We start from the raw sequence: 116,079 nt of genomic DNA, 5'->3' as shown, positions 1-116,079 counted from the left end.
GGTCCTCAAAAACTTAAACATAGAATTACCATATGATCCAGAAATTTCACTTGTAGGTACAAACCCAGAAGAATTGAAAGCAGGGACTCGAACAGATACTTGTATACCCACATTCACAGCAGTGTTATTCACAATAGCCAAAAAGTAGAAACAAGCCAAATGACTATCAACAAATAAATGGATAAACAAAGCGTGTATACAAGCAATGGAATATTATTCAACCTTAAGAAGGAATGAAATTCTGAGACAAGCTACAACATGGGTGAATTTTGAGGGCATTATGTTAAGTGGAAAACAGACACAAAGGAAAAATATTATCAGTTCAGTTCAGTTCAGTCGCTCAGTCGTGTCCGACTCTCTGCAACCCTGTGAATCGCAGCACGCCAGGCCTCCCTGTCCATCACCAACTCCTGGAGTTCAATCAGACTCAAGTCCATCGAGTCGGTGATGCCATCCAGCCATCTCATGCTCTGTCGTCCCCTTCTCCTCCTGCCCCCAATCCTTCCCAGCATCAGTCTTTTCCAATGAGTCAACTCTTCACATGAGGTGGCCAAAGTACTGGAGTTTCAGCTTTAGCATCACTCCTTCCAAAGAACACCCAGGACTGATCTCCTTTAGAATAGACTGGTTGCATCTCCTTGCAGTATGGTTCCATTTATAAGAGATACCTAGAATAGACAAATTCATAGAGACAAAAGATGTTACAAGCTACTGGAGGAGAGGAGAATGGGGAGTTATTGTATAATGGGTATAGAGTTTCTATTTAGGGTGATGAAAAGTTCTGAAAATAGATACTGGTGATGGTTATACAACACTGTGAATGTACTTATTGCGAATGATTTTTTTTTTTTTTTAAGGCCACAGTGTGCAGCATGTGGGATCTTAGTTCCCCAACCAAGGATTAAACCCATGCCCCCTGCACTAAGAATACAGTCTTAACCACTGGACCATCAGGGAAGTCCCTTATCGCCACTGAATTGAACACTTAAAAACAGATGAAATGGTAACCTTTATGTCAAGCATAATTTACCACAATAAAAAACTTACCTAAGTAAAATGAACTCATCATTTTATCTTTAAAGAAATATGAAACATTCCTTTTGTCTGCATTTTAAGTCATCTTTTTTGGACTTTCTTGAATTATTTTCATTACACAAAAATACATTTTAAGGGCATTGCTATTATATACTTTAAGGTTATAATTTCATGGCCTTAGGCATAAATTCTTTGGATTTTTCCTATGGCCAGATGAAATCAAATTGAAGGCTGGAGTTTTCCCACCCATCTTTTAGAGAAATAGCATCTTAAGGCTTTCCTTTTATTTCTTTATTTACCAGGTAGCTCTTGGTTTAGAGGATAAACTTAAAGTTACTGTAAATCAGCTATTCTCAACTAAATTAATAGTTTGGCTTGATTTGTGATTACTATATTCAACTTTGATTATAATTAGAGAAAGTAAAATGATTCTAAAAAGAACTCTAAATAAAAACATATTAAAAATCGGTTCCCAAAATAGCCCCAGAGTCGAAAGTACTATTTTACTGCTATTGAAGTTAGAAGTTTTTCAAACACAAGGAAAGCAGCGTATAGGGCAACCTGTGAAGCTTCAGAGTTCAGATCGGAAGATCTGAGTCCCAAGTTACTCGGAACATGGTGAATGAGCAGTAAGCATGTGCTGAATGAGAGGATGATAAGTGCAGGTCACTTCCTCTCTCTGAACCTCAGTTTTCTCATCTGCATAAGAAAGTGTGTGTGTGTGCTCAGTTGTGTCTGACTCTTTGCAACCCCATGGATTGCAGCCCACAGAATCCTCTGTCCATGGAATTTTCCAGGCAAAAATACTGGAGTGGGTTGCCATGTCCTACTCCAGGGGATCTTCCTGACCCAGGCATACGAACTCTTGTCTCTTGAGTTTCTCGAGTCTCTTGCATTGGCAGGTAGATTCTTTACCACTGCATCACCCGGGAAGCCTCAAAGAAGAAAGGAGTTGGATGAAATTGAGTGGGTCTCAGCCCTGGTCATTAGAATCACCTGGGGAGTTTTTAAAACTACAGATGCTACCAGCTTGCAAAGGAATGCCTTCTGGTACCTGCTACTATGGGGATGAACCTTGAAGACATGATGCTAAATGAACTAAGCCAGATACAAAAGGACAAATCTTGCAGGATTCCACCTGTGTGAGATACCTATCATAGTCCAATTCATAAAGACTGCAAGTAGGATGGTGATTACCAGGAACTGGGAGGAAGAGGGAACCGGGAGTTATTTTTTAACGGGTACAGAATTTCTGTTTGGGAAGCTGAAAAAGTTCTGGGGGGGTGGATGGTGGTGTTAGTTGCATAACAATGTGAGTATCATAATGATGCTGAACTGTACTCTTAAAAATTTTTTTAATGGTGAATTTCATATTTTGTACAATTTAACACACACACAGACACATAGACGCTCTCATATTGATGCTGTGCCCCACGTCAGACCAGTTGAGTTAGATGGGTGGGACTATGGGTATTTTTTTAAAACTCCTTAGGCAATTTTTTTTTTCTTTTGGCTTGTGAGCTCTTAGTTCCCAGACCAGGGACTGAATCAGGGTCTCAGGCAATGGAAACGCACTGTCCTAACCACTGGACCCCCAGGGAATTCCTTCTCAGCTAATTCTGAAGCACAGAGTTGAGAACCCTGGACCCAGATAATGTCTAAGATTCTGTTTTGCTTCAGTCATCCATGATTCTAAATAAGATGGTCCAACAAGAGAAAATGAAAACTGTCAATGTTTTGGCCCAATTTCATAACTGCAAATAACAACTTCCTTGGATGAATTCAGTTCAGTTCAGTTGTTCAATCATGTCCGACTCTTTGCAACCCCAGGAACCACAGCACACCAGGCCTCCCTGTCCATCACCAACTCCAGGAGTTTACCCAAACTCATGTCCATTGAGCTGGTGATGCCATCCAACCATCTCATCCTCTGTCGTCCCCTTCTCCTTCTGCCTTTAATCTTTCCCAACATGAGGGTCTTTTCAAATGAGTCAGCTCTTCGCATCAGGTGGCCAAAGTATTGGAGTTTCAGCTTCAACAGCAGTCCTTCCAATGAACACCCAGGACTGATCTCCTTTAGGATGGACTGGTTGGATCTCCTTGCAGTCCAAGGGACTCTCAAGAGTCTTCTCCAACACCACAGTTCAAAAGCATCAGTTCTTTAGCTCTCAGCTTTCTTCACAGTCCAACTCTCACATCCATAAATGACCACAGGAAAAACCATAGCCTTGACTAGATGGACCTTTGTTGGCAAAGTAATGTCTCTGCTTTTGAATATGCTATCTAGGTTGGTCATAACTTTCCTTCCAAGGAGTAAGCGTCTTTTAATTTCATGGCTGCAGTCACCATCTGCAGTGATTTTGGAGCCCAGAAAAATAAAGTCTGACACTGTTTCCACTGTTTCCCCATCTATTTCCCATGAAGTGATGGGACCAGAGGCCATGATCTTAATTTTCTGAATGTTGAGCTTTAAGCCAACTTTTTCACTCTCCACTTTCACTTTCATCAAGAGTCTCTTTAGTTCTTCTTCACTTTCTGCCATAAGGGTGGTATCATCTGCATATCTGAGGTTATTGATATTTCTCCTGGCAATCTTGATTCCAGGTTGTGCTTCCTCCAGCCCAGCATTTCACATGATGTACTCTGCATACAAGTTAAATAAGCAGGGTGACAATATACAGCCTTGATGTACTCCTTTCCCAGTTTGGAACCAGTCTGTTGTTCCATGTCCAGTTCTAACTGTTGCTTCCTTACCTGTATACAGGTTTCTCAAGAGGCAGGTCAGGGGGTCTGATATTCCTATCTCTTGAAGAATTTTCCACAGTTTGTTGTGATCCATACAGTCAAAGGCTTTGGCATAGTCAATAAAGCAGAAATAGATGTTTTTCTGGAACTCTCTTGCTTTTTCCATGATCCAGAAGATGCTGGCAATTTAATCTCTGGTTCCTCTGCCTTTTCTAACACCAGCTTGAGCCTCTGGAAGTTCACGGTTCACATATTGCTGAAGCCTGGCTTGGAGAATTTTGAGCATTACTTTACTAGTGTGTGAGATGAGTGCAACTGTGTGGTAGTTGAGCATTCTTTGGCATTGCCTTTCTTTGGGATTGGAATAAAAACTAATGTTTTCCAGTCCTGTGGCCACTGCTGAGTTTTCCAAATGTGCTTGCATATTGAGTGCAGCACTTTCACAGCATCATCTTTCAGGATTTGAAATAGCTCAACTGGAATTCCATCACCTCTACTAGCTTTCTTCATAGTGATACTTCCTAAGGCCCACTTGACTTCACATTCTAGGATGTCTGGCTCTAGGTCAGTGATCACACCATCATGATTATCTGGGTCGTGAAGATCTTTTTTGTACAGTTCTTCTGTGTATTCTTGCCACCTCTTCTTAATATCTTCTGCTTCTGTTAGGTCCATACCATTTCTGTCCTTTATCGAGCCCATCTTTGCATGAAATGTTCCCTTGGTATCTCTAATTTTCTTGAAGAGATCTCTAGTCTTTCCTATTCTATTGTTTTCCTCTATTTCTTTGCATTGATCACTGAGGAAGCCTTTATCTCTCCTTGCTATTCTTTGGAACTCTGTATTCAATTGGGTATATCTTTCCTTTTCGCTTCTCTTGAATCCAAATCACTAATGGACTTACAGTTTTTTTTCCCCTAAATATTTTTTTTTCTGTTTAGTAATTTTACTTCTTTTCTTAAAATGAATTAACCTTTTCACAAAACTTCATTGGACAGCTGTGCAAGTCTCCACTCAAGATTTGGTCAGATAACAGTAGATTCCAATATAAATTATTCTTACAAAGAATGCGTATGTCTACATTCAGCACACTATCTCTTCGGCAAAGCCAGTCTTTTCTGAAGCCTGGCATTTTCATGCCACATGCCTTATGTTTCAGTTGTCACAGATATCCAAAGAAGTTTTAAACTCAAGGTCTTTTTAAAAACAGTATTTATTGAATAATTGTGCTTTTTTTTCCTAGAAAAATTTATTTTAAAGTAATAGATTTGTAACCATTAAAAGTAATGGAAAAATTTCCATAATGAATATTTGAAGTGACCCAATGAAAGAAAACAGCATGGGTTCTTTTTCTAGGAATCTAAATGTTTTATAAAAGAAATTTTGTTTTGAAGTATTTCATTGTCTTGATACAGTAACCACAGGATGTTGAGCCAGCCTAAATAATTAGGCCTAAACAAAAATTGAAATGGAAACTATTTTTAAATGTTTCCCATCTAAAATGAGAGAACGGACGCATGTGAAATACAAAATAACACTCTTTTGTTCTGGAGTTTTTATATATGTTACGTAAAAATCATCTAATGAGTTTTGAATGAAAATTGTTCTCAGCAAAACAAGTGTGAGTCAAAATTCTTTTTGGCAATCATTATTTTTTTTTTGCTTTTCTTTCATTTAGCACTTCTGACTTGAAATGTCCTCTTTAAAACATATGTGACGTTATAAGTGATCAATGAGCTGTGTAACTTAAATGTGCCATTTACCAACCCTAGATCTGAAATTACTGCACTGATTTCACACTAACAGAGTTGTTGTTATCTGTTCTTTTAAACCACATCAGACACTGCCTTCTAAGTTGTTGAAACAAAGCATTTATTCTTCAGTTCAGTTCAGAGTAGTCAAAAGTCTTGATAATGATACGGTTTCAAGGATTAAACAGCATTCTCTGGGGCTTCCCTGGTGGTCCAGTGGTTAAAAAAAAAAATCCATCTTCCAATGCAGGGGAGGTGGGTTTGATGCCTGGTCAGGAAACCAAGCGCCCACATTCCATGGGGCAACTAAGCCCGAGCACTACACCGAAGACCCGGTACAGCCAAAGCTTTTTAAAGTTATCAGCACCTTGTGAAGTCTAGTACCCGCCCATGAGCACTGATTTTCAAAGCACCAGAACTTCGGTCATCACCACCCCAAAATGTCCAATATCAACACTTCAATACCAATACCATTCTGGGCATCTACTAAGGTGACGGCCAAATATTCTGGGCCCAGAGGTACTTCAGGTTATCACCTGCTGACTTTGTTTAACATGGAAAGAAGCACAAAATGGCAGGAGGCTGTGTTGTTGCCCAATCCAGAACAACAAAGGAAAACAAATATTAACCCTCGATAGTTGGCTTCTAGCCCAGGTCGCTTGAGCAATAAGCCAGAATAACTCCACGGTGACTGGTTATCCCACCTCCTCACTCAGCACATTTTTTCCCCTGCTAAAGGCCAATCTTGTTTAAAATATAATCTTTACCTACTTTAAACCTCCAAGATCCTTTAAGAGCTTCCTAGTTGACCTTGTAAGGTGAATGCTTGGATCACAATGAATTTGCAGTTTTTCCAAGTTTTGGCATCTGCTCTAGCCCATTATATGCCTTTTGTAAGATTCAGATCGGGTCAATCTAGGGAAAAGTAGGTCTAGAGGAAGTAGCCTCACCAAAACCTACCCATCTTGGGTCTACAATGTAATGGTACTTGAACTATAGAATCTACAGTAAGACAAAAAAAAAAAAAAAAAAAAGCCTCAAAGCTATTACATTTTAATGTTAAGCGTAATAATAAGACTCATCTCAGGGCTTCCCTAGCCATTCAGTGGTTAACAATCCACCTTGCAATGCAGATTGCAATGCAGAGGACACCGGTTCGCTCCCTGGCCCAGGAAGATTCCACATGCCGCAGGGCCACTAAGCCTGTGCCCCACAGCTACTGAAGCCTGTGCTCTAGAGCCCACGAGCCACAACTGCTGAGCCCACCAGTATGTCCGACTCTTTGCGATCCCATGGACTGTAGCCTGACAGGCTCCTCTGTCCATGGAATTCTCCAGGCAAGAATACTGGAGTGGGTTGCCATTCCCTCCAGGGGATCTTCCTGACCCAGGGATTGAACACGTGTCTCCTGCACTGAAGGCAGAGTCTTTACTGTCTGAGCCACCAGGGAAGCCCAAATATAATGTAAGTGCTAGGTAAATAGTTGAAGATGAGTGGAAAATTTAAAATGTAAGGACATGATAAATTTGAAGGTAAAAGGATAAAAGGAGCTATATTAAAAAAAAAAAAAAAAAAGACTGATCTTAGTGTATTATGACCCTTATTCCATCTTGTGCCTGTGTGCTCGGGTGCTTCAATCATGTCCGATTCTTTGTGACCCTATGGACCATAGCCTGCCAGGCGCCTCTGTCCATGGGGTTTCCCAGGCAAGATTATTAGAATGGGTTGCCATGCCCTCCTCCAGGGGATCTTCCCAACCCAAGGATCGAACCCATGCCTCCTGAGTATCCCGTATTGCAGGCAGATTCTTTACTCACTGAGCCACCTGGGAAGCCCTATTCCATCCCGAGACACATGCAAATGCTTTTTGTTGGAAATGCAACCTACCAGCAACATTTCCTGTTTTTGGGTTCCTCAAATAAATGAAACTTCCCATGTCAAATAAGTTATATATCTAAAATAAATTTGCATGTCTGATCCATGTGACCCCTTCAGATTTACAAAGCATTAACAGTACTAACTACGTAGTGGACATGGTTTGGGGTACATTCTCAAACATATTATCATCTGTCTCCTTTTATGAATAAGCAAACAAAAGCTTAGTGAGGTCAAATTCTTTGCCAAATTTTCAACATAATTCAAAATCTAATGCTACACCGTTACTTCCTCTACTGAAATTTAAATGCAAGCTATTTTTGTACAAAGAGGAATAGAGAAATAAAATGCAAGTTTTTCTTGTTTTTCACAAATTTCCATTCAGGAAATACTTATTGAGAAATATTTGTTGAGCACTTACCATATACTGGGCACTATTAGGCAACTAGGAATGTAGTAGTGAACAAAACAAAATGTTGCAGAGGTTACATCTAAATGGGAGGAGATGGAAAATAAACAAAGGTCACTTGATAGTATGTAAGTAGCGGTTAAGTGCTAACAGCTCCGCATTGCTCAATCCAGTCATAAATTTCCTGCCCTCATTTCCAAAACGTGCAAACAGCACATTTTGTACCTTTAACACAACTGGTCACTTTAACTGATCACAACTGATCCTCCTTAAAGCATTTTCTTCCCTATGCACAAAAGCAGCTGCCACAATAGCTATTCCTCCTCAGTCTTCATTACTGGTTCCTTCTCATGTCCCTGAGCTCTGAACACGGGAGTGTCCCACGACTCAGCCCTCATAAATCTTCTCTGTTTATACTCAGATTTCATTCAGTTTCACAGCTTTAATTACTATCCATGCATTGATGACTTGTTTATCTCTCTCCTAGGTCTCTATCCTGAACACCTTTGGTGGCAAACCTTAGATAACTCAAGCACCTCAGACTTAATAAAAATGGACTGCAATCTTATTCCAAACTTTCAGCTGCTCAGGTATAAACATTAGAGTCATCCTCGACTTGTCTCTTTTCCCCTCCCCATGTCTAATTCATGAGCAAACCCTGTCTGCTCTACATTCAAAATACACCCCATGTCTGTCCACGTCTCCATTTCCCCTGGACTACCTTTCCCTCAATCACCAGCACCTAATCTGGATTACTACAGTCTCCTAACAGGATTACCTCCTTCTTCCTTTGCCCTCTCCATTCAACAACCAAATTAATTATTTTTTAATAACAATATCTTAAACTATTTATTTTTATTTATTTATTTGTCTTAGTTGCAGCCTGGCATGTGGGATCTTCAATCTTTGCTGAGCATGGACACTCTTAGCTGTGCGGCACGTGGGATGTAGTTTGCCGACCAGGGATAGGACCCAGGCCCCCGGCCTTGGTAGTGCAGAGTTGTAGCCACTGGCCCACCAGGGAAGTCTCCAGATTAATTCTTTGGACCTATGTCGGCCCACGTCATTCCTTTTCTTAAAACCCTCCAACAGATTCCCATCACACATGATGGAGAACCACAAAGCTGCTTTTCTGACCACCTCCTTGCTCACCACACTCCCAGCACTGGCCTCATTGCTCTGCAAGCAACTGCCTCCTCAGGGCCTTTGAACTTGTTGTTTCCTCTTCCTGAGATGAAGAGGTTTTCTTTCTTTCTTTTTTTTTTTCTGGCTGCACTATGCAACTTGCAGGATCTTAGTTCCCTGACCAGGGCTTGAACCTCAGTCCTAAACAATGAACTGTCAGGGAATTCCCTAGTTGAAGAGCCTCAAACATGACTGAATGCTCAGCTGAGTCTGTTATGTCACATCCAGGACCCTGGGATATGACCCCTGGGACCCTGACTAGTGGGATGAGAGGATCTGGTGCACCCCCCTGACTATTCTGACTGCCTTGACCTCTCTGAACACTCAGAGATGACAGAGGGGCTCCCCTCTCCACTTAGAGCGAGCACTCCTGGGGGTAAAAAGATACCATAGAAGCCTCAGCCTCACAAGAAAACAGGGATCTTGTTCAGCAGCTGCCTCACCTCCTCTCCTGGCTGCAAAGTCCACAACTATGTTGAGTTCAGCATAATTCTGCTGGATCTGAGAAGACAGAAAAAGAACTCTCCCTGCAACAGAGCTGCAAGAAAAAGCCAGCATGTTCCAGTAGGAGCCAGAGTATTCCTGGGACAGGATACACTAAAGAAAAAAATTTCTTGAAATCCTATATGGCTACTCTCCCAGCATATGGGATTTATACCCCTGACAAGGGGGCTTTCCCGGTGGCTCAGACAGTAAAAAATCTGCTTGCAATACGGGAGACCCAGGTTTGATCCCTAGGATGGGAAGACCCCCTGGAGAAGGGAATGAATGGCAACCCACTCCAATATTCTTGCTGGGAGAATTCCATAGACAGAGGAGCCTGGTGAACTACAGTTCATGGGGTTGCAAAGAGTTGGACACGACTGAGCGACTAACACACACACAAGGGCCCTAGGAGTAGGGGAGAACTCTCTGCTGGGGTGGCTCTTCAAGGCATGTCTACTCTCAGTGAAGTCAAAGTGTCTGCGTTGCCCTGCCAGATGGTAGAAGAAGGAATACAGAAGCTGAGGGAGGCAGGCACGTTGGAATAGATATTTTAAGTGAGCCTGAAAGACCCACCAAGGGATTATGTTCTACACATAGGCCCAGAGTACACTGCATTTGCCAAAGCTGTCAGGATTATGCTAGAGAGAGGGACACCAGCATCATTGAGATATTCAGGGGTGTCAAAGGCTGCCAGGAGGCAAGACTGTCACATGCTTGGCTTACTTACAGAAACAAGGTTGGGGGCAGCACTTAACCACCAGGATTGAGGGGGTCAAAAATTACTATAATGACCAGCAAAGTGGAATGGCAGACCAGGGGCCTTAGCCCAAAGAGAGTTGTGGAAATCTTGGTGAATAGGATAGGAAAATGCTCCTCCAGCCCACTCAGGGATGCCCCCTGCTCCCCAAAAAATTATCACATCTCACGGGGCAAAATACATGGATAGCTAAAGTGGATATTACTCAATACATATAATCAAAAGAAAGCAAGACTGGAGAAGCAGGAGGCTAAGATCAGTCACCCTAACAAAACGTCATGAATGGAGAACCAACAAGAGCTTCATATGGGACTTTGCTGGTGGTCCAGTGGTTAAGAACCCACTTGCCAATGCAGAGGAAGGACATGGGTTTGATCCCTGGTCCAGGAAGGTACCACATGCCATGGGGCAACTAAGCCCATGCACCTCCACAAGAGAAGCCACCCCAGTGAGAAGCCCAAGCACCACAACTAGACGAGCCTGCTTGCCCAAACTAAAGAAAGCCCACGAGCAGCAAAGAAGACCCAGCGTAGTCAAAATTAAAAAAAAAAAAGGCTCTGATTAGTAGGAGGAGGAGAAGAGCTGTTTGTTGCTACAAAATAGGGGCAAGGAAGAATATGTATGGAGCTCAGGTGACCCACTTGGGTGCTTTATGGTACTCCTTTGCCCGACTAAGAATGTATATGGACAAGTAGAGCACCCTCAGCCTGAGAAAGGTATGATTACCAGTGAGTCAGACCCCTCAGAAATGAGGGTTATGTTCCACCACCAGAGAAGACACGGAGACAAATGAAGATGATGGCTGGGGGCAAGGAAAATTAGAATGGATGGTGAAGAGGGGAGAGCCTGAGAACCAGCTGTGGCCCCAAGACCAACTGCAGGGCTGAGGACTATAGTTTACCCACTAACATCCCCTTCTAAGTTCCTCTACAAGAAGAAAGGTGTGCCAGAACCCTGGAGGGGCCGTTGCCCAGATGTGAAAGAAGGGGATCTGCATGGCCCATGGGGGTGGGCTCTGGCAGTCAGGAAGATGAACCACTTGGATCGCTCATCAAGAAAGAACTTCCATCTATCCAGCTTCTGGGTGAATGACTGACTTGACCGCCTCCAGCTGCAGCCTCGGTTTTTGAGCTGCGGCCACGCTCTTACTGAACAGCCCCTTGGACAATAATTGAACACGGTTGTTTGACTAGGGCCTGACCTCTTGGTACCCAACCTGAATCCCCTCTAATTGGCAATCTTTGCTCTGGAGCCTCTTGCTGAGTGGGTCAAAACTTTGTCAGACCTGCATTAGGTTCTGAGTCACTCCTTGTTCCATCCTGTTTTCTCCTCACTTTTCTTTGACAAGCTTCAGGTTCAAATCATGGTCCAAAGGGCTTTGCTTATCTTATCCTGCTTCCTCCCCATTTTTTAATTTCACAGGCATTTTTCCCGAATCAACTCTTTGCACTGTTAGCTTCTTAGAAGACTGACACAGATGGTTGTGAGAGATGACTTCCTCCCTGTGTGATTTTGGGCAAATAACTTAAACTCTCTAAGCTTCAGTTTTCTCACTATGAAATGGGGCTATTATTATCTCTCTCATTGGATTGTTGTGGGGGGGGCTTAAATATATAAAATATTTAAGAGTTTTATGAGAATTAAATGAGAGAATGCATACAAAATGTTTAGCAGACAACCTTGCACCTTTGGTAAATGCTTCCTCTTAGGCTAATGAAAAGCTAAGGCAGACTATGAATGGGAACTCTTTAGTTTTCCTCCATCCTGGGGGAATATATTCATTTGCTTCTTGCTTGGAGAATCCCAGGGACGGGGGAGCCTGGTGGGCTGCCATCTATGGGGTCGCACAGAGTCGGACACGACTGAAGCGACTTAGCAGCAGCAGCAGCAGCAGAGAGGACTGTTACTGTTATTTCCCATACCATTAACATCTTCACCTATGCTAAGCCAAAAAGGTTTTAAAAAAAGCAGAGCCCAGGGCTTCCCTAGTGACCCAGTGGTTAGGAGTCCACCTGCCAGTGCAGCGGACACGAGTTCAATCCCTAGTCTGGGAAGACCCCACATGCCGCAAAGCAACTAAACCCGTGTGCCACAGCTACTGAGCCTGTGCTCTAGACCATAAGCTGCAACTTCTGAAGCCTGCACGCCCTAGAGCCGGGCTCGGCAACAACAGAAACCCCTGCAATGAGAGAGTAGCCCGCTCACAGCAGCTAGAAACCCTGTTCACAGAAAAGAAGACCCAGTGCAGCTAAAAAGAAATAAATAAAACAAAAATAAAGCTCAGTTCAGTTCAGTTCAGTTCGGTCACTCAGTCGTGTCCGACTCTTTGCGACCCCATGAATCACAGAGAGTAGTACTCTCTCATTGCGCACCAATGAGAGAGTAGCCTGCTCGCAGCAGCAAAAAGCCTGCTCACAGAAAAGAAGACCCAGTGCAGCTAAAAAGAAATAAATAAAACAAAAATAAAGCTCAGTTCAGTTCAGTTCAGTTGCTCAGTCCTGTCCAACTCTTTAAGACCCCATGAATCACAGCACGCCAGGCCTCCCTGTCCATCACTAACTCCTGGAGTTCACTCAAACACATGACCATCATAGAGTCGGTGATACCATCCAGCCATCTCATCCTCTGTTGTCCCCTTCTCTTGCCCCCAGTCCCTCCCAGCATCAGTCTTTTCCAATGAGTCAACTCTCTGCATGAGGTGGCCAAGGTATTGGAGTTTCAGCTTCAGCATCATTCCTTCCAATGAACACCCAGGACTGATCTCCTTTAAGATGGACTGGTTGGATCTCCTTGCAGTCCAAGGCACTCTCAAGAGTCTTCTCCAACACCACAGTTGAAAAGCATCAATTCTTCGGCACTCAGCCTTCTTCACAGTCCAACTCTCACATCCATACATGACCACTGGAAAAACCATAGCCTTGACTAGACAGACCTTTGTTGGCAAAGTAATATCTTTGCTTTTTAATATGCTGTCTAGGTTGGTCAGAACTTTTCTTCCAAGGAGTAAGCGCCTTTTAATTTCATGGCTGCAATCACGATCTGCAGTGATTTTGGAGCCCAAAAAAATAAAGTCTGACACTGTTTCCACTGTTTCCCCATCTATTTCCCTTGAAGTGATGGGACCAGATGCCATGATCTTAGTTTTCTGAATGTTGAGCTTTAAGCCAACTTTTTCACTCTGTAATGGAGATATATATATATATATATATCCCACGAACAAGTAATGGTAATGGTTTCTAGAAATGAGATTTTGTATTGATACGATCATGACCATCAAAAGTGAGACGGAAACTGAATTGTGATTATGTAACCAAATGCAAATCTACCTGTTAGAACATGAGGAACACGATACATTTTCCATATCTAAAAACTCTATTACAAGGGTGGGTAATTTATCCTCCTGCAATGAGTTCAGATGTAGCATTCACAGGTCCATTACTGTGATATATTTCAGTTTTCAATAATATGTGGTTTCCTTTTTAAATCAAAACTTTACATTTGACCTCATTCTCATGTATAAACATGTGTACATCTATTTGGGCTAAAGTTTTCACAAAAGTAGGAAGAAGAATACCATTAGAAAGGTTCAGTTCAGTTCAGTTCAGTCGCTCAGTCGTGTCCGACTCTTTGCAACCCCATGAATCCCAGCATGCCAGGCCTCCCTGTCCATCACCAACTCCCAGAGTTCACTCAGACTCACATCCATCGAATCAGTGATGCCATCCAGCCATCTCATCCTCTGTCGTCCCCTTCTCCTCCTGCCCCCAATCCCTCCCAGCATCAGAGTCTTTTCCAGTGAGTCAACTCTTCGCATGAGGTGGCCAAAGTACTGGAGTTTCAGCTTTAGCATCATTCCCTCCAAAGAAATCCCAGGGCTGATCTCCTTCAGAATGGACTGGTTGGATCTCCTTGCAGTTCAAGGCACTCTCAAGAGTCTTCTCCAACACCACAGTTCAAAAGCATCAATTCTTCGGCACTCAGCTTTCTTCATAGTCCAACTCTCACATCCATACATGACCACAGGAAAAACCATAGCCTTGACTAGATGGACCTTTGTTGGCAAAGTAATGTCTCTGCTTTTGAATATGCTATCTAGGTTGGTCATAACTTTCCTTCCAAGGAGTAAGCGTCTTTTAATTTCATGGCTGCAGTCACCATCTGCAGTGATTTTGGAGCCCAGAAAAATAAAGTCTGATACTGTTTCCACTGTTTCCTCATCTATTTCCCATGAAGTGATGGGACCAGATGCCATGATCTTCGTTTTCTGAATGTTGAGCTTTAAGCCAACTTTTTCACTCTCCACTTTCACTTTCATCAAGAGGCTTTTGAGTTCCTCTTCACTTTCTGCCATAAGGGTGGTGTCATCTGCATATCTGAGGTTATTGGTATTTCTCCTGGCAATCTTGATTCCAGCTTGTGCTTCTTCCAGTCCAGCGCTTCTCATGATGTATTCTGCATAGAAGTTAAATAAGCAGGGTGACAATATACAGCCTTGATGTACTCCTTTTCCTATTTGGAACCAGTCTGTTGTTCCATGTCCAGTTCTAACTGTTGCTTCCTGACCTGCATATAGGTTTCTCAAGAGGCAGGTCAGGTGGTCTGGTATTCCCATCTCTTTCAGAATTTTCCACAGTTTATTGTGATACACACAGTCAAAGGCTTCAGCATAGTCAATAAAGCAGAAATAGATGTTTTTCTGGAACTCTCTTGCTTTTTCCATGATCCAGTGGATGTTGGAAATTTGATCTCTGGTTCCTCTGCCTTTTCTAACACCAGCTTGAACATCTGGAAGTTCACGGTTCACGTATTGCTAAAGCCTGGCTTGGAGAATTTTGAGCATTACTTTACTAGCGTGTGAGATGAGTACAACTGTGTGGTAGTTTGAGCATTCTTTGGCATTGCCTTTCTTTGGGATTGGAATGAAAACTGATGTTTTCCAGTCCTGTTGCCTCTGCTGAGTTTTCCAAATTTGCTGGCATATTGAGTGCAGCACTTTCACAGCATCATCTTTTAGGATTTGAAATAGCTCAACTGGAATTCCATCACCTCCACTAGCTTTGTTCATAGTGATGCTTTCTAAGGCCCACTTGACTTCACATTCCAGGATGTCTGGCTCTAGGTTAGTGATCGTATTATCGTGATTATCTGGGTCGTGAAGATCTTTTTTGTACAGTTCTTCTGTGTATTCTTGCCACCTCTTCTTAATATCTTCTGCTTCTGTTAGGTCCATACCATTTCTGTCCTTTATCGAGCCCATCTTTGCATGAAATGTTCCCTTGGTATCTCTGATTTTCTTGAAGAGATCCCTAGTCTTTCCCATTCTGTTGTTTTCCTCTATTTCTTTGCATTGATCGCTGAGGAAGGCTTTCTTATCTCTTCTTGCTATTCTTTGGAACTGCATTCAGATGCTTATATCCTTCCTTTTCTCCTTTGCTTTTCACTTCTCTTCTTTTCACAGCTATTTGTAAGGCCTCCCCAGACAGCCATTTTGCTTTTTTGCATTTCTTTTCCATGGGGATGGTCTTGATCCCTGTCTCCTGTACAATGTCATGAACCTCATTCCATAGTTCATCAGGCACTCTATCTATCAGATCTAGGCCCTTAAATCTATTTCTCACTTCTACTGTATAATCATAAGGGATTTGATTTAGGTCATACCTGAATGGTCTAGTGGTTTTCCCTACTTTCTTCAATTTAAGTCTGAATTTGGTAATAAGGTGTTCATGATCTGAGCCACAGTCAGCTCCCGGTCTTGTTTTTGTTGACTGTATAAAGCTTCTCCATCTTTGGCTGCAAAGAGATTAATCCATCTGATTTCGGTGTTGACCATCTAGTGATGTCCATGTGTAGAGTCTTCTCTTGTGTTGGTGGAAGAGGGCGTTTGCTATGACCAGTGCATTTTCTTGGCAAAACTCTATTAGTCTTTGCCCTGCTTCATTCCGTAATCCAAGGCCAAATTTGCCTGTTACTTCAGGTGTTTCTTGACTTCCTACTTTTGCATTCCAGTCCCCTATAATGAAAAGGACATATTTTTTGGGTGTCAGTTCTAAAAGGTCTTGTAGGTCTTCATAGAACCGTTCAACTTCAGCTTCTTCAGCGTTACTGGTTGGGGCATAGACTTGGATTACTGTGATATTGAATGGTTTGCCTTGGAAACAAACAGAGATCATTCTGTCGTTTATGAGATTGCATCCAAGTACTGCATTTCGGACTCTTTTGTTGACCATGATGGCCACTCCATTTCTTCTGAGGGATTCCTGCCCACAGTAGTAGATATAATGGTCATCTGAGTTAAATTCACTCCATTCCAGTCCATTTCAGTTCGCTGATTCCTAGAATGTCGACATTCACTCTTGCCATCTCTTGTTTGACCACTTCCAATTTGCCTTGATTCATGGACCTGACATTCCAGGTTCCTATGCAATACTGCTCTTTACAGCATCGGACCTTGCTTCTATCACCAGTCCCATCTACAGCTGGGTATTCTTTTTGCTGTGGCTCCATCCCTTCATTCTTTCTGGAGTTATTTCTCCACTGATCTCCAGTAGCATATTGGGCACCTACTCACCTGGGGAGTTTCTCTTTCAGTATCCTATCATTTTGCCTTTTCATACTGTTCATGGGGTTCTCAAGGCAAGAAGACTGAAGTGGTTTGCCATTCCCTTCTCCAGTGGACTACATTCTGTCAGATCTCTCCACCATGACCCGCCCGTCTTGGGTTAGAAAATTCTAACTCAGAAAAAAAAATTGACCAGCCCAGTGCCTATAACTGTCTATGATTGAGGTCTCTTCTGACTTTGTCACAGCTGAACTAAATTTATGGCACAGGGTATTTATTAAAGTGCTTATTACTTCCTCTGATGAGTCTTTCAGCTAGTGGAATTTTAAAAGACATGTAACCTGAAGGATTTGCTTAATTATATTCTGTGTTTGATTTTAATGGAGAAACCAGTCATTACACTGCAGTAAGCCATGAGATAGAAATAACCATCCTTTAGAGGAAAGCTGGCACCCTTTTATGTTTAACTTGGTAATTTTCTGACAGCCATGCCACTTTCTGCCTCTGTTGCTTTTTCAATTAATTTTGAAGAAATTTCTTTACTATTGGTGGAGAGCATGAGGATGAAAACTTCTCACCTCAGGGGAACATCTAGATACTTTATTTAGCCTTTCCACCAAGAACTCACCCCCACCCCCCAACTCAGATGAATGAATTCACAAATTGGAATGTACATGCTTTTTTTGAAAAAATTTTTTTAAAAAACCTCTCCAATTTAGTCAATTGGAATGAAAATGATTGCTCTCCCTGTTTCTTAATACCTGCTCAGACGCTCGGCTGTGTCCAACTCTTTGTGACCCCATGGACTATTTCCCACCAGGCTCCTCTGTCCGTGGGATTTCTTAATATATCACCCTAAACTTCTGTTACAACCAGTGTTCTAACAATCTCCTTGATGATCAGTTGAATATAAAATCAGAAAGACACACCTGATCCAAAAGAACAGTTAAACACATTGCCCTCCACATCTTCTACTTTAAAAAGACATTAAAGCTTAACATTATATACAGAGCTGACAGATTCCATACCTAGTTATCAGTTGCTATTTCACAAAAGTAAAGCCACTGGCATGGCATATAACATTTCTTCTTGTTCCACTGCAACTGCCTGCAACTGTTGAGAAGCTTTTCCTATCCCTATATTTGCTTCCAGCACTGCACACGTTTTCTTCTCAGGCTTAAAAATAAATGTCAAGTTCCTGATCTTTTGTTAAAGATTCATTGCCAAAGATAGTTTCACAGCAGGAGCCTTCCTAGGGAAAGAGTTGGCTCACATTCCTGCTAAGAATGTAACCTGGAATGATGGAAAAATAATTATAATCAATGTCACAGAGCATATGGGTTTCTACCCAGACAGCTGCCAAATAGGACCTGCACTAATCTTTTCCATCTACTATCAGTCGGTTGACTCTAGCACATAAATTCCTCATATTTGGGTAAATGAAAGCCCAAAGCTCACACATATTTCTCCTATATCTGAGAGGTTTCGGAAAGAAACCAGTAAATGCCTTGCATTTCTTAAGCTTAGTTTCCATAAAACTACAGTTATTGTGTTTGGTGTCTCTAAACATAGAACTGCTTTATTTCTACTTCATCCTCCATCTTGGGTGATCCATGAGGTCAGTCCACAGTCAGTGAAAGAATTGGGGAGAAATATATACAGTCACATTTTAAAAGCATTGTACTTGGGAGTGGGATGAATTGGGAGATCGGGATTGACACATACACATTATTGATACTATGTATATGGGCTTCACTGGGGGGCTCAGATGGTAAAGAATCTGCCTGCAATGCGGGAGACAGGGATTAGATCCCTGGATTGGGACGATCCCCTGGAGAAGGGAGTGGCTACCCATTCCAGTGGGTCCTGGAAAATTCCATGGACAGAGGAACCTGATAAGGTACATACAGTCCATGGGGTCGCAAAGAGTTGGACACAACTGAGCGACCAACACTTTCACTTTCATCTACAGTAGATAACTAATGAGAACCTACTATTCCCTTGTAGCTCAGTCGGGAAAGAATCTGCCTGCAATGCTGGAGACCAGGATTCGATTCCTGGGTAGGGAAGATCCCCTGGAGAAGGAAATGGCAACCCACTCAGGTATTCGTGCCTGGAGAATCCCATGGACAGAGGAGCCAGGCAGGCTGCAGTCCATGGGGTCACAAGAGTTGGACACAACTGAGCGACTAAACCACCACCACCAGTACGTAACTCAGGGAACCCTCCTCAGTGGTCTGTGGTGACCTAAATGGGGTGGGGAATCCGAAAAAAGAGGAGATATAGGTATTGCTGATTCACTTTGCTGTATAGTAGACACTAACACTGTAAAGCAACTATTGTCCAATAAAAATTAATTTAAAAAATAAAGCATTGTACATGTTGATGTGTGTTTCAGCTGGATACACCCCAACAGTATGTGTCGTTTCTAAAAGGGAGCTAATGCTGAGCTGATTAAATAGAAGCAGAAGCACCTGGTGCGTATCATTATGGAATAGGGTCCTGGGTGATTTAATTAAGATCTTTATTGTTATTTTTCCACTCTACCATCCACCCTGCTTTGCCTCTCTCAGGATATGTGCCAGGTGGTATGCAGTTCTTTTAGGAGAGAATTTTTTTTTCGTCTATGGAAACTCAGAACACAAAGAAATCAGAGGCAGATTTTAATTTTCCTTACAAGATTCTGTGTTTCAAACATTGGAAGTCTTAGAACAATTTGACTCTTTCCTACACAGCGGAGAGAGAAAATCCAGCCTCTTAAACTAGCACTTTTTTATTTTCTAAGCATAAATAAATAAACATAATAAGTATATTGTATGCTTTCTTGTTACACAAAGCAGAGTAGACAAAAGGGGGACATTCCAGTTAAATATTGGTAGCTTTTGTTTCCAATATTTAGGACATTTTAAGCAAAGAGAAAAGTGAATTGAAAATGAGGTTGCTGCTTGCTATTACGGTGCTCCATTCACAGATCGAGCACTTAATTACAATAAATCCGGCAGCCGCTTCTCTGTCCTAAGGCCCCTCCGCTCCTATTGAGACATTCAATACAACTGTCTCACACTCTAAAATGATTTCTAGAGAGGAGTTTATATTAATATTGTGAGTCCCCCCAGTCACACAACTCAGCTCTAGGTCTGACTGCTACAGTTATAAAGAAATGACTTTTTCCCCCCACGCAGCGCTGTCATCTTTCAGGAAGACTTACATCTCACTTCTTATTTTTCCCTTTTCCCCCAGCATACATTTGTAAAACCTTACCAGAACTCCAAGCTGGCCCATATCCTTGAAATCGGCTGGGTCCAAGTATTAGTCAGCCATAAAAAAGAATGAAATCCTGCCATTTGCAGAAACATGGATGGGTCTAGAGAAGTAAAGGTGAAGTGAGTCAGACAGAGACAAATACCATAGGATATCACTTATACACGGAATCTAAAATATGGTACAAATGAACACGTCTATGAAACGGAAACACACTCCCAGACACAGAGAACACACGGTTGCCAAGGGAGGGACAGGGAGGGAAGGACTGCGAGTCTGGGATTAGCAGATGCAAACTATTGTGTATGGGATGGGAAAACAAGGTCCGGCTATACAGCTCAAGGAACTAAACTTAACACCCCGTGATAGACCATAATGAAAAAGAACATATATATATACGTATATACATCTGAGCCACTTTTCTGCAGAGGTTAACATTGTAAATCAATTATGCTTCAATAAAATTTTTTAAAAGTCAGCTGGTTGCAATTCTGTATTTGTAGAGTCAAATGAGTCAGGAATGGACATTCTCACACAACAACTGTTCGGAGCAGGATGGAAACTAGAACTCAGAGACTTAAAGCGTTTTGCCTCAGGAAAAGGTCTAGCTCTATTTTCTCTGTAATTGGTTTGAAAGAACCTAGAAATCAAATTTGCCAACTACTAGTCTCATATATTTTATGAGGATACCATGTATAGCATCGAAATGCTTCATAATTTGATTTATGGTTAGCCAGATAAGATTATAAGAGTTTGATTTTACTGAGTAGGCTGTGCTCTGCTTATTAATAATAAAAACATCTCACCCACTCGTCCACTCTAAAGGCAGGCTTCAGCGCCCTAGTGAATTGTGTTCCCAAGTTCATTACTTAGTTGGTTGTTTAGAAATCCAAATGGTTTTTTTTTCCTCAGGCCTAATAGTGTAAGTGGTAATTAAATTCCAAGCATAAACTTCAAATCTGATTGACCTCTAAGTCATAGGAGCAAGACCAGCCTGGGTTCCAGCTGCTAGGAGACAAAGTCTGTGCTAATTATTCTCCACACATCACCTGCTCTGTGCTCTAGAAGACTGGGCTACAAATGGATTCATTTCCCTGGTTCCCTGGCTTGACTTTGGCCAAGGAGGGGCGTGACTCAGAGATAAAAGAGTAGGAGAGAGAGGATGGGATATTTCTTCATGGGTTCCTATCCTGCTTTGCTGCCATCAATCTGGCAGTGGCTGTGTCCCTCCAAGACGACATGTCTAGCTGGCAGCCCCCCCAAAGATTTAGTTCTCACTGGGCTCTGGGAACATCATTTATTCATTCCCCTCCCCTGTCTGCCCCCCTACCCCGTCCCCTCCCCTTGTCTTGGGGGTATAAACCTCTCCCTGCTCTTCCTAGTCTTTGGTATCTCGCATCCTAGTTCTCTCTCTTTTTAGAAAAATATTTATCTATTTGGCTGCACTGGGGTTTAGTTGCAGCACGAGGAATCTTTAGTTGCAACATGTGGGATCTAGTTCCCCGATCAGGGATGGAACCTGGGCCCCCTGCATTGGGGGCATGGAGTCTCAGCCACTGGAGTACCACGGAAGTCCCCATCCTGGTTGTCTTAACCCCAAGCGTGCCTCAGGTAAAAATCTCTTCCTTAACATTTCTTCATTTGTACCATCTGAGTGGAATTCCATCCATTTAGACCTCAACTGTACAAAGGAAGACGAGGAAGAAGAGTTTCTTCTTCCTTTCTTGGGTTCAGAATTTCAGGCAGGATCATTCATGTATCTAACAGATATTAATTCATGTTCTTCCTGCATGCATGTGTGCTAAGTTACTTCAGTTATGTCTGACTCCTTGTGACCCTATGGACCCCAGCCCTCCAGGCTCCTTAACTCATGTTCTTCCTACATGCTACCAATTATGAATAAAACAGATATAGTCCCTGGCATCAAGGAATGTACATTCCTAGTTGGGAAAACTTGGTAAATACACAAATGAATAAACAAAAGAGCTGTATGTTCTGGGAAATATTAGGTAGGAAGTAAACAGGGTACGTTGATAGAGAACCATGGCAATTTTGGATAGGGTGGTCAGGGGAGGCCTTGCTGAGAAGATGACTTTTTTTTTTAGGAAACTAATTTTTAAAAAAATTTTTCTGAAAACATTAGGAACTATGAAAAACAAGCTGAATATCTGGCCATATCAAAAGCAAAATACAAGTAAAAAAGACGTTGAGAAATCATGTTTAATCATAGAGAAAAATGTTTTAAAATATCATATTTAACACTTTCCTCCATAAACCACAACACTGAAGTGGACTTTAAGTAATTTTTTAAAATAAAAATTAAAAGAGAAAAGGCACTCCATTCCCACCCTGGAATCCCATCATATACAAAGTAATACACTCAAACGTCAGTGGACATAAACAACTGGTAAACCTGAAAATAAATCTTTCAATGAATGAACTCAGATTCCAACAGAACACAGTACTGCCTTATGTTTGCGGAAGAGCTTTTATCACACTTGCTGCTGCTGCTAAGTCGCTTCAGTTGTGTCCGACTCTGTGCGACCCCATAGACGGCAGCCCGTCAGGCTTCGCCATCCCTGGGATTCTCCAGGCTAAAACACTGGAGTGGGTTGCCAACTTAGGCCTTACCAAATGCAGATACAAAGGGGGATTAAAAACAAACTACTAAATCAAAATCTTTCTGTAGAGTAGCAGCTTTCACAAAATAAAATGAACTTAGTTCCATAGAATTGTACGCATATAGAAGGCAATGGCACCCCACTCCAGTACTTTTGCCTGGAAAATCCCATGGATGGAGGAGCCTGGTGGGCTGCCGTCTATGGGGTCGCACAGAGTCGGACACGACTGAAGCGACTTAGCAGCAGCAGCAGCAGCCAATTTTATTCCCAGGGTCCCAGAGTCTTGTACTATGAAAATAAAAGTATCTTTGTCTTGGAAAAAGTCTGATGAAGAAACCAAAATCCTATTATTCATGTTCCCCCAATGATACTTAGAATGCTCTTATCATCCTTTCAAGATGTGTGTGTGTGTGTGTCCGACTCTTTGCAACCCCACAGACTGTAGCCCACCAGGCCCTTCTCCAGGCAAGAACATTGGAGTGGGTTGAAATGTCCTTCTCCAAAAGGAACTATAGAAAGAAAGAAAGTGAAGTCACTCAGTCATGTCCAACTCTTTGCAACCCCATGGACTGCAGCCAGGCTCCTCCATCCATGGAATTTTCCAGGTAAGAGTACTGGAGTGGGTTGCCATTTTCTTCTCCTCCTTTCAAGATAACTTCAACTTATTAAGAGTTAACATTCTAAAGATATATAAGGAAGTGCCAGCCTCATCTGCATTAGCAAAGTCCTTTCTCTATTCACAAAGCATGGGTGTGTCTGCTCATTCACCTCTGACCCTTTGCAACCCCATGGACTGTAGCCCACCTGGCTCCCCAATATTCTCCAGGCAAGAATATTGGAGTGGGTACCCATTTCCTTCTCCAGAGAAGGTGACATTTAACTGAGATCTCATAGTTGAGAAGGAAACAGCATTGTGTAAAGAGCTGGCAAAGGCAGGGGGGGATGTGTTTCAGGCAAAAGGCACTGAGGGGGTAAAGGCTGATAGTTGAGAACTTGGTGGAAAAACCAGGATGATGGCAGCTGTTTGACCTTGGAGGAAATTAAAGACATATTTACAAGGCACACGGGGTGCTGAAGGAAGGAAAGTGTGACTAGGGGTGGGGGGGGAGCAGGTGGAGAGTGGTACAGAATGAAGTCAGACAGTTGCTCAGGGAATTCAAGGCAGGGCCCTGAAGGCCAGGATGAAGAATGTGGATTTTATTCCAAGTGTATGGGAGGCAGTAAGAGTTGTTTTGGACTATAAGGAAAGCTGAGCACCGAAGAATTGATGCTTTTGAACTGTAGTGTTGGAGAAGACTCTTGAGAGTCCCTTGGACTGCAAGGAGATCCAACCAGTCCATCCTAAAGGAAATCAGTTCTGAATATTCATTGGGAGGACTGATGCTGAAGCTGAAACTCCAATACTTTGGCCACCTGATGGGAAGAACTGACTCATTGGAAAAGACCCTGATGCTGGGAAAGATTGAAGGTGGGAGGAGAAGGAGACAACAGAGGATGAGATGGTTGGATGGCATCACGGACTCAATGGACATGAGTTTGAGTAAGCTCCGGGAGTTGGTGATGGACAGGGAAGCCTGGCGTGCTGTAGTCCATGGGGTTGCAGAGTCAGACACGACTGAGCAACTGAACTGAACTGAACTAAGAGTCTTTTTTTTTAATTAATTAATTTTTGGCTGTGCAAGGTCTTCGTTGCTGTGCACAGGCTTTCTCTAGTTGCGGGAAGCGGGGCTTCTCTCTATAGTTTTGGCACGCTGGCTTCTCACTGTGGTGGCTTCTCTTGTTGCTGAGCACCTGCTCAAGGTGTGCAGGCTCAGTAGCTGTGGCTCATGGGATTAGCTGCTCCACAGTACGTGGAATCTTCCTGGACCAGGAGGGACTGAACCCATGTCCCCTGTGTTGGAAGGCCGATTCTTAACCATAGGACCACCAGAGAAGTCCCAGGAAGCATTTTTAAAGAGCAAAGTGATATGGTCTGATTTCTCTTTTCCAATACATACTCTAGTTGCTCTAGGGAGGAGGGCTCCAGGGGAAAACAGGTAGAATCAAGCACAAGAGTCAGGAGTCAGAATGCTATTCAAATGACCTATGCGGAAGATGTAACTGCATTTTGTTCTTAAGAGATGGGAGTAGAGATGCAGAGAAGCAGACCTGTTTGAGTTTTTGTAGAGGCAGAGCTCACAGAATTTGGAAAGGACTAGGTATGGAGAGAGGCTTCCCAGGAGGCACTAGTGGTAAAGAACCCACCTCCCAAAGCAGGAGATGGAAAAGACGTGTGTTTGAGCCCTGGGTCCTGACGATTCCCTGGAGGAGGGCATGGCAACCCACTCCAGTATTCTTGCCTGGAGAATCCCATGGACTGAGGAGCCTGGCGGGCTACAGTCCACAGGGTCACAAAGAGCCGGACACAACTGAAGCGACTTAGCATGCACACGGGCAGGTATGGAGGAAGGCAAGGGAGAATCCAGGATGGCTCCCAGTTTCCTGGCTGGGGCCACTAGCTGGGTGTTGGAGCTGTTTATGGAGAGAGAGAGAGAGAAGTAGGATGGAAAGACTGATAAGATGAAGATGAGTCAGATGGCAGGCAGATGGCTATCAGAGCCTGGGGCCCAGAAGGCAGATTTGAGCTGGAGGATCTTTCCAGTCTCTTAGTGGTCAAGCAGATTTCTCAAGCCAACCTGGCTTAGGCCTAAAGGAATCTCCACCAGCCCTAGATATACTCACTAAAGCTGGGATTTAGATGTGAAGCCCCAGTTAGTCAAAAAGCATTCCTATACCTTGCCTTGTCATGAGTGCACATCGTTCCTTTGAAGATTTCAAATAAAGATTTGAGAATTCTTAGGTCCTTGACCAAATTCCATCAGAATCTTTGCCTCCAGAGTTCCAATTTCAACATCATTTAATGGTAAATTTAAAGGACAGCCCCTGGAATCCAGTTTGGCTAATGTATAATAACGTCCTTGTGGGGAGGCACGTACCCATAGTAAGAGATAAGATTCCGAGGCTTATTCACTTCAGTTGTCATGGCAACAGCAACGAGGGCTCTGGAGGCAGGAAGAAGGAACAGGGAGGAGACAGGAGAAACCAGAGGCTGTGGTGGCTGTTAGTCCTTGGGAGATAATTGAAGGCAGATATTTGTAAGTTGCATGGAGAGCACACCCTGTAAATCCAGGGCAGTTAGAAGTACACAGGTTTGTGAGTAGACAGTTTGTTCATTTTAAGGACCAGAGATACATATGAAAGCTGTATAGACTCGGGGGCTAGAAATACATCATGTACCTGTTTTAACCCTGTGCCCACTGTACTGCTTGGGGTTCCACGTATTTGAATGAGCAAATGAGATCCCCAAAGAAAAAAATCTGTATTCTCCGTGTTTTGTATGGGTTCTAAAGTTGCTAAGTGAACAGATTCTTTGGGGAAAGATTCTATTTTTACATCAAAATCATCTTCATAGTATGGTTAGCGATTCTAAGGTGACACATCTGAAAGGAAGATTCACCTCCAGACCAAAAGACCAAGTCAGTAGATCTCCCTCTCTGGGTTGATTTTGGTGATCATTCACTAAACACACGGATGGGATACCACCTAACTACGTACCTCCCAATGAAGGTCGATAGTAGAACAGGCTTTGATTAGATTTTTGAGGTGATTACATTTTATCTACAAACTGAGAATCCTCATTCTGTTGAAAGCTACAGCAATGAGGAAAGGTGGTGATGTGATAAAGAATACAGACAGATGGACAATCAACCCTAAAAGAGAAGGAAACCTGAGGAATGAAAATTTGTTCAAGGCACGGTAGTCTATCTGGTACAGACATGCTGACACTCAAAAGGAAAAATCTCCAGTGGTGTGGACGCTTTGATAACTATGTAAAATATCCCTCAAGACCTTTCATTTAACTTTGCTCTATTTTTTTTTTTGGCTGCACTATTTCTTTGCTCATTGCAGCACGTGGGCTTTCTCCAGCTGTGGTGGAAGGATTCCTTTTGTTGTGGAACATAAGCTCTAGGACACTCAGGCTCAGTGGTTGGGGTCCATGGGTTTAATTGATCCCATGGTATGTGGGATCTTAATTCCTCGACCAGGGATCGAACCTGAGTCTCCTGCATTACAAGGTGGATTCTTAACCACTGGACCACCAAGGAAGTCCCTGCTAAGTCACTTCAGTCGTGTCCAACTCTGTGGGACCCCATAGACGGCAGCCCACCAGGCTCCCCCGTCCCTGGGACTCTCCAGGCAAGAACACTGGAGTGGGTTGCCATTTCCTTCTCTAAGGAAGTCCCTACTTTTGCTCTAATTCTGTCCTCACCAGCTAATGTTTTATTTACTAATTCTGTTTTCTTTAGATGCTGAAGACAGTACCCTAGATGAGAAACGGGCATATCTGATCACTGGAAAAGTATATCCTCCTCTCTAAATTGCAATGAGAATAGCATTCAAACAAGGTCTCCAGCCTGCATGATTGGGGCCCTGCTGATTTCTCTGACCTCATGCTCCGTCTTCACTCTACGTTCCGGTCATGTGGACTTCTTTCCACTTCTGAAACACCTCAAACTTTCTCCTGCCTTCCAGTTTTACCTGTTAGCAGAGCTCTCCTCTGAGATCTCCCCGTGGCTGGTCATTTCTTACCAATCAGGTCTCAGCTCACGAGTGCCCGCTTCTAAAAGGCCTTTCCTGATCTTCGTGTCTGTGGTTGCAACCTTTCTCCTTTGATGTCCATTCCCTCCCCGGATGACCAGTCACTAGCTACACTTAGCCTGTTTGATTTATTACTATGTGTCTTATTTGTTGACTTGTTTATTATCTGATTCTTAAACCAGAATGAAAGTGCAACACAGCTCCAGCCTCAGCAATAAGCAGTCAACACTCAATAAATATCTGTGAAATGAGCTGAATGTGGGGGAAAAATGAAGTATGAATTGCTCTAGACTTGAGCATGCATGCATGCCCAGTCATGTCCGTCTCTTTGCGACCCCATGGACTGTAACCCGCCAGGCTCCTTTTCCATGGGATTTTCCAGGCAAGAATATTGGAGTGGGTTGCCATTTCCTACCCTAGGGGATCTTTCTAACCCAGGGATTGAACCCACATCTTCTGCACTGGCAGGCAGATTCTTTACCACTGTGCTACCTGGGAAGTCCTAGACTAGAGAGATACAAATAGAGCAATCTGAGGTATATGGACTTCCCCTTGGCCCACACTGTTACTTCTATAAAGCACCAATAAGGTATAGTCATATGTCTTATTTTTGTTTGTTTTTGTATATTTCTTTTTCCCCACTCCCCTCTAGACTGTGAACAACTTGGGACAAGGACCATCTGGTTCATTTTGACACTTCCAGTATCCAAATAAATGCTCACAGGACCCCTTATGGCCCTGCTGATGGAAACAGGCAATTCAGACAAAATTCAGAGACTTTCTGTTGAGTGATCTTGGCTTCACTGGCTGGACAAGTGCCTGCCAGAATAAGCAGTGTTTGCAAGATAAGAAAACAGGTATGCAAACAGGTAGTGGCAGCACCAAAACATAGCCTGGGGTGAGCTCTGCAGCTCTGTCTCCTCTGTAGTCTCCATCACACCCTCCAAGTAACCCCCCAAAAGATTCCAGGCAATTCCCCAACCAGATTGCTGTCCTGAGCTCTTCCTGCTTAGAAAACCTAGAGCCATCTGGGTACATGGAAGTCAGACAGAAGCAGCTCCCACTTGGCCCGAGTCCAAAAAGAGACTTATGAGAACAGGCCAGCTGAGAGTCAGGGTGAACCACGGAGGCACCGTGAGGGCCAGCGTCCAACCAAGAATGACTGGAAAGGACTGTTTAGTGTTCTAAACGTTGCCAAGCTGAGTAACATGACACTGAACTTGTTTTCTTAGCTCAACTCTATATAGTTTGCATCCTGGAATTCACTCATACTATATATAGTAGAGTTTTATTCATGCACTCGAACTGATTATGTGTCCTGGACTGAAATGTTCCAGCAACGCCAAAAATGAAGACAAAATGGAAATCTTCCCTGGACTTACCGGCAGTTCTTTGTGCCCACTGCCGACTTCGCTAATGCACGGGGGCAGCAGAAAGCTAATTGAGATCTGTCATGGAATAACAGGGCAGAGCCTCGCCTGGAAAGAATGCCTCCTTTCAGTCTTTTCCTTGTGGAGTACTTATTGATTTATTTATAAACTGGCTACGGTCACTGTTCAGAATTAATACACATTAAAGAAGGTTTAAAGGCCAAACAATGACCCAACTTTTATAAGAAAAGAATCACACAAAGAAGAGTTCGTTGTCTAACTCAAGACAGACAGTTCTATGAAACTGCCGACTGTAAATTGTTTCAGTCTTTGGGATATAAACAATTTTTATTTAACTTTTGGTCTTCTTTGATTCAGAGAAGGCAATGGCACCCCACTCCAGTACTCTTGCCTGGAAAATCCCATGGACAGAGGAGCCTGGTAGGCTGCAGACCATGGGGTTGCTAACAGTCGGACTCGACTGAGCGACTTCACTTTCACTTTTCACTTTCATGCATTGGGGAAGAAAATGGCAACCCACTCCAGTGTTCTTGCCTGGAGAATCCCAGGGATGGGGGAGCCTGGTGGGCCGCCGTCTATGGGGTCGCACAAAGTCGGACAAAACTGAAGTGACTTAGCAGCTTCCTTGATTAACACAGCAACTTTTCCGACCTGCTTTGAAAAATAAAATGTTCTCTGCCTCACGTATTTCAGGCCGAGAAACTCATTTTAATTCTAGAGTTGCAAATCTCTTTTTTAAAAAGCTACTTTTGGTTATCTCGCCACAACTGGAGGTTTCCCTCCGTAGCTCAGTAGGTAAAGAATCTGCCTGCAATATAGGAGACCCGGGTTCGATTCCTGGGTCCAGAAGATTCCCTTGGAGAAGGAAATGGCAACCCACTCTAGTATTCTTGCCTGAAAAATCCCATGGACGGAGGAGCCTGGTGGGATACAGTCCATGGGGTCGCAAGAGTCGGACACGACTGAACGACTACACACCAGCACCACCACTGGAGCTGTCTGGTGGGAGCGAGCACTGAGGGTCCCTAAGGGATGGCGGGGGTCTTCCTGATGGGGTGCTGTGGGGAACGTTTTGAGCCCAGCATTTGACATCCTTCCTCACAGACTTCCCTGGTGGTCCAGTGACTGGGCACCTGCCTGTCAATGCAGGGGACACGGCTTCAATCTTGAGTCCGGAAAGATTCCACAAGCTGCGGGGCCATCACAATGAGAAAGAAGCCTGCGCACCGCAACTAGAGAGCGGCCCCTGCTCGCCTCAACTAGAGAAAGCCCGAACAGCACTGAAGACCCAGCACAGATCACATCAGTCGCTCAGTCGTGTCCGACTCTTTGCAACCCCATGAATCGCAGCACGCCAGGCCTCCCTGTCCATCACCAACTCCCAGAGTTCACTCAGACTCACGTCCATCGAGTCAGTGATGCCATCCAGCCATCTCATCCTCTGTCGTCCCCTTCTCCTCCTGCCCCCAATCCCTCCCAGCATCAGAGTCCTTTCCAATGAGTCAACTCTTCTCATGAGGTGGCCAAAGTACCAGACTTTCAGCTTTAGCATCATTCCCTCCAAAGAAATCCCAGGGCTGATCTCCTTCAGAATGGACTGGTTGGATCTCCTTGCAGTTCAAGGCACTCTCAAGAGTCTTCTCCAACACCACAGTTCAAAAGCATCAATTCTTTGGTGCTCAGCCTTCTTCACAGTCCAACTCTCACATCCATACATGACCACAGGAAAAACCATAGCCTTGACTAGATGAACCTTTGTTGGCAAAGTAATGTCTCTGCTTTTGAAAATGCTAAGTTGGTCATAACTTTCCTTCCAAGGAGTAAGCGTCTTTTAATTTCATGGCTGCAGTCACCATCTGCAGTGATTTTGGAGCCTAGAAAAATAAAGTCTGACACTGTTTCCACTCTTTCCCCATCTATTTCCCATGAAGTGATGGGACCAGATGCCATGATCTTCGTTTTCTGAATGTTGAGTTTTAAGCCAACTTTTTCACTCTCCACTTTCACTTTCATCAAGAGGCTTTTGAGTTCCTCTTCACTTTCTGCCATAAGGGTGGTGTCATCTGCATATCTGAGGTTATTGATATTTCTCCTGGCAATCTTGATTCCAGCTTGTGTTTCTTCCAGTCCAGCGTTTCTCATGATGTACTCTGCATGTAAGTTAAATAAACAGGGTGACAATATACAGCCTTGACGGACTCCTTTTCCTATTTGGAACCAGTCTGTTGTTCCATGTCCAGTTCTAACTGTTGCTTCCTGACCTGCATATAGGTTTCTCAAGAGGCAGGTCATGGTATTCCCATCTCTTTCAGAATTTTCCACAGTTTATTGTGATCCACACAGTCAAAGGCTTTGACATAGTCAATAAAGCAGAAATAGATGTTTTTCTGGAACTCTCTTGCTTTTTCCATGATCCATCGGATGTTGGCAATTTGATATCTGGTTCCTCTGCCTTTTCTAAAACCAGCTTGAACATCAGGAAGTTCACGGTTCACATATTGGTGAAGCCTGGCTTGGAGAATTTTGAGCATTACTTTACTAGCATGTGAGATGAGTGCAATTGTGCGGTAGTTTGAGCATTCTTTGGCATTGCCTTTCTTTGGGATTGGAATGAAAACTGACTTTTTCCAGTCCTGTGGCCACTGCACAGCCAAAAGTAAATAAAGAAAAATTAAAACAACAACAACAACAACCCTTCCTGGCAATATACCTTGGTTTAAGCTTGGGGAATTCTCTCTTTATGAACTTCCCTTGAAGCTCACTTGTTCCTGCTTCCACAGTGAGTATGTGACCGAGACGCAGCCAAGACGGCACGCTATCTCCTACCTTACCGTGATTGGTTGGGATATAAGCACATGATTCAAAACAGGCCAGTCAAAACCCACAAGACTCAATTCTGGGACTTTCATTGGAGCCATTAGAGGAAAAGTGTAATTGGTGGTTGTGATGTTGATAGCCTGTAGTGGCCAGGGACCATTTCCTTGGCAACTACAGAACAGAACTAATTCTGTTAAGAAGCTGAGGACTGGATCCCAGTGTTTTCTAGTTTAATGCTTGAGTCAAGCTGTGCCTTAAGATCTATGCCTGGACTTTCTAGCTTACCGCAGTCAATAAACTTCTTTTTTGCTGAGATCAATTTGAGTTGGGTTTTCTGTCACCTACATCATATATAGGTGCCAAGAATTTAGTACCTGAGCAGAAGGCTGAGGATTCATAGGGCTAGTAGAAGCAGTTGGCATGAGGATCTACCCAGATAGCTTAAAGATAACTTTATAGATCCCAATCTACTGATCCCAATCTACCTGTCTTCCAAATAATTTTTAATATAATTTTGCATTTCATGTATTTAGTTTCGAAAGTCAAGCTAAATAGGGACTTCCCTGGTGGTCCAATGGCTAAGACTCCGTGCTGCCAACAGCGGGCTCAGGTTCAATCTTTGGTTGAGAAACTAGCTCCCTCGTGCTGCAACTAAGAGTAAACGTGCTGCATTAAAGATCCCACATGCTGCAATTAAAAAATATCCCAGCATGCCACAACCAACACCCGGAGTTGCCAAATAAATAAAAATACCGTTTTTAAAAAGTCACACTAAATAAAAAGGTATATACAAAATAGTCTATGCCTTCCCTTTTCCCCCTTAAGTTCTTTTACTTCGTGGCTAAAAATTTTTATTATTTTTTTATTCTTCCATTGTTTCTTGTGCAAATATCATCAAATATGGATATATTTTTATTTCCCCCTTTTTGTTACACGGAAGATAGCATGTTGGCTCTTTTACATGCATTTCATTTCTTCAACATAGGTTCATTCAGAGTGCTTTTCTTTGATATTCTATAGTGCCTTTGATTATTCCTGGGTGCTTTCCACATAATATTTGAAATAGCTCAGAGCCCTCTTTAGCATATTCTACCACTTCTCTGCTCTGTTACCCTGGAGACATCTTAGTTTAACACTGGAGAATCCTTTATCTCACCAGAATTAGAGAATTCAAATCAAGGAGCCAAAATAAGGGTCTGACTCTAAAGTTAAGAAAAAATCTAGAAAGTCCAGTCTGAATACTAAAAAACAGACCATTGCACATGGTAGAGGGAGGATAGCTATGAAAATTAAAATGCTAGAAGTCTAAAGTTCTATACCAAAAAGAGGGATTAGCACTGACAAGGATATAGGCAAATATCCCAGAAAGAAGAGTGTATATTGCCACCAAATGACTTGTAATTTTGAATAGAAGTCAAATTTAGTCCTCTTGGTTGGGCAAAAAATCTCTGATCAAAGTAATACACTGAGGACTTCCCTGGTAGTCCCCAGTGGCTAAGAATCCACCTGCCAATGCAGGGGACATGGGTTCAATTCCTGGTCCGGGAAGTTCCTACATGCCAGGGAGCAACTAAGCCCAAGCACCACAACTACTGAGCCCATGTGCTGCAACTATTGAAGCCCTCGTGCTCTAGGCCCCACATTCCACAGCTAGAGAAGCTACCACAATAAGAAGCCCACACACTGCAATGAATACCCAGAGCATCCATAAATAAATAAATGTAGTACACTGACCTACAGGGTCTTACATTCACAGATATCTTAATAACTCAGCAGACAGTGGCTTAAACAGGACTGACAATCTCAGAACTCAGCCCTGAAAATCAGGATAATTTACTTGGAACAACGTGAATGAACATTTTCAGATTAAGTCACTATGGTGGAAGATCTAAAATTAACCTTTTCCCGGCATTCTCTGGCAGTCTAGTGATCTGGACTCAGGGCTCTCACTGCCGGGCGCCCAAGTTCCATACCTGGTTGGGGAACCAAGATCCCATAAGCCATGCAGTGCAGCCGAAAAATAAGTAAACAAAATCAACTTTTTAATAAAAATTATACTTAGCCTTCAACATGAGAGAAAAATGTCTAAAAGAATATGAATTTTAATGAAACAATGGGTTGAAAATGAAAGACTGTCTAAAGATACACTTATAGGGACTTCCCTGGTGGTACAGTGGCTAAGACTGGACGCAGTGCAGGGTGCCTGGGTTTAATGCCTGGTCAGGGAACTAAACCCACATGCTGCAACTAAGAGACTGCTGCTGCTGCTGCTGCTAAGTCGCTTCAGTCCTGTCCGACTCTGTGCGACCCCTGAGATGGCAGCCCACAAGGCTCCCCCGTCCCTGGGATTCTCTGGGCAAGAACACTGGAATGGGTAACTAAGAGACTAGGCACAGCCTAATAAATAAATAAATAATTTAAAGATATATTATAATTTAACAGCAGAGAGACTTGATTGGGCCTTGGCTAGGATAAACACAGGGTCTGGCACACAACTGACTGCTAAGTAGCTATGGGTGAAAAAAGAAATCAATTTCTTTGCACGTGTGTTTATTATTGTTTTATCTTAATACCTAGAGGCAAAACAGCATCTGCAGATATTAACTTAGTTGATTTGGGTACTCATGTTTTTAGTAGAGGAAAATTGTTTTAAGAAAAGAGACCAGCCATTGAATCTATTTTTCGTATCATTTTTTCTTTTCTTATATTACAAAATTGTGTGTTGACACACCCAGTGAGGGCTGTTTTCTGTGCACTGGTTAGCTTTTAAGTGGGTTACATAAACACATTTCCATTTTTATGGTTTCATGCAGGCCTTAATTAGAAGTAAATGAGCTAGGCAGTCTGTTCTTTTATCCTTAAAAAAAAATTAGCATTTATTGCTTACTTTCCCTTTGATCTTCTAAAATTTCAATTGGGGAGTTAAAAGAGTCATGAGAAAAAAAAAAAACTTTAGAAAAATTTTTTAGGTAAATGTATTTGCCACTGTGCTTTACCAAACCACAAACCCCAAGGAATAAATGAAAATTCAAAGCAGACATTCCCAAAGAAAATAAAGAAAAAAAAGAACTTACAGCAATATACTATAGTTTCTGTAAAACATAGGCTGGATAATTAAGGGTTAAAGCTTCATCTTTTCAGTCCTCAAAATGAAATATTTGTTTGCTGGTCAGGCGACATTGTGAATGCATTTCCAGATGCTGAGATCTCAGGAAACAATTATTGAACATACTTTATGCTCAAATACGTACTATTATTAATTAAGGTAAATGTTTTATGCTATCGTCAAATGTCACTAATTTTGTTTTGGGTGCAATAAAGCTACCAAAGAAAATATATTTGGGAGCTAATGCTATTATTCTAAGAAAGAACATTTTCTAAGAGCTAATTCAGCATTAAGCTTATTCCAGTCATGAATCCTTAGGCTCAAAATGTGGTTTAGCTCATAGATTTACACTTTAAAATAAACAAGCTTTCAATTAAAAATCAATAGGTTACGCCTAAGTATCAATTAAGTTTTGCCCTGGGGCACCTACCATTTTCTACATAATAGAAAACAGTTTATTTTCCAAGTTTTATTTCTTCACTAACACACCATGTGTGAAAAATACATTCTTGGCACAATATTTGATACAATGGAGTTTGATTACTTACATATGTTTCTGACATTTACAATACCTGCATTGTCCTCAGGAGGTAGTACAGAGCATATGAGGCTATAGCCTACAAGGAACAGAAAAGCAAGTTAGTTCACAATTTGAATAGACAGAAATGTGTAACCAAAGGACAATGGAAACACTCCTTCTTTGTGGCTTTTTTAGAATGTAGTAAACAACTCTCTTTCAAGGACGGATCACCAACCAAAAATTGCTACAAAACAAAATCTTGAGGAAACTTTTGCAGAAGAGAAACTAGTCTATTAGATGAGTAAGTCAAAGAGAAAAATAAGAGAGACAATGAAATCCACAAGAAGATTTGGCCATCAAGTAATCTGAATTTTTATACATTTACCTCGTTCTTTGGGCCTTTGGTTCTATCACGATGCACACCTAAAGATCAATGGAATTAAAAATGAGCAACTACAAAAACTACAACCTTCCTTTGGTTTTCTTCTCTCTTAACAGCTGACAACCCCATTACAGTTTCCACTTCTCTTTCTTTGCTCATCGAGGACTTTTGATTCACTTTTACTCTTTACAAATTTAATCGACAATGACGCTGTTATAAATATCAAATTACTCTTGATGAAATTGTCTGCTTTATAATGACTAAATGTCACCATTAAATTCAAAATCCACTTCGCTTACAAAAATGCATTTAGAAAATGAGTCATTTTTCTTTCAGGGGTTCTCAGAGCTGAGAACATCACAATTTTAAAAATAGTATCAGAGCACAGATCTTTTACATCTCATATCATTTTACTGGGCATTAAAGTCTAATATATCTGTGCTTCTGTTGCATCAGTGTGTCAGGGCTATTGTTTGTGTTACACCTGAGGTTTTACAAAGTAATCAATGAAGGATTAAATTCAATTTAGGTCAGGCTTTTAGCCGCTGGCTATTATGAAACATTTTCTATCACATACAGTTCGAGAACCTCATGATTTTGCTGTTTACTTTGTTAAATTTGCAGCTCCTTCAATTATCTCAGGTTTTTTTTTTTTAATCCTTAAAACAAGAGTAACTTGCTTACATTAAAAAATATATAATATGGGGTAGTGGAAGGAGGCTCAAGAGGGAGGGGATATATGTATACTTACAATGGCACCCCACTCCAGTACTCTTGCCTGGAAAATCCCATGGATGGAGGAGCCTGGTAGGCTCCAGTCCATGGGGTTGCTGAGGGTCGGACACGACTGAGCGACTTCACTTTCACTTCTCACTTTCATGCATTGGAGAAGGAAATGGCAACCCACTCCAGTGTTCTTGCCTGGAGAATCCCAGGGACGGGGGAGCCTGGTGGGCTGCCATCTATGGGGTCGCACAGAGTCGGACAGGACTGAAGCGACTTAGCAGCAGCAGCAGCAACAGCTGATTCACATTGTTGTACAGCAGAAACTAACACAACATTGTAAAGCGTCTATACTCCAATTAAAACATATACATGCTTCCCTCACCTTCTGAGATGGCCCACCCTCTGTCTATATGTGTGTTCTCCCTGAATAAACCTTCTTTCAAAAATATACATATTTAATTACCTATATTTAAAAATAAAATATATACATTAAGCCACCATTGAAGAAAGAAGGAAGAATTCCAAACTAAACTCAAGATGTGGAAATTTCTTTGCCTGGGATTAATTTACTTACAACAGAGAACTCTTTGTCCATGTCTGGTGGAAAAAAAGAGAAGTTCTCATGATCAATATTCCATGAGAGTCTACCCAACAAGTCTGAATTGGATTGCTGTTTTTGAATGTTGTTTGCATAGTTTAGGAAGAAAAGGAAATGTCTAGAGAGAAGGGCAGGGGGAGGAAATAAATTCCTGTGATGTTAAGTCCGTATGTATGCACTCTAATGATTTAAACATTACTCAACACACATGCTAGTCAGATCAAGTTGCTAGCTGAATATAGGTCCCAGGAGATTAATAAATGTACCTATCACCTTTGGAGAACTCTAGTTACCGGTCAGCCATTTCCTCTTCCTGTCCTTGCCTCTCAATAAGTAACTTCTGTTTCACATTATCCAGAGTGACCAAGTCCACCTTAAGTAAAACATCATGGTTCTTAATGAGAAGAATTTCAAATGCAATCTTGCCTCCATAGTTAGCTTTCAGTGGACAGCCAGGGCTGAAGATTTAACTAAATTTAACTCTTAAAAGAGTTAAATTTTCTTTATAGCCAGTTCTTGCCCTGAGACTAAAGCATATTTGGTTAAGGATACTAAATTGAGACAGGCTCCTTCGTTTAAAAAAAAAAAAAGATTAAGAACAAGTTCTGCAATGTTTTTGTAATAATTCAAACTGAGAGCAAATAAATGTTCCACTTTTTAGGCACATACCAAAATATGAGTGTATGTTTCATCCTATTTGTTTTTTTAAGTGATTGCCAAGAAAAGACTTTTTATTTTGGCCATGAAGCCTGTGGGGTCTTAGTTCCCTGAGCAGGATTAAACCCAGGCCCCAGCTGTGAAAGCGCTGAATCCTAACCACTGGATTGCCAGGGAATGCCCAAGAAAATACCATTTTTTCCACACAATCCTGTTTGGATTGGGTCTTTGGGGCCCAAATAGATGGATTAAGTATTTGGCTAAAGAGGGACAATGCTACATTCAAAAAGAAAGGACTTCGAGGGATTGATGAAACTGTTACTCAGACTTGAAGGGACTGTCCCTAATTTGAAATACTTTAGGATATGAGGTGTTGTTGCTGTTGTTGCTTTCCTAACAGCCATTTTGGTGGTATTTACCTTTTATACTTTTCTTCTGCAAAACCTTGTACACAACATTCAATTATTATTTTTATTCTCACTCTTGAACAGGTACGTGTTCCCTTCCCCATCCCCTTTGCCTTCCCTCTACTTCCTCTAATACCTGGCTTCCCAGGTCTTCCTCGTCTGTTCATTTCACGCTCTCTTCGCTCTTTCTTCCCCTTCCTCCTGAACTCTGTTTATTTATTAAGCTATGCTGCCTGCCATGTACCAGGCACATTTCTCACAATATCTGAGGCCTTTTCATTTGCTCACCATGGGCAGCCCATGTACTTACAGCCCAGACCTGTTATCCCTGAATCCCTCTTCTTCTGTTCATCCTTTCTCAAAAGATACAGCAAGGAGCTCTAATGCTGAGAACAGATTCAACCAGAATGAAAATGAAAGCCAAAGAAAATGTCCCCACTTCCCCTTCTCATGGCTATGAGGAAATATATAATGTGGGTCTACATCTGCGTTATCTCAGTTTATATAGTTTGTGAGAGAAAGAGATTTGATTCCTGGCTCTGCCACTTACTGTCTGGGTAATCTTGGACAAGTTACTTAACTAGATGCCTGAAATCCTTTCTGAAACAAGGCAATGGTATAAATAAATGATCTTGCTTAGACTTAATTTCCTAATCATAGCTTAGAGATTAAAAGCACAGGGCTGACTTAAATATACTTGGGTGGCAGTCTGGGACTTTCCACTGACTTGATTGAAAGTCTTTGTTTCCTCATTTGTGAAATGGGGTCACTGAAAATATCAACCTCATAAGGCTGTGGTGAACTTTGGATAAGATAATGCGTATGTTGTTATTCTGTTGCTAAGTCCTGCCTGACTCTTTGGGATCCCATGGACCACAGCATGCCAGGTGCTCCTGTCCTCTACTGTCTCCCGGAGTTTGCTCAAATTCATGTCCATTGAGTAGCTGATACTATCGAATCATCTCATCCTCTGCTGCCCTCTTCTCCTTTTGCCTTCAATCTTTCCCAGCATCAGGGTCTTTTCCAATGAGTCGTTCTTCACATCAGGTGGCCAAAGTATCGGAGCCTCAACTTCAGCAACAGTCCTTCCAATGAATATTCAGGGTTGATTTCCTTTAGGATTGACAGGTTTGATCTCCTTGCAGTCTAGGGAACTCTCAGGAGTCTTCTCCAGCACCACAATTCAAAAGCATAAACTCAGTGCTCAGCCTTCTTTATGGACCGACTCTGACATCCATACATGACCCCTAGAAAAACCATAGCTTTGACTACATGGACCTTTGTAGGCAAAATGATGTCTCTGGTCTTTAACACTGTCTAGGTTTGTCATAGCTTTCCTTCCAAAGAACAAGCATCTTTTAACTTCATGGCTGCAGTCACCATTTGCAGTGATTTTGGAGCTCAAGTAAATACAGTCTGTCACTGCTTCCTCTTTTTCCCCTTCTATTTGCCATAAAATGATGGGACTGGATGCCATGATTTTAATTTTTTGAATGTTGAGTTTTAACCCAGCTTTTTCACTCTCTGACGCTCATCAAGAGGCTCTTTAGTTTGTCTTCACTTTCTGCCGTTAGAGTGGTATTATCTGCATTTTTGAAGTTGCCAATATTTCTCCCCACAATCTTGATTCCAGCTTGTGATTCACCAGCCTGGCATTTCGCATGATGTACTCTGCATATAAGTGAAATAAGTAGAATGACAATATACAGCCTTATCATACTCTTTTCCAGTCTGTTGTTCCATGTAAGGTTCTAACTGTTGCTTCTTGACCCCCATACAGGTTTCTCAGGGGACAGATAAGGTGGTCTGGTATTCCCATCTGTTTAAGAATTTTCCACAGTTTGTTGTGATTCATGCAGTAAAAAGGCTTTAGTCAGTGAAGCAGAATTAGATGTTTTTCTGGAATTCCTTTGCTGTCTCCATTAGCCAATGAATGTTGGCAATTTGATCCCTGGTTCCTCTGCCTTTTCTAAACCCAGCTTGGACTTTGGAAGTTCCAAGTTCAGGTACTGCTAGCTTGAAAGATTTTGAACATAATCTTGCTAGCATGTAAAATGAGTGCAATTCTGGTAGTTTGAACATTCTTTGGCATTGCCCTTCTTTGAGATTTGGAATGAAAACTGACCTTTTTCAGCTCTGTGGCCACTGCTGAGTTTTCCAAATTTGCTGGCATATTGGAGCTATTGGTAATTGCCCTCTGCTCTTCCCCAGTATTATATTGGATACCTTCCAATCTGGGGGGCTCATCTTCTGGTGTCATATCTTTTTGCCTTTTCATACTGTTCATGGGGTTCTCCAAAGAAGAATACTAAAGTGGGTTGCCATTTGCTTCTCCAGCAGACCATGTTTTGTCAGAACTCTTCAGGTACTGCTAAAGCCTAGCTTGAAAGATCATGACCCGTCCGTCTTGAGTGACCCTGAATGGCATCGCTCATGGCTTCATTGAGTTATGCAAGCCCCTTCATCATGACGAGGTTGTTTTCTATGAAGGGGAAGATAATGCATAGAAAGATTTTAACATAGTGCCTGGCACTCCATGAATGTTCATTATTATTATCACTGATGCTACTATTTTTAGTAAGGTAGTATCATGACAATTAAAATCTTGGAAGTTAAATGTGAGATATCACTTTTTAAAATTATTTATTTGGCTGCACTGGTTCTTTGTTTCTGAGTGCAGGCTTTCTCCGTTTGTGGCAAGCGGGGGCTACTCTTCATTGAGGTGCACAAGCTTCGTGTTGCAGTGGGCTCTCCTGATGTGGAGCACAGACTCTAGACACTCAGGCTTCAGTGTTTGCAGCACACAGTCTCAGTAGTCGTGGCCCTCGGGGCTCAGTAGTTAGGGCGGATGAGCTTCATGGCTCCGTAACATGTGAAATCTTCCCTGACCAGGGATCAAACTTATGTCTCCTGCAGTGGCAGGCGGATTCTTGTCCACAATAATACCAGGAATGGCCGAGATACCACTTTACGGAAATAATCAACTGTGAAACAATAAGAAGAAACATAAATATATTGATCTCTGCTCCTGATTCCTGAGATAGAGCTCCTAAGATCTTTTTAATTTCCTTAGTGATAGGAGAATCTGACACCAATCTTCCAAATCCTTTAAAGTTTCCTGGTTGATAGGGATGTTTTTGTTCTAATGAGGTGATTCTTGGTGGGCTCCTGGATGGAGGTTGGCTCCCCAGAAAGAACATGCTGTGAATAGAAGCTTGAAAATTCCAGTTCCCTCCTCCTGCCTTTCTACAGAGAAGGGGAGAGGCTGGAAATGGAACTAATGATCAATCGGCCTATGTAAAGAAGCCTTTATAAACATCCCAATCATACTGGGATCTGAGAGCTTCCGGGTTGGTAAGCACATCTACATGCCAAGAGTTTGCTTTACTCAATTCGCCAGGAACAGAAGCTCCTACGCTTGGGACACCTCCAGACTGCATCCCGTGTATCTCTGCAGCTGGTGTTCTTTATAATAAACCAGTATACATAAGAGTTTTCCTGGGTTCTGTGACCATTCTTGCTTTTTGGCTTTTTGCTTCTTGCATTTGGCTGCACTGAGGGTTCCTTGTGGCGCACGGGTTCTTCGTTGCTGTGAGTGGACTTTCTCTAGCTGCAGCGAGTGGGAGCTAGTCTTCAGTTGCAGTGTCTGGGCTTCTCATTGCGGTGGCCTCTCTCGTTGTGGGGCACAGGTTCTAGAGAGGGCTCGGTAGTTGTGGTGCATAGGTTTAGTTGCTGCAAGGCATGTGGGATTTTACTTCCCCAACTAGGGATCGAACCAGTGCCCCCTGTATTGGCAGGCAGATTCTTCACCACTGGACCAGCAGAGAAGTTCTATTCTTGAAAATTATTGAACCCAAGGAGAGGAGCAGAGGAACACTGATTTATAGCCAGTGGGTCAGAAGTACAGGTGATTATCTGACACTTGAGATTAGCATCTGCAGTGGAAACAGTCTCAATCAAACAGTGCGATTGAGCCCTTAACCTGTGGATCAAACGGGTTAAGGAAACTCCAGGTAGATGGTGTCAGAACTGAATTGGATTGAAGCATACTCAACAGGTGTTGGAAGTTGCTTGATATGTAGAAAACCCACACATTTGGTGTCAGATGTATTGTATGGTAATAGTGGGAGAATCAAGGAGAAACACAACAGTGTTTTTCCAACTCACCTGCAAGCACATTTAAGTAATACTGTCTCTACTTTTACTTAGTAACGCCCTGTTTTAAAATAAGTTTATTGTCTTTTCTGATTATCGAAGTGAAAACATATGTGGTTGTGTGTTCTATGTTTTTTTAAACTTTTAAAAAATATATATATATGCTGTATACCTGAAACACTTAATATTATGTTTCAATTATATCTCAATTTAAAACTTTTTAACGTGCATTTATGTATGTATTTATTTAAAAAAATAAGGTCATACTGTACATACTATTCATGACTTGCTCTTTTTCATATAACAGTACATAATGGACATGTGTGTATGTAAACAAATATGGAACATCATAATTTTTTTCTCTTAGAAAAATTCTACCTTGTGAACTGTCTTGATTAAAGAGTATGTCCTTAAGAATATATGAATATATATATATATATCTATCTATCTATCTATCTATCTATCTATCTATCTTAGGGTACTATCAGCCTCCAGAAAAAGCCAAGGCAACTTACTTGCAACAGTTGCATATGAGAACATCTATACCAACAACGAGTCTTGGTAAATTTTATATCTTTGTAAATCTGATCACCCTGGATCAACCAAAGAGCTGTCAAATGCCTCAAGTTGGGGCCAACCAAAGTCTCTTCAGGACTTTTAATCTTGTCTGGAGTGACCCAGAGATGGAAGAAACCTTAGGGGGAGATAGTTGAGCAGCTCTTTCTACCAAGACATTCTGGAATTGCCAGTCTCCTTCCTGTCTTCTTCAGCCTTCTTGATCTCTTCTGTTACATCCTCACAGCTTTCCATAAAATTTCCTTTTCCCTAGGTAGTTAAAATTAGTTTATGTAGCTTGTAACCAAATTGAAATATCAAGCAGGTTGTTGAATATATAAATCTGGGGCTCAGTCAAGGGGAAGTCTGGGCAGGAGATATAAATTTGGGAGATACCAACAATACTATCAATTCCAGAAGGAGATGAAGTTAAATCTCCAACTCGTAACCTACTCCTAAGTACAGCACTAATTTATTTAGAATGAATCTGACTTTTAACTTACCTTGCAGAAAACAGAGCAAATTAACCATACAGATTCACTTACGTATTATAGATTTGTTTGTAATGAAAAAAAATGTATAGATAGATATATACAAACACATGCATACATCTATATACACACACACATATGCACACGGAATTAACATTATAAAATTAGTGGGTTATTTTGTAATGAAACCACAGTAAGCAAACAAAATTTTTGAACTGGCACCCAGGTGCACCTTGGACATTTCTTTAAAATTCAAATTAATTTCTTATATTTCCATCATTTTGCCTAAGCAAAGAAGATATTAATTTGTCATTTCATTTAGCTCTTCTCATTTCCAGCCTAAGAACAAAGCCCAAACTCTAAATGTTGGTCCAGAAATGTGCCCTGAGATTACTAAACAGTGTTGCATAAAATACTAATGTTATTTATTTCTGTAGCAATTTTGCCATGCAACTACCTGGAATTTAATGCCAACTTCCTCGATATTTATGTACCCACGCCAATTTCCTTGGTATTTTTATACCCAAGTGAACAGAGTTCAGTATTGTATATGGTACCTTCTGAATCAAAAGGCCTTTCTTCAGAAAAGATTAAAAAACCATGAAAAGAGTGTTTCAGTGCCGAGTCTCATAAACCTGCAAAAACATGAAGGAAGTAGGGGGAAAAGGCAACTGGGATGTGAGACAGTGTCTCTACTTATGCCATGCCTAAATTTGTTCTGTGTGTGTGTGTGTTAAAATTTTTTACTGAAGTATAGTTGATTTACAATGTTGTTTTAGTTTCCAGTGTACAGCAAAGTGATGCAGTTATACCTAAATTTGGATCAACAAGTTCCCTTAGGAAGTGGGGTGGGTGGGTAAATTAAGAGTATGGGATTAACAGATATACAATATCATATTAAAAACAGAGGGACTTCCCTAGTGTGGTTAAGACTTCATCTTCCAATGCAGGGTGTGAGAGTTTGATCCCTGGTCAGAAAGCTAAGATCCCACATGCCTCATGGTCAAAAAGCAAAACATAGAACAGAAGTAATATTTTAAAAATTCAACAAAGAATTTAAAAATGCTGCACATCAAAAAAATCTTTCAAAAAATGAGTGCATAAAAAACAAATCTAAAATAGATAAACAACAAGAATTTATTGTACAGCACAAGGAACTATATGGAATGTCTTGTGATATCCTATATTGCAGAAAAATTGGAAAAGAAAGGAATATAGATATATACATATATATGTATAACCAAATCACTTTGCTTTACCCATGAAATTAACATGTCAACTCTACCTCAATTAAAAAAAAGCCATTTTGATATTTGGCAAAACTAATACAATTATGTAAAGTTCAAAAATAAAATAAAATTTAAAAAAAAAAAGCCAATTTCCTTAGATGGTGTAAGAACAGTGTCCAGCACTTAGCAGTAGTGCTTGAGTCAAATATTTGTTGACATTTTTAATAAATGATGCTGTTTAAATGAAAGTTAGTTTGCATATAAGTGAAAAATTGGATGTATAATGTAAAAAATTCCACTTTTTGTTATTGATTAGAAAATATTAGAACTAGAAGGATTATTAGAAGTGACTTAAGTTGCTTCTTATACCTCAATCATAAGCAAAAACTTTCCATAAGTCATTAAAATCAGACACAGTACTTATGTTTTCAAAAAATGAAAGGCAGTTTTATTGTTCTATGTATCCTTAACTTTGGTTCTTCTACCTGATTAGAGTTTCAGTTACAGTTGCTACATAATAAATTACCCCTCAAATTTAGTGACGTAAAACAATTATTTGCTTTTGCTTGTGACTCTGTGAGTCAGAAAGCTGACGAGAGCTCTAGGGGGCACTTTTATCTCAGGCTCTCTCACCTGGATGCAGTTAGCTTTTGGCTGGGGCTGAAGTCATCTGGAGACCCGATTGGATCCAACATGAAAGATGGCTCATTCACATGTCTGGCAGTTGCTGCAGGCAGTCGTCTGGGAGCTCAGTTAGGTCCTGAACCATTTGCACATGATCTCTCCAGCAAGATGGTCTCAGGGTTTTCAGACTACTTCATTGGTAGCTGACTTCCGGCAGAGCCATGTTCCAAGAGAACCAGGAGGAAGCTGCAGTACCTTTTATGACCCAGCCTCAAAAGTTGCATACCATCACTTCCTCTGATTTTTATGGGGCAAAACAGTCACAAATTCACCTAGATTCAAAAGGCAGAGACATAGAGGCTACCACTTAATGGGAAAACTATTAAAGAATTTTGAGGCTATGTCTTTAAAATCACCACAGCCACGTTAGAAAAAGGGTAAGCTATGACCTTACCCTTTATGAGACTTACTAAGGTAAGCTATGACCTTACCCTTTATGAGACTTTTCATTTGATTTGGGGCATAACTATCTCTAGGTTACAGTTTTTACACTTTTTATTATAGAGAATTTTAAACATATAAAAGCACGCAAGGACTTCCCTGGTGGTCCAGTGGTTGAGGTCCATGGTCTGGGAAGCTTCCACCCACCACAGGGCAACTAAGCCTGTGCACTGAGCCTGCGCACCTAGAGCCTGTGCTCCACAACAGGAGAAGCTACTGCAACGAGAAGCCTGTGCATCCCGATTAGAGAGCAGCTCCCACTCACCACAACTAGGAAAAGCCCAAGTGCAGCAACAAAGACCCAGCGCAGCTAATGAACAAACAAACAAAATCAAACCTGAAAGTTAAACTTTCAGTCACCAACTCGTGTCTGACTCTTCACGACCCCGTGCACTGCAGCAGGCCAGGACTCCCTGTCCCTCACCATCTCCCAGAGTTTGCCCAAACTCACGTCCATTGAATCGGTGATGCCATCCAACCATCTCATCCTCTGTCGCCCTCTTCTCCTTCTGCTTTCAGTCTTTCCAAACATCGAGGTCTTTTCCAATGAGTCAGATCTTTGCATCAGGTGGTCAAAGTACTGGAGCTTCAGTATCAGTCCTTCCAAAGAGTATTCAGGATTGATTTCCTCTAAGATTGACTGGTTTGATCTTCTTGCAGTCCAAGGGACTCTCAAGAGTCTTCAACACCACAGCTCAAAAGCATCAAGTCTTCAGCACTCAGTCTTCTTTATGGTCCAGCTCTCACATCTGTACATGACTACTGGACAGACCATAGCCTTGACTACATGGACCTTTGTCGGTGAAGTGATGTCTTTGCTTTTTAGCACACTATCAGGGTTTGTCATAACTTTCCAGCCAAGAAGCAATTGTCTTCTAATTTCAGGGTTTTATTTTTTTTTTTACTAAAGACATCTTTTACTTGTTTGTCTACCAGGAAGCAATAAAAATCCATCTGTCTACACTACAGATAGTGGACCCCCCACCCCTAGTGCTGGATCCTGGGGTCTCAGGATACTAAAATCAAAGCACTGGTATTTAAGGCATCAATTCTTTTTCTTTTTCTTTTTTTTTACACAATGTATCTTTTATTTTTGTGATTCTGGAATGTACATTAAAGTGTCTCATTGTATTTTTATTTTTTATTTTATTTTTTTGGTACATATTTTATTTTATTTTATTTATTTTGGGGGGGGTTCTTTTTTAATTTTTTTTTTACTTTACAATATTGTATTGGTTTTGCCATACATCAACATGTATCTGCCACAGGTGTACACATGTTCCCCATCCTGAACCCCCCTCCCACCTCCCTCCCCATACCATCCCTCTGGGTCATCCCAGTGCACCAGCCCCAAGCTTCCTGTATCCTGCATCGAACCTGGACTGGCGATTCGTTTCTTATATGATATTATACATATTTTAATGCCATTCTCCCAAATCATCCCCCACCGACAGAGTCCAAAAGACTGTTCTATACATCTGTGTCTCTTTTGCTGTCTTGCATACAGGGTTGTCGTTACCATCTTTCTAAATTCCATATATTATGCGTTAGTATACTGTATTGGCGTTTTTCTTTCTGGATTACTTCACTCTGTATATAATTTCAGGGTTGCATTAACAATCCAGTGATTTTAACATTTAACAATCCAGAGCCCCAAAAGAGGAAATCTGTCACTCCTTCCACCTTTTCCACTTTTATTTGCCATTAAGAACTATCATATAATCCAGAAATCCCACTACTGGACATACACCCAGAGAAAAACATAACTCAAAAAGATATGTGCCCCCCAATGTTCATTGCAGCACTGTTTACAATAGCCAAGACATGGAAGAAACCTAGATGTCCATCGACAGAGGAATGAATAAAGACGATGTGGTCCATGTATATAATGAAATATTACTCAGCCATAAAAAGAAAGTGAAAGTGGAGAGTGAAAAAGTTGGCTTAAAACTCAACATTCAGAAAACAAAGATCATGGCATCCGGTCCCACCACTTCATGGGAAATAGATGGGGAAACTGTGGAAACAGTGTCAGACTTCATTTTTCTGGGCTCCAAAATCACTACAGATGGTGACTGCAGCCATGAAATTAAAAGACGCTTACTCCTTGGAAGGAAAGTTATGACCAACCTAGATAGCATATTCAAAAGCAGAGACATTACTTTGCCAACAAAGGTTCGTCTAGTCAAGGCTATGGTTTTTCCTGTGGTCATGTATGGATGTGAGAGTTGGACTGTGAAGAAGGCTGAGCACTGAAGAATTGATGCTTTTGAACTGTGGTGTTGGAGAAGAGTCTTGAGAGTCCCTTGGACAGCAAGCAGATCCAACCAGGCCATTCTGAAGGAGATCAGCCCTGGGATTTCTTTGGAAGGAATGATGCTAAAGCTGAAACTCCAGTACTTTGGCCACCTCATGCGAAGAGTTGACTCATTGGAAAAGACTCTGATGCTGGGAGGGATTGGGGGCAGGAGGAAAAGGGGATGACAGAGGATGAGATGGCTGGACGGCATCACTGACTCGATGGACGTGAGTCTGAGTGAACTCAGGGAGTTGGTGATGGACAGGGAGGCCTGGCGTGCTGCGATTCATGGGGTCGCAAAGAGTTGGACACGACTGAGCGACTGATCTGATCTGACTGATCTGATCTGATAAAAAGAAATGAAATTGGATCATTTGTAAAGACATGGATGAACCTAGAGACTGCCATACAGAGTGAAGTCAGAAAGAGAAAAACAAATATTGTGTATTGATGTACCTATGTGGAATCTAGAAAAATGGTATAGATGATCCTATTTGAAGAGCAGAAATAGAGAATAAATGTATGGACACCAGGGGAAGAAGAGAGTGGGATGAACTGGAAGACTGGGACTGACGTGCATACACTATTGATACTATGTGTAAAATAGACAGGGGTTCCCTGAGGGCTCAGTGGTAAAGAATTCACCTGACAATGCAGATGAGAGTTCGATCCCTGGGTTGGGAAGATCCCCTGGAGATGGAAACGGCTACCCACCCCAGTATTCTTGCCTGGAGAATTCCAGGGACAGAGGAGCCCGGCAATCTACAGTCCATGGGGTCACAGAGAGTTGGACCCGACTGAGCAACCAACACTTCACTTCATAAAATAGATAACTAACGAGAATCCACTGTATAGCTCAGGGAACTCTAATCAGTGCTCTGTGGTGACTTAAATGGGAAGAAAACCCCCAAAAGAAGGGATATATGTATATATAGAGCTGATTCACTTTTTTGTACAGTAGAAACTAATACAACATTGTAAAACAACTATATTCCAATAAAAATTAATTTTAAAAATACAAAACGTGGTATTTTATTTCAAAGATTCTTTCTCCACTTATTATCTGGAAGAGCTCCATAAAGAGGAATTTTTCCTTATCTGCATTTGGTTACCCAAGGACTCATTTAGCACAGGAAAAGCAGAATGGCAGAACAATGCTTGGTTCATTCCCTATGTTTTCCAGGATTTAAAACAGTTAGTCGATTACTTTATAAAATTCAAATAGGAATTTATTATGCAAAAAAAAACCTTTAGAGGGGATAGTGTATATACATCAGTGGCTTTTTGTTTTGTTTTTACATTTTAATGACATATAAAAATAAAATCTAGGAATTCTAAAATTGGCAGTGGTGTATGGCCCCAGGGAACATTCTATCTAGTCAAGCACACAAAGGAAGATTTTGGGAGAGATCTGGAGAACTATGGAAGTGGTGTGTATGAATATTTGAGAGACATGGTTGATTATATAGAGATGATGTGCGTGCATGCATGTTCAGTCGCTTAAGTCATGTCCACCTCTTTGCGACCTCATGGACTGTAGCCCACCAGGCTCCTCTGTCCATAGGATTCACCAGGGAAGGATACTGGAGTGGGTCGCCATGCCCTCCTCCAGGGGATCTTCCTGACCCAGGGGTCGAACCTATGTCTCTTATGTCACCTGCATTGGCAGGTGGGTTCTTTATCATTAGGGTCACCTGGGAAGCCTCATGAGGACGACAGGGGTATCAAAATGCTTGGGGTAATTTGGATGAGTTTATAGACAAATAGGCAAATGAAAAAAACATGGCAGTTTTTAACAAAGGAAAAATGCAGACTGTGTGAAAAAGGAGGTATGGTTGTCGATACTACTTGGCTTATCTGTCAACAACATTTGCTTGGTCATAATAATGTAAAGACTGACTTTCAGTTCATTTCTCTTTTATTGGCCTTGCCACTCAGCTTTACAGAATCTCAGTTCCCTGACCAAAGATTGAACCCAGGCCATGGCAGTGAAAATACTAAATCCTAATACCACCAGGGAACTTCCTAAACATTGACTTTGATATAACAAAAAGTATGCAGATGACACCACCCTTATGGCAGAAAGTGAAGAAGAACTAAAAAGCCTTTTGATGAAAGTGAAAGAGGAGAGTGAAAAAGTTGGCTTACAGCTCAACATTCAGAAAACTATGATCATGGCATCCGGTCCCATCACTCCATGACAGATGGGGAAACAGTGGCAGACTTTTTTTTTTCAGCTCCAAAATCACTGCAGATGGTGACTGCACCCATGAAATTAAAAGATGCTTATTTCTTGGGAAAAAAGTCATTACCAAGCTAGACAGCATATTAAAAGCAGAACATTACTTTGCCAACAAAGGTCTGTCTAGTCAGTTCAGTTCACTACAGTTGCTTAGTCATGTCCAACTCTTTGCGACCCCATGAATCGCAGCATGCCAGGCCTCCCTGTCCATCACCAATTCCCGGAGTTCACCCAAACTCATGTCCATTGTGTTGGTGATGCCATCCAACCATCTCATCCTCTGTCGTCCCCTTCTCCTCCCTCCTTCAATCTTGCCCAGCAGCAGGGTCTTTTAAAATTAGTCAGCCCTCTGCATCAGGTGGCCAAAGTATTGGAGTTTCAGTTTTAACATCAGTCCCTCCAATGAACACCCAGGGCTGATCTCTCTTAGGATGAACTGGTTGGATCTCCTTGCAGTCCAAGGGACTCTCAAGAGTCTTCTCCAACACCACAGTTCAAAAGCATAAATTCTTTGGCGCTCAGCTTTCTTTATAGTCCAACTCTCACATTCATACATGACTATTGGAAAAACCATAGCCTTGACTAGATGGACTTTTGCTAGCAAAGTAATGTCTCTGCTTTTGAATATGCTGTCTAGGTTGGTCATAACTTTCCTTCCAAGGAGTAAGCGTTTTTTAATTTCATGGCTGCAATCACCATCTGCAGTGATTTTGGAGCCCAGAAAAATAAAATCAGCCACTGTTTCCACTGTTTCCCCATCTATTTGCCATGAAGTGATGGGACTGGATGCCATGATCTTAGTTTTCTGAATGTTTAGCCTTAAGCCAACTTTTTCACTCTCTTCTTTCACTTTCATCAAGAGGCTCTTTAGTTCTTCTTTACTTTCTGCCATAAGGGTGGTGTCATCTGCATATCTGAGGTTATTGATATTTCTTCCGGCAATCTTGATTCCAGCTTGTGCTTCCTCCAGCCCAGCGTTTCTCATGATGTACCTTGCATATAAGTTAAATAAGCAGGGTGACAATATACACCCTTGACGTACTCCTTTCCTGATTTGGAACCAGTCTGTTGTTCCATGTCCAGTTCTAACTGTTGCTTCCTTACCTGTATACAGGTTTCTCAAGAGGCAGGTCAGGTGGTCTGGTATTCCCATCTCTTGAAGAATTTTCCACAGTTTATTGTGATCCACACAGTCAAAGGCTTTGGCATAGTCAATAAAGCAGAAATAGATGTTTTTCTGGAACTCTCTTGCTTTTTCCATGATCCAGTGGATGTTGGCAATTTGATCTCTGGTTCCTCTGCCTTTTCTAAATCCAGCTTGAACATCAGGAAGTTCACAGTTCACATATTGCTGAAGCCTGGCTTGGAGAATTTTGAGCATTACTTTACTAGCATGTGAGATGAGTGCAATTGTGCAGTAGTTTGAGCATTCTTTGGCATTGCCTTTCTTTGGGATTGGAATGAAAACTGACCTCTTCCAGTCCTGTGGCCACTGCTGAGTTTTCCAAATTTGCTGGCATATTGGGTGCAGCACTTTCACAGCATCATCTTTTAGAATTATCTGTCTAGTCAAGGCTATGGTTTTTCCAGTATTCATGTATGGATGTGAGAGTTGGACTATAAAGAAAGCTAAGCGCCGAAGAATTGATGCTTTTAAACTGTGGTGTTGGAGAAGACTCTTGAGAGTCCCTTAGACTGCAAGGAGATCCAACCAGTCCATCCTAAAGGAATTCAGTCCTGAATATTCATTGGAAGGACTGATGCAGAAGCTGAAACTCCAATACTTTGGCCACCTGATGGGAAGAACTGACTCACTGGAAAAGACCCTGATGCTGGGAAAGATTGAAGGCAGGAGAAGGGGATGACAGAAAATGAGATGGTTGGATGGCATCACCGACTCAATGGACATGAGTTTGAGGAAACTCTGGGAGTTGGTGATGGACAGGGAGGCCTGGCGTGCTGCAGTCCATGGGGTTGCAAAGAATTGGACATGACTGAGTGAGTGAACTGAACTGATTGATATGCTTGGGTTTCCCACATGTCTCAGTGGTAAAGAATCTGCTTGCCAGGCAGTAGATACAGGTTCAATCCCTGCATGAGGAAGATCCCTTGGAGAAGGCAACCCACTTCAGTATTTTTGCCTGGTGGTTACAGTCCATGGGGTCGAAAAGAGTTGGACACAACTGAGCGCACACTTACACACACATACACACATTGCATGTATAAATATAGTAATTAACCTTAAAAAAGGATATATTGTCCATGTAATATGAAAAATATAGAAAAAAGAGAGCTGCAAAGTAAAGCTTACTCTAAGATCAGAAAAAAACACACACAGAAATGTTTCTGTTTATATTTTACCTGTGGGTTTAACAATGATCTCTTTCATCCACTTATAGGGGCTTTCTTAAAAAATCAATATTTTTCTTTGCTTCCAGTACATTCTCAATCATAATCACTAGCTTCCAAGTCCTTCACAGCTTATTTCAAGTCACTTTATCTTATCATCTCATTCCTAATTCTAAACCTGATTTCAAGCTGAATCCTCTTCTGGAAATGGCCTACCAATCGAACTTATCTCTCTGAACTGCCCCAATCCATCATGGAGTAGTGGTTAAGGGCTTTGAGCTCTGGAATCCAGCAGACCCAGTTTCATGCCTGCTGGGCCACCTGGGGATTGGATGATCTTGGGGAAATTACTCTGTTTGCCTCAATTTCTCCAGTTCATGAGGATAGTATTAGTAATTATTCCACAAGTGCAGAGGTTTAAAGAGGCTTTCCAGGTGGCTCAGTGGTAAACAATTCAACTGCCAATGCAAGAGATGACAGAGACTTCGGTTTGATCCCTGGGTCAGGAAGATCCAATGGAGGAGGGCATGACAAGCCAATACTCTTGCCTGGAGAATCCTGTGGACAGAGGAGCCTGGAGGGCTGTAGTCCATGGCGTCACAAAGAGTCAGACACCACTGACTGACTGAGCACAGCACAAAGAGCACCGACCCAGCTCTCAAGGACTCAACTCCACTGGCTGGGAATGAAGGGAAGAATAGGATAGAGTTAAAGGCAAAGCCTTCAGCAACACACAGACCTGGCATACAGTCACGGCCTCCCTAGAAAGACGACAGTAAGGAAGGATGTACTACAAGCGATTTCCTCCAAAAGGGTGAGCTCGGGTAACCACAGGGCATTGGGCAGTAGCCTGGAATAGCAGTCCCAGACTCAAAGTCCCAAGGAGAGAAAAAGGAAGAAGAGGATTCTGCAGAGACAACACAGCCAGATGAAACCACGTCTCCTTACTTCCCCCTTATCTATGGGGCTATCCTGTACAGCAGTCCCCATCCCTTTTGGCACCAGGGACCAGTTTCATGAAAGACAATTTTTCCATGAATTGGGGGAGGGGGATGTTTTCAGGATGATTCAAGCCCATTACACTTATTTTGCACTTAATTGCTATTATTATTACATCAGCTCCACCTCAGATCATCAGGCATTAGATACCAGCTAAAACAGACTTCATCAGAGCCAGGGGGGCTGTTGATGCAACTGATGCAGGTCGGCCTCTGGAGTGCAGAAGAACAGAAAGTGGGTCTGGAGGGAAAGATGGAGATAGTCAGCACTGGGGTTCAGATCCTTGCTCTGTAACTCCCAGCTGTGTGATCTTCAACAAGTCCCATAAGTTCGGTTCCTTTGATAAAACAGAAAGTGAGGGTGATGGTGTTAGTCGCTCAGTCATGTCCAAATCTTTGCAACCCCATGGACTGTAGCCTGCCAAGCTCCTCTGTCCATGAAATTCTCCAGGCAAGAATACTGGAGTGGGTAGCCATCCCCTTCTCCAGGGGATCTTCCCGACCCAGGGGTCAAACCTGGGTGTCCTGCATTGCAGAAAGACTCTTTACCTTAGGAAACAAGAATCACAAGGAGATGAGGCCCATGAAGTACTTGGTGTGGCACTGCCTTCACAGGAGGAGGGACTCAGAATTTGCCAGACAGCCTTGACAATCCCAGGGACGGGGGAGCCTGGTGGGCTGCTGTCTATGGGGTTGTACAGAGTCGGACACGACTGAAGCGACTCAGCAGCAGCAGCAGCAGTGCCCAGCTCTAATAACCAGGCTTCTGACTTGTTTCTGAGAACAAGTTGCCCCCCTCCCCATATCCCAGGTGGATCACTGGATCCAGGTTATTTTCATTGTGCCAGCGGCCCTTTGTTATTTGCCTAATCCGAAGCCCTCTAGGAACGACATCTTGCTGTGTGCTTGTAGGTAACCATGGAAACCTGCTGCCTTCCTCAGGTGACTAAAAGACAGGTTGGTAACAGCCTGATGACGATGAGGGAGAGAGAGGCTGAGAACAAAGACTTTCAGGATCCAGGTAAACAAAACCGTGACTTGGGGGTTGAATATTTTAATCCCTCTAGAGAGCAAGCACCCAGCTCTTCATTGGGGCACCCCTCCCTCAGGCCACAGTGTACATAAGATAGAGTGTCTCTAAAGTGCAAGGCAGGGCTGGAGGACTCTGTGCCATTCTGGCTGCTGCCTTGCGGTGAGCTCTGCAGACCTTGCAGGCTCTGAGGGAGCCATTTTGTTTGAAACATTCTCTTCAGCGCCACTTCTTCTGAGGCTTTGGTTCAGGAAACCAGGAAGCAGAATGGAACCAGTTTATAATTTTAGAGAAAGGAAGTATATTCATCTCCTCAGGCTGCTGTAATAAAGTAACACAAACCGTGTGGTTTCAGCAACAGCTATTTATTGTCTCACACTTCTGGAAGCTAGAAGTCTGAGACCAAGGTGCTGCAGCATCGGTCCCTTCGGAGAGCTGAGAGGAACATTCTGTTCCCTGCTAGCTTCCGGTGCTTTGCTGGTGATCTTTGGCATTCCTTGGCTTGTAGGAATGTTACCCTGATCTGTCTTCATCTTCACATGATCTTTGTGTGTGTGTGTCTCTGTGTCAAGCTATCCCTTTTTTAAAGGATGGCTGCTGCTGCTGCTGCTGCTAAGTCGCTTCAGTCGTGTCCGACTCTGTGCGACCCCATAGATGGCAGCCCACCAGGCTCCCCCGTCCCTGGGATTCTCCAGGCAAGAACACTGGAGTGGGTTGCCATTTCCTTCTCCAATGCAGGAAAGTGAAAAGTGAAAGTGAAGTCGCTCAGTCGTGTCCGACTCTTAGTGACCCCATGGACTGCAGCCTACCAGGCTCCTCCGCCCATGGGATTTTCCAGGCAAGAGTACTGGAGTGGGGTGCCATTGCCTTCTCCGTTAAAGGATGGCAGTCACGTTGAATTAGGGCCCACCTTGCAAGTGCGTACATAGCTGTTCAGTTGTGTCTGACTCTGCCATCCTATGGACTGTAGCCCACCAGGCTCCTCTGTTCATGGGATTTTTTCAGGCAAGAACACTGGAGTGGGTTGCTATTTTCCTCCTCCAGGGAGGGATAGAACCAGTGTCTCCTGTATCTCCTAAATTGTAGGTGGATTCTTTACCCACTGAGCCATTAAGGAAGCCCATCTTAATGACCTCAATTAACTAATTCCATCTGCAAGGACCCTATTTCCAAATAAGATCACATGAAATACTGGAGCTTTGGACTTTGAGATATGAATTTTGAGGAGACAACGCAACCCGTAAAAGGGGAGATGGGTGGGGGAAGGCCATCCCATGACCCATGACACCTGTCCTGGTTCTTAAATAATGGACCTTCTTGAATTTCCTCACTAGCAGATTGCCTGTCAACAAGCCCTTGCTATTCTGGGGTGTGCCTTTTGCCCTACAACACATAGCTTTGCCTGTCTACGTGTTCCCTTTCAGTAAATCTAGTTCCATCTCCAGCTCTCACCGCTGAGCAGACATCTCTGTATTCCTATCTGCCAGCGCTTCTTCTGTTTGCTTGGAGATGGAAATGGTAATCCACTCCAGTATTCTTGCCTGGGAAACCCCATGAACAGAAGAGCCTGGTGGGCTACAGTCTATGGGGTCGCAAACAGTGGGACGCGACTGAGAGACTAACACTTTCCGTTTGCCTGAGGAGACTTCCTCAGAGTTGAGCGTACTCCTCTTAGAACAGGCCTCACCTCAGGGCGCGTGCTAATCTGGGTCCCCACGTCTTTAGCAGGGCCCTGACCTCTGCAGTTACCCGGGCCACACCCAGCTGCATTCTGAGGGAAGTGAGCAATGCTTTTTTGTTATTGTTTTTCTTTTGGCAGCACTGCTCAGCATGTGAGACCTTAGTTCCAGACCAGGGATCATAGCTGAGTCCCGTGCTGTGGTAGCATGGAGTCTTAACCACCAGACCACCAGCAATGTTTGACGTTTGTGGAAGTGAGGACATTCGGATCCAGACAGGCAGGATTCAGAGCCAGGTGGAGAAAGCACAGGTAAAGAGAGTTGGCATGCAGCTTGGCAGATCTAAGTGTGTCTACTACTCCCCCTTGTATGGATCCAAAATCACTGCAGATAGTGACTACAGCCATGAATTAAAAGACACTTGCTCCTTGGAAGAAAAGCTATAACAAACCTAGTCAGTTCAGTTCAGTTCAGTCGTTCAGTCGTGTTTAACTCTTTGTGACCCCATGGACTGCAGCACGCCAGGCTTCCCTGTCCATCAACTCCCAGAGCTTGCTCATCCAACCATCTCATCCTCTGTCATCCCCTTCTCTCCTGCCTTCAATCTTTCCCAGCATCAGGCCCAAACCTAGACAGTGTGTTAAAAAGCAGAAACATCACTTGACCAACAAAGATGCATATAGACAAAACGATGGTTTTTCCAGTAGTCACGTATGGATGTGAGAGTTGGACCATAAAGAAGGCTGAGCTTTTGAATTGTGGTGTTGGAGAGTCCTTTGGACTGCAAGGAGATTAAACCAGTCAATCCTAAAGGAAATCAACCCTGAATATTCATTGGAAGGACTGATACTGAAGCTGAAACTCCAATACTGTGGCCACCTGATGCAAAGAGCTGACTCATTGGAAAAGACCCTGATGCTGGGAAAAATGGAAAGCAAAAGGAGAAGGGGTTGGCAGAGGGTGAGATGGTTAGATAGCATCACCGACTCAATGGACATGAATTTGAGCAAACTACAGATAATAGAGGGAGGACAGAGAAGCCTAGTGTGCTGCAGTCCGTGGTGTCACAAAGAGTCGGACATGACTTAGTGACTGAACAGTGACAACCTCGTATTGACGGTCTGGTCCCACAAGGCTGGATTATGGCCCATAAAAAATTCTGCAGAGCCTGAAAATGTAAGCATTCAACATGTTAACTATGGGGACCATGATGGCCATTTACAGACATTTTACTGCTTCCACAAAGTTCCGTGTTGATGACTAAGGAGTTTCAGGGTATGACCCATGAGAACTTTTCATTTTTTCTTGACATTAAGTACCCGCATAAAATTACTGAAACTCTTGTGAAAATGCTGGTATTCTCTGGGATATTTCTACATGGTAGTATAACTGAGTTATAACCATTGACCCAGAACAGGGCTATCAATTTGCAATCTACTTAGATATTTTAAGTGGGCTTCCCAGATGATGCCAGTGGTAAGGAATTCACCCGCAAATTCAGTAGATGCAAGAGACTTGGGTTTGATCCCTGAGTTGAGAAGATCCCCTGGAGTATGAAATGGCGACCTGCTCCAGTGTTCTTGCCTGGAAAATCCCATGGACAGAGGAGCCTGGCGGGGCTACAGTCCATGGGGCTGCAGAGAGTACAACATGACTAAGCAAGTAAGTAGCAGCAGCAGCAAATATTTTAAGTAGTTTTTCTGTAATGATCAGGGAAAGGGTAACAGAGATCTTTTCCTTTCCCTCCATAGAGAGGAGGAATTCTGTGGGTTCCTGAGATTTCAACACTGGGCTAGAACTAGGCCCTCTGAGTGCTAACAATTATCCTACATGCTTCCTAACTTAGCTCAAAAATACCCACACTCTGTGGAACAGGGTCAGGAGCACCATGATCATTTTGAAAAGATAATTTCCTCGGATGAGAAGTGAACCACTTAAGTAGTCATTATGTGCATCCCCTCCTCCCCCTACCCAAAGCCAAAGTGTGATTTGATGTATTTTAGGAACTAAAGTTCAAACTGTGAATTTCCTGTGTAGAAAAAAATAATCTGTCAGAAAGCACTTAGGGAGAGGCAGAGCAGACAGATTAAACAGGTTCGAAGATCTGCCCTTGGTCTCCTTTTCTGTTTTCCTTGACAATGTCATTCAACCTCCAGCTCGAGATGGAGGTCACGCCCTGCCTGTGTCTGGGGCCTCGCTCAGCCTCTGGTCCCTGTGTTCTCCATCACTGGTGGCCTCTGGAAGGTTTGCCTACAGCATCGTGGAAGCAACAGTTCTCAGGGGGAAGGGATCATCTCTATTGAACCCTGCCTCTTCACTTTTTTTCTTGCAATCTCTTTTTCCTCAATGCTACTGCCATCCTGCTGGATATTTGGGCTCGAAGCTGCTAAGTCAGTGGTTCCTAGCCTTTTTTGAAGTCTCAGACACCTTTGAGATTGGACTGAAGTTATGGACATTCTCCTCCAGAAAAAGAAATCTGTGGCTATTCCCACAATTATGAACTCAAAATTTCAGGGGTATTTTAGGCTCAAATTTTCATGAGTTCTTTAGGCTCCCCTATTCAAGCAATCTTTATTTTTCTCTCTTATTTTCTCTCTTATTATAATAACCGCTCAAAAACCTTTAGTGACTCCCAACTGTCAATAAAATAGAATGTGTCCATATTCCCTAACCTGGCACTTAGAACATACCATGATCCAGTTGTAGCCCATCTTTCTAAAATAATATATTAATGTAGGTAATTTCCTGGCAGTCCAGTGGTTGGGACTTGGGGCTTTCACTGTCGGGACCTGGGATTCAATCCTTGGTTGGGGAACTGAGATCCCACAAGCCATATTTTTTGGTATGGCCAAAAAATTAAAAAATAAAATAATGGGTTAATGCAGGTAAACACAGCACACAGTCAGCACTATGGAAGTGTTGGCTGCTATTAATATTGTTATTATTATTATCCTTTGTTTCTGTCCAACTAATCTCTCACTTCTCCCTTCACCTTTGGTGTCTTAGGTTTCATTCTTTCTTTATCTTTTTATTCTCTCCCTACAAACCATTTACTCCCCTTGTGCCTAAGCCCTCCAGCCTTCTCAGATCACAATTCCCTTAACTCATGCCCCCATCCTATAAGAAATTCAATCTCTTCCTCAATATTTCTGAATCAACCCAGGGCTATTTTACCTTCTTCCATGTGAGGCTTATCACCTCCTGCCCCAAAGCCCTTTCCTGCCTTTTTCTCTCCAGGTTCTGGCTGTTCCACAGCTGTGGCCACTCCCCACACCTCATCACCATTGGTTTGCACATAGCCCCTCTTCTTCACGTCCTCACTAACCCCATGTTAATTGCACAGAACCCAGCAGCCAGAGCAATCTTTCTAAAATATCAGTCAGTTCATGTCATGTGTGTAACCAAGAACTCTTTTAACAGCTTCCCATCATACCTAGAAGGAAATCCAGATCCTTCCCTCAGCCAGCAAAGCCAGGCCTCATTTTATACCCATGGGCAGATCTAGGTTTTGTGCAGCTTGAAACTTCTACAGCCGAAACCAACACAATTCTGTAAAGCAATTATCCTTCAATTAAAGAATAAATTTAAAATTAAAAAAAAGAAACATACAATTTATTTGGGTTTGGGGGAGTAGACTCTTTAAGAAAAAATATAAAATCACAAATAAAATATTAAATTGAAAGCACATGATCAATATGTGCACTGATTCACAGTTACTGACAAATATGTATACTATTATGAACCTTATAAAAATTAGTTTCAGCTCTGCTTCATTATCACAAATTAATAAACACTATTGTATATTCTAATTGTTCTTGCTGGATAATAAATAAACAACTTATATTAGATTTATACCATTTTAATCTGAATGTAAATTTCTTTGCTAATCCATTTCATATAATGTATCCAAAAAGTTGGATCTCTTTTCCAAAAAATTAAACTGAAAATGAACAGTTATTTAGCATCTGAATGGAAGCGATAATAAATTTCAAACTAATCAGTGAAAAGGCTTACAAGTATTATAAATATCACTGAGTTCAGAAAAATAACAGAATATAATATTTTATAATTAATTGATTAACACAACTATAATACTTTTTTTTACATTTTGGGACTGCTAATTCTTTGTCCCTTCAAAAGACAACACATTTTAATATCATTTGATATTTCATTTCCTAAAGAGAGGGTAGAAAGATAATTCATTCCTCCTCCAGCATAATTGCTCAAAATTTGTTTTTCAATAATCATTTAGAAGAGCTTCTTTCAGCTTAATATTCATTATTATGTAAATTTTAGGATTGAAGTCAAATTTAGCAGATGAACTGTAAGATTTCAGGGCATTTTATGTTTTCTTTTTAAAAATTACTCTTAAGCTAAGAGTTGGACGTGACTGAGCGACTTCACTTTCACTTTTCACTTTCATGCACTGGAGAAGGAAATGGCAACCCACTCCAGTGTTCTGCCTGGAGGATCCTAGGGACGGGGGAGCCTGGTGGGCTGCCGTCTATGGGGTCACACAGAGTCGGACACGACTGAAGTGACTTAGCAGCAGCAGCAGCATTCTTTGATTTGGGGCTTCCCAGGTGGTACCAGTGGTAAAGAGCTCACCTGCAAATGCAGGAGACATAAGAGATGTAGGTTCAATCCCTGGGTCAGGAAGATAGGAGGGCACGGCAACATACTTCAGTATTCTTGCCTGGAGAATCCCATGAACAGAAGAGCCTGGCAGGCTACAGTCCATAGGGTCGCACAGAGTCAGACACGACTGAAGCAACCTAGCCTGCACTTACATTCTTCAATTTGACAATAACTGTTTAACCTGTTTGTTGCTGAAATCCTTATTTTAATGGTAAATTCTGAGAATTACGTCACTTGCATTGATATCAGTATTTCACACCAACTCAGCAAGAACTGAAAATCTTTGGTTCTTGTTTTCATCAACTGGATTATCAGACAATTTAGGAGTGTATTTATAACTTCTATTCAGGTTTTGTCTCTTCCTCCTAATACACAGTACTTTCTGTAGAATCTCTCCTTTTTGTTGCTTTCTACTTCACTTCTCAGAGTATTTACTATTGAATTATCTTCATATTCTATAATTTTCACTCTGGATTTTTTTTCAGTCTTTTGATAATTAAATGTAAAAGATTTCAAAAGAAGATGCCCTTCATATCCATATCAGAGGTCTGTAACTTCTCTCTAATTTATTGTAATGTTGCAAAATGTCATTCTGTTGACCTCATGGTAAATCAGCCTGGGATTACAGGGTCTGCTCCGCAGCCTCCACCTCATCATGCTCCAGCCACTTGGCCATTTGCTTCTCTGAACAAGCCAACTCTGTTCCTGCCTCGGGTCCTCAGGGCCTTTGCCCCAGCTGAGCTCTCTCTCTTAGAATGCTCTTTCTGCTGATCGTCACATGGAGCTGAGATTTAAACCCAGTCTGGTCTAGGTTTTGGGGTTCTAGGGTTTGGGGGTTTTTCAACTATGTAACCATTATGTCTATTCATGAATAAAGATTTTAAAAGAAAGCAGTCTTATAAATGAATATTTTATTTGATTATTTTACTTTTTCTTGATCTATTTAGAAAGGTTAAAAATACATAAAGCCATAACATGCACAGTTTTCAATGAATTTTACCAGATAATCAACTATGAAATTTGGCGAATGGCCTATCTCCCGATTCTCTATCCTCCCCTAACCAACACCCATTTAAGAATGTGTAGCAATGGCTTAAGTGTTGAGCAGAAATTCCTATCACTTAGTTATTAGAATGGATTCTCTGCTACACTGCCTACTTGGTGGCTCAGTGGTAAAGAACCTGCCTGCTAATGCAGGTGACATGAGAGATGTAGGTTCGATCTCTGGGTCGGGAAGATCCCCTGGAGGAGGGCATGGCAACCCACTCCAGTATTCGTGCCTGCAGAATCCCATGGACAGAGGAGCCTGGTGGGCTACAGTCCATGGAGTCACAAAGAGTCAGACATGACTGTAGTGACTTAGGATGCACTGCCTACCTAGATTCCTTCTTTAATGACTGAGCACTCAATTTCCTACCTGCTGGGAGAGTTGACTAACAGCTCTCAGAAGAATGTCTCTCCAAGAATTGCCCAACTGTCTTGTCCAGGATCGTGCCCCTGTCCCTGGGGGCAGCCACTTCTAATGACTGGCCAATGATGAGTGGTGAGGGCCAGATGAGGGCGGTAGTAAGGGGTGTCTTTATTTAGGTGTTCAGTGAGCAGATTGTGCTAGGGAGGAATGGGCTCCAGGTTCCAAAAGAGCTAAAGATCCCAGAACAGGTCAAACCCTTCTCCCTCCAGTGGTCCCACCAGCAGCGGCAGGCATTCCAGCGCCGTTGCTCAGCCTCCCTTACAAAAGATACTGCGTGCCTGAGTCTGTGGGGGTGACTACCAAGACTGAAAGAGAGGACGAGGACTCACTGACTCCACGGCGCTGGGTGATGTTGGCCGAAGTTGTTTACCTTCACCTCTAACTGGAAAAATTGAAGTTGCGGGCAGAGGTATTTTATGACTCAGGGCTATGTGCCAGGAACGGTACCATTTAGCCATTACGATGCGAAATAGCTGCATTTTACAAGATGTTTTAGGTTTTGTTTTTATGGTGGCTTACCTACTAAAAGCCAGTCACTGTGCGTGCATTATCTCATCTAATCTTCACAACAGCCCTTTGACACCAGGGTCATATTAAATGATTAAAAAACAAAAGTTTAGAAAGACTAAGGAATTGCCTCTAGGGCTCAAAGCTAGTAAAAGCAAACAAAAAAACATTTAGTAATCGGAAGCTAATTATATCAGGAATTCGCTTGCCTACTGCTCTCCCGTGAAGCTATCAGTCACTGCAGTCGTTCAGTCGTGTCCAATTCTTTGCAACCCCACGAATCGCAGCACGCCAGGCCTCCCTGTCCATCACCAACTCCTGGAGTTCACTCAAACTCACGTCCATTGAGTCAGTAATGCCATCCAGCCATCTCAACTTCTGTCGTCCCCTTCTCCTCCTGCCCCCAATCCCTCCCAGCATCAGTCTTTTCCAATGAGTCAACTCTTCACATGAGGTGGCCAAAGTACTGGAGTTTCAGCTTTAGCATCATTCCTTCCAAAGAAATCCCAGGGCTGATCTCCTTCAGAATGGACTGGTTGGATCTCCTTGCAGTCCAAGGGACTCTCAAAAGTCTTCTCCAAGACCACAGTTCAAAAGCATCAATTCTTCAGTGCTCAGCTTTCTTCACAGTCCAACTCTCACATCCATACATGACCACAGGAAAAACCATAGCCTTGATTAGATGGACCTTTGTTGGCAAAGTAATGTCTCTGCTTTTGAATATGCTATCTAGGTTGGTCATAAGTTTCCTTCCAAGGAGTAAGTGTCTTTTAATTTCATGGCTGCAGTCACCATCTGTAGTGATTTTGGAGCCCAAAAAATAAAGTCTGACACTGTTTCCACTGTTTCCCCATCTATTTCCCATGAAGTGATGGGAACAGATGCCATGATCTTCGTTTTCTGAATGTTGAGTTTTAAGCCAACTTTTTCACTCTCCTCTTTCAATTTCATCAAGAGGCTTTTGAGTTCCTCTTCACTTTCTGCCATAAGGGTGGTGTCATCTGCATATCTGAGGTTATTGATATTTCTCCTGGCAATCTTGATTCCAGCTTGTGTTTCTTCCAGCCCAGCATTTCTCATGATGTACTCTGCATATAAGTTAAATAAGCAGGGTGACAGTATACAGCCTTGACGAACTCCTTTTCCTATTTGGAACCAGTCTGTTGTTCCATGTCCAATTCTAACTGTTGCTTCCTGACCTGCATACAAATTTCTCAAGAGGCAGGTTAGGTGGTCTGGTATTCCCATCTCTTGAAGAATTTTCCACAGTTTATTGTGATCCACACAGTCAAAGGCTTCGGCATAGTCAATAAAGCAGAAATAGATGTTTTTCTGGAACTCTCTTGCTTTTTCCATGATGCAGCGGATGTTGGCAATTTGATCTCTGGTTCCTCTGCCTTTTCTAAAACCAGCTTGAACATCTGGAAGTTCACGGTTCACATATTGCTGAAGCCTGGCTTGGAGAATTTTGAGCATTACTTTACTACCGTGTGAGATGAGTGCAATTGTGCGGTAGTTTGAGCATTCTTTGGCATTACCTTTCTTTGGGATTGGAATAAAAACTGACCTTTTCCAGTCCTGTGGCCACTGCTGAGTTTTCCAAATGTGCTTGCATATTGAGTGCAGCACTTTCACAGCATCATCTTTCAGGATTTGAAATAGCTCAACTGGAATTCTATCACCTCCACTAGCTTTGTTTGTAGTGATGCTTTCTAAGGCCCACTTGACTTCACATTCCAGGATGTCTGGCTCTAGGTGAGTGATCACACCATCATGATTATCTGGGTCGTGAAGATCTTTTTTGTACAGTTCTTCTGTGTATTCTTGCCACCTCTTCTTAATATCTTCTGCTTCTGTTAGGTCCATACCATTTCTGTCCTTTATCAAGCCCATCTCTGCATGAAGCCTACCATAATCTTTGTCCAAGGAGCCTGTATGATGAGCTGAAAAAGATCCAGAGACTATCTTCCTATCAGCAGCGACTCGCCTAGTGTTTTGTACATGGAAATGGAATTGAATTAAAAGGTGCTGAGAGATTTCTGTAACACGAGATGTCAACGTGATAGACCACAAACATACTGAAAAAGGCAACACTGACTCGTTTTTCACACCATGGAAAAGAACTGAAGTCCCATCCTAATTTATCAAACCTTTCTGTTTCTGGCAACAAAGCAGAATTCACAAAATCAAGATTCCAAGGTGATGTGTTTTCCTCTGGCGAAAAATACAGATGAGTCAGACGCCGTCATTGCTGTTTGAGACAAATGGTCAGGTGGGCTTCTCAGCCTGCGTGAACATCCTTCTGAGCAGCTCCCATGCTGCGAAGCGGGAGTGGGGAGGTCTCGGCTACCTGCTTTAGCTCCTCACTGTATCCCCAGATGCTGACACAGTTCCTGGCACAGTGGGAGAGCTCAGGGTGAATCTGTACTGAAGGTCAATGCAAAGTCTAAGGGACGTCTCGGCGTACTGGGAGGGGGAAGAAGAATTAACCTTTGTTGAACCTCCATGGAGCACCATGCTTAGTGCTGGGCTTACAAAGCCGGATTGAGGACAGCTACAAAATGTGCAGGGCCCAGTGCAAAATGAAAATGAGGGATGCCTGCACCTTGTTCAAAACTTATTAAGAATTTCAGGATGGTGACAGCAGAGCATTCAACCAAGCATAAGGCCCTTCTGAGTAGGAGGTCTCACGTGACTCAGAAGTTGCCCGCTCCAGAAGCCGGCCTCGGGTGAAATAGAAAGTTGCTATTATCCGGGGACTGTGGGTTCAGGGGACAAGACAAAGGCATACTCAGTGATGATTTGATGCTGCATGTTTGGTGAGGATGGCATGGGATGCTATGAGAGCAAAGACTCATTTAGATCTCACACACGTATTTCAATCTCTCTTTTTTCTTTTAGTCTAAAACATTTTTTGAAAGGTTTTTTTTTTTTTTTTGGCTGTACTGTATCTCTATTGAAGCGTGTGGTCTTCTCTCTATTTGCGGTGTTCGGGCTTCTCAGTGCAGTGGTTGCTCTTGTGGAGCGCAGGCGCACTCGGGCTGCAGTGGTTGTGGCCTGCGATCTCAGTTGCCCCGAGGCGTGTGGGATCTTCCTGGATCGGGGATCGAACCTGTGTCTCTCGTAATGGCAGGAGGATTCTTAACCACTGGACCACCAAGGAAGAAGCCCTAGCCTGAAATATTTTTAAAATATCACCTGCTTGGGAATTCCCTGGCAGTCCAGTGGTTAGAACTCGGTGCTTTCACTGCTGTAGCCCAGGTTGAGTCCCCGGTGGGGGAACTAAGTAAGATCTCACCAACTGCAGAGCATGGCCAAAAAAAATTCACCTGTAAACAGTTCTGTTGTAATATAATTCACGTACCATAAATTCGATTCACCCATTGAAGTACAATTCAGTAGCCTTTGGTATATTGATAGGGATATGCAACCATCACCACAATCAATATTAGAACATTTTCATGACTCCAAAAAGAAACCCCATATCCATTAGCAGTCACTCTCCATTTTCCTCCATCTCTCCCAGCCCTAGGCAACCTAATCTGCTTATTGGTTTTCCTATTCTTAGGAGTAGAATTGCTGGGTTATATGGTAATTCTATTTCTGAATTTTTAAAAAAGCAGCTTTATTGAGATGTAATTAACATGCCATAAAATTTACACTCTTAAAATGTACAATTCAGTGGTTTTTAGTATATTCACAAAGTTGTGCCACCACTAATATCTAATTCTAGAACATTTTTATCACCTCCCCCTCCAAAATCTTATATTCCTTCGCAGTCATTCCCCATCTCCTCCTCCTCCAGACCCTGGCAACCATTCATCTGCTGGCTGACTCTATGGATTTGCCTGTTTGGGAAATTTCACATAAATGGAATCATAGAATATGTGGCTTCTATCTCTAGTTTCTCTCACTTGGTATAGTGTTTTCAAGGTGCATCCATGCTGTGACATGTGGATAATCTGCTTTTTATAGATGAGGAAGCCAAGACTCTGGGAAGCTAAGTCATTTGCTCAAGGCCACATAGGTGACAAATGGCAGAACGGTTGGGGTGGCCAACCATTCCAGTTTGCCCAGGACTGTCCCTATTTTAGCCTTGATTGTCTCATGTCTTGGCAAATCCCTTAGACTTGAGCCACCTAGAACAGCTGGTCACCCTAGAAGGATTCAGCCTAGCTTGCCTGTGATACAACTGAAATGGCTGTAAGGGATAAAGATGTCCAGTATCCTTCAAGTGGAAGGAAACCAGCATCTCCTAAAATAATATAGAAAACTCAGACATTATCTCAATATCACCTAAATCAATCTCTATTCTCCTTTCACTTATTTAAGTCTCTTAAAAAAAGATATTTTCTATTTGGCTGTGGCAGGTCTTAGTTGCATCACAGGGCTCTTCAATCTTTGCTGCAGCATGTTCGGTCTTTCTAGTTTCCTGACCAGGGACAGAAGCTGGGCCCCCTGCACAGGGAGCACAGAGTCTTAACCACTGGACTTCCAGGGAAGTCCTCTCTCTCTCTCTCTTTTTTTTTTTTTTTTTCGAAAAGTTTTAAGTTTCCAATTAAGTTGAAAGAAAGAATAGTTCAATAAACTTCCTAAATTCTTTACATGCATGCATGCTAAGTCGCTTCAGGAGTATTCAACTCTGTCTAACTCTATGGACTGTAGCCCACCAGGCTCCTCTGTCCATGGGATTCTCTAGGCAAGAATACTGGAGTGGGTTGCCACACCCAGCTCCAGGGGAATCTTCCCGACTCAGGGATCGAACCTGCATCTCTTATGTCTCCAGCATTGGTAGGATGGTTCTTTAACACTAGTGCCACCTGGGGAGTCCAAATCCTTTACATAGATTTACCAGTTATTAACAGCTTGCCACAGTTGCCTCTGCACGCAGAAACACACACACACACCATATTTCGTTAAAAAGTAGGATGGAGCTATCATGACACTTTATCCTTAAATATCTCAATATGTATCTCCTAGAAAAAGAACATTTTACCAAATACGATAGTACCCCTACTATCACACATTAAAAAATTAACATTAATTCAATAATGTACTTTAATATTTTATCTATATTCAGATTTCTCCAAAGGTCTTTGAAATTTCTTTTCTAGTCAAATTTTACCCCTTCAATCCAGAATCTAAGCCAAGTTTGCTGTGCATGCTCAGCTGCTAAGTCATGTCAGATTCTTTGTGACCCCATGGACTATAGCCCACCAGACTCCTCTGCCCATGGGATTTCCCATGTAAGAACACTGGAGTGGGTTGCCATGCTCTCTTCCAGAGGATCTTCCTGACCCAGGGATCGAACCCACATCTCCTACGTCTCCTCCTCTTGCATTACAGGTGGATTCTTTACCACTGAGCCAACAGGGAGGCCCTACATATTGCAATTGGTCATTATCTCCTCAGTTTCTCTTAGTCTAGAAAAGTCTCCACCTTTTGGGTTTTCCATGATGTTGAATGTTTTAAAGAATCCTAGCCAGTTGTCTCGCAGGTTTTTCTGAATTCTGGATTTGCCTAATTGCTACCTTACGGTTAGATTCAGGTTAAACATTCCAAAAAGAATTCTTCATAGAGGGTATTGGGTACCTGTTAGCGCACAAGATAAGAAGGCTGTCTATTATCTTGTCATTGGTAATGTCAAGTATTAGCTCTCGGTTAAGATGGTGTTTGACCAATCTTTCCATGGTCAAGATACATTTTCCTTTTGGAATTATTAATTAATCTAGAGGATGCTACTTTGAAATCATATGATTATCTTGTTCCCCAACATTCCTTCACTCAAAGACTTTAGCATTCATTAATGATCCTACCCTGAGCCAACACTGGCAATTGCAACTCTCATTCTATCGTTTATCTATATATTAGCTGATATGCTTGTGAATCATTGTGGACTCACAATTTTCTTTTTACTTTTCTGTTAATGTGTTACAATCTATACCATCGTTTTTTGTTTTTGTGTGTGTGCTGAAATTGTCCAAAATTTGGCAATTTTCTAGCTTTTTTTTTTTTTTGGTGCTGAAATTGTCCAACATTTGGCAATTTTCTAGCTTTTTTTTTCTTTGGTGCTGAAATTGTCCAAAATTTGGCAATTTTCTAGCTTTTTTTTTCTTTGGTGCTGAAATTGTCCAAAATTTGGCAATTTTCTAGCTTTTTTTAAAAGCTAGTGCTTTTAAAAAACAAAATTTGAAAGATCTTTATAATAACCTAATGTATATGTCACAAAATCTGGTAGCTTTAGGGGCCATGAAACTTTAAAATGTTTAGAATATACTCATATATTTTTAACTACTTTTGGGATAGTTTGTTAACATAAAATATTTGCTACCTAACTAGTTCAAAAAGAATCTATCAACTGTATCTTTGATTTTCTTAGAAGCTGTATTGTAGAACATTTTCTTTGAAGTTGATGTTGATGTATTATAAATAGGACTTCCTAGGAAAACCAATGAATTTTGATCTTTACATATTATTTGGGTTTGTATCAAGATTTAGAATGTCCTTAGCCCAACTCTTTAAAGAGGCATAGGAAGAGTTGGAAAACTGATACAACTACATTAGATGCCAGAAATTTCATTTCCTGAGCAGTAGTGATGAAGTGTGAGACTAGAAGCAACCTCTAAATAGCCCCAAATAGATAGGATTGGGTTGGGTTGCAAGAAATAGAAAACCAGGTAATAATGGCTTTGCCTCTCAGGGAAATTTTTTTTTCTTCTCAGGTAATAAGAAACCCAAAGGTGGTAAGTTATGGGCTAGTGAAACTGGGGCTTCCCTGGTGGTCCAGTGTTTAGGACCCCGAGCTTCCATTTCAGGGAAACTAAGGTCCCAAACACTCCTCAGTGCAGCCAAAACAAGAGCAACAACACGTGGTTAGTGCTAGCTGCTCGGTGATATCATGGAACCTTCCTTTTTCTTTACACTCCACCGTTCTGTCTCTTGCTTTTGTCCTCATGGTTTTGAAATGCTGCAGAACAGCTAAGGTATTATGTCTGTGTTCTGGGTTAGGAAGAAAAGAGAAGGGATATGAGGTCAGACTGAATCAGTGCCTGTTAGGAAATATTCTTTGAAGCCCCCAGCAGGTACTTGGATTTATGTCTTGTTGGTCAGAATTGGGACATATGGCCCCTTTCCCAGCAAGAGAGTCTATAGTAGAAGAAAGGAAAGGAGAAAGAGGCTTTAAAGAGCTTCAGTAACCAATACACGGGCTTCCCAGGTGGCGCTAGTGGTTGCCTGCCAATGCAGGAGACATAAGAGACATGGGTTTGATCCCTGGGTTGGGAAGATCCCCTGGAGAAAGGCATGGCAACCCACTATAATATTCTTGCCTAGAGAATCCCATGAACAAAGAAGTAAGACAGGCTACAGTACATAGGGTCACAAACAGTTGGACACAACTGAAGTGACTTAGTACGCACACACGAAAATACCCAGCATCTACAGCCATACAAATAGCTAGGCATCTTTAGTTGACATTTCATAAACATGAAAGAGTCAGACATGACTAAGTGACTAATCACTTTCAAACATACATCAGAAGAAATTAACATGGACATACTGCCTCCTATTCATAAAGCAAAAAAATTTTGAGCATCTTCTATGTACTATTATCTCATTAAGAATAAAAAGATGAAAGTGATATTGCTTCGTTTGTTCTCTTTAGAACACACTTATGAAAGTTCCAAGTAGTAAAGCCTAGGACTCAGGAAACAAACAGGTGTGTTCAGTTTTATGTTGTCTCTTTACAACAGATTCAAATGCCAACAAACAAGCATTTAATCACTCTATTGAGATAACTGGCTCAGTCGATGGTCTCCTGTATAAATAATTCTCTTTGTGAAAAAATTTTCCTACACTAAATTCATATGCAGACAGCCTTGCCAAACTAACTTCAGTAGCTAGAATTATTTCCAATGTTTATAGGAACTTATTTATGTTTACTGGGCTTCCCTGATAGCTCAGTTGGTAAAGAATTGGCCTGCAGCGCAGGAGACCCCAGTTAGACTCCTGCGTTGGGAAGATCCCCTGGAGAAGGGATAGGCTACCCACTCCAGTATTCTTGGGTTTCCCTTGTGGCTCAGCTGGTAAAGAATCTGCCTGCAATGTGGCAGACCTGGGTTCGATACCTGGGTTGGGAAGATCCCCTGGAGAAGGGAAAGGCTACCCACTCCAGTATTCTGGTCTGGAGAATTCCATGGACTCTATAGTCCATGGGGTCGCAAAGAGTTGGACATGACTGAGTGACTTTGGTGGCTCAGACGGTAAAGCGTCTGCCTGCAATGTGGGAGACTTAGGTTCGATCCCTGGGTCAGGAAGATCCCCTGCAGAAAGAAATGGCAACCCATTCCAGTACTCTTGCCTGGAAAATTCCATGGACCGAGGAACCTGGTAGGCTACAGTCCATGGGATTGCAAAGAGTCAGACATGACTTAGCAACTTCACTTTGTTTATGTTTACAGAATAGTTATGATCATTTGTATTCTACTAAATGATAATAGTGGAGAAGGCAATGGCACCCCACTCCAGTAATCTTGCCTGGAAAATCCCACGGATGGAGGAGCCTGGTGGGCTGCAGTCCATGGGGTCGCGAGTTTGAGTGAACTCCGGGAGTTGGTGATGGACAGGGAGGCCTGGTGTGCTTCAATTCATGGGGTCGCAAAGAGTCGGACACGACTGAGCAACTGAACTGTACTGAACTGAACTGAAGGCTGCTTTGCAACTGTAACTGGAAGAGTTGAACAATTTTGTGGGAGACCATACAGCCCTCAAAGTCTAAAATATTTATTCTCTGGCCCCTAATAGAAAAAGCTTTATCATTACTTAGCACATATTAAGTGCTCAACAAATGCTTCTTGATTTATTGAATGAATACATTCAAGACTTTGCAGCTGGATCTGAAAAACTAACAGATGAACAAAGTCTAAAAGCAAAGCATTTTATACTTCCCCAGTTTATCTGGTATTTGCCTGTTTGATGGTAGTTTGCTATTGTTGACAAAAGACCACAAGCCTTGCCAGGATCATGTTGGTGCTTTGAGATTCCAGAATGCAAATTTCTCTGGGTCCAGCTTTTCAAAGGGTTGGTCTTTGGGCTAAATATGTCTCACCAACATGTTTTATTTGGCCCACACAATGCTGCTGTTTGTTTTCAAAGCGACATTAGCTGCCAACATTTAAAATAAGGGGACTTCACATAATAATTCAAAGTTCCAGCTTCTCTTTAAAATTTGAAAGATCAGGCAATACAGGTACACATTTTGGTTAGGGCCATAACCACTTGTGGCTGAGTAGCTGTTCCCTTCTTGGATGGGGTAAGTGCCCTCCAATTACCACAATCCCCACTGCTCCTTATAGCCTAACCCTGGGCTGCCCTCATCCAGGTAATTTATCTACCTGGCCCTTCTGCAACACTTGTATCTAGGATCCTTACTCCAGAGGCCTATCATTTGCTACAAAGTTCCCTGAATTACAACACTAGCTATACATTTACTTGGTTTTCCTGGCTTGAAAACAGATTGGTACATCTGAAGACAAAACAGGGAAGAACAGCAATGCTCTTAAGACCATTACCTTCATTCCAACTAGAAGGCTGCCTCATTCTCCCACCCCGCCCCCTTTCCTTTTTCAAACCAGCCTGAAGACTCAACCTGCTTTCCGTTCAGCTCTTGGGCTCCATCCACCCCCTCCATCTCCTGCAGTTGTTTACCTCAAACCCGGGAGTGCAGTCTCCCCAGTTCCCTGCTTCCTGTCTGCCCTGGAAAACAAACACCTTGGCCCTTTTTTGTTTTTAGAGTTTAACTGCTAATCACTACAGGGAAACAGACAGGAAATAACATAAGGAGGAAATTACAAAGCTTAAAAAGCGCTTACAGTTCTAACAGTCATAGTCCTTCTGGAAGTACTCTATTTTTACTCTCTCTTGTTGCATTCTCATAGATGAAGGATTGTAAGGGCCTAAAGTGATACTGAAAGTGAAGTCGCTCAGTTGTGTCCAACTCTTTGCGACCCCATGGACTGTAGCCTACCAGGTTCCATCATCCATGGAATTCTCCAGGCAAGAATACTGGAGTGGGTTGCCATTTCCTTCTCTGGGAGATCTTCCCGACCCAGGGATTGAACCCGGGCCCCACATGGTAGGCATTGTAGGCAGAGGCCTAAAGACTACAGTAAACAAATGGTTTACTTTCCTGATGCTTGAAGGCAGGAGGAGAAGGGGACGACAGAAGATGAGATGGCTGGATGGCATCACCGACTTGATGGACGTGAGTTTGAGTAGGCTCATGAAGGACAGGGAGGCCTGGTGTGCTGCAGTCCATGGGGTCGCAAAGAGTCAGACATGCCTGAGCAACTGAACTGAACTGAACTGAAACAAACGGTGCTGAAGTATCACCTTGATAGCAGAGGAACCGTTAGGTGGCAGCACAGGGCATATCTTTTCCAGTCTTCCCACAACAGGCTGGCAGATGTGAGGCACCCAGTTGTCTAGGATGGGACAACTGAGCACCATATCAGGGCAAGCCTTTGGGCTGAGATCAGGCAGAGGTTAAGAGCCAAGAGGCGCCCAGGCATGCTGTGCCCTCAAGGAGCCAGGTGTGGAATTCTTGTCTCCTGTGCCTTCCCCTGATACGTTGATTAGAATCACACACTTTAAGGAATGATAAGATTCTTCCTGGCTTCCCAGGCGGTGCTAGTGGTAAAGAACCTGCCTGCCAATGGAGAAGACGTAAGAGACATGGGTTTGATCCCTGGGTCGGGAAGATCCCCTGGAGGAGGGCACAGCAACCCACTCTAGGATTTGTGCCTGGAGAATCCCATGGACAGAGGAGCCTGGCAGGCTGCAGTCCATGGGGTCACAAAGAGTCGGACACGGAGGCAACTTGGCATCAGCAAGAATCTTCCAGACCAACATCTTGATTTTATGACAAGTAAATCGAGGTCTCAAGAGATTTGACTTGTCCTAGCTGTCTGCAGTTTCAGTGGTGTCAGCTTATCTTTCTGATCTGTCCCTCTGGTTTAAAAGCATTTATTGAGGTCTACTTAGAAATAAAGACTGATTTTACTCATTTCAAAGGTGAAATGAAAAGGGGCATTTTGCCTCTAACAGAGCAAGACTTTATATAGGAAACAGAGACTTACTGGATACAGGTAAACACAAGTGAGCTTTGTTTCTGCTGCTGCTTACCTAAGCCATCGGGGAGAAAAGTGAGGGCCCCTATTCCAGAAGGGGAGTTGCAGCTCTCAGCCCTCTGGGCGGGCTGGTATGTGCTCCCTTCCGTGGGACCAGATAGTGTAACTGTGACTCTTATCAAGAGTGGCCTAGGGAGACTTCCCTGCCAGTCCAGTGGTTAACACTTCACCTTCCAATCCAGGGGCTGTGGGTTAGTTTCCTGATGGGGTAGCTAAGATCCCACATGCCAAAAAACCAAGACATTAAACAGAAACAATGTTGTAACAAATCTAATAAAGACTTTAAAACATGATCCACATTAAAAAAAAAAAAAAAAAAGTGGCCTAGGGACTTCCCTGGTGGTCCAGTGGCTAAGATGCCACACTCCCAGGGAAGGGGGCCCAGGTTCAATTCCTGGTCAGGGAACTAGATCCCGCAAGCCACAACTAAGAGTTTGCATTGGGCAACCGAACAGCCGCTGTGCTGCAATAAGACCTAGCACAGCCAAACTAACTAAATACTTTTTTTAAAGGGATTTTGCTTAAATGAAAAAAAGAGTGGCCTAGCATGGCAGGGCTGGGCCATGCACACCCAGTGCTCGCCCATGCTCTCAAATTACTTCAGTAAGACTACCCATATTCCTAGAATTTAAACACAAATCCAAACTGCACTGTAATAAAAGCATGTCCTCAGGCTCTAAATGGTTTAGAGAGCAGCCTAGTGATCAAAGGATAAGGCCTTATTGGGAAGTAACTTTTGCTTGAAAGGGTCAGGCCTCAGTACAGGAATTTTCCCAGAACTACACCTAATAGAAAGTTGAACTTGTTTACTTTGAAACACCGTACTGGGTGTTATAGGGCCTTGCCACTCAAACTGTGGTCTTCCAACCAGAAGCAACACCTGGAAAAATGTTTGAGAATAGAGAATATTGGGTCCAATCCATCCCTGCTGAATTAGCCTCTCCATTTTTAGCGAGATCCCTTATTGATTCTCCTGAATATTCAAGGGTGAAAAATGCAGCTTTAGGGCACTTTTTAGAAGAAAGATCCAAAACCACCAACACCTCCCTCTACTCTAATAGTCCCTACCTCAAGGAGCTTATAGATGGGTTTAAGAGTTCAAACCACACATGTGAAAAATGTCATGAAAATAACCATTTACAAATGTGTTATTAACACCATAGGGACTGCCCTAAGACATACATTTTGAGAGGGTGCAAGACAATGATTATCTTCCCAGCTGGGTCAGTGGTAGATAATCCGCCCGCAATGTACAAAACTCGGGTTTGATCCCTGCGTCAGGAGGATCTCCTGGAGAAGGAAATAGCAACCCACTCCAGTATTCTTGCTTATGAAATCTCATGGACAGAGGAGCTTGGCAGGCTACAGTCCATGGAGTCATAGAGTCAGACACGACTTAACGACTAAACAACAAAAAGAATGATTACAGGTGAGAGCAGTCACCCTGGGCAGTCTTCCCCAGAGTGGTAAAATTTGGATAAGTATATATGAATGGAAAGGGACAGGGAAAGACCTTCTAGAGGACAGGTCAGGGGCAGATTATAAATTCTAGGCAGTGGCCTCCAGACACTTTATTATCTTATGCAGGTCTCCTGACTCACTGGATCCTTCCAGCCTGCCACGTGTTGCTGTGGCTGCACACACAGCTAATCTTATCTCATGTTACAAATTTTGGTTTAATCAACAGTTTTCATGGGAATTCTTCAAGGGTTCTCACCAACAGGCAAACATTTTTTTCCTTCAGATTCAAAAGGCAACAGGTCCTCACCCCTTTCTTGGATAGTTGGCTGTGATTTCTAACTCTTCTTTTATAATCAGGTAAAAGGAAATTCCTTACATGTACACTCTCCCAAATTGCTGGAGCCTTTAATGTGGTGCAAATCTTCCCTGTAAAGCTCTTAATCAGATCTCATAAACGATTAGCACAGTGTGTTTACAATTTCTCGATGAAGTTAATCATCCTCGAAAGCCAGGAATTAACAGGAAAATGGGAAACGTAGTGGTTTCCCTGTCTTAACATCTAGATTTACTTTGCAAAGCAAAAGTGATAGCACCGAAGATGAAATCCAGAGTTTCAGTGTTTATTTTCCGAATGAGCTGGTATGACTGTAACCCTCTTCTTGTCACACATAGTGTATCCAGTAAACCAGAATTGTTCCCAGAATTAAACAACTCTTTGTGACCCCATGGAGTATACAGTCCATGGAATTCTCCAGGCCAGAATACTGGAGTGGGTAGCCTTTCCCTTCTCCAGGGGATCTTCCCAATCCAGGGATCAAAGCCAGCTCTCCTGCCTTGCAGGCGAATTCTTTACCAGCTGAGCCACAAGGGAAGCCCAAGAATTAAACAGTGGGGATGAGGTGGAGGGTATGAGAGTGCCTCCACTAGATGCCTGTAGGAAACCATGTAAGAAGCCCTCTCTCCCACCCTTATCTCCAACTTCCTGAAGAGGCACAAGTAAACTGGTAGACTCCAGAAGAGAAATATGATCAGTAGGAGGAGATAGTGTTGTCATTGTTTAGTCGCTAAGTCGTGTCTGACTTTTGTGCAGCCCCATGGACTGTATGTAGCCCGTCAGGCTCCTCTGTCCATGGGATTTCCCAGGCAAGAATAGTGGAGTGGGTTTACCATTTCTTTCTCCCAACCCAGGGATCGAATACGAGTCTCCTGCATTGGCAGGCAGATTCTTTACCACTGAACCACCAGGGAAGCTTATAAGCTTTAAATAATTCTTTAGATAATTAAATAATTCTTTAAACCCTTTAAATAATTCATTGCTACTGCTGCTGCTAAGTCGCTTCAGTCGTGTCCGACTCTGTGCGACCCCATAGACGGCAGCCCACCAGGCTCCCCCATCCCTGGGATTCTCCAGGCAAGAACACTGGAGTGGGTTGCCATTTCCTTCTCCAATGCATGAAAGTGAAAAGTGAAAGTGACGTCGCTCAGTCATGTCCGACTCCTAGTGACCCCACGGACTGCAGCCCACCAGGCCCCTCCGTCCATGGGATTTTCCAGGCAAGAGTACTGGAGTGGGGTGCCATTGCCTTTAGACCCTTTAAATAATTCTTTAGAATAGTTCCACCATAAGCTCAAGGGCCCTTCGCCTTGTCTGAGCCCCGTTAGAGGCCCCTGAAATCAGGATGGAGCTGAGTCTGTCGGGTGGGTGTCTGCCTCTTGGCCTCAGGGCTGCAGACTCAGGGCTGACTGAGCCTATCAGTCATCTCTGTCAGAGCCTATCACCAAGGCGCTTGTCACCAGCTGCCCAGCACACGGGGGAAAAAACACTTCCTATACTCACAGAGATAATTTGGGTTGATAGGAATAGCATCAGGGAAGAGAATGGCGTCACCAAATCAATACTTGAGCTTTGCGAATTAATATCTTTCTTGGCTCTGGCTCTCTGTTTATATCCAGGAGGCCATTGCTCCCAGACAGAGATGCTAAATGGAACAGACGTTTCGCTCCAAACAACAGCAAATTCCCTTTCCTTAACGAGGAGTTGACTTGAGGCTTAACATATTAAAGAAAATTCACTTAGTACATCCACTAGCTGTGAATGTTATCATTTTCCTTGTGGCACACTACTAGGAAATAGTGTGGATAAGCTGGGAAAATAAGGAGCTGCATGCCTGGCATGAATGCTGGTCATAAGAACGAATCTTTCTACTCCCATGTTCGTAGTAACACTACTCACCATAGCCAAAACATGGGAGAAACCCACATGTTCACCGATGGATAAATGGGAAACAAAATACAATATATACACAGAATGGAATATTACTTAGCCTTCAAAAGGGAGGGAATTCTTTTTTATAATTTTTTAAAATTCATTTATTTGGCTGCATCGGGTCTTAGTTGCAGAGGTCTTAGAGAGCAAGCAGCTCTCTAGTTACAGACTTAAGTTGCCCCACGGCATGTGGGATCTTAGTTCCCTGACCAGGGATCACACCCACAACCACTGTATTGGAAGGTGGATTCTTAGCCAGGGAAGTTCCCAAAATGAAGGAAATTCTGATACAAGCTACAGCATGGATGAACCTTGATGACATTATGCTAAGCGGCAGGGGGGCGGAGCCAATCACAAAAGCAAAATACTGGATGATTCCACTCATAGGAATCTAATTTCCTGGCCTCAGCACTTACCTAAGCCTTAGTCCATCTCTAGGCTCAATTCTAGACAGGTGTTTCTAACAGCCCATGGGACTTCCCCATCTAAGGTCATGTGCGTATCTTGAAGGCAGTATGTCTTATCTTTCCTCTCAAACCTGTTCTTCTATTACCTACTGTAGTTAGTGGAACCCTCATTTCCCTAGTGGCCCTGGCAATGGGAGTTACTGTTTAGTGGATACAGAGTTTCAGTTTGGAAAGATGAAAATGTTCTAGAGATAGATGAGTGTGATGGTTGTACAACAATGTGAATGGACTTATTGCTACTGAATTGTACACTTCCAAATTGTTAAAATGATAAATGTATATTATGTATATTTTGTCCCAATGGCACAAAAACAATGAACCTTTCACCCATCAGCCAGAGAGCGAGCCCTCCATCTCAAGGGATCTCAACCTCACTGGCTCTAAGGAGATTTCTTGGAAATGTTTGAAGTGAAGTGAAGGGAAGTTGCTCAGTCATGTCCCACTCTTTGCGACCCCATGGACTGTAGCCTACCAGGCTCCTCCCTCCACGGGATTCTCCAGGAAATGTTTAGTAAAGTACAAACAGTTTAACCCTTGACTGAGTTTACTTTTGGACATAAATCAGACTCATAGGGGCTGATAAATGGATTACATATCAATTAGCCATGCAAAAAAACTTAAGATTGCAACATGGTAACAGGCTTTACCAGTTAAGCAGTTTTCCTATCTTTTAAATCAGGGCTTTTCAAACTTGCATGTACATGGGAATCACCAAGGCATCTGGTTAATAATGCAGATTCTGAGTCAGGTTTGAGGTGGAGCTTGAGATTCTATTTGTCTAACCAGCTCCCAGGAGATGCTGATTCTTTTAGGCCAGGAGTCTCATTTAAGCAGCAAGAGTGTAGACCTCTCTTCAGTGAAGATTCCTGTCCACACCTTGGAGGTAACAGTCTCTCTGATAAGAATTATTTCTGGAATCTTGTCAGTCTTTTGCCAACAAAGGCTCAGGCATCTCCAACTCCTTTCCTCTAGCCTGAGCATGAACAATATATCGTGCCCTTATCCTTTAGGTACAGCCAGATCAGCCGCGATGTCCAAAAGCAGGCTTGTGGGGAGGACTGAAGGAAGGAAGAAGGATGGAAGGACGGGAGGGAGGGAGCAAGGGAGAGAGGAGGAAAGGAGGAGAGCAGAGAGGAAGGGGGTGAGGACAGAAAGGGAAGAAAAAGCCCCTGCAGGGGCGGCGGCGAATCTCCGCGCGAGCCCAGGGTGTCAGAGGCAGGGGCAGAAGAAACAAAGTTCCCAGGGCTTCTCCGAGGCCGCTGTCCCGGTTGTCAGTTCGGCCTCCCCCTCCTCTCTGAGGCAATGGCTTCCAAACTCCTGCGTGCGGTCATCCTTGGGCCGCCGGGCTCGGGCAAGGGCACCGTGTGCCAGAGGATAGCCCAGAACTTTAGCCTTCAGCATCTCTCCAGCGGCCACTTCTTGCGGGAGAACATCAAGGCCAACACGGAAGTTGGTGATATGGCAAAGCAATACATAGAGAAAGGCCTTTTGGTTCCCGATCATGTGATCACACGCCTCATGATGTTGGAGTTGGAGAACAGGCGCGGCGAGCACTGGCTACTTGATGGTTTTCCTCGAGCATTAGTTCGGACTGAAGCCTTGGACAGACTATGTGACCTGGATCTAGTGATCACTTTGAACATTCCATTCGAAACGCTCAAGGATCGTCTCAGCCGACGTTGGATTCACCCTCCCAGTGGAAGGGTATATAACCTGGACTTCAACCCACCTCATGTACATGGCATGGATGACGTCACTGGTGAGCCACTGGTCCAGCAGGAGGATGACAAAGCAGAAGCAGTTGCTGCCAGGCTAAGGCGGTACAAGGATGTGGCAAGACCCGTCATCGAGCTGTACAAGAGCCGAGGAGTGCTCCACCAGTTTTCAGGAACCGAGACTAACAAAATCTGGCCCTATGTTTACACGCTTTTCTCGAACAAGATCACACCTGTTCAGTCCAAAGAAGCCTACTGAGCCTGCGCAGTGGAAGAACCAGGAAGATATGGTCATTTGTTCAACTGTATGTGTAGTGTTGGTGCCATGCCCCAGTTAGCAGCTAGCTGAGATAGCTTGCAGTGTCTTTTCTAGTTTAAATGGTGAACAGACATGAAAACTAATGAATAGAATGAGTTAATGACGAGGCTCTTCTCTGCCTTTCTAAAAGAGGGGCCACCTACACGTGTTTAAGATGTCCCTGCACATGTCTCAAGTTCTTTATAATAAAGGAAGCAACACAGGCTGGAAAAAAAAAAAAGAAAGGGAAGAAAAATGTCAAAAGCAGAAGACTTGCTTTAAAGTCCTCTATAAGGAAAAAAAAAAAAAAAGTCCTCTATAAAAATCCTTCGGTGGCTCTGTTGCTTTCAAGCTAAAAGTTCAGATTTCTTATAAAGGCTTCTAGTGGCCTGATGAAATCCTTGTCTACCTCTCCCAGCTCATCCCTTAACATTGCCTCCATCTAGTCTATGTCCAACCATCATGAATTCTGTTCTTCCTTGCCTTTATTTCCCTCAGGTGGTAAAGAATCTGCCTGCAATGCAGGAGACCCCGGTTCAATCCCTGGTTGGGAAGATCCCCTGGATAAGGGAAAGGCTACCCACTCCAGTATTTTGGCCTGGAGAGTTCCATAGACTGTATAGTCCATGGGGGTCACAAAGAGTCCGCCACGACTGAGCGACTCTCACTTTCACTTGCCTTTACAGTTGATCTCCCCGTGATCTGGAACCTTACCCTCTCCTTACATCACCTAGCCCAGGTGTGATCTCTTCTGAAACGATTTCTCTAACCATGTCGCCACTCTCATTTCGCACCCTCTGAGTGAGGTAGTCCTTCTCTGTCTTCATTGCATACAGTGCTATCAGAGCACTTCACAGTCTATTTGAATTGTATTCCCTTCTCTACATCCTCCTACCCCCAGCTCCACTGGACCATGAGCTCTTTGAGGGATGGGAAGATGTCTTTTGTCCCTAACACGGTGTCTACAGCATACAAAGTACTCAAACAGAGTTTGTTGAAAGAATGAGCAAATGCAGAACTGTGACATTGTGTGACACTTGATGAAGACGTTGCTTAGTTCCTCAAACACCACGAAGCTGCCCTCAGAATGACTTTGCTGAGGGTCAAATACATTGACACCAATTTCTGTGTTCCAGCAACTGCTACCGAACTCCCCTCTTCTGATAAATTATACTTCCACAGCTTCTTCATTTGGAGAAGGCAATGGCACCCCACTCCAGTACTCTTGCCTGGAAAATCCCATGGACGGAGGAGCCTGGAAGGCTGCAGTCCAGGGGGTTGCTGAGGGTCGGACACGACTGAGCGACTTCACTTTCACTTTTCACTTTTATGCATTGGAGAAGGAAGTGGCAACCCACTCCAGTGTTCTTGCCTGGAGAATCCCGGGGACGGGTGAGCCTGGTGGGCTGCCGTCTATGGGGTCGCACAGAGTCGGACACGACTGAGGCGACTTAGCAGCAGCAGCTTCTTCATTTGATAGTATTAACCCTGTATCTTTTCTGCAAGACCAAATGCCAAGATATACTTCACAAGGGGATAATAATACTTTTAATGGAATTTGGGGGAAGGCTAGAATCTCTTTGAATATTAGTATGGTAGTTGAACTCTTTTTTAAATTGAAATACAGTCGATTTGCAATCACACAATTGCACTCATCTCACACGCTAGTAAAGTAATGCTCAAAATTCTCCAGGCCAGGCTTCACCAATCGGGAACCGTGAACTTCCAGTTGTTCAAGCTGGTTTTAGAAAAGGCAGAGGAACCAGAGATCAAATTGCTAACATCCGATGGATCATTGAAAAAGCAAGAGAGTTCCAGAAAAACATCTATTTCTGGATTATTGACTATGCCAAAGCCTTTGACTGTGTGGATCACAATAAACTGTGGAAAATTCTGAAAGAGATGGGAATACCAGACCACCTAACCTGCCTCTTGAGAAATCTATATACAGGTTAGGAAGCAACTGTTAGAACTGGACGTGGAACAACAGACTGGTTCCAAATAGGAAAAGGAGTACGTCAAGGCTGTATATTGTCACCCTGCTTATTTAACTTATATGCAGAGTACATCATGAGAAATGCTGGGCTGGAGGAAGCACAAGCTGGAATCAAGATTGCTGGGAGAAATATCAATAACCTCAGATATGCAGATGACACCACCCTTATGGCAGAAAGTAAAGAAGAACTAAAGAGCCTCTTGATGAAAGTGAAAGAGGAGAGTGAAAAAGTTGGCTTAAAGCTCAACATTCAGAAGACTAAGATCATGGCATACAGTCCCATCACTTCATGGCAAATGGATAGGGAAACAGTGGCTGACTTTATTTTTCTGGGCTCCAAAATCACTGCAGATGGTGACTGCAGCCATGAAATTAAAAAGACACTTGCTCCTTGGAAGAAAAGCTATGACCAACCTAGACAGCATATTAAAAAGCAGAGAGACATTACTTTGCTAACAAAGGTCCATCTAGTCAAGGCTATGGTTTTTCCAGTGGTCATGTATGGATGTGAGAGTTGGACTATAAAGAAAGCTGAGCGCCAAAGAATTGATGCTTTTGAACTGTGGTGTTGGAGAAGACTCTTGAGAGTCCCTTGGACTGCAAGGAGATCCAACCAGCCCATCCTAAAGGAAATCAGTCCTGAATATTCATTGGAAGGACTGATGCTGAAGCTGAAACTCCAATATTTTGGCTACTTGATGAGAAGAGCTGACTCATTTGAAAAGACCCTGATGCTGGGAAAAATTGAGGGCAGGAGGAGAAGGGGACGACAGAGGATGAGATGGTTGGATGGTATCACTGACTCAATGGACATGGGTTTGGGCGGACTCTGGGAGTTGGTGATGGACAGGGAGGCCTGGCGTGCTGCAGTTCATGGGGTCACAAAGAGTCGGACATGACTGAGCAACTGAACTGAACTGATTTACCATATTATATTAGTTTCAGGTGTACAAAACAGTGATTCAACATTTTTATAGATTACACTCCATTTAAAGTTATTACAAAATAAGGGCTCTGTTTCCCTGTGCTGTACAATATATCCTTGTTGCTTATTTATTTTATACATAGTAGTTTGTCAGCTATACTCTTTTATTGCCCATTTGATCCTAAAATAAGTCTTCAAAATTACAGTGACTTCAAACTTGAGGTCTCTGGGCATCTAGCTATTACTAGCAATTTCCAAACTGTCATGTCTTTGTATGTTTCTGTAGATTTTTACATAGATACTGCTTGCTTTATGCAAAGTACTATGTTAAGGGTTTGGGGGACTATCAAGCTACTAATGTCAAAAACTTTGCTGGCCAGTGGTCTGATCTGTGCCGTCTAATTCCATAGCCTCAGCACCTATCTAAATCTTAATCCATCTCTAGGCTCAACTCTGGACAGATATTTCTTTTTTTTTTTTTGGACAGATATTTCTAACAGCGCATGGGGCTTGCCCATCTGAATGTCACGTGGGCATCTTAAAGGCAGTATGTCATTTTTCTTCCCAACCTGTTCTTCTTCTTTTACCTACTGTACTTAATGGAACCCTCATTTCCTCAGCTGTCCTGGCTACTGACTCTTAACTTCTTAAGTCATCCTTAACTTCTTCCTTTCCCACATCATCTCCCGCCAGTCAGTCATTAGGTCTTATTGGTTGCATCAATCTCTCACGTCTTCCCTGAGCCCATTCTGTTCCCTTTGTTTCAGCTATCAAGGCCTTGTCACTTCTCACCTCCCTGTTGATTTACCGCCTGTTGATTTAGGTGTTGAAATACCTCCCTGTTGATTTCTTTGCCTCCAATCCCTCCCCACAATAACTCTTCCTTCAGACAGCTGACAGAACGTCTTTTTAAAGCCCAAACCTAATATTGTCCTTCTTTTACGTAAAGCCCTTCAACAAATTCCTTTTATCTGTAAAAATAAAGTCCAATGCCCACAGTAAGATCTATGTATGAAGCTCTGGTGACTTATCTCTTACCCTCACCTACCTTTTAAACCTCCTCTCCTGACACTCTCCCTACATACTTCAAGATCTTTCCATACCAAACTATTTACCATTTCCTCACACACCATGCTGGCTCCTCCCTTAACAGATTTTTCAGATAATCTGCAATTTCAGCCTAGAAAACTCCTGTTATCTTCAAGTTCAAATGTCGCCTCCTTTGTAAAGACTTCACCTCCAAGCACTCAGTACATGCTTCTGTTAGGGCACCTTTCCTGTTATAATTATTTTTTCATATGCTCCTAGAAGGTAGGGCCCATGTCTCACTCTGTTTTGTATCCTGGTCTTCGACACTGTACTTGATGCATAACAAGCCTTCCATAAATCTCCAGTGAGAGTCTGACCAAATAACTGAGTGAATAAATAAGTGACTGACAAATTCAGAATAAGAATGATAAGAAATGTGCAAATAAACTGTTGCTGTTTAATGTTCAAAGGACTGAGTCACATTCATTTGGGAGACCAAAAAAGACTTTCATTGATTACAATCTTTCAATGTAACCCTATTTATTTGTTTCTATCTTAAACCAAGATTCACTTAAATCTGGCCACAGCCCCCTCTGTCTCCAACATCTGACCCTAAATGAAATTAGTTTTACTGCAATCTGTCTCTGGTATAAAAGGAGGTCTTTAGTTCATTTTATGCAGCACATAGTAATCTGATTTCTTATAATAATTTACCTATGTACAAATGGAGATTCCTTCTTTCTTCCAAAAAAAAGATTGAAGTGGCAGCCTTGATTATGTGTTCTTACTGTAACTTCTTATATAGAAAGTACCCGTTAAATATTTGTTGAATGAAGAGGTGAAGGATTGCTCAGGCCTGCTGGTACTCTTGAGTTACCTGGCAAGTACTGTGAACTCTTGAGAAGTAGCTGGGTACTTAGTAATCTTCCTACCCCGCATGTCTGATGGCATTTCTGTCTGTTTTCAGCTCATTTGGGTGACATATTCTTTTACACAGATCTTTTGAACCTTGCACATTGACAAACCGCTTCCCAGGTGGCAGTAATGGTAAAGAACAAGCCTGCTGATGGAGAAGACATGAGACTCGGGTTCGATCCCTGGGTCAGGAAGATCCCCTGGAGGAGGGCATGGCAACCCACTCTAGTATTCTTGCCTGGAGAATCCCATGGACCGAGGAGCCTGGCTGGCCACAGTCCATGGGGTCGAAAAGAGTTGGACACGACTGAAGTGACTTAGCACACACGCACACACCCGCTGACAAAGAACACTGAAGGCCTGTGTATCTTCAGGGCTCATGTCTCCTGTGGTCCCAGTCTGCCCCAGTGTGGTTAATGTTTAACCCCTAACTGCTGGCCGAATGTCCATAAATCAGAAAGAGTAGCAAACACAGGCCAACTTAGCTTCGGTTTATTTAGCGACAGGCACTGTGTGGCTCTCACCTTGGCCCTCTCAAGCACCTTAGCCTCCTTTCCAGAAAGAAAGGAGGGATCACAGAGCAGAAGAATCCAATAGGTGGGGCAGTTCCTGAGGGGCCAGATCAAGAAGCACAGTCTACTAACCTCCATGACTTGAGGGCCCGCCGTGCAAAGGAGCCCTGCACAGAAATGGCAATCCAGATCTCTGATTCTGAGGCTTGTGCTCGACCGCCCAGGTGAAAATGCGATATCTGTGTTTTCTGTGAGGTGAAGTGTACCCTCGGAGCAGAATTACTTTACTTATTGCCTTTTCCTTCTATCATGGACAGTTATTGGTTGCTGCCTCTTCTTGATACCTGTCCCCCAATTTTTCTTTTTTCTTCTTCAGTTTTCTCTTTATCTTTATACCCACAGCTGTAGGAAGGGAGGGCACAGCCTAAAGCTCTCCCTAGGGCTGTCCCCTCCCATACTGCCTCCAGGAAGGTCCTGGGCCCATCCCATCTGTAGGTGGGCCCTCCCACACCTCCAGGGGCCCAAGGCAAGGCCTCAGGAGCCCCAAAAGCCACACTCACTATGACTGTGGGGGTGCTCTGCTCCCAGCTGCCTGGACACCCACCATGCCCCACACCCCACAGTTCTTCACCCTGGGTGCCCGGCCGCACTGAGGGTCCCTGAATTTCAGTGAGTTTAAGCCCATCAGTACATAAGTGCATCCGTTACACTGAGCCCCAGTCACTGCTTTAGGAATGGCCTGCTCCCCGGTTGGCACTAGTGGTAAAGAACCCGCCTGCCAATGCAGGAGATGTAAGAGACCAGGGTTTGATCCCTGCGCTGGGAAGATCTCCTAGAGGAGGGCATGGCAACCCACTCCAGTATTCTTGCCTGGAGAATCCCATGGACAGAGGAGCCTGGTGGGCTATGGTCCACAGGGTCGTAAAGAGCTGAAATGACACAACTGAAATGATTTAGCACACATGCACATGACCTAGAATGGTCTCATCAGAGTGGACCTCCAGAGTGTGTAGGGAATTTTGGGACTTGGACTTTTCTTAGCTCAAATGGTAAATGGTATGTCTTATTTCCACTGCAGCCATTGTGGAAGCTGCCAGAAGAGGGGAAGGGTTGCATCGTGTGGCCACAAATGAATGGATCTCACCCAGGGAAAGCAGACCAAACAATGGAACCTGTTGTTTGAGTCCTGGACCAAATTGTGCCTGCCTCCCCAATGAGCCAATAAATTTTCTTTATTGCTTAAGCTTTTCTGAGGTTGTTTTATTTCACTTAGAACATTAAATTTTCTGATAGCTAGATTATAAACTGTGTGATAACAGACGGTCCATCTTGGTCACCCCTGGCACATAGTAGGCATTCAATGAACAAGTTCTGAATGGACACATTTCAACTCCAAGGAATACATGTAAAAGCTCCTTTATTCATTTGACAGCCAAGGAATTCAGTGATGTGTAGGGAAGTAGTGATGTGGATCTAGATGCCAGGATCTCACCCCAACACAAAGCTTTTTCTAACCACCAGGAGGTCTCCAGTCAATGTTGAGGTCTTTGAGGAGGCTCCCAAGTAGTAGTCACCCCCTTTTCTCTGCAGATTTTAAAATCAATCAGAGATAAGACGGCAGTAAGCTAGACAAGGACCAACAATGCCCTTTCTCACTAGTACAGCTGATACTCAGGAAAGAGTGTTAGCCGCTCAGTCCTGTCCTACTCTCTGCGACCCCATGGGCTGTAGCCCACCAGGCTCCTCTGTCCATGAAATTCTCCAGGCAAGAATATACTGGAGTGGGTTGTCATTCCCTTCTCCAAGGGATCTTCCCGAATCAGGGACTGAACTCACATCTGCTGCATTGCAGGCAGATTCTTTACCATCTGAGCCACCAGAGAAGCCTTATATTGTCAGGCCAGTGAACACTGAAAAAGCAAAAGAGTTCCAGAAAAACATCTACTTCCGCTTTATTGACTATGCCAAAGCCTTTGACTGTGTGGTTCACAACAAACTGTGGAAAATTCTTCAAGAGATGGGAATACCAGACCACATTTCCTGCCTCCTCAGAAATCTGTATGCAGGAAGAAGCAACAGTTAGAACTGGACATGGAACAACAGACTGGTTCCAAATTGGGAAAGGAGTATGTCAAGGCTGTATATTGTCACCCTGCTTATTTAACTTATATGCAGAGTACATCATGACAAGTGCCAGGCTGGATGAAGCACACGCTGGAATCAAGATTGCTGGGAGAAATATCAATAACCTCAGATATGCAGATGACACCACCCTTATGGCAGAAAGCAAAGAAGAACTAAAGAGCCTCTTGATGAAAGTGAAAGAGGAGAGTGAAAAAGTTGGTTTAAAACCCAACATTCAGAAAACTAAGATCCTGGCAACTGGTCCCATCACTTCATGACAAATAGATGGGGAAACAGTGATAGACTATCTTTTGGGCTCCAAAATCACTGCAGATGGTGATTGTAGCCATGAAATCAGAAGACGCATACTCCTTGGAAGAAAAGTTATGACCAACCTAGATAGTATATTAAAAAGCAGAGACATTACTTTGCCAACAGAGGTCCGTTTAGTCAAGGCTATGGTTTTTCCAGTAGTCATGTATGGATGTGAGAGTTGGACTGTGAAGAAAGCTGAGCACTGAAGAATTGATTCTTTTGAACTATGGTGTTGGAGGAGACTCTTGAGAGCCGCTCGGACTGCAAGGAGATCCAATCAGTCCATCCTAAAGGAAATCAGTCCTAATTATTCATTGGAAGGACTGATGCTGAAGCTGAAACTCCAGTAATTTGGCCACCTGATGTGACGAACTGACTCATTTGAAAAGACCCTGATGCTGGGAAAGATTGAAGGTGGGAGGAGAAGGGGACGACAGAGGATGAGATGGTTGGATGGCATCACCAATTCAATGGATATGAGTTTGAGTAAGCTCTGGGAGTTGGTGATGGTCAGGGAGGCCTGGCGTGCTGCAGTCCATGGAGTCGCAAAGAGTCGGACAAGACTGAGTGACTGAAATTAACTGAATTGTACTGAACTGTACTGAACCCAGTACTCAAACTCAGAATCTGACAGATCTGGCCACTTAGCAATGGACAGGTGGGCCAGAACGGGCCTACCCTTCCCACCGTGCAGGAGCAGTGTGAACTCTGAAGAGGAAAGAAAGAGAGGCACAGACTTTCCTGGGAAATGCAACAGTCCTATTAAACCACTCTCCCTTTCCAGGTAAGCAAAAGGGAGTGAGTGTTAATTAGGCTTCTTTCACCAGGAAGCAAACAGCAAGAGTAGAAAGAAGATATCCCCCCACCCCCAACACACATCAAGTGTGATTTGATCAGGTCAGTTGATTCCGCTCTGTTTTCAATCAAAATGGATTCTTTTTCAAAGTGGTGAAATTTGTTTGCTGTTTAAAATATCCTTCTCCATGGAATTAACTCACACACCACCGTAACATAAGGCCCCCAAAGGAGCTGGAGATCTTCATTAAAAATCATGCAAAGTTCAGAGGAAGAACCAAGAATTCATGATAAAAGGACATAGTTGAGGGCACTCGATGGCAATCCTCCTTGCTCCTGCGCACCAGGCCCATCTAAGGCGTCGCAAGAGCCCTGAAATCTCACACGCTTCCCACGCCGACTGTCAGTTTCTTTCTCGCTGAGCTCAGAGCCACACGGTGCCTATTAGTCACCAGAGAGCAGAGCCAAGGTTTAACTCCTTGGTGATGTAGGGGAAACAGCGTTTCAAATTGGATTCCAGGAAATCTAGGGAAGTATTAGACAGGAAGTCTCGTACAGCGTTCCCAATTTGCCCAACGTCAAGGCTGGAGCTGGAAGCATTTTTCGAAACAATTAGTCAGTTTAGCAATGGGACTGCACATGGTTTTCATTTTATTCACCAGGGCACTCTTTCCAGATCCAGGTTTTTTGGGGGGTTTTTTGCGTTTGTTTTTACAGTAAACATTTACCATTCACACTTCAAGAGGCTTTCCCCAGAAAACCATTGTTTATAATTTTGAAGTTTCATAGGCAAATTATCATATCAATGGGACAATAATAATTCCCCACATTAGCTAATCATACATGTCAAATTCATCAGGTTTCACTAAAAACTGTGGGGTTGGCTCTTTAATGTGACTCTGAGCACAGTGAGGACCAGAATGCCCTGAACCCAGCATGGATGTCCTCTGGTCTGGCTGCTAAGACAAAGCTTTGATCTCATCTTGAGAGGCTCCCGGGCGGACTTCTTGCTGGAGGTCAGGAAATAGGCTTCCCTGGTCAGTCCTGGGAGAGAACCCACGCTGACAGTGGAAACCCAGATTGAAACAATATGTTCCCAACCTCTCTCCTCAAATGCAAAGCTCTTTTCTCATCTATTGTCTGCCCCTATTTTTACCATGAAAAGCTCTCCAATGTCATTTTAGCTATCAATAATTGGCAGTGAGTTTTTGCAATTAACAGCTGCCCAGAATCAATTTCAATGAGCTGCACAGAAAAATCATTGCCAAAAAAGCCCATTTGGGGATTACTCAGCTGCTTACCTGTTCCTCAATCCTTTTCTTATCCTACACGTCATCTCCAGGAAGAATCTGAAACCTGAACCATGTGCCTAAAGGCCCAGTTCTGAGTACGTGGTAGATATTTGAGAAATTCTCTGATCAATGTGTACCTAGAGGAAAGGAATGGGCAGTTCCACAAGGAGCTACTGTGTAATTCATAACAAAGAGCTGACTCATAAGTCCTGTCTAATTTCAGACGAAAGACCCCAGGGAAAGATTTGGGTAAATAAGTTGGCCTTAAAGGAAAGCCACTGAGGATTATTTGTTCCTTCAAAGGAAAGCAATAAAGAATCGCCAACTGTGATGGGCACATCTCAAGCTTTGCTGGTTTATCTCCCTCATCAATAATACCAACGATGGTCTTTTGGGAAGCTGAACTTCCCACCCACCACACCCAAGCCAACTGGAGACATAACTCAAAGCCTTGGTGAGTTTCTCAGCTTCGGAGGGAGCCAACCCTCTAAATGACACTTTCCAATGCTGAAGACCGCAGGGCTGCCAATCACTTGAGAACTAGGAGGCATATATTTTTAGAGACATTCCGTCATCCGGGCAGCCTCGAGTGGATTTTGTTTTTTTCTATCTCTTCTCAGTTCCTTATCTGGTGGGCTTGGGGCAAGAAACCCTCCAACGGCAGCAGCCTGGGAGGAAGTGCTTGCTAAGGCAAGAGGTCGAGCAAGAGGGAGCCGAAGGTACACAAGCTCCCGGAACCCTCAGCTGCTCAGTCTAAGACTCTCCTTCCTGATTCCACCTAGATCTTCTTTAAATCAGCCTCAGCCCAGGAATTATCCTGGGGCCTGGTGTTTACAGCCAAGCCCCAGATAACAGAACCATGGAGATGCCACCCCGGTTTCTATACTGACCAGGTGGTCAAGGATCAGCCGCTGGGCCCAAGGACAACCTGTATTGTTTCTTCGCTGCGCCAGAATGCCTTCGCCTCCAAGACGTCGACCCTATTGTGGGAAAAAAAAAACAGCCGCAGTTGCTATTTACACCCTGAACTGCAAGCTGGGTAAAAATAGCTCTAGCAGCTTGGTCCAGCTTTAAACCCCGCTACAGAAAGACATTATTTTTGGAAGAGAAGATTTTCCTCCCCACCCACAGATCTGAAAACGGTCACCTCCCCGGAGGAGAAGAGGAGAGACAAGCCCACATAAAGGTGAAACGTAGCCCCCTTCTCCACCCCTCCTGCTGGGGACAGCAAGAGCCAGATTAGAAATTCTCTTCCTCCCTAGCAGCCAGGTCAGGCCCGGCACAGACCTGCGGGTGACCTAGTTCAAGGTACAGTGGAAATTAATTAACTTTGACTACAGTGAGAGGAGGCGGCTGTCTGAATCTGGGTGCTGACACCATCTTGCTGACTATTATGGCTGGTAGGTTACTTGTTTGCCTTTCCAAAAAAAGGAAGAAAACAGAATTGACCGACAGAGTCTATAAGGCTTCCCCGGTGGCTCTGTGGGAAAGAATCTGCTTGTCAATGCAGGAGACACAGGTTTGATCCCTGATCCAGGAAGATCCCCCATGCCAAGGAGCAACAAAGCGTGCACCACAACTATTGAGCCTGTGCTCTAAAGCCCGGGAGCCACACCTACTGAGCCCATGCGCTGCAGCTTCTGAAGCCCGCGTGCCCTAAAGCCCATGCTCTGCAACAAGAAAAGCCACCGTAAAGAGAAACCTGAGCACTGCAACTAGAGAAAAGCCAGTGCAGCAATAAAGACCCAGCACAGCCAAAAAAAAAAAAAAAGAGTACATAAGACCCCAAAAGAACAGCTCAGATGATCTACTGCCTGAGAGCTTGGAAATTGTCAGGCTTGGTCTGGTCCCACCTCTGTATCTGGGGCCCCTGACAGCTGGCGGCTGAAACTCTTCCCTCACGTATTTGCAAGCGCTTAGGGCCTGGTGTTTGGGATCCTGGAATTTCCTTCAGGTTCAGGAAGTAGTCTATATGACAATCAGTGGAAGGAAAGTCACCTCTCTTTTCTGTGAAAAGGTATTTGGTAGATGCACATAAGTGAGTAGATTACGACACCTTTGTAACTCTCAAGAGATAGATATATATGGATAGTTTCTAGGATACATGAAAAACAGCAGAGAAAAACACCAGATCCATGATGTCATTCAATTGTCCTATCATTTGAAAGTACCCAGAGCTGAGCTCAATAGGTGCTTAATAAATATTTTTAGGAAGGAAGGGAAAGAAATCTCCCACATCCGATCTCCATCTGAACCTCCTTCTTCAGAGATCCAGGAACCAAAACAAATTTTCTACTCTGAAACATGCCTAGGCATGTCTAACCAACTACAAGAAGGGTGACAAGATTGTAACACGTCAGTCCCCCACTTCTCAGCACCTCCCAGCAACACACATACAGACTCTACCACCTTGACTTCAGTGTCAGTACTGGGGTAGCTACAGGCGTAGGGGGATGGCGGGGTCAAGGTAGAAGAAGCTGAAAAGATGGGGGTATGCTTTGGGGGTATGCAGGGAGTCTGGCTCTCCCCCTGGCCTCAGACAGACCCGAGTTTTAGTGCTGTCTTTGTCACCCACTGTGTGGCCAAGTCACTTACGTTTCTGAATCTCATTTTTTCCCTCTGAGAAGAGGGGTGATTACACCCCATTGTGGGGGTTGGTGCAGACTAAATGCAGCAGCATACGCAGAATGCGTGCGCATTCAGTGCCTGGTTCAGAGTGAGGGATATGCCGAACGCAGCATCCATGGCATGCCATGGCTAGATTGTTTTTTTGTTTTTTTTTTGGCTGTGCCATGTGGCATGCAGGAGTTTTCGTTTCCTGACCAAGTATGGAAACCGTGTTCCCTGCTATGGAAGCTTTGAATCTGGACCACCGGGGAAGTGCCCATGGCCAGATTTTGGAACGTATCCTGTTTCCAGCATCCAGAGGTTGACAAATTCTACTAAATGTCAAAAATCTTAACTCCCTGAAAAAGGCATTCCATCGACAAATTACCGAAAACTTTCTTCCGCATTATTAGGCCCTTTTGCACCATGCCCTTCATTCTCCCCTTGCACCTTTCTGTAACACCCACTTCCCCAAGCCTTATCAAGCAGCCAGAAATAGAATCTCCCTACTCTGACATCTCTGCCAGTGGGAAGGGCTGGCCAGCCAAGCGGCTGGGTCAGCACCGGCTTGTCAGTTGAGGGAGACCACAGAAATATAGCCCCAGCACCTTTCCAAGTCTCGCTGACTGATGACATAGCTATTTAAGCTATGTGTTCTCAGGGCTCCAAGACTCCCCAAGGACCTGGGAAAGACGGCTGGATATCCTTTTGATCAGGACCGCTTCGGGTTTCTATTTCCAAAGTTGAGAAAGCCAGATAGTGCTGACTGCGGCCCAGGAATGAAAAGAGCTCAGGCCTCTCTTTTTCTCTCTCTCACTGACCTGTGTCCGAGGACTGTGGGCCAAGGTGGCCAGGCTCTTCCCTCCAGTCTAAGTCCGTTCCCTCCTTAGTCAGCTTTCCTCGCCTCCCTATTAATAGCCACTGCTTTGACTGGTTCCTCTCGCAGTCTGATTACAGTTTAATAAGACATCTCGAATAAGGAAGCGGCAGACTTCCTGGACTGCCGAGGGCCGAGAGAGTTCAGGTTCCCTCCCAGAAGGTAGAGGCAAGGTCTTACCTGCAGAAGGACAGAGGCCCAGGTGACCGAGTCACTGGTCCCAGAAACCAGACACTGCTCTGGGGTTTCTGTCTTGCTGAACTGCCTCTGGTTTAGGGCAGGAGACAATCACCCAGGCTACCTTGCATTTTATTGAAGTCTTTATTCCCATGGATATCCCTGGGCAGGACTGAAAAAGTGTGGTTCTTATTCAATGATACAGTAGCAGTAGCTACTCTATCAAAAGTAGCTGGAAAGCTAACTTTGGACTAAGATAGCATTGTGGTTTGGTTAGTTGCTCAGTCGTGTCTGACTCTTGCAACCCCATGGACTGCAGCCCACCAGGCTCCTCTGTCCATGGGATTTCCCAGGCAAGAATACTGGAGTGGGGTGCCATTTCCTTCTCCAGGGGACCTTTCTTACTCAAGGATCAAACCTGAGTCTCCCAAATCCAAAGGTGGATTCTTTACTGACTGAGCCACCAGGGAAGCTAAGTTAGCATTAGTCCCTACCAAGTCATCTTTTCTCTGACACTACAGAAGCAAGGTAGCATACCTAGGTTCGGGTTATCTGTATGGGACAGTGGGCTAAGAACAGATTGAATCCCAGCAAAAAAAATATTTTCATGCCCCACTCCTCCCCCTCCTCTGTCTCTCCCCAGTAAATGCAGACATGCTTAACAATCTTTAGTGTTAGATTCATGCTGATAAGTAATGTATTTGGGTTACCGTGTAATTTATTCCAGCATTCCTGTTCTTCCTGGGCCCTGGAGGGGAAGAACACACAAAATTTAGGAGCAAGGCAACCTGAGTTCATATTCTGCCTCAGTCCCTCAGCTGAGGGGCTATCTTTACTTTATTTTTCTGAGCCTCCATCTTCTCATTTATATAAAAAAATCACAATCTATCCTGAAATGGTTTTATACAAATGAAACTTTGGAAAATTCGCCCAGTACAGTGCCTGGAATATAGTAGGTAGTCAATAAACAGTCTTAATTTTCTTTTCTTCTTCTTCTTTTATATTTTTAATAGTTTCATTTCCATTCTATTTTTCAAAAAAAAATTTTTTTGACCGCACCAAGTCTCAGTTGCTGCAGCAGGATCTTCAGTACGGCATATGTGACCTAGTTCCCCAACTAGGGATTGGACCTGGGCTCCCTGCATTGGGAGCGTGGAATCTTATCCAGTGGTCTTACTTTTCTTTCCAGAAAATAAAAAGGAAGGGAAATGTGAGGGCAAATCAGGGTCATCCAAGTCCCTCAAACCAGCGGGGAAAATGACCAGCATCAAGACCATCTCTGCTATGAAATCTCATAAGAACAAGTAAAACTTTTTTTCCCTTCTCTAGATTCATACCATTCAGAAGTCCCAAAGAGAGGCCCAATCTGGACTGTGATGCATCTTGCTGAGGCCATAGTGAGGAGTCTCCCAGCCCCATTCATCATCCCTCAGGACATTTATCGGAGGTCTCACAGTTGATAAAGGAAGGATGACATCAGGAAGAATGGGTTGACTGTACCCTTAGCTACATTTCAAGGCCCCCTTAGAAGAACCACGTCAACCTGACCTCATGGGTGAACCCTGCTATCGGCAAGGCCAAAGGACAAACAAAACATCACGCCTTCCCTGGCTTTCAACCTGCTGAGAAATAATCTGACCCTCAAACACCTGCTTATGAGATGGCAAATAATGGTCTCCTTACCCCAGGGCCAGCTGACTTCCCTCGGCAACTACTTCAAGTTCTGGGAGGGTGACAGACTTTGTTCCTGCTGCAGCTTGCTTCCTTCCCGCTTGCCAACAGCCGGCGTATATCTGATGGGAGCCAGCCAGAGCTCCTGGCAGCCCTAAGCGGGGCAAGCCCCAGCATGACCTGCCCCCCAACCAGCACTGAGTGGGGGTTGGTGTGCAAGGAGAGATGGGAGCTAAGCTGACTTTCATTTTCATAAAAGAGCCCAGGATTCCCTGCACCTCAGTAGGCAGAGGGTAGGACTTCCCAGACACCTCTTGGGGAGCGGCCTTTATTTCTCCTTTGGACCTATGCTTGGTATGAACCCTAATACGATTTTATCTCTACATAGATGTTGAGGGAATGAGCACACTGTAATCTATTTACTTGCCACCAATACCATCCTGTTTGAGGATTAACCACCCAGACATCATTCACACCTTCGGTCATGCAACAAATACTTTTGGACATTGCCTTCACACCAGCCCTGTTCTGGGTTCTGAACACATGGTAAATAAAACAATGATGGTTCACCCTAGTGGGTGAACCAGACACAGGATGTGAAAATTAATAAGTACGTCATTCAAATCGTAAGACATGCTGGTAGGAGACGTGCTCAGGTGCAGTAATAGAGAAGGACGCGCCATTCTCAGTTGCTTCAGTCATGTCTGACTCTTTGAGACCCCATGGACTGTAGCCCGCTAGGCTCCTCTGTCTGTGGGGATTCTCCAGGCAAGAATACTGGAGTGGGTTGCCATGCCGTCCTCTAGAGGATCTTCCCAGCCCGGGAATCGAACCCATGTCTCTGGCATCTCCTGCACTGTAGGCAGTTTCTTTACCCACTTAATCATCTGGGAAGCCCATTAGCACACTGCTGCTGCTGCTGCTGCTAAGTCGCTTCAGTCCTGTCTGACTCTGTGCGACCCCATAGACGGCAGCCCACCAGGCTCCCCCATCCCTGGGATTCTCCAGGCAAGAACACTGGAGTGGGTTGCCATTTCCTTCTCCAACGCATGAAACTGAAAAGTGAAAGTGAAGTCGCTCAGTCGTGCCCGACTCTTAGCGACCCCATGGACTGCAGCCTACCAGGCTCCTCCATCCATGGGATTTTCCAGGCAAGAGTACTGGAGTGGGGTGCCATTAGCACACTAAGACCCCCTAAACCTTGTTCCTGTTAGCTCATGGTATCAGAATGCGGAGAAGCAAATCTACAGATCTGTCTCCTGACTACTTTCATAAGGCACGTAACTGTCCTGTTATCAACTGGACACAGGCCTCCTGAATGCATGGCTTCTCCAGCCTGGCAGAGCCCCTTAAACTGCTGCTGTAAGGACATATGCAGTAAGCAAGGGCACCAGTATAAAGACAAACACTAATTGAATAGCGTCAAAGCAACATGTCACATACTCCCATCAAGTACAGGATATGAAGTGAAGGACAAAACCAGGAGAAATCACATCGTAGAGCAGGGCTGGTGGGCACTGCAGGTGGGCTGGAGAACGGTATATGGTGATAATAGAGAGCGATAGTGGGGGGAGTTTCCTGGCAGCCCGGTAGTTAGGACTCCGAGCTTTTACTGCCAAGAGCCAGGTCCAGTCTCTGATCAGGGAACTAAGATCTTTGCAGGATCCATTAAAAACAAAAAACAAAACCCCAAGAAACAAAAGAGAGAGAAGAGAGAAGGAGAGCTGGTAGGGGTGAGGGGTGACTGATTTATGACCTTAGAGGAGGTCAGGGGAGGCCACTCGGGAAATTAAGAACTCGATGGGATTTCATTGGAAATTGTCTATGAAGGTCACACACCCCCCACCCCCACCTCAGTGTTCAGCCAAGTTCCCTTCTCTCCGAGTGAAACACTCTAAGCAGAACAAAAGGGAACCTCAGCCAGGGATTCAGTGAAGACCATCCTGGGAGGAGGAAGGGGGCTCCCACACTCGCCTTCCCAATCTCCTGCCATGGGCATGTCTCCTTCTCTTCCCTCTCCTGAACCCCATCCCGAGCATCTGTCTGTCCTCTGGCCAGGGCCTTGCTGATGCCACTTGTCTCCGTACAAACTCTTCTTGTTCCTGTCACCCAGCAGGGTCTCATCATGGGGGGGATGCCGAGGAGCCCATCACAGGCTCTCTGTCATTGAAAACTGTTTTCTCCAAGGTCCCCACAGGCCTGTCCCCGAAGCTCCAGAAGCCAAATAGCTCTGACCTGCAATAGATCAAAACTCATCATTCCAGCTAGGCCAGCAGGCTCATTACAGAGTCTTCTTGCTGTAACTCTTTATCTCAGGGTTGTTTTCCTAAATTAGCATCAGCTAGGTTGACATCAATGCCATCTACCACCTGCATTAAGGAGTTGGCCCTCTAGAATGCTGGGGAACCAGCCCAGACATCAGAGCCAGACATGTGTCTGAACCACAGCTCCCCACTTTAACCGGCCCTGAGACCTTCGGCAATTATGCTCTGTGGGCTTCAGGTTCTTTATATGCAAAACGAGGAGGAGGGAAATGCTTACTCTGCAGAGTGGGTGTAAGAATGAGCCAAGAGGGAGGCAAGGTGGATGCGATGTAGCAGGTACACTGCAAATGGGAGCCTTTGTTATGATTTCAGCTATAAAACATCCTCAGGGAAGTCTGGCAGTGCCTCTTGGAGGAAGGTGACTGATTGCTCTCTTAAGAGAGGCGGCCAGGTCTCCATTTCACCAACCATTTGGCCGCAGCAGCGCTTGAATCTGAGTATTTCTAAAAACCAGGTGAAAAGAGGACACTTCAGGACACGGTAAAAGGCATGGATCCCAGAATCTTGGATTGGAAGGAATTCTGAGAAAAATTCTAATCCAAGTTCTTGCTACCAGGCAGGACTGAATTTCAATTTCAGACAGATGGAAGTCTTTTCCAATACATAGTTGAGCAGGCATTACTCCGCTGCCCTAGCCGTACTGTTCTTGTGATCACACAGACTTTATTATGCACTCAGCCCTTCAATCTTTAATTCAAAAAATATTTTTGGAGCAGATACTATGGGCCGCGTCTTATTCAAGGCACATGGATATGGAGGCAAGAAGGCAAAGCCCTGCCCCTCATGGAGACCAGTTATATGTAGAGATTTTAAAAAGTGGGATAGAAGGACTTCCCTGGTGGCTCAGTGGTTTAGGCTCTGTGCTCCACTGCAGAAGACACAGACGGGTTCAAACCCTGGTGAGGGAACTAAGATCCCACACGTGTGTCAAAAAATTAAATTTAAAAGGAGGGAGAGAGATAGAGAACAAAAGTGATATCAAGAAAATAAAACAAGGTAATGGGTTAGAGTGATGGGGGTGGAGTGGGGTTGGAAGCGGGTAATGGGGTGGGGCCAGTGTAGTTAGGGGGCCAGGGACCTCCTCTCTGAAGAGAAGACATCTGAGCAGAGACGCAGTGGGTGAGGAGGAGGCACGTATGGGAGGATGGGTAAGAGCTTCGTGCATTCAAGGCACAGCAAGATTGTCTGTGTGGCTGTGGTTGGTGAGATTGCAGGTGTGTGAGCAAGTAAGGTTTTGAAGGTTGAACTTTATTGTAACTTCAGGATTTTAAGCAGTGGACGTGCAACACCTGATTCACACTTTGAAAAGATCATTGTGGCTCTTCTTGGAAATGTGCTATAAGATGCATGAGTGAAAGTAAGGTGACCAGTTACAGAGCTCATTGCTGGAGTCCAGACAAGGGAAGATGGTGAAAACTGGCCAGATTTGAAATATCTTTTGAGGGCAGAGCTAACAGGACTTACCTGTGGATTAGATATGGGGACTGGGTGCAGGGGGAGGGGGAAAGGGGGCAGTTGTAAGAAAGGAATCAATGATGACCCTTTGATTTTAAACCTGATAAACTGGGAGAATGGTAGCTGTTTAATGAGATGGGATTATTTGGGAGAAATTACTAATTCCATGTCTTTCTCCTCCTCCAGACTATATATTCCATGAAGACAGGGCCGCAAACTCTTGTTCACAGCTGTGTGCTCAGTGACTGGCACAGTGTCTGGTTTGCAGAATAACTGTCACTTCATGGCAAATAGATGGGGAAAAATGGAAACAGTGTCATATTTTATATTCTTGGGCTCCAAAATCAATGCAGATGGGGACTGCAGCTACAACATTAAAAGACGCTCACTCCCTGGAAGAAAAACTATAACAAACCTAGACAGTGTATTAAAAAGCAGAGACATCACTTTGCTCGCAAACGTCCGTCTAGTCAAAGCTATGGTTTTTCCAGTAGTCATGTATAGATGTGAGAGTTGGACCATAAAGAAGGCTGAGCACTGAAGAATGGATACTTCAGACTGTGATGCTGAAGAAGACTCTGAGAGTCCCTTGGATTGCAAAATCAAACTAGTCAATCCTAAAGGAAATCAACCCTGAATATTCATTGGAAGGACTGATGCTCCAATACTTTGGCCACCTGATGTGAAGAGCCGACTCAATGGAAAAGACCCTGATACTGGGAAAGATTGAGGGCAGAAGGAGAAGGGAGTGACAGAGGATGAGACAGTTGGATGGCATCACTGACTCAATGGACACGAGTTTGAGCAAACTCAGGGAAATAGTGAAGGACAGGGAAGCCTGGTGTGCAGCAGTACATAGGGTTGCAAAGAGTTGGACATGACTTAGTGACTGAACAACAGCAGCAAAAAACAACCACATACCAATATTGAGTATGTAATCAATGCCCAGTGCTGTGCTCCATGCTCTATAGTCATTCTAATTTAATCCTTACAAGAGAAATGTGAGGAGATACTTGTTTGAATCCTCATTTTACAAACAAGGAGTTGGGTTCAGAGGCGTTACATGACAGCCTCAAGGTCTCATAGGCACTAAGTGGTAAAGCTTTATAATCGTGGGTCTGGCTGCAAACTCTAGGCTCAGATGGGTAGGTCGGTGGATGAATGGATCCAAGGATGTATGAATGGATGGATGGGTAGAAAGCAATACCATATGCTGAAAATCATTTGTACCGAAGTGTCCCTCTGAAAGTGAGAGATTCAAACTGGAAGGATCTATTCCTAAAAGCAAAAATTTGAGGAACCAAGCATGAATTCCCACTAAAGTTATTCCCAGGGATTCAGAGGTAGAATTCATTTGCAGGGGATGGGAACAGAAAGTTCTAGAATGCTTTGTTAAGCTAAAAAAAAAAAAATCCAGGAATTTGAAGAAATAATCTTTTTCAGGGGGTATTTCCTAGTACTTTTTTCAATGATCTGAGGTTACTTTAAGAGCATTAGAATCACATGAAATACTTTTGACACTTGAAAAATATCTTCTAAGAATAAAGGCATAAAATCTTGCTTGCATCAGGCAGCCCAGATCCTGGAGCTACTCAGGAGTGTCACTTATTACTTACATGGCTCGACAAGTATATCAAATATTAGTTGTGGCCCATTAGGATCAGCTTCACAGTGTTTTTTTCGATAAGTGCTCTTTTGCTTTGCTTAGTCACTCAGTCGTGTCCGACTCTTTGCAACCCCATGGGACTGTGTCCCTGGGGATTCTCCAGGCAAGAATACTGCAGTGGGTTGCCATGCCCTCCTCCAGGGGATTTTCCCAACCCAGGGATCAAAGTCTCCCGCTATTGCAGGCAGATTCTTTACCAGCTGAGCCACCAGGGAAGCCCAAGCGCTCTATTAGATTACAACCTTTTCCGGGAAGGTAGCCTGCAGGTAGTCCACGTTGACACAGTGAGCCTGGTCAGGAACCTGGAATCTAGCATAGATATCTCCCCTTGTCACACTAGAATTACGTAAACAGAGAATTTGTTGAGCTCTTACTCTTTTTTTTTTTAATTTATTTTTGGCTGAGCTGGTCTTCATTGCTTTGTGAGGGTTTCCCTAGATACCGTGAGCGTGGGCTACTCTTTAGTCGTGGCGCACGGGCTTCTCTTGTGGAGCACGGGCTCTAGGCTTGTAGGTTCTGCAGTTGTGGCCCATGGGCTTAGCTTCTCTGAAGCACATGGAATCTTCACGAACCAGGGACTGAACCCTGTTCCCTGCATTAGCAGGTGAAGTCTTAACCAATGCACTGCCAGGGAAGTCCAGCACTTACTGTTCTTGACGCTTGGATCTCATTTGACTTTTGCGACAATCCTTTGCTGTAAGTACTATTGTGTCCTCATGTTATGGATGAGGAGACCGAGGCAGATGGATGGTTTAAGTACCTTGACTGAGTCACACAGCTATGAAATGAATGGAATCGATGCTATCTGGAGCCACATGCAGTTAACCACTACAATACCTCATGGTGAAGCAATCCTCAGTCCCAGAGATCCTGCCTTCTTAATCTCCTTGTTTGTCTCTTCCTCCCTATCCCTTTGGGCACTGCCCCCAAGTTAAGCATTTTATCTTTTCTCATCTTTGAAATTGTCCCATCCTAGATTTTTTTTCTGTTTCCATGTCTTCTTCCATAACTGACCATGCTGGAATCTGATACGTATCTTTTTTTTTTTTCCTTTGGCTGCACCACTCACCTTTCCCACCATGTGAAAGCTGAGTCCTAACCACTATACTGCCAGGTAATTCCCTTGACACCCACCTGACCATGTCACTGCTGCTGCTATTGCTAAGTCGCTTCAGTCGTGTCCGACTCTGTGCAACCCCATAGACGTCTGGCAGCCCACCAGGCTTCCCCGTCCCTGGGATTCTCCAGGCAAGAACACTGGAGTGGGTTGCCATTTCCTTCTCCAGTGCATGAAAGTGAAAAGTGAAAGTGAAGTCGCTCAGTTGTGTCCGACTCTCAGCGACCCCATGGACTGCAGCCCACCAGGCTCCTCCATCCTTCTGCTCAAAATCCTTTAATGGTTTCTTGTTGCCTGTGAGTTGAAGGCCCTTATAAGGCCTTTCAAAGACCTGGTCCCAACCTCCTTGTGCAGCCTTATCCTCCTCTCCCACTGTCTCCATCGAAGCCCCTGTTCCAAGTATACCAAATATGCACTCTCAAGTATGAATACTATGCTTCTTCCTTTTCTCCTCTGTGCAACATCCCACCCCCGTATACACAAGCCCTGTGCATGTACACAAACATACAGACACACACCCTATTTATTGCCTGAGTCCTCTTTATTCTTTGAGCCTGCCTGCTAAGTTGCTTCAGTCATGTCCAACTCTTCCTCTCTCCATGGGATTTTCTAGGCAAGAATACTGGAGTGGGTTGCCATTGCCTTCTCCAGGGATTTGCTTGACCCAGGGATCAACCTCGAGTCTCTTGTGCCTCCTGCATGGGCATTGGTAGGCAGGCTCTTCACTACTAGCATCGTCTGTGCTGTGTGTAGTCGCTCAGTTGTGTCCATTTCTTTGTGACCCTATGGACTGTAGCCCACCAGGCTCCTCTGTCCATGGGGATTCTCCAGGCAAGAATACTGAGTGGGTTGCCATGCAGGCGATCTTTCTCCCTTGCCTCCAGGGGATCTTTAAGTCCCTATTCTTTGAGACTCAGCTGCTAAAATGTCTTCTCCAGGAAGCCTTTTCTCATACTCACAATCACGTCTAGGCACCTCTTTCTTCTCCTTGACATTGCACCTTCATAGGTCTGATAAAATACATCAATTTTTACTGTAATTTTCCCTTTACAAACTGTTTCTCTTTTAGATTGTAAGATCCATGAGGGCAGGAACCATAGTTATAACTATTGTATGCTCAACATCTGTACATGCTCCTACATTTTTGTTAAATGAATAAATGAACGACTTATTTAAGTGAATAGATTTTCCAAGTAGATTTCAAAATCTGGGCAATTTTGATCTTCACATTTTCCCATTGTTAGACTTATCTACCTGTGGATTTTTGCTGCAATGGAGCTCTGGCTGAGATAGGATGTAGTAGCAATTTTGGGGGGTTTGTTTTGTTCTTTTAAAAAATAATTATTTATTTATGCTGTACTGGGTCTTAGTTGCGGCACACAGGATCTACTAGTCGTGGTGTAGACTTGTCTGTGGGATCTAGTTCCCTGACCAGGGATTGAACCTAGGCCTCCTGCATTGGGAACATGGAGTCTTCGCCACTGGACCACCAGGGAAGTCCCCTGAGAATACAGTAGTTGTTAAGAATGAAGACTCACATCATCTATTAATACCTTTAAAACTTAGCTTTACTATCTGCTCTGGAGAAGGACATGGCAACCCACTCCAGTATTCTTGCCTGGAGAATTCCATGGACAGAGGAGCCTGGCAGGTTACAGTCCATGGGGTTGCGAAGAGTCGGACACAACTGAGACACACACACACACACACACACACTGCTATCTGCTAGCATTGGGCACTTAGGTAAAAGTCACTCTCTCACTGAGCTTCAGTTTTCTTTACTGTAAAACTGAGTTAATAATAGGATTCATGTGAAGAAAACTGAGTTAATAATAGGAGCTATCATAGGGTCCATGTGGGGTCTAGTAAGGAAACAAACATGTGGCAATTCCCTGGCTGTCCAGTGGTTAGGACTCGGCGCCTCACTGCCAGGGCCCCAGGTTTGATCCCTGGTTGGGGAACTAAAATCCCATAAGCCATGTAGCATGGCAAAAATAAAAAGAACATGTGGAACATTTGGTGGTTGGCGCAGAGCTAGGGCTCAATACATATGAGCTATTCTTAGGAGCTATTTTCCTGACAGCTTCTCTTGACCCCATTGTGTCACCATCACATTTTGAACCAAACGTCTGGAGTCTGGCTCTCAAATATGAACAGTCAATGTCAGCACACTCTTCGTTTGCCAAACTATCGGGTCACCCTGGATACAGGGCCGTGGGGAATATGGATGCAGATGACGGCGGAAGACAGGAGTAGCCTTTTGCTTATAAATCACGACTTATTGCCTAGAAACGAAAAGTAAGCCTTGTCAACCAGTCAGCAGATCACCTGAATTCTTCAAAATGCCGACCCCTCTGCCTGCTTGCTCTCCCTTGCATTTGGTAAAAGAGAGGTGACTGGTGCAGGCAAGTACGGCTACAAGCAGCAATTTCTCCTTGCAGGAAAGGAACAGGACACAGACTGTCAGGGCAGGATGTGGGGTGCTTTGTTCCTTTTGTTGGCTGCACGGAGGTGTTTGAAGCAACCCTGAGTAAACAAAGCCCCGGTGTGTGTCCCAAATCCAGCTGGAAGAAATGCCTTCCTTTCCAATCTCATGCATAAGGAGGGGGCTGTAGTCTCTATTTCACACCTGAGGTTTCTGGATCTTGATTCAAGCAGCCTCTTTTAGAGGTCATAATAGTCTCAGTGGAGCCTGGAACTAAATGGCCAAGAAATAAATTGCAAGATTATCCTGCAAATGTGTGTGTCGATGAAGTGAATGAGGAGTGACAAGGAAAAGGACAGGATGAGTCTTCAGAAGAATTCGAAGACTCTTATGTCAAACTACCTTCTTAAGAACTGAAAAATAACATAATTTTGGGTCAAGGGTGAGGTATTCCTTTGAATGTGCAATCTTTTATAATAATTTTACATGTGGCTATTTTAGCGATGCTATTGTCTCACCTGTCTCTGTGAGCGCTGACATTTCTGGTTTAAAGGAGACTAAGTTGGAAAACAGAAGTTAACAAAAAGTGGTTGGTTGTATAACCATTGCTCAGAGCAAAAGTAGATTTTTCCAAATGGATTAGTCAGAAAATCTGGCCAAAGGTATGTGTCCTATCTGAGTCCCTTGGACAGCAAGGAGATCAAACCAGTCAAACCTAAAGGTAATCAACCCTGAATATTAACTGGAAGGACTGATGCTGAAGCTCCAATACTTTGGCCACCTGATGCAAAAAGCAGACTCATTGGAAAAGACCCTGATGCTCTGAAAGATTGAGGGCAGGAGGAGAAGGAGGCAAGAGAGGATAAGGTGGTTGGATGGCGTCACTGGCTCAACGGACATGAGTTGGAGCAAGCTCTGGGAGCTGGTGAAGGACAGGGAAGCCCAGAGAACAGTTCATGGGGTCACAAAGAGTTGAACCCAACTTTGTCACTAACCAATGACAGCATTGTGTCCTGTCTAAATGGATGAAAAAAAGAACTATACTGGAAAGGTTATGAGATCACATACCTAGGTCCCACTTCCCAACATTGCTCCTCACTTCTTCAGTTTTTCATTCTTACCTTTATGTTTTCTTATGAAGCAAGATATATTTTTGCTTATTATGTAAAGTTACTCTTAAGTTTCCTCTTGGCTTTATTTGTCAGACAGGATTTTCTGCACATTTATTCCAAAGGAGAAATGTGTCAGTAGAAATCAGAAAAAAAAAATACGTGAGCGTCTATCATCTATCAGAAGGTCTAAATTGAAAAATAAACCGACAATTCTGAGTGCTGGCGACGATGTGGAGCAACCAGAACTCTCATGCACTGCTGGTGGGAATGCAAAACGGCACAGGCTTTTTGGAAAAAGTTTGATAGTTTCTTCTAAATTTAAAACATCCACTTGCCATATGATCTAGCAATCTCATATCTAAGAAACCCAAGAGAAATCAAAGTATATACAAAATACATACCAAAACCTGTCCACAAATGTTAACAGCAGTTTTTCCGATAATAGCCAGAAACTGGAAACAACACAAACGTTTATCAACTGGTGAACACACTGTGGTACGTCCATACAATGAAATACTGCTGCTGCTGCTGCTGCTAAGTCGCTTCAGTCCTGTCCGACTCTGTGCGACCCCATAGATGGCAGCCCACCAGGCTCCTCTGTCCCTGGGATTCTCCAGGCAAGAACACTGGAGTGGGTTGCCATTTCCTTCTCCAATGCATGAAAGTGAAAAGTGAAAGTGAAGTTGCTCAGTCATGTCCGACTCTTAGCGACCCCATGGACTGTAGCCTACCAGGCTCCTCCATCCATGGGATTTTCCAGGCAAGAGTACTGGAGTGGGGTGCCATTGCCTTCTCCACAATGAAATACTATTAAGCAGTAAAAACAATGACTTACTGATCCATTCAATGTTGTGGATGAACCTCTAAAGCATTATGTTAAAGCATTATGAAAGAAACCAGATTCAGAAAGCTATTTATTATATGGCTTTCTGGAAAAGGAAATACTATAGGAACAGAACAGATCAGTTGTTGTTAAGGGGCTAGGGATGGGAGAAGTGGGTTCATTATAGAAAAGAAAGATGAAAAGGGATTTTTGAGATGATAGAAATTAAGTATATCTGATTTTTTTTTTCAGCCATACTATGTGTCATGTGGAATCTTAGTTCCCCAACCAGGAATCGAACCTGTGTCTCCTGCACTGAAGTACAGAGTCTTAGCCACTGCACTGCCAGGGAAGTCCCAAATTATATTTGATTTGAAAAAACATTTGTATTTCTTTGGCTTTTGAGTTTCAAAATCCTAGGTCACCAAGGGTAAGAAAAGAGGACTTTAGGCAAGAACAAATTATGTGGGAGAAAACACTATGAATAAAAGCAAGATTTCCCCACTTCTATCCTTCACTTGAAAGGGGTTCCCTAGATCCTAAGAGATTAGGGAAGCGAGAGGAAGAAGAAAGGATAAATGGGGCCAAGAGATGTCTGTTCCCCCAAGATGTTGCCCAGTTCTCGGTCGAGCTTACTCCCTGTGGAGATAGCCTCCTTCTTGCTTTTACATGAGTGACTGCCAGCCACCCCATTCTCCTACCACTTGTGAAACCGTTTACCTCAGATTGGGACTTGAACCAATGTAGTGGGAACTCAAACCCAGCCAAAACCCTTCTTGGGACTTGAAACTACGTGACTGGGACTCGAACCTACGTGACTGGGACTCGAGCCCAGCCAAAGCCCACAGCACATGGTACAGACCTAATGAAGCTCAGTTTCTTGATGTCTCATTGCAGAAAGAATACAGTGAGAGACAGAGATAGGTAAGAAGTGGATTTATCCAGATTCAGAGAGAAGCGGATTTAGATTCAGGCAGAGTGTGGGCCATTGCAGAGGGTGAGTGTGGCTGTGAAATGTGGCGTGGTTAGTCTTTATAGGCTGGGTAATTTCATATTTTATAGGCTGGGTAATTTCATGTGGCCATAGCAGTGGCCAAAGGACTGGAAAAGGTCAGTTTTCATTACAATCCCAAAGAAAGGCAACGCCTAAGAATGTTCAAACTACTACACAATTGCACTTATCTCACACGCTAGCAAAGCAATGCTCAAAATTCTCCAAGTGAGGCTTCAACAGTATGTGAACTGTGAAATTCCAGATGTTCAAGCTGGATTTAGAAAAGGCAGAGCAACCAGAGATCAAATTGCCAACATCCATTGGATCATTGAAAAAGAAGAGGGTTCCAGAAAAACATCTACTTCTGCTTAATTGACTACACCAAAGCCTTGGACTACGTGGATCACAATGAACTGTGGAAAATTCTGAAAGAGATGGGAATACCAGACCACCTGACCTGCCTCCTGAGAAATCTGTATGCAGGCCAAGAAGCAACAGTTAGAACCGGACAAGGAACAGCAGACTGGTTCCAAATTGGGGAAGGAGTACACCAATGCTATATATTGTCACCCTGCTTATTTAACTTATATGCAGAGTACATCATGAGAAATGCTGGGCTAGATGAAGCACAAGTTGGAATCAAGATTGCAGGAGAAATATCAAAAAATAACCTCAGATACACAGATGTCACTGCCCTTATGGCAGAAAGCAAAGAGGAACTAAAGAGCCTCTTGATGGAAATGAAAGAGGAGATGAAAAAGCTGGCTTAAAACTCAGCATTCAAAAAACTAAGATCATGGCATCCCGTCCCATCACTTCATGGCAAGATGGGGAAACAATGGAAACAGAGACTTTATTTTGGGGGGCTCCAAAATCATTGCAGATGGTGACTGCATCCATGAAATTAAAAGATGCTTTCTCCTTGGAAGAAAAGCTATGACCAACCTAGACAGCATATTAAAAGGCAGAGACACTACTTTGACGACAAAGGTTTGTCTAGTCAAAGCTATGGTTTTTCCAGTATTCATGTATGGATGTGAGAGTTGGACTATAAAGAAAGCTGAGAGCCGAAGCATTGATGTTTTTGAACTGTGGTGTTGGAGAAGACTTTTGAGAGTCCCTTGGACTGCAAGGAGATCCAACCAGTCAATCCTAAAGGAAATCAGTTCTGAATATTCATTGGAAGGACTGATGTTAAAGCTGAAACTCCAATACTTTGGCCACCTGATGCAAAGAGCTGACTCTTTGGAAAAGACCCTGATGCTGGGAAAGATTGAGGGCAGAAGGAGAAGGGGAAAACAGAGGATGAGATGGTTGGATGGCATCATCGACTCTATGGATATGGGTTTGGGTAGACTCCAGGAGTTGGTGATGGGCAGGGAAGCCTGGCGTGCTGCAGTCCATGGGGTTGCAAAGAGTCAGAAAGGACTGAATGACTGAGCTGCTGAAATTCATATGCTAATGTGTGGGAGGATTATTCCAACTATTTTGGGGAAAGTGTAAGTTGTTCAGTCACGTTCGATTCTTTGTAACCCCATGGACTGTATGTAGCCTGCCTGGCTCCTCTGTCCATGGAATTCTCCAAGCCAGAATACTAGAGTGGGTAGCTGTTCCTTCTCCAGGGGCTTTTCCCAAACCAGGAATCAAACCCAGTTCTCCCGCATTGCAGGTGGATTCTTTATTGTCTGAGCCACCAGGGAAACCCATTTTGGGGAAGGGGTGGAGATTTTCAGGAATTGGGCCACTGCGTACTCCTTGGTCTTTTGACAGTGCCTTGGAACTGTTACTGGAGAAGGAAATGGCAACCCATTCCAGGATTCTTGCCTGGAGAATTTCATGGCCAGAGGAGCCTGGCAGGCTGCAGTCCGTGTGGTCGTAAAGGATCAGACATGACTGAGCGACTTTCACTTTACTTGGAATTATCATGGCGCCTCTGGGTGCGTCATTTAGCTTGCTGATTGAGGATCAAGGTCTAATTAAAATCAACTTGTCTGCCATCTTGGACCCCTTTGATTCTAATTGGTTTATGTTGTGTCCTTGGGCTATGTGGTTCTTTGAAAAGTTGTGTCCTGCCCCCTTCCCTCCTGTTACACTTGTACTTGGCTAGACTACAAGAAACCATATGACAGGCTTCACTCCCACCAAGAGATATAAAATATGCCCTCTTTAGTTATCTTACCTGGCAAACTTCTCTTTGGGACTTCCCTGGTGGTCCAGTGGTCAGGATTTGGCAATTCCACTTCCTAGGGCCTGGCTTCAGTCCCTGGTCAGAGCACTAAGATCCCACAAGCCATGTGGCATGGCCAAAAATAAATAAAAAATAAACCAACTTATCTCATTTCCCTTATTGTTTCAAATGGAATGAAGGTGAACACTAAAGCAATCTTTCCTTTATCCACAAGCATTCAATAAGTACCACATTTCCTTTTGGGTTGGGGTTGAAAGGAATAATTCTTTTGTTAACTGACCATACCTTACATCCACACTTTTTTTTTGGTCCACGCAGCTTGCGGTATCTCAGTTCTCCAACCAGGGATTGAACCCAAGCCACAGCAGGGAGAGCCTGGAATCCTACCCACTAGACGACCAGGGGACTCCCCACGATTATTTGTTCCTCAAACGTTCACTAGTCGGCTATAAAGAGTTCGGGACTTCCCTGGTGGTCCAGTTGTTAAGACTCCACACTTCCAGTGTAGGGGGCGTGGGTTCAATCCCTGGTCAGGAAATGAAGATCCCACATGGGGAGCAGACCAAAAAAAAAAAACCAAAAGAGAACCTGGGTCCCTGCCCAGGAGGAAGTCCTACGAAAGGAGTCAGACAATAAACCTGGTAAGGACCAGAGAAGAGGCCTGAGTTAAGTGCTACGAGGACCTAGTGGGAGACAGGCAGCAAGGAGGCCTCTGGGAAGCCTTTCTAGAACTCTACTTTCTAGTCTAAACCAGTAACTGCTGTGGTAACTCTGATTTTTTTTCCACTGGGCAACCCTTTCTCCCCCTTGTAACACAAGCACTCCCTAAAGAGATTGAGAAAACTCCCCCAAGGGCAGGGGAATTATCCCTAAGCCTGGCTCAAAAAGACTTATTGAAAGAATGGGTAAATTACTGTCCTTGGGGATAATTGCCCAAATATACAGAAATGAAGAATTGCCAAATATACAGAAATGAATAAAATATGTTCAGAAAGTGCATGCAAAGAAAAAGGAAAATTATAAACCAGCCTCCCAGTAATCCTTGTCATTTGGCCATTGGAGCACATGCATTTTTCCACTTTGAATAACACACAGCCATGCTCTGCCTTTACTACTATTCAAGCAACAATAACCAACATTACACCAGCTTCCCTGGTGGCTCAGTCAGTAAAGAATCCACCTGCATTGCAGGAGACCTGAGTTCGATCCCTGGCTCAAGAAGATCCCCTGGAGAAGGAAATGGCAACCCACTCCAGTATTCTTGCCTGGAAAATTCCAAGGACAGAGGAGCCTGGTGGGCTACACTCCAAGGGGTAGCAAAAGTCAGATATGACTTAGGGACTAAACCACCCATCCAACCAACATTTCTTTAGCTTTAGGGGTGCCAGGCACTTGAGATACATTATCTCTCTTAGTCCTTACAACAACCTTCTTTTACAGATAAGTCAACTAAGCCTCAAAAGGTAACCAATCCAAGGTCACACAGCTGCTAATCAGAGCCTGGAAGCCTGCTTTTTAATCCCCAAATGCCTGGTAGTCTTATGCCCACAGGCAGAAAAGATCTTTACAGGCTTTCTAATGTTGAGTTCTGCCTGCTTTATCTGCTTTTACAAGTAAGTCTCCCTTAGGCTAAATCTAGCTCTACCCAAGGCAAGATGAAATATCTGATGTATAGGACACAACAGGTCCAAACCAGTTAGCTCAGTGATAACTCTAACCTTTTCTTTGCAAGTCTTGTTCCTGTGCTCAGCCGTGTCCGACTCTGTGCAACCCGATGGACTGTAGCCCGCCAGGCTCCTCTGTCCATGGAATTTTCTAAGCAAGATTACTGGAGTGGGGTGCTATTTCCTACTCCAGGGGATCTTCCCAAGATGACTCCCTAACTCCCCCTGGTTAAATAGAAACTTCCAGAGTTCCCTCCTATAGCCAGGGCTCCAGAAGGTCAGTGATACTTCCTTTTTTCAATTTCTCTCCCTGATGTGGTTAACATTCTCTCTGGTACTATTTCTTTATAATATCATTGAGAAATAAGAACAGAATGAAACCTGAGCCCTGGGCATGTCTCATCACCATGGAAACAACTTCAAGCCTGAGTGCCTCCAGGAGATATGGGTACTGTTCATCCAATGGGTGTGGAAATAAGGCTCTGGGAACTAGATAAAGTTCAAACAAGCCCCTGTTGGCCTAGTGGCAGTTTTGGTAATAAAGACCATATTCAACATAGGATTGTATCAGCAGCCACATTATCAACCTATATCCTCCATTCCTGACACTGTGCTGGTTTGGTACAGAACATACCAACCAAATGAACATCAGCTCAAATTATCCTTCTTTTGTGAAGGGATGTTTGAAACTCTATTAAGGTGGCTCAAAGACTGTGGTAGGAGAAAAAAAAATGTAAACAGCAAAAAAAATTTCAAGAACATTCTGTAGATGATTTTTTGCTTCTGGGAATGGGAAACCAGTTTTCCCAAGAGACTCCATTATTAAAGTCATAAATAAAACATCCCTGATTCAACTGCTTGTTCGGTGGCTGTGCTCTGGAAAAGTGGCTCAGAATCAGAGGAGGCTGGGGAGGCGAGCCCGTTTGAGAACATCTTGCTTCCCCCACAAGCTGACCGCTCATCAGTCTCGGGTGTAAGGATAACAAGCGAATTTTGCTGTATGGAAGATGACCAAAGATGGGTACATTTCAAACAGGATCCTAAAATGCAAGGATGCTTTCCTAGCTGACACCCTTTCTTTTTTAAAGGTACACACTCTCCTCTCGAAGTAAAAGTAAGTAGTGTGGTGCAGGGACTCCTAGTCTGATTGCCTAGGTCTTCTGGGTTCCAGCTCCAGTTCTGGCTACATACCAGGCCCGTGATCAAGTGTAGGTTACTTAACCTCCCTGAGCTCCAGCCTCCTTGGTAGAGATGGGAAGGATGACTGTTGAACCTTAAGTATCCTATGTGCTGGGACTTCCCAGGCAGTCCAATGGTTAAGACTTGGCCCCTGCAATGCAGGGGGCACGGGTTTGAACCCTGGTTGAAGAATGATGATTTTGAATGCTGAGATAATATCAGGGCCAATAATAATAATAATAATCCCATGTGCTAGTGGTACCCATCACAGTGAGTTTCACTTACTCAGCAAATAAAGGGCAAGTGACACCTGCTAAGGCCCACTTGGTCTGGGCAAAGTGCTGAGCACTTTATGGCTGTTATTGATTCCTACAATAACTTATGCTTTCTGGTAGCCCCAACTTACAAACAATGGAAACTAGTCCTGAGAATTTCAGTGACTTCCTCGAAGTGATCAATGCATGTCCAACTCTTGAGACCCTATGGACTGTAGCCTGCCAGGCTCTTCTGTCCATGGAATTTTCCAGGTAAGAATACTGAAGTGTGTTGCCATTTCCTTCTTCAGGGGATCTTCCCGACCCAGGGACCAGACCTGGGCCTCCTACATTGCAGGTAAATTCTTTACCAAGTGAGCCATCGGGGAAGCTATAAGCACGCAGTCAGGCTTCAAACCCCCATCTGTCCAACTCCAAAGTAACCTTCTTTTTATTTGACCTTGCTAATATCTCAGCTTGGGAGAAATCATTAATATGATTTTAATTCGAAATAAATATAACTCGATAGATCGGTCATAGTTTTCAAATGATTTGCTCAGGCCTTGAAAAATTCAGCTTCTCTAGCTATCCTGTCTCTCATTAAAATGATCCCGCATCACTTGGGAATTAGAAGAATCTTCATGCAACATGAACTTTTAATCTTTGGCTTGTTCAAACAGGCCTGGAGCATCGCCCCCTATGGCTCCAAAGAAATATCATGTGTTAGGACACTTTAGTCATATCCAGATGGATAAGTTTTGGGGTTTCTATCTTTCAGTCTGAACTGAAAGTAATACTTTTTTTTCCCCTCAAAAGAAATAAGTCATAGTACTGAAATCAATAGTCATGAAATCCTGTGGAATAAAGCTTTAACAAACTATGCTTCCTCAGTTCTAAGCTCTTGGCTTCTAATGGAAAAGCCAGGGTTTCCATTTCATGAAAATAGAATAAAATATAAGAGAACAAAATAACATGACATTTTGGGTGTGCTTAGTCAGACCTGCCAGAGAGTTTCCGATTTGGTAGTTATTCCTTTTTCCTGAACGGCAGGCTGGACCAGATATGGTGTGGACTTCAGAATCAGAACAACAGTTCAGAGCTCTTCCATGTATATATTTATGCTCACTGAACCTCAGTTTTTCCCTCTGTAAAACGGGGAAGCTTCATGGGATTGTTGTGAAATTAAACAAAAAATATAAAGAGCAAAATACAGTAGTCCTTTTTTCCCTACTCCAAATTCAAAACGGACTTAAGCAGCCTGTAATGATAACAGTTATTTTAATATCATTGACTCCTCCCTGGATTCCTTTTTTTATGAAGGGAAACCAGTATTTGAAACCAGGTGCTCTAATTCCAGGACTTGCCCTGTGCCCTGCTCTAGAACACAGCCATTTACTGGGTTCAGATGAAAGGATTTATGAGCAATTGCTTCTGCAGGAAACAGCTGCCTGAGGGTCGTGGTCCCTGTGGCTAGGTATTTGGCCAACGGTAGGGAAAGCCATGCATAATCCTTTGTTCTCACTCAACACAATTAGTAGCCCTGCTCTTCTCCTCCCTGGGGTTAGTTTCCTGACCAGACTAGGTACATAATAGATGCCCCCAAAGTGCCTGCTGAATAAATAAATGCAAGTTAAAAAACTGATTGCTCATGGTGTAACAATTTATGGAACATTTAATACTAACCTCCATTCTTCTCTTATGGAAATAAACATGTTAAAGAGATTAAAAAAAAAAACACAAACCTGTTAATTCTCCACATTAATTCAGTGTTCACCAAGCACTTATTAAGGACCTCCTATTAATCAAAGGGCCAAGGATTACATATGTAATTCATTACTGAGTATTAAAGAAGCAACAAAGCTCAGCTTATATTCAGCTGTGGAATACACAATACTTTTCAGGTAGAATTTAGCTTTGTGGCTTTGTTTGCACTGCTTTTCTAATTTGCATTCCTCAGTCCTTATTTATTAAACAGTCATGGTGGGCAGACTGGGCAAGTGTCCTGTGAACCACGCTAGAATGAGGGCAAGAGAAGACAGAGGCTAACATTTGGGACACGGTGTAGGGAACCAAGAGCATAAGGTCAGATGGGCTACAATTCCTCACCCTGTCATGAGAAACCTCGGTTTCCTCATCTACAAAACGAGAATGATCATTTGCCCTGCTCTCCCACGAACTCCTAGGATGATATGAGGAAGCACTTCCTTGTGAACATCCTACGTTGAGGTCATGTAAGCAAAGAGCCCAACACAGGCTCTCACGCAAACCAGGCACTCCATGAATATCTCTGCTTTCCCCTCCGTTTCTTCGGGAGGCGTCCCTGGTGACTCAGTGGTAAACAGTCCCGCCAATGCAGGAGATGCGGGTTCAGATCCCTGGGTCAGGAAGATCCCCTGGAGAAGGAAATGGCACTCTCACTCACTGAACAAATAGTAAATATCTATTCAGTTCTAGGCGGCTTCCCTGGTAGCTCAGACTGTAAAAGTGTCTGCCTACAATGTGGGAGACCTGGGTTCGATCCCTGGGTCTGGACGATCACCTGGAGAAGGAAATGGCAACTCACTCCAGTGTTCTTGCCTGGGAAATGCCATGGACGGAGGAGCCTGGTGGGCTACAGTCTATGGGGTTGCAAAGAGTTGGACATGACTTAGTGACCAAACAACAACAATCCCTTCTTCCAGCCTGATCTCCTGGACAGCTGCCGTGGTTTGAGTCTGGTCCTCTCCTGCACATGTTATCTTTTCTCCCCTCCTGGCTGCCAAAGGCAAACACAAATGAAATGGTAACAGGGTAGCCACTGAAGCAAAACAGGTCACAGGAAGGAGATAATGCATTCAAGGACAAATAAAAGTCAACTGTAGCTGGGGCCAGAATGGGTAAGAAGTCCAGGAAAGTAGAGATGGTATCTCCTATTTTAATAGGGAATAGGCTTTTAAAATATTATGACCAACGTGAAAACATACAACACATATATTTGTGTGGCTCTAATATCCTCTTTGCTGTTTAGGTTGCTTGCACAAGGTGGGGACTCTGTAAGTTGTGGATGCAACCTTCTGAAAAAATGCTTTAAAATATAGAATAAACTGATGATGTTTAGGTAAAAATAGCCTTGTTAAAACTGTACTTATAATGAATGGCTATGCAAGGCTGTGTGTGCATATAGACAAGACTAGAGGGAAAGGTATTTGGGAAATAAACAGCTGCAATGTTAGGATGGTTGAATCGTCTCACCCAGTCCCTAGAACTGAATGTGAAAGTGAGGTTGCTCAGTCGTGTCCGACTCTTTTCGATCCCATGGACTGTAGCCTGCAAGGCTCCTCTGTCCATGGGATTCTCCAGGCAAGAATATTGGAGTGGGCTGCCATTTCCTTCTCCAGGGGATCGTCCCGACCCAGGGATCGAACCCAGGTCTCCCACATTGTAGGCAGACACTTTTACAGTCTGAGCTACCAGGGAAGCCGCCTAGAACTGAATAGATATTTACTATTTGTTCAGTGAGTGAGAAGACTTGCTTTTCCATATATTGTATCTATGCTTATTTCCTTTTGTTAGTCAA

At 43.4% G+C, this 116,079-nt stretch overlaps 2 long non-coding RNA genes and 1 pseudogene across 6 annotated transcripts; 2 read left to right on the top strand and 1 right to left on the bottom strand.

Annotated features, from left to right (window-relative positions):
• Positions 1-626: 626 nt before the first annotated feature.
• On the bottom strand, positions 627-96,055 carry LOC113877815. 4 transcript variants are annotated; one of them, XR_003506830.1, is made up of 8 exons: positions 95,335-96,055; positions 94,362-94,399; positions 90,881-90,970; positions 35,542-35,579; positions 35,185-35,253; positions 20,064-20,166; positions 7,828-7,897; positions 627-668 (listed from the first exon to the last, which is right to left on the bottom strand). It is a non-coding gene; the product is annotated as an uncharacterized LOC113877815 (long non-coding RNA). The 4 variants fall into 4 exon arrangements; XR_003506831.1 differs by having other exon boundaries at positions 35,209-35,253; XR_003506832.1 differs by lacking the exon at positions 35,542-35,579.
• Positions 78,727-80,312, top strand: LOC113877814 (annotated as a pseudogene). Its single transcript, XR_003506829.1, has one exon. The product of XR_003506829.1 is annotated as an adenylate kinase 4, mitochondrial pseudogene (transcript).
• On the top strand, positions 85,247-86,707 carry LOC113877816. Its single transcript, XR_003506834.1, has 2 exons — positions 85,247-85,688; positions 86,543-86,707. It is a non-coding gene; the product is annotated as an uncharacterized LOC113877816 (long non-coding RNA).
• Positions 96,056-116,079: the final 20,024 nt, after the last annotated feature.

Source organism: Bos indicus x Bos taurus, chromosome 19, assembly GCF_003369695.1.
Source record: "Bos indicus x Bos taurus breed Angus x Brahman F1 hybrid chromosome 19, Bos_hybrid_MaternalHap_v2.0, whole genome shotgun sequence".
NCBI lineage: Eukaryota > Metazoa > Chordata > Mammalia > Artiodactyla > Bovidae > Bos > Bos indicus x Bos taurus.
This window is presented reverse-complemented; position numbering and strand designations above follow the sequence as displayed.